At 38.8% G+C, this 144,179-nt stretch overlaps 6 protein-coding genes and 2 pseudogenes across 12 annotated transcripts in view; 6 read left to right on the top strand and 2 right to left on the bottom strand.

The window, feature by feature from the left end:
* ttc41 (tetratricopeptide repeat domain 41) overlaps nt 1-5,477 on the top strand; it is a 12,512-nt gene extending 7,035 nt beyond the window's left edge. The window contains exons 11-16 of the mRNA XM_051691537.1: nt 1,330-1,510; nt 1,613-1,763; nt 1,837-1,986; nt 2,066-2,187; nt 2,400-2,526; nt 2,618-5,477. Of these exons, the coding sequence (XP_051547497.1) occupies nt 1,330-1,510; nt 1,613-1,763; nt 1,837-1,986; nt 2,066-2,187; nt 2,400-2,526; nt 2,618-2,981 (1,095 nt within the window). The 3' untranslated portion in view covers nt 2,982-5,477. The remainder of the gene's footprint in view (nt 1-1,329; nt 1,511-1,612; nt 1,764-1,836; nt 1,987-2,065; nt 2,188-2,399; nt 2,527-2,617) is intronic.
* Nucleotides 3,551-14,459, top strand: LOC127436591 (protein mono-ADP-ribosyltransferase PARP12-like; annotated as a pseudogene).
* A 523-nt stretch (nt 14,460-14,982) lies between these two features.
* On the top strand, nt 14,983-45,636 carry LOC127436985 (UPF0606 protein KIAA1549-like). Of its 3 annotated transcripts, XM_051691540.1 has the most exons (23): nt 14,983-15,487; nt 16,116-16,341; nt 26,534-27,871; nt 29,055-29,143; nt 29,263-29,437; nt 29,681-29,811; nt 29,983-30,169; nt 30,288-30,347; nt 31,628-31,782; nt 31,860-32,034; nt 33,809-33,993; nt 34,669-34,874; nt 34,968-35,095; nt 36,928-36,942; nt 37,033-37,259; nt 37,964-38,193; nt 40,409-40,550; nt 40,630-40,983; nt 41,085-41,137; nt 41,848-41,975; nt 42,057-42,211; nt 42,398-42,485; nt 43,159-45,636. In XM_051691540.1, exons 2-23 carry the CDS (start codon nt 16,218-16,220, stop codon nt 43,275-43,277), a joined length of 4,464 nt encoding a protein of 1,487 aa, XP_051547500.1. In that variant the 5' UTR covers nt 14,983-15,487; nt 16,116-16,217; the 3' UTR covers nt 43,278-45,636. The 3 variants fall into 3 exon arrangements, with proteins under 3 accessions (XP_051547500.1, XP_051547499.1, XP_051547498.1); XM_051691539.1 differs by lacking the exon at nt 42,398-42,485 and having other exon boundaries at nt 40,409-40,547; XM_051691538.1 differs by lacking the exon at nt 42,398-42,485.
* A 5,712-nt stretch (nt 45,637-51,348) lies between these two features.
* Nucleotides 51,349-67,397, top strand: LOC127436717 (putative transporter SVOPL). Of its 3 annotated transcripts, XM_051691031.1 has the most exons (17): nt 51,374-51,477; nt 51,562-51,716; nt 52,453-52,606; nt 52,754-52,854; nt 52,936-53,034; nt 53,219-53,290; nt 54,917-55,041; nt 55,605-55,668; nt 55,769-55,894; nt 58,146-58,274; nt 58,476-58,549; nt 58,675-58,871; nt 58,976-59,087; nt 66,208-66,289; nt 66,729-66,818; nt 67,002-67,115; nt 67,283-67,397. In XM_051691031.1, exons 3-17 carry the CDS (start codon nt 52,474-52,476, stop codon nt 67,292-67,294), a joined length of 1,530 nt encoding a protein of 509 aa, XP_051546991.1. In that variant the 5' UTR covers nt 51,374-51,477; nt 51,562-51,716; nt 52,453-52,473; the 3' UTR covers nt 67,295-67,397. The 3 variants fall into 3 exon arrangements, with proteins under 3 accessions (XP_051546992.1, XP_051546989.1, XP_051546991.1); XM_051691032.1 differs by lacking the exon at nt 51,562-51,716 and having other exon boundaries at nt 51,349-51,477; XM_051691029.1 differs by having other exon boundaries at nt 51,356-51,716.
* Nucleotides 67,398-69,684: 2,287 nt separating this feature from the next.
* LOC127436590 (protein-methionine sulfoxide oxidase mical3b-like) lies at nt 69,685-86,045 on the top strand (annotated as a pseudogene).
* An 896-nt stretch (nt 86,046-86,941) lies between these two features.
* Nucleotides 86,942-88,126, bottom strand: LOC127436589 (uncharacterized). The gene is made up of 2 exons (XM_051690856.1): nt 87,979-88,126; nt 86,942-87,866 (listed from the first exon to the last, which is right to left on the bottom strand). The coding sequence occupies exons 1-2, from the start codon at nt 88,124-88,126 to the stop codon at nt 87,184-87,186; spliced, it is 831 nt and encodes a 276-aa protein (XP_051546816.1). The 3' UTR covers nt 86,942-87,183.
* Nucleotides 88,127-90,908: 2,782 nt separating this feature from the next.
* Nucleotides 90,909-120,409, top strand: LOC127436754 (tetraspanin-9). Of its 3 annotated transcripts, none has more exons than XM_051691100.1 (8): nt 90,909-91,161; nt 106,123-106,202; nt 113,248-113,439; nt 115,027-115,101; nt 115,658-115,759; nt 116,029-116,160; nt 116,925-117,008; nt 117,141-120,409. In XM_051691100.1, exons 2-8 carry the CDS (start codon nt 106,140-106,142, stop codon nt 117,210-117,212), a joined length of 720 nt encoding a protein of 239 aa, XP_051547060.1. In that variant the 5' UTR covers nt 90,909-91,161; nt 106,123-106,139; the 3' UTR covers nt 117,213-120,409. The 3 variants fall into 3 exon arrangements, with proteins under 3 accessions (XP_051547060.1, XP_051547059.1, XP_051547058.1); XM_051691099.1 differs by having other exon boundaries at nt 90,909-91,182; XM_051691098.1 differs by lacking the exon at nt 90,909-91,161 and having other exon boundaries at nt 105,266-106,202.
* A 2,993-nt stretch (nt 120,410-123,402) lies between these two features.
* Nucleotides 123,403-140,667, bottom strand: LOC127436966 (endosome/lysosome-associated apoptosis and autophagy regulator family member 2-like). The gene is made up of 22 exons (XM_051691511.1): nt 140,433-140,667; nt 137,818-137,938; nt 137,189-137,378; nt 133,628-133,775; nt 133,451-133,540; nt 133,164-133,269; nt 132,815-132,964; nt 132,548-132,636; nt 132,284-132,464; nt 132,039-132,167; nt 130,795-130,885; nt 130,590-130,692; nt 129,925-130,062; nt 129,563-129,826; nt 129,247-129,420; nt 127,611-127,800; nt 127,267-127,363; nt 126,135-126,236; nt 125,921-126,047; nt 125,557-125,735; nt 125,303-125,471; nt 123,403-123,544 (listed from the first exon to the last, which is right to left on the bottom strand). Exons 1-22 carry the CDS (start codon nt 140,529-140,531, stop codon nt 123,476-123,478), a joined length of 3,006 nt encoding a protein of 1,001 aa, XP_051547471.1. The 5' UTR covers nt 140,532-140,667; the 3' UTR covers nt 123,403-123,475.
* Nucleotides 140,668-144,179: the final 3,512 nt, after the last annotated feature.

Below are 144,179 nucleotides of genomic sequence, written 5' to 3'. Positions count from 1 at the left end.
TTGATCTTATTATGAATGATTCATCCATAGATATGTTTTATTTTTAATTATTTTATTTTTTTTGACCTTGTAATCTTTAATCAAAATGTAATAACTTGGTCTTCCGGTGAAACGACAGACTTCTCTCTGGTGATGTATGCAGGACTTCTCCAATCATTTAGTCCGCTTAAACCCTGCCCCTTTCTTATGAATACCACGACCTTGCGTAGAGTTGTACGAAGTGTCAGTCGCGTGTTGGTGAAGATGGCAAGGTGTATTTTCATCTGTTTTCCTTCAAAACTATCGTTCCTTAACCCAAACTTCCTTGGTTACGGGTCAGCTGGCTTGAATTTACATTTCGAATGAGAAGGAATAACGGCGAACTCATGGATGTGTTCGAGACATTTCATGCCTGAATTGCTGTGGTGATGACTACTGAATATAATGCTTTGGATGCCTTTTGGAGTTTATATATATTTTTGAATGCAGTTATTTTGGGATGCACAGCACGAGTAAGTGTTTTTTTTTCGTTTATATTTAGTGTATTGTTATTCAAAACGTTAAAATATGGTTATTTTACTTACTCATTTTTCAACTTCTACAGACTCTTTGTAAGCAAAGACCGCGATGTTCTTGTGTGTTTATGTTGTAAGTTTGATCATAAATGTTTTGAGATCGCTGCTCAATTTCATCAATAACCGGCTCTGACTCGAGCAGCACAGTGGTAGGGGTGTGTTTGTCCACTGCAATCTCGCATTCACATCTGCCTCCATTCCGCTATGCAACGGCCATATTTTCACAATCCAATCAACAACCAATGGATAAACTCAAATCCCCGCCCCACATTTTTTCTTGTTTGATAAGCTGTTCCACTCGGAAATACGTCATAATATGGAAGTCGTTCGCAACTTCTGTTTCATGCCGACTTTATCTTTCAATTTCTCATTCTTCTTCTTGTGTTTTTGGTGATTCAGATTCTTCATGCATATCGCCCCCTACTGTGCTGGGAGAAGAATTTCTAGAAAAAGGGACATCTGTTTCTCAACAACATATATCATATCCCTCCTGAAGATATGGATTAAAACACTGGAGTCATATAGATTACTTTTATGTTGCCTTTATGTGCTTTTTGGAGCGTCAAAATTTGGCATCCATTCACTTGCATTACTTGGACCTACAGAGCTGAAATATTCTTCTAAAAATCATAATTTATGTTCTGCAGAAAAAAGAAAGTCATACACATCTGAGCTGTTGTGAGGGTGAGTAAATGATGAGAGAATTTCATTTTTGGTTGAACTATCCCTTTGAACTTAAACTCGTATTGAAACATTGTAATGATTGTTTCTACAGCATGAAGAGTTGGATAGCGACAGTTTGAGGTTACTGCTCAAAGTGCAGCATATGCTGGCAAAGCTTTATGTCCAAATGCATCTGCTGAAAGAGACAGAAACATATTGCCACAAGGGACTTAAGACAGCCCAGTCCCTTACAGCAGCCCACCTTGACAGCACAGAGGTCAAACTGATAGTTGGTAACATATTTCACTCTACATCACATTTTACAAATAAACACATTGTTTGTTTTACTGGCAATTGTAACTGTGAACACATGAAGCTTTAATCTGCTCTCACAGGACAGCTGCTTTGTCGTCTGTGCCTGATATTGCTGGAGGATGGCCGGCTTTATAAAGTGCCAGGACTTTTCAAAGAGATCAGCTCTGCTAGATACACATCTGTCCATCCCTGTGCTGAAGGCACCGACTTGCTACTGAAAGCCATTCATAAGTAAGTGAGAAGACCAAAGAATGGTGAGCTAGATGTTGATGTGATTTCATCACCTTTGTTTTCATTTGTCAAGAATGAGTCTTAATGAGCCTAAAGCTGCTGAGAGGTGTCTCCAAAGTGCCCTGGCCAGCAGGAGGCGCTGGTGTGGTCCTGATCATGCTCTGGTGGCAGAAGTGGAGGAACAGCTCGCAGATCTCTGGGCCAGCACACAAACGGACACAGTGTGAGAGATGGACTTCTGTGTAATGCCTCTTTTATCTTTGATCAAACCTTAAGGTCACATGTCTTAATTTTCCCTGTAGTTGGGCACAGAGGAAGATTGTTGAACTGTACCGCCATGTCATAAGCACCAAAGAGACTGAAGCTCGGCAGCTGCAACTTGCCTCCCTGCAACACAGTCTTACTGTCACTCTGGTGAAACTTGGTGAGTAAGTAAATGACCTTATTGATTGGCTCCACCACTGTGTGCTTGAGCAGGTTACTGTACTGATACAAGACAAAGGAGACGGTGTCAGGCAGCCTGTATTGGTTGTAAAACCACATCTTGGAATACATTCCTTCCTTATTTATTGTCTTAAAGGAGTAGTTGATTTCTAGAGTGCATTAGACTTTGTTGTGTGTCATGGTATCTGTCAGGTAAAGTACTGTTGCGTAGCTGCAGTAAAGCAGACAGGAGAGAGGGGCTGGATCTACTGCAGAGAGCTACAGACCTTCGGGTTTGCTTCCTGGGCCCCGAACACCCACTCACAAGAGACTGGAAACAGTAAGCACGATTTCATTCAAATACTGCAAAGAATCACATACAGTATACTAATTTTTCTCTGAATGATATATGATTATGTTATTTTCCACAGTGTTTCTTACACAGATATTGCAAGAACAGGACACAGTTCAGGAAACATGAAACATTCACTAGACAGGCTATGTCCCTTCAAGGAATCACATAGGGTGCTACAACAGTTAACCTCAAAGCCATGTATCACAAGACCATTCAACAGACTCCCTAAAAGCTCTTCTGCACAAAGAGCATCACCAGAGAATCTATCTTGTGGCCATGATGAAACCCTAAAAAGACCATGGACGGCATTCCAGGTCTCTGTGTTTGGGTCACAGAGTGACATCAGGACTCTATTGCCAACTGGAATGTTTGATAGGAGACTGTCTCTTCCCAGGTCAGCTGGGGGGTCTTTCCCAGGCAGATGCACTCGGAAACTCTGAAGGCATTGAACTGATAGATAAGAGGTCTAACTCACAAGCAATCAGCACAGTGTGATGGACAGAGCGGCCATGTGTTTTCTTGTTGAGAGGCACTATTTTATTGTATTCTGTTCTGTTGTTCTGTTCTATTCCATCTATTCTTTTCTATTCTTCTGTTTTGTTCTGTTCTTTCTATTCTGTTCTATTCTATTCTTCTCTTCTGTTCATTATATTCAATTCTATTGTTCTGTTCTATTCAATTCTGTTCCATCTATTCTATTCTGTTCTATTCTTCTCTTCTGTTCATTACATTCAGTTCTATTCTTCTATCTATCTAAACACATGCATCATCCGTATTAGTCTATCTGTCTGTCTGTATGTCCTTTTTATGTAAGACTTTTATTTTGAAAAGAACTGGCACTGGGTACTTGGCATTAAACCATGTTATCATCAGGTGTCCGCTTTCATTCCAGCAGAAAACCAAACACAAAAACGCAGATACGAAACCATAGATACACAAAGACAAACAGATGCAGAAATGTCGGGCTACTCGTGGATCACACATTATGCCACCAGCATATTATGCAGCAATGGAGATATCTGAGCTACAGATGGTGAGGAGTCTGATTGCATCGTCATTGCGAAAACATCTCTCAGACTGTGCAAGAAATATTCATAGAATGAATGTTATGAGTGCCAGGATTTACATCTGTGCAAATATTTTATGGCAATTGCAGATATGGGAAGGACAGGTAAGAATGGGACTGGAGGACCGCAGTAAAGATTGAAATTCAGACTTCGATTTGCCATCAGCAGTTCTCGAGTCAACAGTACACTGATCCAATGACAGCAGCTCTCGCATCTGCAGTACATTGAGCCGATCACAGCAGTTCTCGAGTCAACAGTACACTGATCCGAGGACAGCAGTTCTCGAGTCAACAGTACACTGATCCGAGGACAGCAGTTCTCGCATCAGCAGTACACTGAGTCAATCACAGCAGTTCTCGAGTCAACAGTACACTGATCCGAGAACAGCAGTTCTCGAGTCAACAGTACACTGATCCAAGGACAGCAGTTCTCGAGTCAACAGTACACTGATCCAATGGCAGCAGTTCTTGAGTCAGCAGTACACTGATCCAAAGACAGCAGTTCTCGAGTCAGCAGTACACTGATCCGAAGACAGCAGTTCTCGAGTCAGCAGTACACTGATCCGAGGACAGCAGTTCTCGAGTCAGCAGTACACTGATCCGAGGATAGCAGTTCTCGAGTCAACAGTACACTGATCCAAAGACAGCAGTTCTCGAGTCAACAGTACACTGATCCGAGAACAGCAGTTCTCGAGTCAACAGTACACTGATCCAAAGACAGCAGTTCTCCAGTCAGCAGTACACTGATCCGAGGACAGCAGTTCTCGAGTCAGCAGTACACTGATCCAAAGACAGCAGTTCTCGAGTCAACAGTACACTGATCCGAGAACAGCAGTTCTCGAGTCAACAGTACACTGATCCAAAGACAGCAGTTCTCCAGTCAGCAGTACACTGATCCGAGGACAGCAGTTCTCGAGTCAGCAGTACACTGATCCGAGGACAGCAGTTCTCGAGTCAGCAATACACTGATCCGAGGACAGCAGTTCTCGAGTCAGCAGTACACTGATCCGAGGACAGCAGTTCTCGAGTCACCAGTACACTGATCCGAGGACAGAAGTTCTCGAGTCAGCAGTACACTGATCCGAGGATAGCAGTTCTCGAGTCAGCAGTACACTGATCCGAGGACAGCAGTTCTCGAGTCAGCAGTACACTGATCCGATGACAGCAGTTCTCGAGTCAGCAGTACACTGATCCGAGGACAGCAGTTCTCGAGTCAGCAGTACACTGATCCGAGGACAGCAGTTCTCGAGTCAGCAATACACTGATCCGAGGACAGCAGTTCTCGAGTCAGCAGTACACTGATCCGAGGACAGCAGTTCTCGAGTCACCAGTACACTGATCCGAGGACAGAAGTTCTCGAGTCAGCAGTACACTGATCCGAGGACAGCAGTTCTCGTGTCACCAGTACACTGATCCAAGGACAGCAGTTCTCGAGTCAACAGTACACTGATCCAAGGACAGCAGCTCCCACATCAGCAGTACGTTGCGTCAATCACAGCAGTTTGCAAGGCACCAGTACACTGAACTGAGAATCGCCTCTTTCGGACATCAGTGAGCAGCTGATGAGCATGTGTGAACCGAGGACTTGAATGAGGGGGCGAAACATTTCAGTCGAGAGATGTAAACAAATTTTACTATTGAGTATTGTGCATGCAGTATTGTGATGAGCTGGATCATGGCTTCTGTAATAAAGGGTGGGTTGACTAGTTTAATCACTTTTTATGCTTTAAACATGTAGAACATACACGTTTGTATATCAGTGTCAGTATTGGGTGCTTTAGGTGCAAAACTTTAATGTAGGATGTATTGTAAGATCACTGAATGAAACACTGATGACAATAAACACCCTTGTTATTATAACTTAATTAAATAAAATGTTAAAATCAGCAATGTGCCCTTACATGTGGCTTTATTGAATGTGTTTGTGCGTGTATTCTACTACGCCGGCGTATTAGCATTGTATATATATATAGTGACTTCATTAGGTGATGACGTAAATGAACTGGTGAATCGGTTTTTTGAACCAGTTCATTTAAACGAACCGTCCGAAAGAACCGGTTCGTGGAAAAGAATCGGACTTCCCATCACTGTTGGCTATAAATCCGCTATGCGCTGTCGTAGTAAATAATGTTGCATGTGATTCTTCATGATTTGTGAATTCGGATGACATCATCCTCCGCTCCGCAATCGGTCATTTTAATTTTACCACTCTTAATTTTCTAATGCAAATAGCTCCAAAAGTTGAACACCTAGAAGACTGAAACCACTCTCATCTTGACCAGTCTGATTTGTGATTCACAGCAGTTTGTTTTCCTGTCAACTCTTTTTAAGTCCATGAGTCGGGAAGGTGAAAAATAAGCACTCTTCACATTTAACGGCTATTTCCAGTAAACACGCAATCTGGGTTCATGCATATTCACTTGAATTAGAAAGAGCCTGATTTGTGAAAACTTTCAAAATCACATTTGGTCGCGTTTGATTGCGTCTTTCTGCTCTACCCCATTGCCTTGTGTAATAATAACAATAGTATAGTTATTCAATAGTAGATGACGTTGTGCAACTTTCACAACCATTCATTTTACTAGTGGTTGAATAGGGAACTGCATGCACAAAAGTACCTTTTTTGTTGAAAAACATAGAGGCACGAAACCAACATCATTCAATAGAGGAGGACAGTGTGTAACTTTAAGACGAATGGAATGCTCCCGGTGAGCTATTTTTCTATGTAAACAAGCGGCATGGCAGTGCAGCTCCTATCTACTTGAATGGGGAAAGACCGAAATCTCGAAAACAGTGGGTCTAGATTGATGATCAAAGAACATTTCTCAAATCAGTAGTAAAATCTGACTATACTGGTATAATAAATTGTGCTTCTTTACCTCAGATTATGTAAAAAAAAAATATATAGTTAATACACATGCACGTTCTCGTGTTGATTGACAGGCGATGTCTGTATCTTAAAGGTGATTGACTCTTTTACCTGAAGACGGAACTTCCGTTCTACATATGTTGACCTTTGGGTGTTCCAGTTTCTCCCATTCATTTGAATAGAAGTTACTCTTAAATGACTCTAAAGAGTCTCTGGACTTGCAAACCACACAAACCTAAACACTTCCTCAAGCAGAGTGCATGATATTTATTAACTTCCTGGTAAATGTTGTGAAGCAGAGGCTGGAGCGACAAGACGCTTCTTTATCCCTTGCCTGTACGTGTCTGAAATTGTGGCATGTCAGCACTTTAATACAGGTGCATCTCAATAAATTAGAATGTCGTGGAAAAGTTCATTTATTTCAGTAATTCAACTCAAATTGTGAAACTTGTGTATTAAATAAATTCAGTGCACACAGACTGAAGTAGTTTAAGTCTTTGGTTCTTTTAATTGTGATGATTTTGGCTCACATTTAACAAAAACCCACCAATTCACTATCTCAAAAAATTAGAATACATTACAAGACCAATAAAAAAAACATTTTTAGTGAATTGTTGGCCTTCTGGAAAGTATGTTCATTTACTGTATATGTACTCAATACTTGGTAGGGGCTCCTTTTGCTTTAATTACTGCCTCAATTCGGCGTGGCATGGAGGTGATCAGTTTGTGGCACTGCTGAGGTGGTATGGAAGCCCAGGTTTCTTAGACAGTGGCCTTCAGCTCATCTGCATTTTTTGGTCTCTTGTTTCTCATTTTCTCTTGACAATACCCCATAGATTCTCTATGGGGTTCAGGTCTGGTGAGTTTGCTGGCCAGTCAAGCACACCAACACCATGGTCATTTAACCAACTTTTGGTGCTTTTGGCAGTGTGGGCAGGTGCCAAATCCTGCTGGAAAATGAAATCAGCATCTTTAAAAAGCTGGTCAGCAGAAGGAAGCATGAAGTGCTCCATAATTTCTTGGTGAACGGGTGCAGTGACTTTGGTTTTCAAAGAACACAATGGACCAACACCAGCAGATGACATTGCACCCCAAATCATCACAGACTGTGGAAACTTAACACTGGACTTCAAGCAACTTGGGCTATGAGCTTCTCCACCCTTCCTCCAGACTCTAGGACCTTGGTTTCCAAATGAAATACAAAACTTGCTCTCATCTGAAAAGAGGACTTTGGACCACTGGGCAACAGTCCATTTCTTCTCCTTAGCCCAGGTAAGACGCCTCTGACGTTGTCTGTGGTTCAGGAGTGGCTTAACAAGAGGAATACGACAACTGTAGCCAAATTCCTTGACATGTCTGTGTGTGGTGGCTCTTGATGTCTTGACCCCAGCCTCAGTCCATTCCTTGTGAAGTTCACCCAAATTCTTGAATCGATTTTGCTTGACAATCATAAGGCTGCGGTTCTCTCGGTTGGTTGTGCATCTTTTTCTTCCACACTTTTTCCTTCCACTCAACTTTCTGTTAACATGCTTGGATACAGCACTCTGTGAACAGCCAGCTTCTTTGGCAATGAATGTTTGTGGCTTACCCTCCTTGTGAAGGGTGTCAATGATTGTCTTCTGGACAACTGTCAGATCAGCAGTCTTCCCCATGATTGTGTAGCCTAGTGAACCAAACTGAGAGACCATTTTGAAGGCTCAGGAATCTTTGCAGGTGTTTTGAGTTGATTTGCTGATTGGCATGTCACCATATTCTAATTTTTTGAGATAGTGAATTGGTGGGTTTTTGTTAAATGTGAGCCAAAATCATCACAATTAAAAGAACCAAAGACTTAAACTACTTCAGTCTGTGTGCATTGAATTTATTTAATACACGAGTTTCACAATTTGAGTTGAATTACTGAAATAAATGAACTTTTCCACGACATTCTAATTTATTGAGATGCACCTGTATATGCCAAAAATATACAAAATTAACAAAAAACTAAATCTAAAAATTTAGTTTAACAAATGTCTTATCAAATGATCCTCTGAAGAGCACACTCCAAAAACTCGCCTATATTTCAGATTTATGCATTTCAATTTCATAACAAAACTCCATTAAATTTTAAACGAAATTAAATGAATAAAATCTCAATATATTTTAATTGTTTTAAATTTGTATAAAACTTACTAAATTCAATTTGAAGGAATTTTGTTATGAATTTTGTTTGTTTGAGTGAATACAATTCTATACATTTATCAACCTAAATAATGTTTAAGACAACTTCAATTAAATACATTAAGAAAACACAGCAAAAGGTAATAAACCGCTGTATTTGTCACAATTAGAACAACTGAACGCACAGTGTGCTGGTGTTAAAACTCTTGTCTTGAGGACCACATGTCTCCACTTATGCTTGCACTTTTTAGTTACATCATTTACATCATTCATTCATCCTTATCCTAGTTAAAATCCTTTTCTTAAATCCATTTCCTGCTGTAATTTCCTTAAATCCATTGCCTGAAGTGTAAACGGCAACACAGCATCGATGAAAACAGCCTCAGAATGCTGCGGGAATGTTGTCTCAGTGGCGAAATCATCCAAGACCTGCCCTACATCTACAAGAATGTTCACCATCTGAACTCGCAAGGTCAACATAGTGGTACGACACAGTCTTGGAACACACACTCATTCACCCATATTCTATATACATTGATGTATTCATAATATACATATGAAATAAATATTTATTTACACATTTACTCTCTGAAATTTGATTATGATCAATTATTTTTGTTTAATGACAACTAAACGGTAATAATTGACCATTGTCTCGGGCAGCTGAATAATAAATAAATTCCTTCAGGCAGAATGATCAAGTCCTGATCATCTTATTTCTGTTTTTTGTGATAATAATTGACTTATTGTACATTATTCTTTACATATACACTGATCAGCCACAACATTAAAACCACTGACAGGTGAAGTGAATAACATTTATTATCTCGTTACACTGGCACCTGTCAAGGTGTGGGATATATTTGGCAGCAAGTAAACAGTATTTTCTTGAATTTCATGTGTTGGAAGCAGGAAAAATGGGCAAGCGTAAGGATCTGAGCGACTTTGACAAGGGCCAAATTGTGATGGCAAGACGACTGGGTCAGAGCATCTCCAAAACGGCAGGTCTTGTGGGGTGTTCCCGGTATGCAGTGGTTAGTACCTACCGAAAGTGGTCCAAGGAAGGACAACCGGTGAACCGGCGACAGGGTTATGGGTGCCCAAAGCTCATTGATGCGTGTGGGGAGCGAAGGCTAGCCTGTCTGGTCAGATCCCACAGAAGAGCTACTGTAACACAAATTGCTGAAAAACGTAATGCTGGCCATGATAGAAAGGTGTCAGAACACACAGTGTATCGCAGCTTGCTGCAGATGGGGCTGTGTAGATTCAGACCGGTCAGAGTGCCCATGCTAACTACTGTCCACTGCCGAAAGCGCCTACAATGGGCACGTGGACCATGGAGCAATGGAAGAAGGTGGCCTGGTCTGATGAATCATGTTTTCTTTTAGATCATGTGGACGGCCGGGTGCGTGTGTGTCATTTACCTGGGGAAGAGATGGCAGCAGGATGCACCATGGGAAGAAGGCAGGCCGGCGGAGGCAGTGTGATGCTCTGGGCAATGTTCTGCTGGGAAACCTTGGGTCCTTGGGTTCATGTGGATGTTACTTTGACACATACCACCTACCTAAAGACTGTTGCAGACCACATTCACCCCTTCATGGCAACGGTATTCCCTAATGGCAGTGGCCTCTTTCAGCAGGATAATGTGCCCTGCCACACTGGAAAAATTGTTCAGGAATTGTTTGAGGATCATGACAAAGGGTTCAAGGTGTTGACTTGGCCTCCAAATTCCCCAGATCTCAATATGATTGAGCACCTATGGCAGGGGTGTCAAACTCAGTTCCTGGAGGGCCACAGCCCTGCAGAGTTTAGTTCCAGCCCTGCTCCAGAATGCCTCCTTGTAATCTGCAAGCACTCCTGAAGACCTTGATTAGCTGCTTCAGGTGTGTTTAATTAGGGTTGGAGCTAAACTCTGCTGGACTGTGGCCCTCCAGGAACCGAGTTTGACACCCCTGATCTATGGGATGTGCTGGACCAACAAGCACAAGGGTAACCTACACGATATTAGGCAGGTGGTTTTAATGTTGTGGCTGACTGGTGTATCATACATATAAATGGGTGTTTTTTCAACCTAGGGTAATTTCATGTGCCAGGGTTTGGTTTTTAATGTCAATTTCATAACAAAATTCCATCAAATTGAACTGAGTAATCTTTAATATATGTGTGTGTGTGTGTGTGTGTGTGTGTGTGTGTGTGTGTGTGTGTGTGTGTGTGTATGTATATAAGCTTTGTTGATTTAATTTTGTTAAACATTACACAATTCAGTTCAATGGAATTTTGTTATGAAATTGAAATGGTAAACTTAATAATATGCTAAAATCTTTTTGAGTGTAGACAGTATGGTCACATTAAAACAGACTTCATTTATTATTAATGTTATATTTCAAATGCCTTTTATGTATAGATTTTATTGTTGGCTTGTTCCAGACTTTCAGTATTAAACTCCATTATATCCATTACAAATCCAATATAAAAATACACATTATTACATGTTTAAAACTATGATAATCTAAACAAAGTGTGAAAATATTATTTTATTGTGTGTATTTAGGAGACATTAAATGTTAGCTATGAAATTAGGCTCAGCAAGACGAAGGAGATGCCCATTTTATTTAGAAAAATTTAAAAATGTAATCTCCATCAGTGTCATTTCCATCACAATAGCCTAACACAATATAGAATTTGAGATGTGCTGAAAATGCCACTGTGGTGAAATTTTCCATAACTTTCAGAAAAAAATTACACATCTTGTGTGCTGCATGTACATACAATGTTGGGCATTGTAGGCAAATTAAACCAGCGAGAGTGTATTTTTTTTTTTACAAGACTTTGCTTTCTAGAAGTCACACACAACCTGTTTATGTCTTTGTTTCAGAATTTATATCTGAACAAAGGGTCAAACCAGTCACTCAGATTGAGATGAATGAAATCTGTCTCCACTTCATAAGACAAAAATACAAATTCCAGGGTTGGTTTCTTGTTTTTCCTGCTTACCTCTGGTTAATTCCTTTCTCCTTTCCCATTTATGTAAAAGTTGAGATATAATTTTTATAACACTTCAGAGCAGTGCATTCTTGTCCACTTCAATCTTCCATACAAGTGGGAGGTTTATAATGGGAAAGGCTAGTGGGATTTAAAAAACATGGAGGAAGTAGAGCGAGCCTACTGTGACCCCAAGAATGAACGCAGGTCAGTACTAATACTCATCTGCTTCAGTATCAGTTCTGTCTAAAATATCTCAGACAATTTAGAAATTGTTGAAAATGTGCTATTCGTAGTCAGCCATGATTAATTTATTCCTTAAGTGAACGTGTCCAATAAAAGGGGGCTTACTGAGATAAAATTAGTAGCATTTGGCTGGTCATGTGAACACGGCAGCCCCCAGGAGGCGACCCACTCCATGTAACATAAAACAGCTTTTATTAGGCTACTGAGTCTTCATCTCATATTAATGAACATGACTTTAAGAAAATTTGTCAAAAGTACTAGTCTTCTCTTTAGGGCTAGACATTTTTAATGATGAAAAAATGACAGCGTTGACCTTTAAATATCTCCCCCATTCCACTATCTTGACTTATCTTTTCTCTTGGATTCAGTCCAGGGTAAAGGCCTGTGGATTTGATGTCCATGAAAAGGGGTCACGACCCTGTGTGCCGACTCTCAACGGTCTCTTCCGTCTCTAAACCCGCCCATTACATCCTGACAACAGAGTGGATTTGGTGCTACAAAGGAGATCATGAGAATTGGAAAGAGTATGGCCAACCGGTGAGATGGGCTTGTGTTTATATATCTGTATTTAGTAGCCATACAGGACTGTAATCTGAGAGCTATTTTCGTTTTAGGACAGGTTGTGAACAGGCTCTGGGTAGCTTTGTTTCAATGCTGCTTTTCTGTGCTTTTTAGGATGATAAGCAACGTGTGACATCTGTAACATCTCAGGAGTTTGAGAAAGCATATCTGGAAGACAGCACTGCAGAAGTTTCTGTCATAAAGGGCAACAGGCATTACTATGTCAGTTTCCAAGGTATGTCACATTTAAAATCCCATGCTATTAATTGCTAGTAATGCTGATTAAAAATATTACATAATATATATATTTTTTCCTGTATGGTTTATAAAAATAAGAATATATTTGCCTAGTGTCTCCTCTAGAGCTGACACTTTCAGGTGTTTATTAATCATAAATACATTTTGCGGATGGTTTGTGTCTGTTTTTTACAGATATGCATCAACAGAACCCTAAACACATCACAAAGAAAAGAGTGCTTAGATGACCCCACTTTTTGTCTATCAACGAGGTGGAGAGTAAAGCAGCCCAGTGACAAACCGCACACACAAACCAACTGTGGTTACATTAGAAGACACATTATAATTCTGAGTTACTGTGCTTTAGATTCTCGCCATTGGATATAAACACATACTCATATCATGCTCAAAGCACTCCTCAATGAATAACAAATGCCATTGCTTTGAATGAAATCTATTAGAAATATTAATAAGAGGGAATGTTAAGTATACAGTAAGTGTAAAGTTAACCAACAGCAGATCTGTTCAAAGAATTTCACCAAATTCTATGGCTACATCTTTGTGTATAATTTATATTTGAAAGAATATCAGTTACTGCTCACATGAGAGTGTGCTTTCCTCCAATGTACACATTTAGATACTGGTACTTTAGGGTATTTTTTATCTATTGTTTTTTCATGTCTGGATTTGTCTGGTGTGCCTTTTGTGAATGTGATACATTTATGTGACGATTGTGATCAGCCTATGAGGTTCAGACTTGCACATTTTCATCACATGTATCCATCAATAAAACACTCCCCGTTTTTCCTCTTTTAACACTCGTTTGTTAAAAAGGCTGGGTTTGCCAGTGCTACAAGAGATGGTCAGTGCAAAGTTCTAACAGTGAGTGGCACCAGGATTTTAAATTAGGTTAATGGTGTGCCTAGATTTGATATAATATAATATGATATAATATGGTAACACTTTACAATAAGGTTGTATTTGTATACACTAAATGCATTAAGAGACATGAACTAACAATATTTCTAATCAGCATTTATTAAATTAAATTGTTGACTGTAAGTTCATGTTAGTTCATAATGCATTAACTAATAATAATGTATACAAGTTTGAATTGTAAAAATGTATTATATGTGATGAAATTACTGGTGAATTACACCGATCAGCCACAACATTAAAACCACCTGCTTATTATTGTGTAGGTAATATCTGGCACCAACAATCATGCCTCCAAATCACTGAGATACATTTTTTCCCCTATTCTGATGGTTGATGTGAACATTAACTGAAGCTCCTGACCCGCATGATTTTATGCACTGCACTGCTACCACATGAATCATGATTGGCTGATTAGATAATGGCATGGATGATTGTTGGTGCCAGATGGGCTGGTTTGAGTATTTCTGTAACTGTTGATCTCCTGGGATTTTCACACAGTCTCAGAATTTACTCAGAATGGGGCCAAAAACAAAAAATATCCAGTGAGCGACAGTTCTGTGGACGGAAACGTCTTGTTGATAAGAGAGGTCAACAGAGAGTGGCCAGACTGGTTCGAACTGACAAAGTCTACAGTAACTCAGATAACCACTCTGTACAATTGTGTTGAGAAGAATATCATCTCAGAATGCTATTCTGAGATGTGAGTTGGCGCTGTTTTGGTGGCACGAGGGGGACCTACACAATATAAGGCAAGTGGTTTTAATGTTGTGGCTGATCGGTTGATGGCTGATGATTAATACTAACCAAGATTAAAAGAGCGAGTCTTGTAAAAGCATTGTTAGTTTATGTTAACTAATGTTAATGAATACAACCTTATTGTAAATTGTTAAAAATATATAATATAATATAAAATATTTGTACATTCTGTTATATGTTCCTTATACACCAAACATTACAAAAAAATCTAGTATCTCTGATACTGTAATATATAATGTAACTGTAATATAATATATAGGCCTAATACAATATGGTAAATTCAACAATATAATATGATATAAGAATTATATACTGTATATATATAGTACATTTATTCTTATGCGCCAAATACTATGATGACGTTAAAAAAAATGGCAACACATTGTTTCTCCTTTATTTATTTATTTATTTATTTTTTGTACAGTTTTGATGTTCTAAATAATGTTCTAATAGTCAAAGCGTTTGAACTAGACCTTCAATAAGTCTTGTAAAATTCAGAACAAACGCGTCTGAGGGTTGTTGAGTGATCGTGATGAGAGCCAATGACGATGGCTCACTCTTTCTATACATTTCTGTGAATAAATCCAAGGAGTGGGCGTTTGCCCAGCGCAGCAGATATCGATAAGACAGCATATTTCTCATGTGTGGAGTATTTTATTACAAGGAAAAAATAGACTTGCACTGCTAACAATATCTTTCAGACGCGTCTTACATATTTAAGTGTAATTTGTCCAGCGTGTGAAGAAGAGGATGGGATCTTTGCAGAAGGGCCGTGCATGGGAACATCAAGACATGCCGTTCTGTTATAACCTCTTCTGCACAATTATATCTATATCGGACACCGGGAAATAAACCGCGTACACGCGCATACGAGCAAACGGATCGCGTGCAGTTTATCTAAGAAGCTGTCAGGATAAATACATTACACAAGATGACCGGGAATTCTTCATTTTGCCAATTTGTATGTACATGTATACCCATTAACCGCTGTTTTTTCTTCAGAGTTGATTCCTTAAATTGATAACATCGATTTTCTGTATTTATGGCCGAATTGCCATCATGATATCGGGTGTGTAAAAAGGGGCGCGCGCGCGAGCCGCATCCGCGCGGGGTGCATCTCAAAATGACAGGTAACGAAAATGGCACCATGCCATGTACTTTCTCTTTCTTTACGTGTAAATATAACATTCAAATATATAATAAATGTGTTACACATGATTCGAGTTGTGGTTAAGATGATGGATGCAGCCTCTACGAGGCTCCTCCCCCCTCCCCGTGAACCGGTGTTATCTGTATGAGCTTAGTCTGTTCCCATACCCGTCCTTTTCCCATCTGTACCGTTATGCATCTGATTCATAAAAATGCCCGTTATCTCTAGACCTGTTTGATATGATGCGAGTGATATTAACCTCAAGGGATCCTTGGCCCGCGCGCTCCAATGCTCTGTCATTATAACCTACATTCCCAGTAGTGTGTAGTGTTTGTGGAATTATAGGTTTGCATGCCATTGAAATGAATTAAAATAACCCTAATACGGATGATGCATGTGTGAAAGACAGACAGATAGATAGATAGATAGATAGATGCAATAAAGATGCCAAGATACAGTATAACCAAATATCCAAGGCGTGTTGGCAATCATTTTTCTTTTTCTGAGAATCAGTCTTTGAAAAATTCATATTAATTAACAACATGTCTGAATATTGGCGGTTACGATGATGAGCTCTCTAACCATATATGTTTTTCCCTTCCCCATAGCAATGTACAAAAAAGGAAGGATACCGAGCGGGAAGACCTGCTGCTATCCGGGAGAAATTTTATCAGGGTCGGATGGCATGTCTTGAATAAGAAACAAGCAAAATGGAGAGCTCAGGTTCAAGGATTGTCCTGAGAGACTCGCGCCGTCTGCTTAGATGTTGCACGCTTCTTCTCGTTGCCGTGATGTTGGTGGGCTTCACGGCGACATCCAGCACACCTGTGGCAGGTATCTCATCATGCATATATGCCTAGGCTGCCCAGCTGGGGGAAAAATCTTCTAAAACCAGCCTAAGATGGTTAGCTGGTCCTGGTCTCCCAGCCTGGCCTGGCTATTCTGTTGGCTGGTTTTAAAGGGCATTTTGGGCACTTTTCAGACCATCACAAACCAGATAAGAACAGCTTAAACCAACTAAGACCAAGATGTTTTTATCAGGGTGGTCACAGAGTGCATGAAAGGAATTGGCTTTCTTAAAGAGTGACAGCATTTTCCAAAAGGTGTTTTTCAGCACAGATGATTTGAGCGTCAGAGTAATAGTAGGCGTTTGTATGAGTGAGTCTATCTTTGTGTGAATGATGTGTGTGGCATTTAGAGCTGCCAACTGAATGGGATTCATGGTGTATTGTATGTTTGATTGGCTTCCAAGTGATGAGTATGTGCATCTTGTGGTGGTAGGGATAGTGAGAGACAAACTTTTGAGCAATTTTGAGGAAATATTGCATTAAATAATATCAGCATTTTGTGTATATCTCATTTGCCTTTTATATCAGCATTATATCCAGATTGATCTCACAGTGAAATGTGAAACTATTGATTGACTTTTCTTTTCTAAGATCATCTGTGCTTACTGATATTAGAAACACTGCCCCCAGTGGCCAAAGCGGTAAGTGTTGTTGGGCATATGGGCTCCTGTGCTCCATTTTCTGGGTGAAATATCCACAGAGGGGCGCCAAAAGTGAGTTGTTAAGCGAGTTGTTTTACTTTTATACAATGAAGAGGAATGCATATTTTATAAAATGAACCCCCCACCAACCCAAACCCCAAAACTAAACCTAAACATCAGCGGAGTAAAAATGTAATGCAAATGGGAAAAATTAAACCTACGCTGATTATGCAAATGCAATTACGTCCTGGTTTCAAAGCAGGATCTGAGCCCGGGTCTCCAGTGCAGCTGATGCAACGTGCTTCATTTAGTTTCACAAGGGAAGGTAAACATGCTGAAGCAGATGCAAAAATGTCTGATAGGAGATGGCGCTTGTCAGTGAGATGGCGTAATGTGGCCGATATTAGGCAGGCCCGCCCGAACTCTCAACTGGGCCCCTGAAAATGATACCTAATAAGCTCACTTTGCATTGGCGCACCAATGTATGTCACGGGTAATGTGCGCAAGCAACCTCCGGACGTGTGAGAGACATCACAGCGGGGGTGCTGCACTATCGTGTGTGTTGATCTATCTCTCTTAGTGAATTCTTAGACTGATGTTCCCTTGAAATAAAATGCTGATGAAACATGGTGTCTCTACAGATCAGAAACAGTAGGGTTATCTGTAGTTTCCCTGTCAATTGTTCAATTCCTCGAGATGTGCTGTGGTTGTATTTGGCTGACAGAAGGGTGATTACTGTGTGTTTACACTGGTTACACATCCGCACACACACATACTGATGGATCATTCTTAGATACACACAGACGTTCTCAAACAACCCATACAGATGGATGAGAGTGTTTCAGTACTCTCTGAAAGGGAAGACAAAACTTTCACATGCCTCTGTAGCACACTCGCTCACTCAAGATAGCGCACCCAAAAATAAAAATTCTGTCATAATTTACTCACCCTCATGATGTTTCAAACCAGTGCAGTTTTGGCGTCAGTGATGTTGATGGTGCGTTTTTAATTCTGGACATTTGAAACTTTAGCAAAGGTTGTTAATGTGTTGTTAATAAGTACTTAAATTTAGGTCTGTTCCTCACACAAAGCCATTGAATACCTTCAAAAGACTTGAGGTGCACATGTCGTATATGGACTAGTTTAATGGCACTTTATTTGCAAGAATGTAAGCAAATATTCTTAATATAATTTTTTTATTATTAAATAGGGCTGGATAAAGGTAGCATTTTTCCGATGAATAGTGATCTTCATTTAAACGATCCCGATATTGATTTTTAAAATCCAAAGATCCTAGTTTTACTTTGAAGGTGCTCTCAGTAATTAGGTGAGTAGTATTCGGCTGGTCACGTGATCGTAACATGGCAGCCCCATGAGGGGAACCTCTCTATGTAGAATAAAACAGCTTTTATAAGTTTACTGATATGACTGGAGTCTTAATTTCATGTGAATGGTAATGTTTTTATAAATATGTTTTAAAAATTACAATTCATTTATTTTTGCAAAACTTTTTAAATGAGGTAAAAATTACGAAAAGAGTGCACTTTTAAGGGTTACTTCAGTATTGGTTGTGTTGATTATTATATCTGTTAAATTAATAGCAATTGAACAGCATAGTTTGGACTCTGTTGTTAACTTTTAAATGAATATTTTCGCAATTTACGAAGTTAGAAGTTTCCTTGTACCAATTACAGCATTAGCTGAGAGAGAATTTCTTTCATATGAAAGCAAAATGGACATTATAACGGAAATATACCTACAGGTAAATGAATCAGAATCGAATCAAATTGTATCAAATGTCAAATTGAATCAAATCAAGAGCTCATGAATCGGAATTTAATCTGAAATCTGTATCAATAGCCCCATAAATGATATTAATATTTATTTTTAATATAAATATCCGTATGATTGGAGAGGAGCAAATTTAAAAGTTTAAGAACCTTACATTTAGGGGGCTTGGGTAGCTCAGCGAGTATTGATGCTGACTACCACCCCTGGAGTCGCGAGTTCAAATCCAGGGTGTGCTGAGTGACTCCAGCCAGGTCTCCTAAGCAACCAAATTGGCCTGGTTGCTAGGGAGGGTAGAGTCACATGGGGTAACCTCCTAGTGGTCGCAATTAGTGGTTCTCGATCTCAGTGGGGTGCGTGGTAAGTTGTGCGTGGATCACGGAGAGTGGCATGAGCCTCCACATGCTGGGAGTCTCCGCGGTGTCATGCACAATGAGCCACATGATAAGATGCGCGGATTGACTGTCTCAGAAACGGAGGCAACTGAGACTTGTCCTGTGCCACCCGGATTGAGGTGAGTAACCGCACCACCACGAGGACCTACTAAGTAGTGGGAATTGGGCATTCCAAATTGGGGAAACATATTTTTTTTTAAAAAGAACCTTACATTAAAAAAAACAAAAAACATCTGGATTAAGCATTAATCTGAATATTTATAGTGGGTACCCTGCTTTTGAGGTGTTTTTTGCCCTTTTTGCAGCTTGACTGCGCCTGGTCACTATGAACACCATGACCCTAGTCATTGTACAGCAAGCGTGTGGCAAAATAAAAACATACAAGTTTGGTACAACATAAGGTTGAGTAAATAATGACAGAATTTTCATTTTTGGGAAAACTATCCCTTTAACACACTCTATGTGTGCATTATGTCAGCTTATTAGGAGTCATACACTCACATGGTGAGCATTACTGATGTGATGGAAATGTGCCCGACGTTGCAACAAGCCCTCCATTAAAGTCATTGATCTTCATGTGTCTGTGCCGAGGTAGAGTCTGATTATTGGGTTGAGGACTGGAGTCTCTCTCTCTATCTTTCTCTTTTTCTGGCTCTGTGGTATCTAATGCTTGGCATTGATGATTGGATTTAGTAACATCAAAGCTAAGTGAACGTCAGTCTGAAATAATGTGCTGCTATTCATAGACACAGTCTGTCCTAGGTTTTTTCCTTTATTCTTTCTCTGCCCGAATCTGTGTCAGTAGAATTGGTGTATGTGTGTGTGTGAGCTGATTCTGTCAGTGTGAGAAATGCCTGTGAGCTCTCTGTGCTGTGTCTGTAGCATACTGATGAAGTTGTCGGCATGTGACATACTGCTGCATCACACACATGCAGTATCACCATGGAAACACCTTGCCTGACCACGCCACAGAGCCATTCACAGTGTAGCAACCTGATATAGTGTATGAATGTGGTGTGATGTGGTTCCCCTCTCTTTCCCCTGTGAAATGTTGTGTTCTCCGCAGGGCATACTCTGACAGATAACTAAGACAGAAGTTAATTACTGGAGTTAGAGTATTTCATGTTTTCCTCTCCAGAGTGGTTTCGCTCACAGTTTCAACACATACATCAGATCCTTAATTTTCATATATTGTCATATATGCGTTAACAATTAAAGGTCGACCAATAGTGGATTTTGCCGATACCGATAGACCTACTAAGGTGGTGGAAAAGACTGATACTGAATAATCGGCCAATCTTTAAAGTCTTTAAAATCGGTCTTGGTTTTTCCTTACTATGACGGGCACAGACACAGAGGCTACAAGAGTCGCAAATGAGTAGTCCAGTTTATTTTTCAATCAAAATCCCAATAATAATCCGATAATAAAAAATTCCGATTTAGTGCACAACGCGGGACTTTTAGTTATAAGCAAGCCCAAAACACTCTGGGGACTCTTATTTTGAAATGACGGTGACTTGGCATTGTTACAATTTTGTAATAACCAAATTATGCTTTTTTATAGCTTATACTGTATGTTCACTAGATGAAGGGTTTTGCATGTGTGTGTGTGTATATATATATATATATATATATATATATATATATATATATATATATATATATATATATATAAAAAAATTTTCACCAGATGAGGGTTAATGAGGAATAAGGTTTATTATTATTCACAAGATAAAAATTTGAGACACAATATAAGTGCTGATGGGGACGTTTTCATATAGACACATTTTTCTTTGCATGCCCTCGCTTCAATTTAAACCACTTGATTATCTAATCATTATATATGCATTGAAGTGACATTATGGATGAATATCGTCAATAACCTAGTTTCCATCCACTTTTCACACTGTTTTGTTATCGACAAAGAAATGTGTGTATATTTCGCCTCCCAGATGTCCCTAATTTTTTCCTCTCGAAGTTTTGGCAAAATGGGGAGAGTATTGAGACAATTGAAATTAGCCAGTTTATTGTCATTTTAATTTCACAAATAAATGCAATCAGAAGAGGAGGTATTGCAATCAAAAGGGAACAGTTGCCCTTCTGATAGGACTGTAATATTGGTCCTGATGATGCACCTATCGCAGGTTGCCACCAGTTCCGACCCGAAAGCGAATAGTCATGGCCCTGTTCAAGCTGGCAACCTGCACCAAGTAGTGGGGGAAACTTTTGGTCTTAGTATAAGCACCATCCATGGATGTGTATATGCGGCGTGCACAGCTATTAAAGAAAAATTGATGCGGTGTAATATCAGGGTTTACATATGATATATTCCTGATATTCAATAGGCTATTCTGAACAATCATCTAATCTAAAGCATTGCCATCACAACTGCATTATGTCCCGCATATTTGTCCAGCAACATTTTTAACGACCAACTGAACTTGACTGTCATCTAAAATTTATTTTAGCGTCATATTACAATTTACATTTTCTGAAGAAGCTCTGCAAATGCGATCCGAGGTAAAGAGGGTTAGGTTTAAAATATTTAGTTTTAAAGTTTTAAAATGTTCAAAAGCTAGTTTTCTGAAAGTGAACTCAGCATTGGACAAATAGTTCTGATAGTTTATAGTCTTGAAAAAAGTAGAATATTCTGAGAAAGTCATTCAGCCGACTTTTTCGTCTACAGAACAGGGTAAGACTAATTTAAGTTTGTGTAAAGAAAAGGCAATTATATAGGCCTACTAATGTAATTTTTTTGTTTGGTAATTAATTTTCTTAATTTAAAGGTGCAGTATGTAAGATTCAGAAACCCTTGTTATTAATGACACCTGTGGCCGTTAAGTGAACTGCAGCCAGCTACCTGTTGCTCGTGTTCGCGCTCATGCACACACTCCATAGGGACACGAGTGAGCGAGCATCGGCCAAAACAATGATGTAACGTACAAAGAGGCTGAACGTGATTCACTGATATCATGCCTGTCAGCATAATTATGAGGTAGCATAATTTAAACTACACAGTTATGATTGTTTTACTACAAACTTTGAGACTAAACTAAAACTACTTATCAACTGACATAGCATACTGATACACACATACAGCTACACACTACCGAATCTATACCAGACAGTTTACTGTTGCACTGCACTATTATGTTACGCTATTGTATGTTCTATATGTCATATGTTGTACTATGAATAAGAAACCAGCGTATTTGCTTAAATTTATCCTGCATACCTGACTTTTAGTATAAAGAGAAGATCGTTGAAATTATTTGAAAGTTACGAAGCAAGGTAGCTTGCAATTCATCGAGCATTAGCAGGCAAGATCTAGTTAGCTAAAATTACACAGATCAATCCTTATGGCACTATATTTCACATGCTTTGCAGTTATGTAAGCTTACCTGTCCAGTAAGAAGAATGCCAATTCAGGGTCGGTTTTGATCCCCAAAACCGAACGAAGGTCCCTCCAGGAATCAAATGCCCTGCCGATGTTCACTCTAGTTTTCGCTCAACCACGATCATGTCCCCGCTTAGCCAGAAGGGATTCAGTAGATAAATGTTTTTTGTTTTGTCTTGTTTTGGCTTACTCTGAGTTTGTGTAGGAGTCGGTGTTGTGCTGGGAGCCGGACGTTTGCTGGATTCCATCTCTAAGATAACGTTACCAAGTGTTGCAGTTTGTTGTCGCTGTTGAATAGCGGAAGAGAAGCTACTGTCTGAGGCAAGGCTCATCCTTTGGATTTTCCCGAGCAAAAGCGACCCGCTCCCTTCACATGAAATCAGTCTACAGCATTAATAGGCAACCTAGGAAGTCCGTGAAGGGCTCATTTTTTAAGTTGTGTTACAAGCCATTCACATATTGGCAAAAAAAGGCGAATATTACATGAAAATTGTTACATATTGCACCTTTAATGCTTTATTCGTTTGGTAATTTATTTAATTTAATACAGGGAATTTTGCTGGCATTTTTTCAAAAGCTAAACAATATTTTTTATAGGATTGGGCTATATGTTAGTGTTCCAAAAAAGCACACTGAAGCTTTTCTCCTAGTATTGTGTATTTATTTTTAATTTAAAACATCTTTGTGCACAGAAATTATATGTTTTTGTATTGTGGGCTAATTCCATGACGGTTGTCTATTTGTCAGTATAACGATTGGGGTTAATTCTGTCATATGACACTATATTTGTGCGTTAATGCCTATTTTCTCAACAAAAAGTGTTTCCAAACCAGTTTTTTGCATCATTTGAAGTATTGACATCTACATCGAGTTTATGCGCTAGAATATTATGTCGACACTTGTGAAATTTTAGCGATAATTTGCGTTTCCATCAGCTATATCGGTAAACTTTTTGATGCGCTACACTTTTTGTTGCAAAAAAACCCTTGGATGAAAACGTAGTTAGTGATTGTTTTTTATTTCACCTCTAGAGGCCACTGTTATATTGTTCTAACTGTAGAATCCTCCCACGCCAGCCAGAGAGGAACAGGGGCAACTTTCGGCACCGATTAAATGGTAAAACCGGTATATCAGTCTACCTCTTTTAACGATTTTGTTGCATTAGTATGAACAGTCCCGACTCAAACTTCAGATTGAATGAGTTGCTGTCGAAGCTGTTGTAAAATGCTGATAAACACACACCTGTTGCTGCACATTCTATCTTAAGACTCAATTATTATGTTACTGTTGTCACCATTTTATAAAGCAATATACACGGTCATGGAAGACCTTTTTAAAATGGTGTTTTCCAGACCTAGAAAAGTCATGGAAATGAATAAAATCTCATAAGTTATGGAAAAGTCATGGAAATGTCTTCTTAGTGAATTTATATTTTTCTATTTTTTCTCTGCTCTGCAATATTTTTATAAGCTAGGTATTGCTCTTGTGTAAAGAAACACTTTGAATCAAAATTATTTTTTAAAAATCTGTATCAAGTAATCACAAATGCCTGGATGGGTCAGGGTAAAGTCATTGAAATTCATTGCTAAAAAAAAACTGGGAACCCTGTACAAGTTACTCGAGGCCATGTGTTACAGTGATTTTATCACTTTTAAAGGAATATTCCAGGTTCAGCCAAAGTTAAGCTCAATCGACAGCATTTGCATCATCATGTAGATTATAACATTGCTGTGCAATAGAAGTGAACAGGGCCAATCTGTAAACGTTAAAATACTCACTATTTCAAAAGTGTAGTCACAAGACGTAAAGAATATGCTTGTTAACGTGATTTTTGGTATGATGGGTCAAAATAATAGTTCTCCTGTCTAAGTCATTATACATATTGTGGCATGTTTATTCATGTGTGAGTTACAGAACTGCCCAGGCTGAAGCAGTTATCACATGTATATAACTTTGGGTCATGTGTCTGAAAAGGTCAGTGTTTGTTATAAGCGAGGTTGGCTTTCTTTGTCTCCTTCTCTCTCTGTCATCGGTCAGCATGACACATTGGCCTACTAATGTTACTCAGCTGTCCAGTATTTTGTCTCCCACACTGTGCTGTTCAATCAGCCTCATTACCCACAAACCTACTGTTCTAATTACAGGACAGCTCTTGTAACCAGCCACCATATGACTCTCTGCTTGTTGAAATAAGCAATAGAGTCATATATCACATTTGCTGTGATGTGATATGATTTTATGTTTAGCTGTTGTGATTTCAGTCCATAAACCATAATAGTCTTGTTCTCAGGAAATGTTGACATTTGTGCCGGAAAAATTCAGTAATTGTGTTTTTTTATTTATTTCTTTTGAAAGTTTATGCCTACTCTTTAACTTTCAAGAAATCATGTTTTTTTCACCGCAAAGTACCCAGAATGTAACCACCATAGTTATTAGTGCATCCCTCCCAATATTTATTTATATTATGGGATTTTCATTGGCTGATTCATAAAGGAATAGTTCACCTAAATATGAAAATTCTCTCATCATTTCTGATCATCTCCTCGTGCCATACCAGATGGGTATGACTTACTTTCTTCTACTGAACACAAATGAAGATTTTTAGAAGAATATCTCAGCTAGAACTTTGAAACTCATAAACGCACATAAAGAAAGCATAAAAGTAATTCATAAGACTCCAGTGGTTAAATCCATCCATCAAATCTTCAGAAGCAACATGAAAGGTGTGGGTGAGAAACAGATAAATTTTTAAGTCCTTTTTTACTATCAATCTCCACTTTCACTTTCTTCTTCTTTCTTAGGCAATTAACATTCTTATCTCGCATATCGCCACCTACTGGGCAGGGAGGAGAATTTGTTTTAAAAAAGGACTTAAATATTGATCTGTTTTTCAATCACTTCTGAAGACATGGATTAAGCCACTGGAGTCTTATGGATTACTTTTATGCTGCCTTTATGTGCTTTTTGGAGCTTCAAAGTTCTGGCCACTGTTCATTGCATTGTATGGATCTACAAAGCTGAGATATTCTTCTAAAAATCTTTGTTTGTGTTCAGCAGAAGAAAGAAAGTCATACACTTCTGGGATGGCATGAGGGTGAGTAAATGATGAGAGAATTTTCATTTGTGGGTGAACTATCACTTAAAGGTATTACCCCAATCCTAAGTATGTGGTTACAGTCTTAAAAAGTCTTAATAATTATTGTTACTAACTCTAACCCTAAGCTTAATGCACTATATTTATAAATCTCATTACAGTAATTTCATATACTGACATATACTTAATAGTAGTGTACATATACTTAAGCAATATACTTATTATGTTGTATATATTTCATAACTTATAAAATACTTATAGTTGCAATATTTAGCTTAACAAGGCCAGTTTAAGTGTTACCATAATGAAATGATTTCATGTTGATTGTAAAATAGTGTAATGTTACTTATGTTTTATCCATGTGGCCAGAAAGATTTTTATGTCTTTGCTTGCCTAAATATGATAAAATGTTTTATTTTAACATTTATTTTGCATTACACAGTAAAACAGTTTTATCCAATAATATGACTACGTACAGTATACTTATCCTGTTAATTATACAAGTAGTAAGTCATTGGGACGCAAATGTGGCACAAATGGCACAGTCTCTTTAGAATGATGCAATAACTGTTAAAATGGGCACATTATAGTGACTACTGCTGGTTTGTGTTAAACATTCATATGATTTAAAAGGTCTTACATTCAGTTAATACTCCTCCTGGGGCTAGTTTTTGTCGAGATGTTGTTAAAATAATGGTCTGTTAGTTACAGTCTGCTTTGGGCTTTTCCTACATTGTGTGTTATGATAGATTTGGATGAAGTATATTAACAATCTATCCTTCTGCTGTTTGCAAATTTTGAATTTATCTGTCTACCATCCTGGTGTGTTCTTACACTCTTGTTTTGCCTTTATTCTCCTTAAGTGGAGCTCCCATCCAACATGTCCAGAAGAAGCCTCAATCAACTTCCAACAAGAACACGTTCACCTCCTGCCTTATCTTCATCATCATCTTCCTCATCTCCTCAACGTTCTGAAAGAACCAGGCGTCCAGTTCACACGCCATTTGGTGCCAAACATCCCATGTCCCCTGATCACCATGACAGTGCCTCCAGCATAGATCCCACTCCTTCTCTTGGCTCCGAAGGATCGGGTAACTTAGGAGATGGGGCTCAGGGCATTCACCTGCTGTTACGCCCACCAGACCTTCTAACACCCAGCCAGATGCCTCCTATCCGTGCGGACAGAGCACCACCTACTCCAGCCCCTCCCACCCGGGTGGCACCTGAAGACCTGTATCCCGCTCACTCCGCCGAGATGGATTGGGGTTCTGGGGACTATTTGGAAACACTTACATTCATGGGATCCGAAGGGGAGGAGTTTTCTATGGTCACAACCCTCCCTACGCATGGATACAATCCATATGATGCTGACGATGATACTACGGTCAGCTACAACATAGCATTCCCCTCTCGTCCCATCTTGCCTCTTTCCTCTAGAGACCTCCAACCTAGCAGGACAGTAAAATATGTGACTAACTTAAGGACTCCCCACCCCACTGATCCCCGCCTCCCATTGGCTCCTGACTCTGCCCACACACACGATATGGATGATGACCTGGATTTTGATTGGGCGGAGCTTTTTCCGATTGAGCCAACTGAAATGCTGCTTCCTGACATGAACAGTATGGAGTACTACAACACATTGCAAGCCAAAGAGAATGCTAGTATCGTGAGAAATAGGACGTATCATGCCCACCCTCACATTACCCCAACCCACACTACTGTGGGAGCCACACACACACCCACTGCCACTTTGGGAAAAGTCCCAGATCATATTGACCGGACTACTCCTCAACCCAGTCCACCAGTTACCCCAACTACACCCCAGAAACCTACTAAGCCACCATCAACAACTTCCACCAATACCCAACGACCCCCTAAAGTCCGATTAACACCTGAGAAGGGTGTTCCTTCCATACCCACTCATGTGGGCAAAACCCACCCAGTGCCGACCGCCCCGTCTCCACCTGGCACCTCAGAGGGTCCAGTAATACAAGCTGTCACACTGAAGCCCCCAACTGCTACAAAACCAAGTACTACCACCAGAACTACAACTACAGTTAAAACTACGACTACCATGAGCCCCACCAGCCTCTCCACCAAAAGTCCAACGTCTACAACCCCCAGAATTCCTCTGTCCATTGCACCCCGACAGTATGTCTGCAACATCACCAAACCAGACATGTACCTTGTCAGAGTGGGTAAGACAACAAAGAAGTTTCATTTCATGAAATAGAGGGGACTCTTTAACTATCAGTTCTTAATTCTTTATTTTTACTGATCTGATAAAACTCTAAAGGGGTCATAGTTTAATGAGAAATACAATTTTCCTTTTGAAATATAAGAGTTCATGGACGCTTTTCACACTACAGGGTTTTGTAAAGCGGAAGTAAATGAACGCAGGGTAAACTTCGATAACAGTTAATGGGAGACCAGGGCAAAACTACTTTTTGATTACACATTTGCACCAACATCAAAATAAAATTGGCACTATTATTTTTCCACAACTTTCCAAATTAAGAAAAAAATAGAGAAAGGTGGATTACGACAACGAGAAGATGGCAAATTTACTCTCTCAGCAGCTGTATTAGAAACCTCATCGCATCTGTAGTAACTCGTTTTTAAAAGTAATTTCAGGGTAATATAATATAATGTTATAAATTTACCCTAAATAATAAAAAAATTGCAAATATAAAAACAGTTTGCTAGATTTATGCTGCTACATAAGGTGGAAACACCTCATCACAGTCAGTGAAAAGGGTCCATTCTACAATGAAAACATGTAACTTTCAGAACTCAGTACTTCCTCCCCTGTCCAAAAAGACCATTTATTGAGGCTAAGCTGCAAAAACATCTCGTTTCGAATTTTCACACATTCCTGAAGTAGTACAGATGAATGGTGGAAAAAAATTTAATTAATACAAATATATTATATGGCCCCTTTAGAAATATAGAAGTTTACTGTAGTTAAGGTATAGCTTTTCCATTAACTTGTTTTTAATCAACAACAAGATTTTAGGTAAAAAAAAAACAAAAAAAACATGAATGAATTTGTTATGGAAAGTGTATATTTTAAATGATTTAACAAGTTTTTAATCACATTTTGCATTCTCTACTTCTAGTTTTCCTTCACATTTTAAATGGCCCTGTGGTGTCAAATGAATGAAACTTTGAAAAACGTTTAAAAGTACAAAGATTCCATGCATTCTCTCAATTAATATGGTCATAAAAGCGTGCATGCATGATAATTATTAGTTTTATTAATAAAAGAGTTAGCAAAATGTGGTTTAAAATAGTTTAGATGGAGTATAGCATGTCACATCACAGGACATGTAAAATAAATTAGGCAAAACATCTCTCATGAACATTTCTGTGACCCTGCAGGTATGCCCAGTGGTTCATCAGTGGCGTTTGCCAAAGCTCATGTGCGGGAGATTCTTAGACGAGAGTTCAACCGATCTGTAGAGCTACAGGTGAGTATCACTTCAGATCACTCCGGATATAAAGAACACATCAATTCCCAAATGCCAAGAACCACAACCATGCATTTTATTTTTAAGATCAGTGAAATTTATCTATGCAATTCATTTAGGTCCTCAAGGCCCCGCCCAATTTTATCTTCCGGGCAGTGTCTGGTCCACTGGTTTACACTGCTGTGTCAGTCATCAATGCTCTCCGCCAATCAGCACACAGCACTTCCTCCTCTACCATTCTATCTGTCACACCCATATATGCAGTGCCAGATTATAAACATCAGGTTCACACAGGTGAGAGAAAACAAAACACTGACCGTCACCAATAAATAAGCCACAAACTAAGTCTACATACAGTAAATTGAGATAAAAGATTTTTAATAACTTTTATTTGGAGCTATTAATTTAATGTAACTTTATGTAGAATGTAGTTTTTTGTTGATTGTTATTCAACATCTGAACATTCAGTTAACTTTGTTAATGTTTAAAAAATGTCATATGGGTGTTATGTAACTGTTTATCTCATATGTCTTGCAGTGCTACAGTTTGTACCGAGTCATGTGGATGTGCGTCTGTGCAGCTTCAGTGAGCGTGTGGAGAAGGGGCTGCTCATGGCGTACGCGGAAGTGCGCAAGCGTTTGCAGGAAAATGGAAATTTCACGGTTCATGTACGTTTAGATCTAAGAGTACATAAAAAATGAAACACAAACTGCTGTTGTACGATTAAAGGCTTGTGAACAAAAATGCAGTCTCCTTCAGATGTATCATTTTATGTATTTCAGATATTCCAGTTTTGTTTAGGTGTTATAATGATAATGCTGTATAATTGTTTTGTCTAGATTGTGAATATCACTAGCAGCCTTCCTAAAGGCCAGCGTCAGCAGAAGACACCGGTGGACATCACCTTTGCTGTGCGTGATTCCCAAGGCTTCCTGACAGGATCAGATGTCAGTGGCCACATGAGGCAGCTCAGCGCAGTGGAGTTCAGCTTCTACCTCGGTTTTCCTACCCTCCAAATTGCTGAACGTGAGTCTATATATAAACAGACACATACTGTATACACAATGGCTCTTTGTCTGTGGGAAATTTCTCATAAACATTTTTTAGTATTGCTCATAATATCTTTTCCATATTTGTCTTGCAGCTTTTCACTATCCTGAACTGAATGTGTCCCATCTGTTACGTGCATCCTGGGTGAAAACAGGTTGGTGATCTGTGTTTAAGTGTAGCTTTTAGACAGTTTTGAGGTGTAACTAAGTAGTAGCAACACTAGGAAGTAAAAAAAAGTTTTTCAGTTTGAAAGGAACTCAGCTTTTTTCAAAATAGTGAAGGTTTTTCAGTAAAAAGCTACTTGTCTAAGGAGTATCAATGTATATTTGCGATAAAAGACAATTAAAGATTATCTTTGTAACATTGTATTGCATATGCAACTTTACAACCGAAGTAATAAAATGTGTTTGCCTAAAATATCCACTCTCTCTCAAATGCAGTTTTGGAAAGTCTGATTGATTTTACTAAATCAGTTCATTAAGATGGTTCGTTTAAATGAACCTGGTTTCAAAAAAAATTATTCACAGATTAGTATGAGTTTCTAGCTAACTGATTTTTCAAAAGGGTAGCTTGACTGTAGTTGAACTATTTTAAAGGAATAGTTCACCCAAAAATGAAAATCCATTTACTCACCCTCATGCCATCCCAGATGTGTATGACTTTCTTTCTTCTGCAGAACACAAAGATTTTTAGAAGAATATCTCATCTCTGTTGGTCCATACAATTCAAGTAAATGATGACCAAAACTTTGAAGCTCCAAAAAGCACATAAAGTCAGTATTAAAGGAATCCATACGACTCCAGTGGTTTAATCCATGTCTTCAGAAGCAATATGATAGGTGTAAACAGACCAAAATATAACTCCTTTACCACTGTACATCTTGCCATTGCAGTCTTAATGCACAATCATGATTTCAAGCTCGATTACACTTCCTAATGCTTGACTTATGCACAGAGTGCTAGATGCCGCTAAGAAGTGTAATCGAGCTTGAAATTATGATCGCCAAGGAGACTGCTGATGTCAAGATTTATAGTAAAAAAGGAGTTATATTTTGGTCTGTTCTCACCCAAAACTGATTGGATCACTTCAGAAGACATGGATTAAACCATTGGAGTCATATGGATTACTTTTATGGTGCCTTTATGTGCTTTTTGGAGCTTCAAAGTTTTAGTCACCATTTACTTCCATTGTATGGACCTACAGAGCTGAAATATTCTTGTTCTGTTCGTGTTCTGCAAAAGAAGGAAAGTCATACACATCTGGAATGGCATGAGGTTGAGTAAATGAGAGATTTTAATTTTTGGGTCAATTTTCCCTTTAAATTATGAGAAACTTTTAGCATGACAAGCTACAATAAAAAATAAAAAAACAGCTTCCCAGACAATGGTAACTTTAATGACAGAACATGTTTCTGATGATCCTTCTTTTCTCTAGTGTTGCTGGGTGTGTTGGATCAGCGAGTAAATGAAAGGACCTTTCAGGCCAAGATGGAGAGGCGATTGGCCCTGCTGGTTGGAGAAGGACTTGGACACGGGGCTGGCAATCGACGATGGAGAAGAGCCACTATTATTGGCAACAACAGTGTACAGGTAGAACATTTCCATAATTTGTCTGTCCTTCCCATATACCCTCTTTGTAAATGGATCCCCCTGCTGGTGTGTCTCAGATCGTGCGGACATCTCGTCTGGATGGGCCGGAGTACCCTCTGGAGCTGGTGTATTTTGTGGAGGCGGGGTCAGAGAGACTGCCAGCTCAGGTCACTGCGGCCATGCTCAATAGGCTCAACCTTCAGAGAGCTGCTATTGTACTGGGCTACCGGGTACATGGAATTCTGGCTACACGTGAGTTGAATTCAGTTATACATACACGTGTACATGCTGTAAAGCAGGGGTGCTCATTATGTCGATCGCAAGACAACCAATGGTTGATCTCGTTAACAGGTCAAAAGGTAAAGGGAGCAGAGAGAGAAACTACTCAAATAATGACATTTTTAAAGATAATTTTTATTTCCTAATTTCGGCTCCTACACAGGTGGTTTTCCAAAACGTAAGATGGCAGGAGAAGACTCATTAATATTTGGATAGCTCTTCCTAATTGGTTACAGTTATGATTAGGGGTAGGGCTATATTTTCTACAACCAATCAGGGTAGCGCTTTCCTGAAAAAAATTACTGAATCGTCCAATCAGGTATCGCTTTCCTCGTGAATATAAATGACTCTTTCCCTGCCATCCTATGTTTCGGAAACTCTGCTTCCATGCACTATTTGACAGACTGCTTCTTTTTGTGTTTGTATGTGTGTGTTGGGAGTGTGTGTGTGTGTGTGTGTTCTGTACGTGCCTGTGTGATGGTCAAATACATTTCAAAATGCCTGTCTTGGTGAGGTATTGATAGAAACACAGTCTGTTATAGCTGAAGTAAGTGTAAACACCGGGACAAAGAAGCGGATTTGTATCAAAGTATCAGATCTGTGCATTAGGACTTGCAGTGTAAATGCAGCCTGATAGACCTGCCACTGTCTATGTCATTAATTTTAACAACAATAACAAGAAAACAAGAAAGCCATTCATTGCTCTTGGCTGGATAACTTTAGTAGCTTTAAAATAAAATATAAATATACTATAATCATACAGTGAAGACCTGTAATCAATGACAATGTAAGAATGTTTACTTGAGTACTTGATGTGGCTGTTAGAAATTTTAAACACTGTTTTCTTAATTTGATTCTTTGTTCTTATTTTATTCCTGACTGTTTCCTTGTTTTGAATAATTACTAGAGAACTTGAAACAATGTTTACCCAATTAACAAATTAGTCAGTATTTGTTTTTTGCATCGAGGATCATCAAATTACACTGGTATTGGTTCAGACTACTGAAATGTTGGTATCGTGACAACACTGCCTACAATGTATATTTAAACTGCATGGTAGATCTTACTGTAATAGCATTATGAAAAAGTAGATCTCATGCCATAAAAGTGTGAGCACCCCTGACATATAGTGTCACTAAATTCGATCCAGATAATATTCATTTTACAAATGAATAGCACTTTTGATAATGACTTTATTTAATGTACAATTACATGAGAACACTCTAGTAGTCACTCTAGAAGATGTAGACGATATATCGGTTTAACCGATTAATCGGTGCCGATAGTTGCTTTTTGAACTATAGTTATCGGCAAAAATCGGTGCCGATAGTTTTTCATCATTTATTCATTTCAAAATAAGAGTCCCCGGTGTATTTCGGCTTGTTTAAACTTAAAAGTCCTGCATTATGTACCAAATCTTCATTTTGGGGATTTTAGCTGAATATAAACTGCATCTGAGATTTTATTCATTTAGGACTCTTTGTCTGTGCCCGTCATAGTAAGGAAAGAATACGATTTTTTTTATTCTAAGAAATGGATTTTAAAAACCATCGGGTGATTAATCGGTTATCAGCCCACCACCTTAGTTATTGGTATCGGCAAAATCCACTGTCGGTCGACCTCTACACTCTAGTCAGCAAAACAGGACTCTCTTTTGACAAGTCTTGATACTTTCTACAAGATTAAAGCAAAAAATGGGCTTTGTTGTCTTACCTGAGACATATTATTTTATGTCACTCTGCTTTAGCGGTGGAAAAGCTTGCTCTGCCACCCTCTGAGACTCAGCCCAGTAACGTTTGGCTGATCGTGGGGGTTGTGGTTCCAGTGCTGGTGGTCATCCTCATCATCATCATCCTCTACTGGAAGCTCTGCCGCTCAGAGAAGCTGGAGTTCCAGCCAGATGCCATGAGCACCATCCAACAGAGACAGAAGGTGCTGAGTGTGTGTGTAGTGTATGTGTGTGTGTGTGTGTGTGTGTGTGTGTGTGTGTGTGGTATGAGTTTCCCCACTCATAGACACTACATGTAAAGGAGGCTTGTGACTGTGCTCATTTTACTCACCTGTGTCAAGGGCATTTTCAAAAAAGTGGACTGCTTTGGAACAGCCATTTAAAGCGCAATGTAATTTTTGCGATTAGAACATATTTGGGTCATATTCTTTTACTGAGCTTTGATTGATGCCGTGGGTGCCTGGCACACACAGGAAACTAAACAGACAAGGCTTGGGAGTATAAAGTGATATTATTTGGAGAAAATAGCTTTAGCTAATTAAATAAATATGCTATGAGAAATTTTGGGTCATTTTCAGCTATTTGAAAAAAAGGCTTTATCCTATTTATGGAGCTTGTGCAGACTGTAGAACACTCATTGGAATCAGCCATTGAAAAATATTATTTGATGTCCACTAATCTGAATTTTTATGCATGCATGGATGGTGTTACTTGTTGTGAAAATATGATTTCTTCTTGACAGTTCACCTATAAACTTTTCAAATAAAAGTTCAAAATACATATATACGGTATATACAAATAGAAAAAATTTTCAGACCCAAATGGCACCATTTCTCAGAACGATGCATTTACTGTTTGTTTGCATATTGTTTGTTTAGCTGCAGCCTCCAAGTGTAAAAGGCTTTGATTTTGCTAAGCTTCACCTGGGCCAGCACAGTAAGGATGACATCATGGTAATTCAAGAGCCCGCCCCTCTACCGCCTCCTGTTAAAGAAGCCACGCCCTCCGAGGGCGGAGAATTGAACACACCCAAATCAAAGAGCTCGTCCACGAAAGCATCACGCGCAGCGCGGAGGAGGGGCAGGTAGGGGACTGTCTGTGATTATGTGTTGTGTGTTGGATTGTGCAAGTAGGGATATATGATTTTTTTAACTTGAAGTACTTGTGTTTATGTCAGATTGTCTCCGTCTGATGGAGATTCATTAGGAAGTGAAGCATCCAGTGGTAGAGAATCAGCCGAGGAGAGCACCAGACCTGCAGTGACACCAAGTGACAGTAAACCCCAACATCGCAAGAGCAAGCATGGTACCATACAACACCAAAACACACACTAATCATAGAAAGAGTTGGAAACAAATGCTCAATACAGATTTTACTGTATATACCTACCATAACTAACTCTTAAGCGACCGTTCACTCCGAATCTGTCCTTGTGCTTAAAAAAAAGATGCAGCGCCACGAAAAGGACAGACTGTCTCAAGACACGTTTCTAACAGTTGAAGTTCTTTTTAACTTGACACGGCATCTAAAAAATGTGGTGCTTCTGTGTGAGACGCTGAAGAAACGGTGAGACGGGGCCAAACAAAACAGACAAAGCTGTCCGTATAGTTTAGTTTAGTTTAGTTTAGAGCTTTATTAATCCCCATGGGGCAATTAGTTCAGTCTGACATATATAGACAACACTTAATACACATACATACAAATACTCAAAATACATAAAATATATAGAGGAAAAAAATAAAATAAAATAAATTATAGAAAAATCAATTGTGTTTGTTACATAAACAGTGCATGCTTACATAGCAAAACAATTGAAAAACAGTGCAGACAGATGGAAGAACGCACTCGATGTAAATGGTCCCTAACTCTATGTAAGTTTGTGTGTTTAAAAAATATAAAGTGGCCATAAAAGTATTTAGACACTTCAGTCATGGTTAAAAATGTCATTGCACAACAAAATATTAAACCAGTGGCATTTATTTTATAGAAATATAACACAAACTCACTTTCAAGCAAAACGTTTCACATAAAGAAGTATGTTAGGTTTCCAATTATAAAACAAATTATATATTGTTCAAAAAATAGCCAATAAAAGTTCAGTTAAAGGGATAGTTCACCCGAAAATGAAAATTCTCTCATCATTTACTCACCCTCATGCAATCCCAGATGTGTGACTTTCTTCTTCTGCTGAACACAAACAAAGATTTTTAGAAGAATATTTCAGCTCTGTTGGTCCATACAATGCAAGTGAATGGTGGCCAGAACTTTGAAACTCCAAAAAGCACATAAAGGCAGCATAAAGGTAATCCATAAGACTCCAGTGGTTAAAGGAATGTTCCGGGTTCAATACAATAAGCTCAATCGACAGCATTTGTGGCATAATGTTGATTACCATAAAAATTTATTTTGACTCTTCCCTTCTGTTTTTTAAAAAAGGAAAAATATTGGTTACTGTGAGGCACTTACAATGAAAGTGAATGGGGGCCAATTTTTGAACGTTAAAATACTCACTTTTTCAAAAGTATAGCCACAAGATGTAAACAATATGCGTGTAAACATGATTTTAGTGTGATAAAATCGCATACTAAATTTTCTGTGTAAAGTTATAGCCAATTTTACAACTTCATTACCATGACGATGTAAGTTTTAACAGAAGATGTAACACTAGTGCTTTTATAAACTTATAAGCTTCACATTTCTGTGTTTGAACCTTCTGTGTTTGTCCCCATTCACTTCCATTGTGAGTGCCTCACTGTAATTTTGAATTCTGCTTTTTTTTAAAGAAAAGGAGGGACGATTCAAAATTAATTTATGTGGTAATCAATATTATGCTACAAATGCTGTTGATTGAACTTAACTTGTATTGAACCCGGAACATTCCTTTAAATCCGTGTCCTCAAAAGTGATATGATTGGTGTGGGTGAGAAACAGAAATATTTAAGACCTTTCTTACTTTAAAATGATCCATATACACTGTATGTGTGCAATATATATAAGAAAATGTTGCTTTGGAATGATTTGTGATGTGAAAAGAAATAAAGATGCTCTACAAATAAAAATGTGAATGATTTGATTAGAACTGATTTGAATTTAATCTCGCTATCTCTCTCTCCCCCACTTATTCCATTGGTTGCCAGCAAAAAACAAACTTGGTAAGCCTTATTATTAACAATCAAATTGATTGTCCTTGCATATATTTGGTTGCAAATGCATGGCCTTTGACATCTGGCCTTGATCTTCAGGTGGTCATCCTGGCAGTGGTGCAGATGAGCAGTTGTCCTCCTCATCCATATTTGAGCATGTGGACCGTCTCTCCAGAGGCTCATCCGATGGAACACGCAAAGTGTCCAATAAGATTCAGCTTATAGCCATGCAGCCCATGCCGAGCCCATCCCCTCATTCACATAACCAAGCCTTGAGTCCCAACCTAACGGAGAAGATGCCTGAAGAAACAAAGGTCAGCTGTGAGGTCAGTTAACTCCTCTTCATATACACAAAATATTTGTATAAATAACAGGCTCACCCAGTGCTTACAAAAATGTTCTCTAATAATATACTATAAAAACATACTCACAAATTACTTTAAAGACAGCTTGAAATGGCATTCAAGATGCATTTAATTTCCATAATGTGAGAAATTTCAGAGTAAAACAGAATATTTATCAGGACTTAATTTTTATCCATTAAGATTTGAATGAAAATGTATTTACTCTCCTCAGTCACCATTCACTTTCATTGCATCTTTTTTCCATACAATGAAAGTGAATGGTCATCCGTGAGACTTTCATTCTGCCTAACATCTCTGCTTGTCTTCCACAGGATAATGAAAGTTACATGGGTTTAGAACAACATGAGAGTGAATAAATAATGACAGAATTTTTGTTTTTGGGTGAACTATCCCTTTAATATGATTTTTCCCCGCCTATGGGGCCTTTGTTACGTTAGAAGAAAAAAAATATATTTCAGGGGCGAACTATTAATTTGATGAAAGATTTTTTTGCTGATAGATTATGAAATCAAATATTTTCTTTTCAGAAAACCAATTTATCATGCACAATAAGAAGAAGATTTATTAAGAAAGTAAATAGACAACAAGTTCTGATTTCTTGTTGTCTTTTAGAAAACATGTATGACTTATTTCCTTTATTCCAAACTGTATGTGCATTGATGTAGATCCAGGTGGCCTTGAGGCATAAATCTGAGATAGAACATCATCGTAATAAAATTCGCCTGCGTGCCAAGAGAAAGGGCCACTACGAATTCCCTTCCATGGAGGACATCATGGCTGCATTTGGTGACAGCTCCGAGCAGCAGCGAGTGTATCAACAAGCTCAGGAGCAGATACACAAGATTTTGCACCCAGAAGAACACACACACTCATCATGTGGAGAGCTACACAAGAGGTCAGGACAATAAACTTGTTTTGTTCTGCAAAAGATGAAACATTGGGAGATTGGTATTGGTTTATTGTAACAGTAAAAGTTGGGCAAGGAGGAGGTGGGAATCGGCTGAACAATAAACATAAAGTTTAATGATATAAATGAACTTAAAACAACATAAAACATAAAGGAACACTGACACATGCAGCATGGCCACGTGCGTCTCTCTCTCTCTCTCTCTCTCTCTCAAACTGCCGTCTCCCCCTTATCTCGCTCTCCCGCTGATCAGCTGATTCAGCACCGGCCATGCACCCTAACAGCCCGGCCACACCCTCCTCCTCATCACACTCCTCCCCCACCCGATTCAGACCAGGGCACCACCTGACTGACCTAACCCCTGCCCCCATCTCTGGAGGGGAGACGCTGCCCTTCCGGCCATTCTGTCAACTGGTGGGAAAGGGTGGGAAAGGGTGAGCGAGAGACATACAGAGAGAGGAGAGAGAGAGAAAAAGTGCCCGCCGTTTCCCGGACACGCCGTCGCCCGGTCCTCAACCGCTCCTCCCCTCTGGTGGACGACAGCTCGCTCCTCCCTCGGTGGACGGCAGCAAGTCCTCTGACTCCTGTCAGACAGAACCGCTCCTCCCTTTCTCGGCAGATGGCAGCAGTTCCTCTGGCTCTCGGCGGCCGGCAGAGACCCCTCCGTCCCCAGGCAGACAGCCGGGGCTGCTCCTTTGCGGCAGCGGCGAGGACTCCATGACAGCGTATCCCTCCTCCCTCCTGGGTTTCGGCACCACTGTAACAGTAAAAGTTGGGCAAGGAGGAGGTGGGAATCGGCTGAACAATAAATGTAAAGTTTAATGATATAAATGAACTTAAAACAACATAAAACATAAAGGAACACAGACACACATGCAGCACTGCTGCGTGCGTCTCTCTCGAACTGTTGTCTCCGGCTCCCCCTTATCTCGCTCTCCCGCTGATCAGCTGATTCAGCGCCGTTCGCGCACCATGGCCCGGCCATGCCCTTCTTGTCACATTTGTATTTCTTTAAAGACCCCATGACAGTCAAAATAGAGTTTTGTGTCTTTTAGCCCATTTCTGTTAGTTTGAGGCCATCTACAGTGTATACTGTATATCAAGAAAATGCTCTTTAAATTCAGTAAATATTTCATCATGTCATATTCATTCATATTAATCAATTTTATGCATTGTTAATGTATTGCAATAGTTGCTTATCTTGTCATAGTTTTGTTTTGTCAACAGTATGTCTTGATTATCATGTCTTTTTCGTTTTGTCTTCGTTAATGTTGATGAAATAAACCATCATCAACACACATTTTCATCAGTAATTTCGTAGTTGAGATTAACTATATGATAGTGTACTTAAAAAAAAGTATGTCGAAGTATGGCTTACACTGACACATAGTGGCCTGGATGCTGCATCATTCAAACACATTTACCAATGCCATTGTAGAAATTCACTATGCACAGTAAGGATTAATTTAATCCATGAATGAAAATGTTCAATAACAGGGCAGTTATTGATATTAAGCCAGTAGTATTCAGCTGGTCATGTGATGCTAAAATGGCTGCCACCATGAGGGCGCCCCCACCCCAACAGCTTTTATAAGGCTACTGATATGACTGAACTCTTCACCTCACATGAGTGGTCATGATTTTGTACATCTGTTTCAAAATTACAATTCATTTCTTTAGAAGTAAAACTTTTTAAATGAGGAAAAAAATTACTGCAGCTTTAGATTTGAGCAGATATACACATTCAAAATGTACTGTCTTTCTCTTCCATTTCTATTGATGAATCACTTTGTATTAAACAAATTTTTCATCCTTAATATGCTCACTATAACGACAATGTCCCTCCCCCATTTATTATAAATACCACCTGCCACCGACTAGCAATAGCAAGTAGCAAATCATGTTGTGTTAACACTCATATTTTATTTCCTTTCCAATTGTTATGAAGGAATTGGTTGTAATTTATTCATTTTCGCTGTGGCAAGGCTTTGTAATGCTGTGACGAGAACTAAAGGCTATTGGCTGTCTAAAAAAGGGTCAAGCCCTTTGATATGTCCTACCTCCTGTTTAAATAGGGATTATGTCAAAACAGGTAAGAAAACGTTGCTAATCAATTCATATAATAGGGTCTTTAAGCTTTGGAAGAAAAGTGAATAGATTTAGTTTAGGATCGTGTTTTTTTAATGTTCGTTTTTGTGTGTAGGTCCAGAGGTCGACACTCTCCCAGACAGAGGCAGAGACAGAATCTGGGTGGTAGCGGAAGTCTAAGAGACAAAGATCGCCTCATTACTGATGGGGACGCCACATACAGGAAGTACCCAGGGGTCAACAATGTAGCATATGTGGTAGGACACACACATGCACGCATGCTTTCATCAAGCTAAAACACAAACTAACCAAAACATTACTGTTTTATTCTTATAGTCTGATGCAGACCAGCTCCCAGATGCAGGTAGCCCATCCCCCACCGATGAGGTGTTTTTAGACCCTGGATCTCCGCCTCCTGGCCCTGCCCCTGCCCCACCCACTTACGTCCCACCTCATCCAACCATTGAAGAAGCCCGGCAGCAGATGCACTCCTTATTGGATGATGCCTTTGCGCTTGTCTCGCCCTCTTCTCAAGGAAGCACCGCCCCTTTGACGTTCACAGGTGTTACTGCAGTCACTGGAGTTGGAGAAGTCAGCCCTGGTCAAACTTCTAGCCCGTCCTCACGGCCCTCACGCCAGTGGGGTTGTTCGTCTTATCCCGCAGCCCCTGCACACAGTCCTTTCTCGGCGGTGAGTTACTGTATTTTGAGCTGTGTCAGTTTCATACACATTCAGTATGTAGTTACTGTAGTTAAACTGTGTGGAATTTCTCCTCTCTCCCTACCTTATAGAGGTATGCCGAGTTAGGACTGTCTCCCACGTCAGTCCAAGGTTTGCTTCAGAGGTGAGATGGATTCTGGAATGTGTTGTGGAAAAAAGTTTTAATTATGAATTCACTTTAAAATGTAAATTGATGAACTAGTACAGAATCTTCCAAAGGTGCGCTCAGTAACTTTTTTGTTTGTGTCGTCTTACAGTGACAACTAGTGGCTTGGATGCAGCATCAATTAAAATCAGTAGTTTTAAGTTGCAGATGCCATTGTAGAAATTCACTATTCATAGTCAGCCATGATTAATTGAATCTAAGAGTGAAAGTGTCCAATAACAGGTTGGTTACTGAGATTCAGCAAGTAGTATTCGGCTGGTCATTTGATCTCAACATGGCAGCCCCCATGAGGGTCCCCTGACCCTCTCCATGTAGATTTAAAGAGGTTTAATAAAGTTACTAATATGACTGGAGTCTTCATCTCATGTGAGTGGTCACAATTTTATACAATATGTTTCAGAATTACTATTAATTTCTTTTGGAGTAGAACGTTTTTTTAATGAGGAAAAAAATGAGTGAGTGCACCTTTAAATACTGGAAAACATGCAGCCAAGTCCCATTTTGTCTACAAGTTTGACAGACTCTTGTGTTGATCATATTGCAGTGTCAATTCGGGTATTCATATCATGCAAGTGCTTATTAGGGGTAGAATGGCTGTGTAATCATTACTAATTGATTAAGTGTCAGATGTAATATTTACTCAGCAGATTGTCTATATAAATTTACAGGCAAGCACAAGGCTCTGGGTATCTTGTGTCAGGAGAGATGCAGTCAGATCCTGGGTACTCCAGCAGGGGGCAGTATGGAGAGGAGCTTCCATCGTCTTCTCGGCCACGACCTTTAGGGGGCAGCACAGGTAAAGGGCTTTTGAGTTTATTTCACATGCCGTTTAAGTGCAAGTTTATTCTACGATAATAGCGATGTGTTGTGTGTGCAGGTGCACAGTTGCATCAGCTAACACAGGTGGGTTTGTCAAGTCGAATTGGACTGTATCCTGGTGTTGGCCGAAGTGTATCAGGACCGTCGGGATCCAGCTGGGCCCAGTACCGCTCAGATGAAGAGATCCCTAGACCAGGGTCCAACCGAGATGCTGTGAGTCAAACATTAATCCCAGTGGTCTCCATCTCTCTCTCTCTCTCTCTCTCTCTATTTTCAATTTAGTGTCCTTTATTGGCATAACTGTACATTTGTATTGACAAAGTATTTGCAACTTATCTGTGTACTATAAAAGTAGTGACATATTGACAAATAAAATAGTTGTTTTTCATTGTTTGTTAGAATCTAAAATGCATGCTGTGTCTTAAAGGGATAGTTCACCCAAAAATGAAAATTCTCTCAATATTTACACACTCTCATGATATCCCAGGTGTGTATGATTTTCTTTCTTCACCAGAACACATTTTAAGAAAAATATAAAGATTTCTTAGCTTATTAGGTCCTTAAAATGCAAGCGAATGGCAATTTCTCTTTTGAAGGTCCAAAAATCACAGACAGTCAGCATAAACGTCATCAATACGACTCCAGCTGTTAAATTAATGTCTTCTAAAGTTATAAGTCACTTTTGATGAGGAAAAAGATAAATATTTAAGTACTTTTTAACTGTAATCTAACGCTTCAGGAGAGGTTGGAGTCCAAGCGGTCTCTCGTGTGATGTTTTCATGTTGCCATGGATACCGAGGTAATCTCACATTCTTCACTGGGTTGAGACATCCAGGATGTGCACACAAATGCACCATTGTGAGTAAAGAAACAGATAAATACATATCTAAACCAAAATTAACCGATCTACTCTACAGCATTCCTCCTTCTCACTTGTAAACAGCGCTGCTCTTTCGGCTGTCTCACATGCGTCAGTTTTCGCATGTTGCAAATGCCAATGCGACTGTGTCACACGTGCGTACCGCTGCCGACCGGAAGCATGATTTAGAGTTTAAAAATGTACTTAAATATTTTTATTTGTTGCACTATACATTTAAATTTAGTTATAGAACATTTCCTGGATTTTTAATTCATGAATTCTCTCTCTCTCTATCTCACAGATTTTGACATTCCCAGAGTATTCCTCACCTGTATTCCAAATGCCCAGGACAGCCCTCCAGGGTCCACCAACACCCCAGGCCCACCTGGAACCCTCTACCGCGGGGTACATTGGCCCTGAGGAGCATTCTTTACCCCCTCAGTCCTCTGCCTCCCTCATAAAGGCGATCAGGGAGGAACTTCAGAGACTTTCTCAGAAACAAACAGCTGTTGCCAGCTACCACAGTTGAGATAAACCCAAACCCCAGATGTGGGTAACTTCCTTTTGCAGCTGTTAGCTGTGATGTACCACATAAACATCCTCACAAATTCTGACAAGGCTCCATAAATGAGAAGCTGCTTTACATAAACCGAAACCAAAATCTTAGGCCGGAAACGTACATTTTGTGAGTAAACTAACGTAGATGCGAAAGTTTTGCCTCATTGTTGTCTTTGAACATAATTGCGTGCACTCTTGCGTTGCTGTGCCGGAGACATGTCGACTTTAACTCACTCAGCAAGATTTTCTTTAAACTGGTGCTCCACCGTGAATGACAGTATTGCCCCTTGTGGCAACCTTGAGAATGAATTGCGTTAAGGGTGCCTACACACTAGGGAAAGCTCAGACGGAGCGTTTAATGCATGTATGAGTTTGTCTGCCATTTTTGTTTTATTTCACAGTGCAATTAGTCCCACCTTTCCAAGATTGTCCTTGGTCAACGCATGCTTTCAACTTTTTAGCATGATGGAGTGTCACTGTCATAAACCCTTGCGTTTTCCTCTCCGTCCTTCTGACGCACCATCCCCATTGAAATCAATGCATTCGCAGCGTTCTCTGACGCTGTGTAAACTCTAGTGTGTAGGCACCCTATGAATTACCACCTGATACATTTTGCAACGCAACAATGCACAAAATTGAGCTTGTGGTAGAAGCGATTGTGTTCTTGTGCAGAGCATGTTTCAGGCCTACAAATTTAAGTACGGCTGGTCTGTTACACATGAAGAAATGCCGCAAATATTCCATACTGTCATAGCCAATACATCCACAATTAAAATTGTACTGCTGATATGCAGAAAATGAACTTCAAGACTCTCTCTTATATTTCACAAAAAAACAGACATCTGTCATAACAATGACTTGTCCATACTGTTTAGAAAAATAGACAACGTTGCCCCATATTCAGACTCTCAATATGCATGCTGAGAGCTGTGAACTTTCCATACTTATTGCTGACTGTTGATAATGTGAAAATCCCTCCCTTTCAATTCCATGTCTGTCGAAGTGCTTCCTTCAAATGGATCATCCTTGTGTCTCTGAACTTCCTTTGGTGCTAAAAATAATTTCTTGCCTTCACCCCGGAATCTACAAAGTGGCATCTTTACCTCTCGCCTTTTGTTCTCTCGCCTCTTCCCTGTTCTCCCATTTATTCAAGATGGCTGATCAAGTTAAAACATGTTCTGTGTTCCAAACCCTAGTGAGCTGCCTACAGAGGCAGTATTTTAAGGCATCATATGCATGCAACCAACACCTTGCTTTAGCCACATTCTAAGGCAGCATCGCATGTGTCCTTGGCTGAGAAGACAATCGCAGAATGCGTTGCGATGAGTGTGAAAAAAGTTTTCCCGCATGCAGACGCCATTGCACGCGCTGTCTCCCTCTGCCTGGCTGGCGATTATGTAAATGAAGCTCACACCTGAAAATCACTGGAAAAATCGGCTAGTGTGGCGCCAGCTTTACTTGACATGCCATCTAAAAAATGTTGCTCTCCTGCACAATGGTCAAAGACATCTGCCTAGTGCTTGTTTACATAGAAAATCCATTGAAAAACAGCGCCAATGGACGGAACAAGTATTCGGTGTGAACAGCCCCCTAGAATGCAGCTGCCTATACAAGCAGTAGGTAGCATGGCAGCTCACTAGGTTGTGGAACATGGTCTTGACATAGTTTTGCCTTACATTTGAGCTCTGGGTACCTTAGACTCTGCAGGGGAGGGAAGGAGATTTTTGAATGTGTTGAGAAATTGCTTTCTGTTAGTGATCTGGAAGTGATCAACAAGTGGCCTCAACTGCCTCCAGAGAAAAGATTTGGCCTGCTGCCAGCATTGTTCCCATCCTGATAACATCATTGCCACATCCATCATGATCTCATTATGTCTACATCAAAGGAGAGATATCATAGGTATCAAAGCAAGCATTCATGATACCAGTGTGTATTCATCTGAGCTCTTTATGCCAGTGGTTTATGAATGTTGGATGTCCAATCGGTTTGGTGTCTTATTCAAGTATGCCTGGAGAAGTTTCTCAGTTTACAGATTTATTCATTTTTGCACATTTTCATCTTTGCACATTGATCATGTTTATGATGGAAGTCAATCAGTTTGAGAGTTTATTATGGAAAAGAGAGAAAATTATATACATATATAAAGAAAGAAAGAAAGATAAAAGTTCATATTCTAAACAAATCATCAATCACACATCAATATGCAATATATATATATATATATATATATATATATATATATATATATATATATATATATATATATACACACACACACACATACATACACACTACCGGTCAAAAGTTTTGAAACACTTGACTGAAATGTTTCTCGTGATCTTGAAAATCTTTTGATCTGAAGGCATATGCTTAAATGTTTGAAATTAGTTTTGTAGACAAAAATATAATTGTGCCACCATATTAATTTATTTCATTATAAAATTAAATTTTATAAAAATAAAAAATAAGTTTTGAAATTGATGACTTGGACCAAATAATAAAGAAAAGCAGCCAATAAGTGCCCAACATGGATGGGAACTCCTTCAGTACTGTTTAAAAAGCATCCCATTGTGATACCTCAAGAAGTTGGTTGAGAAAATGTCAAGAGTACATGTCTGCAAATTCTAGGCAAAGGGTGACTACTTTGAAGATGCTAAAATATAACACAGTTTTGATTTATTTTGGATTTTGTTTAGTCACAACATAATTCCCATAGTTCCATTTATGTTATTCCATAGTTTTGATGACTTTACTATTATTCTAAAATGTGAAGAAAAAAAAATTATAATAAAGAATGAGTAAGTGTTTCAGAACTTTTGACCAGTAGTGTATATACACACAATATATATATATATATATATACACACACACTGGTGGCCAAAAGTTTGGAATAATTTACAGATTTTGCTCTTATGGAAAGAAATTGGTACTTTTATTCACCAAAGTGGCATTCGACTGATCACAATATATAGTCAGGACATTAATAACGTGAAAAATTACTAAACTTAAACTACTTCAAAGAGCTCTCATCAAAAAATCTTCCACGTGCAGCAATGACAGCAATGCAGATCCTTGGCATTCTAGCTGTCAGTTTGTCCAGATACTCCGGTGACATTTTCACCCCACGCTTCCTGAAGCATTTGCCATAGATGTGACTGTCTTGTCGGGCACTTCTCACACACCTTACAGTCTAGCTGATCCCACAAAAGCTCAATGGGGTTAAGATCCATAACACTCTTTTCCAATTATCTGTTGTCCAATGTCTGTGTTTCTTTGCCCACTTTAACCTTTTCTTTTTGTTTTTCTGTTTCAAAAGTGGCTTTTTCTTTGCAATTCTTCCCATAAGGCCTGCACCCCTGAGTCTTCTCTTTACTGTTGTACATGAAACTGGTGTTGAGCAGGTAGAATTAAATGAAGCTGTCAGCTGAGGACATGTGAGGCGTCTATTTCTCAAACTAGAGACTCTGATGTACTTATCCTCTTGTTTAGTTGTACATCTGGCCTTCCACATCTCTTTCTGTCCTTGTTAGAGCCAGATGTCCTTTGTCTTTGAAGACTGTAGTGTACACCTTTGTATGAAATCTTCAGTTTTTTGGCAATTTCAAACATTGTATAGCCTTTATTCCTCAAAACAATGATTGACTGACGAGTTTCTAGAGAAAGCGGTTTCTTTTTTGCCATTTTTGACCTAATATTGACCTTAAGACATGCCAGTCTATTGCATACTGTGGCAACTCAAAAACAAACGCAAATACAATGTTAAGCTTCATTTAATGAATCAAATAGCTTTCAACTGTGCTTGATATAATGGCAAGTGATTTTCTAGTACCAAATTAGCAATTTAGCATGATTACTCGAGGATAAGCTATTGGAGTGATGGCAGCTGGAAATGGGGCCTGTCTTGATTTGATCAAATCTTTTTCAAATAGTGATGGTGCTGTTTGTTTTTACATCAGTAATGTCCTGACTATACTTTGTTATCAGCTGAATGCCACTTTGGTGAATTAAAGTACCAATTTCCTTCCGAAACAGCAAAATCTGTACATTATTCCAAACTTTTGGCAGCCAGTGTATATATATATATATATATATATATATATATATATATATATATATATATATATATATATATATATATGCATATTGATGTATTGACCCATTTAGCACAATCTGATTACTGTATATGTTAAATTATATGTTAACCATATTAGATTGTATTTATTTTTTATTGTTATAAAAGTACTATTTATTAAAGATGTTGGGAAAGTGTTGCTATGGGACATTTTAAAAAAGACCAAATCACTGTTGAGGCATATAATTCCTTTAGCTTCGTAATTCAGTAGGCGTTCTAAATGTATTTTCATGTATATGGTCATGTGGATTTGCACAGAAGTATTGTAAAGATTGCTTTTAAGGTTATGTGCTAAAAGGTTAAACGATTTAAAAGCCTTGTTTAATTTTGTTGAGTGAGTGTTTAAATTTTCTTTCTCTTTTTTCATATTTACTAATTCTCTTTTCTGTTTTCCTCTACTTAACATTTTTCTTAGTTATTTCCCCCAGTTTCTGTCTTTTATTTGTTTATCTTTATTTCCTTCCTTTCTTTCTTTCTTTTTTCTTTCGTTCAAGGCCTTAAATCAGGATGCATGTGAAGTGATGAATTATGCTTTAGTTCTTCTGTTTATTTTGTGTGCTAATGTCTTGATGGGCATGATTATAGTCTTTAAAAAATATTGAAAATCTCCATAGAATGTAGCTGAATATGAAAGACTACTGTGTAATGGTTCGTGAGACTAAACAAAGCAAAGCACAGAGAAACCGTCTTGATCATCATTTAAAAAAATAACATTTTAAGTATTTTGCATTTATAAACCTGAATAATATTTTTGAAAGTATTTGAATATCAATATTTATGAGTTCAGTATATCATATAGAGTACTAATATGTAAATGGATATTTCTCCATATTTAAATATTCAGTATGTAGTCCACAGATGACCAATAAGAGGCAAGCATCATTGGTAGACGCCCCCTTGGTAGACTGTGCAAAGACCAACTGGGAATATTTTCATTCGTTTGTTGGCGTTATTTGTTCGCTTCTCTTTTAATCTTGCAATTTTAATTACAACTGTACGCAATTATGTTGAGGGGATAAATGTTATATTTACAGTCACTAATAATTCACAGTTAACATGGTGCTACTTAACACACTACTGTGTGTGTGTGTGTGTGTGTGTGTGTGTGTGTGTGTGTGTGTGTGTGTGTGTGATAATATACCTCCCCTTGTCCCTATGAGGATGTCATTGGAATGTAAAATAACTCAGAAAGTTCATTCTTAATTTTAAAGGACATTTTATTATTATCTTTTTCATTGACAATGCAAACATCATATTTGCGTTCCCATCATGAAGGGATACATTTCTCATTATATCTATCATTCTGTATTGTTTCTTTCTCTCTTGGTCTCTGCAAACTGCATCCCAATATTTGATGTTTAATGTCTCTATATTGTTGTGTATATTAAATAATAAACAATGTGCCGTCAGTTGAATCTGTCTCTTTCATGTAAACCAATAAACCAGGTGGCAGCAGCTGCTGAATTCCAAAAGGCAGGTGACAGCAGAAGATAAATCCCAACTTCAGCTCGCAACAATGAAGGGTAGCATGCCACAAAATATGTCAGTTGAGATTCAGTAGAATCCTAGTGGGAGTTAAACCAGAATGATGATGTATAGCACACACACACAAATATAGAGTTGACAGAAAGGCTACGCTAACTCAGATAACCCCTCTGTACAATTGTAGAGAGCAGAATAGCATCTCAGAATGCACAATATGTCGAACCTTGAGGCGAATGGTCTACAAGAGCAGAAGACCATGTCGGGTTCCACTTCTATCAGCCAAGAACAGAAAGCTGAGGCTGCAGTGGGCTACCATCTGTGTACATCAGCAGAAATCGAGGTTTATCAGACCATTTTTCCAGTGTTCAACTGTCCAGTTTTGTTGAGCCTGTGCCCACTGCAGCCTCAGCTTTCTGTTCTTGGCTGAGAGAAGTAAAATCCGACTTGGTCTTTGTGAAAGGATCTTAGTTTGAGGGCAATGGAGGAGTCAGGAGACAACGAAGCAGGTTCAAGGTCAGTCTTTTAATCTTCAGCATCACACACACACAATCGACGGTAACCGTCAAAACAAGTAAATAGTTTATAAATAAATGAAAGCACTCTCTCAGTTTGTGGCGGTTATGCTTGCTGGTCACTCTCTCCTCTCTCTGACGCTCTGGCGAGCCTTTTCAGGTCTCCCTCTGCCATCACTATAATGACAGACAGGTTTTAGAGATAATTACGACCCTGGTGATGAGCCTTACCACTCTCCCTCTCCCGCAGGCAGACACATGACCACGCCCCCCCATGCCACATTCTTCTACTGTTGTGGCACATCTGCCTCAAGGTTTGATATGTTGTGCATTCTGAGATGTTATTCTGCTCACTACAGTTGTACAGAGGGGTTATCTGAATTACCGTAGTCTTTCTGTCAGCTCGAACCAGTCTGACCATTCTCCGTTGACCTTTCTTATCAACAAGGGGTTTCCGTCTGCAGAACTGCCACTCACTGGATGTTTTTAGTTTCTGGCACCATTCTGAGTAAACACTAGAGACTGTTGTGTGTAAAAATCCCAGGAGATCAGCAGTTACAGAAATACTCAAACCATCCCTTCTGGCACCAACAATCATCCATGCGATTATCTAATCAGCCAATTGTGTGGCAGCAGTGCAGTGCATAAAATCATGGAGATATGGGTCAGGAGCTTCAATTAATCTTCACATCAACCATCAGAATGTGGAAAAATGTGATCTCAGTGATTTGGACCATGGCATGATTGTTGGTGCCAGATGGGCTGGTTTGAGTATTTCTGTAACTGTTGTTCTCCTGGGATTTTCACACACAACAATCTCTAGAATTTACTCAGAATGGTGCCAAAAACAAAAAAACATCCAGTCAGCGGCAGTTCTGCAAATGGAAATGCCTTGACGAGAGAGGTCAAAAGAGAATGGCCAGACTGGTTCGAATTGACAAAGTCTGTGGTAACTCAGATAACTGCTCTGTACAATTGTGCTGAGAAGAATATAATCTCAGAATGCTATTCTGAGTTGCGGCACTGTTTTGGCGGCACGAGGGGGACCTACACAATATTAGGCAAGTGGTTTTAATGTTGTGGCTGATCGGTGTCAACATTAAATCCACCTGCCTAATATTGTGTAGGCCCCCCTTGTGCCGCCAAAACAGTGCCAGCCCGCATATATATATATATATATATATATATATATATATATATATATATATATATAACACAAATTTCTTAAAATTCCATCAAAGTAAACTGTGTAAATCTTATAATATTTAGTTATTTTATTGATTGAAATAAAATGATTGATTAAAAAAAAAATGAGTCTACAGTATGTATAGTTAATAGAAAGGCTTCAATTAAATAAATAAATAATTTAGAATAGCCTACTACGCTATGTAAATTATATTGAATCTCTGTGTTTGTACTCAATGTACGTACAAATGCACAACGACAACAAATAAATAATACTGACCACGCCCCTTTCGTCACAACTCTTGCTTATCTCAATAGCGGCATCTTCATTGTTTGCTTTGAAGTTACTGATGCTCGGCTAATATGGGCACAAAATAAGACAAACATCCGGTTTGTTGAAAAGATATAGGTCAGTATAAGGAGAAGCTCCATTAAAACCTGTTTGTCCTGTGCGTTCACTCAAGCCGAAACTACGAAGTATGAATCCAGCCCCTTTGACCTTTTTACACAAAGCAAAGTAACTCGTACTTGGGCGTGTGTTGTCTCTGAAATAAAAAAAAAAAGACACTTGTTTGGCCCTTTATAACCAAGCCTCATCCATTACACGCTGAAGTTTGTGACGGTATTTACCTGTCGGCAGGTGTGTTTTTTTAATGCGCGAGGTGGAAAATCTAAGATGTATCTGCTCAAAGGGAGTTTGAACTTCTCTGTAAAGTTCAGATTTTGGATTATAAAACAGTTAAAGTAGGTATGTATTGGATTGTATGGCTATGAAATCTGCTTCCCACGTTATCAGTGTTTTTGGAGACTGATTTCCATAAATCGCTGAAAGGTATCGGGAACTCAACATAAGAGATCTCGTGAACACCTCTCAGGGAAGCAGGATCCTAAAAGAAGTGTCAAAACTGACTGTCGGATGAGACAGTTTAAGGGAAATACCTTAACATAAAGAATAATCGCGTTTGATGACATCTTTTGATCATCATAGTAAGATGTATTTATTACACTCATCACATAACAGTACTGTGTATATTTGTTTCAAAATGAGTATTGTAACATGAAATATAAGATTAATGCAATCACCATGGTAGCCTACAATGATGATAACACTATTGAACTTCATTAAAGTATACATATTATACTATATTATTCATGCATATTCATATACCATGATATTTACATTGTACTCCAAAGCACAAAGAATACCATGGTATAATCATGGTACATGCCCCAAAACATGGCATTACCATATTAGCAAAAACGTTATGTGGTCATAGTACATGTACAAAATGAAAAACGGTTTTACCATAGTAGCAAAAACATGGTGTGTAACCATAGTGCATGTCCTAAAAGCATGTTAATACCATGGTATAATGTCTAAAAACATGGTATTACCATAGCAGTTTGCCATAAAAACATGGTGTAGCCATAGTAGCATGTTCAAAAGCATGGTGTAGCCATAGTAAATGTCCAAAAAATATGGTATTACCCTAGCAGCTTGCCATAAAAACATAGTGTAGCCATAGTACATATCCAGAAAATGTGGCATTACCATAGTAGCATGTTGGAAAACATGGTGTAGCCATAGTGCATATCCAAAAAACATTGTATTACCATTGGACAGTGTCTAAAAACATGCTGGTAACATAAAAATCAAAGTGGTTAATCTATTCATGATTTTTACCATTTGTTTGTCATAAGCTTTTTGTTGCTTGCTACTCAGGAAATAAACTTTCCCAGAAGAATGGCATTAAAACGATCATCTTCCATGAAGACCCAGTTGGTCAATGCCATCCAGCTTCAGGAAGTTGAGCTAGAGGAAGAAATCAACACCAGCACTAGCAATAACACACATGCAGAACCTGCACAGGCCAAAGGTGAGAAACATACTGTACATACAGTACAAAACAACATACAGTCTTACACAAAGTTGATGTGTTTACACTTTCACAGTTCAATGCAATGCAGTATAACCTGCCAAATAGTATCCAATCATCTAATAGAGTGACTTTTGACCCCTGCAGCCCAGACCAAACCAAAATGCTACACCGTGGAGGAGGCTGTGGAGAGCATCGGCTTTGGATACTTTCATATTCTGCTTTTTGTCATCATGGGTAGTGCCAATGTAAGAAAAGTGTGTGTTTGTGTAATGTCTTCACCTGCATTGTGTTATTATTAGCATTGCTGAAGTTGTGTGTGTGTATAGATAGTAGAGGCGATGGAGATCATGTTGTTGGCTGTGGTTTCTCCTGAGATCCGCTGTGAGTGGCATCTGGAGGATTGGCATGTGGCTCTGGTCTCCACGGTGAGGATCTCAGAACCCTTTTTTTTTTTTTTTTACTTTGAGTTTGACAGGAATGGAATGTTGAAGTGCAAGACGTATTGCTTGCACATGGCTATCCAACCAGTTACGTTTCTATCCTCTTGTATCTTATTCGTCTTTGCTTGTGACCTAAATATTTACAGCCTATTCTGTGTTTGTATTTTAGATGGTGTTTCTCGGTTTCATGGTTTGTGGGGTTCTCTGTGGCTATGTTGCGGACAGATATGGACGCTGGAAGGTCAGACAAAATTCTGTTTGACCCATAACTAATAGATAATAAATCAACAGTGGAAAGTATGGCTGTAAAACCTTTACAAAAATTTGTAATAGGACTCTATTTCTTGCCAGAAAGTCAGCACTATTAGATGTTCAGACTTCAAAAATCTTAGCTGGTGTATTCATACTGCCTCATTTTGATTATGCTGCTTCCTTTTGGTATAGCAGCATTTCTCAGCATACTAAAGGCAAACTACAGAAAGCTCAAAATAAACTGCTCGGGGTAATATTAGAAACTCATCCCCGTATTTATCTGAATGCTAAAGATTTTAAGGATCTTGGTTTCTTGCCAGTTGAGAAAATAGTTTTTTTATATTTTATTTTTTATCCCCTTTTCTCCCCAATTTGGAATGCCCAATTCCCACTTCTTAGTAGGTCCTCGTGGTGGCGCAGTTACTCACCTCAATCCGGGTGGCGGAGGACAAGTCTCAGTTGCCTCCACTTCTGAGACCGTCAGTCCACACATCTTACACGTGGCTCGTTGTGCATGACACCGTGGAGACTCACAGCATGTGGAGGCTCATGCTACTCTCCGCGATCCACGCACAACTTACCACGCGCCCCATTGAGAGCGAGAACCACTAATCGCGATCACGAGGAGGTTACCCCATGTGACTCTACCCTCCCAAGCAACCGGGCCAATTTGGTTGCTTTGGAGGCCTGGCTGGAGTCACTCAGCGCGCCCTGGATTAGAACTCACAACCCTAGGGGTGGTAGTCAGTGTCAATACTCGCTGAGCTACCCAGGCCCCAAGAAAATAGTTATTTTAATAAAACTGGGTCTTATCCATCAAATTTCTGTTCCAAGGTATTTAGCCAACTACTTCAACTTTGTAAAGATCTTCATAAATATGCCACACAAGGGGTAGTAATACAAATATTTTTCAATGTAGCCTAGATTTAAAAGTTCAGTTGGGAAAAATGATTTTTTGTGTAAGTACAACTGACTGGATTAGATTAACGGTGTCTCTAAAATATGAACAAACTGAGAGAAGTTTTAGAATGGCCGTAAAACAAATTTTTTTTTTTTTATTTTTTGCATTTATTATTTTGTTTGGAATTAGATAATATCTTCTTTCTATATATGACATGTTGACATTTCACAAAATACATTTTAATTGTTATTTTTTAGAGTGGTGCATTGTGCTGCAGAATATGGCCTGATTGTAAAAGTGTGGATAAAACCAAAAATGGCCACCATATATTCATATATGATCATTATATTAATAAATATCACAGTTTTTATTTTTCAAAGAACCACCACAATTTTACAAGAATTAAACTATATATCTATATGTTTATTTTTATGATAATTACATGTCCATGATGTAATATATAGCATATTTAGCATTGTCTACTCGCCTCATTAATATGAAAAGTAATTAAAATATTTAAAAAATAATAATAATTAGGATATAAAAAAAGTTTGTGGCCCTCAAGGCTAAAGGAATCCTGCTTTCCAGCACCCCAGCTTTTTAAAGTCGAGTAACCCTGGCTTAGAGGATCACAATGGAAATAAGACTTTGGCTTTTTTTTTTTTTTTTCTAGGGTTAAATACATGAAAATAAAAAATGTGTTTGTGTGCACAGGTGGTGTTTGGTGGTTTTATCTGGGCCTCATATTTTTCACTGCTCACTTCATTCTCTCCATCATATGGCTGGTTTATCTTCCTGCGTTGTATGGTGGGCTGTGGTGTGGCGGCCACATCTCAAGGGTGAGAAGAACACAAACAAATACACAAATGCAGAGCCCTAGATAGGAATTCTGGGCACCCGAGACCTCATATTGCTTACTTTTTTTTAAAGTAATATTCAACGAGGACATTTTCCAATTCCACCCATATTGCAATTCAAATATGAACTAAATTTTGATATTTTAAACTATTAAATATTATTAAATCTATTTTTTTTATAATTAAAAATATTTCAATTATTCTTTTTTATTATTATTTATCAATATTATTTTTTAATTGATGTATTTATTTTTTATTTTATGTAAAACACATTGAATTAATTATACTGGATCCTAATAAAAATACAGTACATCAATCAAAATGGAATTGTTAGGTGCCCCTCGTGACTTGTGGGACCCAAGAATTGCTCCCAACCCATTAGTAAAGGCCCTGTACACACGCTTTCCAGTATATGAAAAAAAAACAAGCAAAAACATTTGTTTCCTTGTCATAAAGCATTTAAATGCTATTAATATCATATCAATGGCCTGTATTTATTATTGTGCAACAGTGAAATGTTCTCTTCCTGCTATTTCCTCTTGCAGGTTTGTTCTGAAAACAGAATTCATTCCAGCCAAATATAGAGCATTCCTGCTGCCTCTTGCCTCAGTGAGTGACAAATTGAAAGTTATGTTTGACCTTTATCTTGAAAACCTCCAATTCTGACCTCATTGCTGTGGGGTTTTTTTTCTCTGTGATTGCTTGACAGATTTTCTGGATGCTTGGATCTATGTTTATTATCATTCTTGGCATGACTGTGGTACCCACAATGGGCTGGCGTTGGATGATCCGTTTTTCCGTCATCCCCAGCCTTATACTCATCGGACTCTTTTTGGTGAGTTTCACTAACACCACCAAGGTCATGGGTTCAATTCCCAGGGAACACGCAATCTGATCAAATGTATAACTTGAATGCACTGTAAGTGGCTTTGCATAAGCATCAGCCAAGTGCATAAATGTGAAAACAATCTTTTTTTATTAATAATTTTTATTGATTCCATTCAACAAATTAATGAACATAAACCCTTCCCCCCGAACACCCAAATCTTAAATTGCATCAGACGGACCCTTGCAGAAAGATGCGTTTCTTGAAGAAACACTATATAATATTTCTTATGCTTAAGAAAGAAATAACCTTCCTTCTTTTTATGGGGTGCCCCAACCCATTCACATTCCACGTGGAGAGAGACAATCTACTCATATTAACATTTGACATGTTGACAAATAAGAAAAAATAGATAGTGTGTCAAAAACAAGATTATAAAGACTACATTCCAACATTAGTGCAACAATCAAAACCCGAACATCCCCCAGAACCAAACAAACAGAAAAAAGAAAAACATGCGCAGTAACCCCACGCACGAAAGCGCCAACTGGCGTCCGTCCCTCCAAACTCAAACAGTCCATGCACGCCTACGAGAACCCCCGAGACAGCTTTGCCATCAGATTGCTCAAGTCCGGTGTTTCTATAAAAATTTGGTGAGACAGAATTACACAGCAAAATATAATCTATAAAACAAACTCCTGCCAATAGGCGGAATAAGCACAAAAAACATGAAGATTAATCCGTAAAACTGTCCTGAAGGTGTGATACTCTACAAAATAAACTCCAGCCGCTAGGCGGAACCAGCACAAAAAAAGCGCATAGATTCCTCAAACAGTAAGCGAATGTTCAGTGAGCCGGCCTACTTGGCTGCAGCATGAGTGCAACAAGATGACTTACTCCATTGACTTTGCAAGAAATACTCCACAAAATAAACTCCAGCCAATAGGCGGAACCAGCACAAAAAAAGCACAAAGATTCCTCAAACAGTCAAGCGAATGTTCAGTAAGCCAGCCCACTCGGCTGCAACGTGAGTACAACAAGATGACTTTCTCCATTGACTTTGCAAGAAATACTCCACAAAACAAACTCCAGCCAATAGTAGGAATAAGCACAAAGAGCGTGTAGATTCATCCATAAAACTGTCCTAAAGGTGTTTACTCTACAAAATAAACTCCAGCCGCTAGGTGGAACCAGCACAAAAAAAAAGCACGCAGGTTCCTCAAAGAGTCAAGCGAATGTTCAGTGAGCCGGCTCACTCGGCTGCAACGTGAGTACAACAAGATGACTTACTCACTCCATTGACTTTATGAAGGACATCACTTGCTATGGGCATGTGAATGTTTTACGGCCATCCTTAGCATCTATTCTCAATTTGGCCAGCAATATCAGTGCAATGCATTCCTTGAATCGATCACGTTTCTGGGAACAAGAAAATGCTGTGGTTCTTCCTTTACTCCTTGCCTCGCATAACACAAGATCTTTATCGGATGATCTCAGAAATTTGGCCAGAATTGATCGGGGCCAGTCTCCCTCCACGGGTCGCTGAGCAGGAACCCCATGAGCTCGCTTGATTTCCAGTTTATGGCCTGCTATGTCAAGCAGATTCAGAAAGAGCCCATCCAGGAACTTCAACATATCCTGTCCCTCTGCTCCCTCAGGAACTCTGATGATACGGACGTTATTCCGGTTGCTACGGTTCTCCATGTCCTCCAACTTCTCCCAGACACGCTCCAAATCCACCTTGGTCGCTAGTGGATAAGCAGATAATTCCCTCTCTGATGACTCCAGGTAATCGATCCATTTCTCGACATCCCCCACTCTTGTAATCACATCAATGAACTTCCCCTCCATGGCAGTGATTGATCGACGTATCACAGCAAGATCCTCTAAGTCAGCAACGACCTTCGTCAGCATTGCCGACATGTTCAGCAGTTCTTACCGCATTTCCCGCACCTCTCCGACTAAGTTGATTCCCAGGCTTGCGGCCTGCTTGGGAGCATCAGCTTGAGCACGTAAGTGTCTTTTAATAACTCCAGAGCTTGAGGATTTTGAATTCTTTGACATATTGTCCTCCTAAAACAGTTATGGAACAGAGTGTATCGAATCTCACCGGTTTATGTCATTAAAAGTAGTAAAACTAGCAAAGTGCGCAGAGCTCGCCGTTCACACATCCGATCCTTGCATGGCGTCACGTGACTCATGTGAATACAATCTTAATGTTTTCTCTTTCAATTACTCTTTCTCTCTCTCTGTTTCTCAGTTTATTCCTGAGTCTGCACGGTTCCAAGTGTCAGCAGGTAATGTCCATGGAGCCGTGTCTACGCTTAATTGGATCGCCAGGATGAATTGTGCCATCCTACCTGAAGGAGAACTGCGGGAACCTGAAGTGGTGTGTTAAAGACTTGTTCCTTTATGACACGCTCTCTGGCAGTGTTTCAAACAGCACAGATAATTAGCAGTACTATACAACATAATGAGATTTAATAAATGATGACAGAATTTTGGGGGGAACTATCCCTTTAATTCATACACAAATTGTATGCATTTGTGTCAGTGTAACCATGATACTCACAGAACCATTTGTATGCAGACAGAAAGAGGAAACGCCTTCACACTGATCAGCCCGGCTTTTAGAAGAACATCACTTTTGCTGTGGTACTCATGGTAATATCAAACACGCTTCTTCCGTGCTGTGTGTTTGTACTATGCATGTGGAATCAGCAAATACACATTCCAGTAACTGTCCAGTTTTTGTGCTTTGTTTATTGTATTGCATTGTTCATCCATAGGTTTGTGGCGTCCTTTTCCTATTATGGTTCAGTCCTCAGCGGCTCTGAATTACTGGAGAAAAACCTTCTGTGTGTGACGGACGCTGACCAAGAGCACCAGATCAAACACAACCATGATGAGGCGCTTTGCTATTGTATCCCATTCAACATGGCTGATTACCAGACTCTTCTCATCAGCTGTTTAGGCGAGGTTGCATGTGAGTGACCTTTAACCTGTTACCCATTCCAGTTAAGAAATGGATAGAACTGTTTGGTTTAATGCCAGTTTAGTTTTAAAAGTGGATGTTTGTTTCCCCTGCAGTCATCCCTCTGAATATCGGCCTGTTAAATATATTCGGACGAAAGCCCAGCATGGTCATATGGTTGGTGCTGTCTGCTGTTTTTTTCATGCTCACTAATATTTGCACAACAATGTGAGTATATCATGTTGATTTCTCTCTTGCTCTTTATAATTATTTGAAATGCTTATAAATATTTTTCAAAGATATTCTTTGGGTCACAGTTTACATTACAACATTTACATAAGTGGGTAGTTGACGTGAAATACTTTTGGAAAGTTGACATGTCCTGCGGTGTGACTTTATTCACAATAGTGCCATCTTTGACTTTTGATGTGAATGAAAGCGAGGCAGTGAGGGATAGACTAGATAACCTCATGCGACCCCGCGTCCACATGTGTGGATGTTGTATTTTGGCTTCGCTTTACGCAATGCATAATTTAATTGAATCTAAACCAACTGAATACTGTTCACAACACTCTAGATTGTCATTTAAGGGTTAAACTTCTGCCAACAAAATTGCCCCTGGGTTACTGGTGTAACCTCTGTTCCCTGATGGAGGGAATGAGACATTGTGTCGATGTAGTGACACTAGGGGTTCGATCTTGAGAGACCCAATCACCTTTGCTTAAAATAGAAAAGGCCAATGACAGTTGCCGAGTGGATTTTGCATGCCATTCTCTGCCCTGGACATACGGGTATAAAAGGAGATGGTGTGCACCACTCATTCAGATTTATGCTGAGGAGCCGATAGAGAGTCCCGGCCATGTCAGCGGCCGGTTCAGCGCCGTGGCAGGAGGGACACAATGTCTCGTTCCCTCCATCAGGGAACAGAGGTTACACCAGTAACCCAGAAGTTCCCTGTCTGTCACTCACTCAACATTGTGTCGATGTATTGACACTATGGGTTCCTATAGGAAACGCCGCAGGCGCTGAACTGTGTCACGAGGTATGGAAGAGTGGACACGGGCAAGCTGCTGCGTGCCTCGCAGTGAGCACTCGACCACGTTGTGACCTTCCAGCGAGTTAGGTAAGGCATCTCCCTAGTCCCGTTAAGGGGGGAGGAGGCACTTACGCAAAGAGGCTAAAGGCGGTGGCCTTTCCTGATATTTGCTGTTAAGCAATTTCCCGCCGAGCACCTTCTAGAATAATGCTGGGAAGTGCTCTTCCCTCTCCAGGAGGGAGGGCACTACAGAGACCAGAGGGAGGTTAACATGTGGAGAATACCTCACATGGTCTTACCAGTGGGGAAGTTCACATATGGAATGATGCCACCAGGAGGACCCTATCTATGGAGAGGGTACACAGCAACAGTGGCTGAAGCAGAGCGAAGCTCTGATGAGGGGAAACACAGGGTTCACCTGAGGGGAAACCGAACAGTGGAAATGCGTCACACAGGATTACCAAGAGGGTAATTACCACGTGTGGAGTACTGAGCCCGAGTACCTGGGCTCACCTGAAAAGGGGAATACCACGAGTACTGGGCCTGGTGGCATCACTCATCTGCTGAGTTCGTCACCGAACAGTGCTTTAGACTTAAAGAGGTGTCCAGGGTTCACCAGTTATGGGATTTGTTGTGGACAAAATAGCACTCATTATCACCTTGAAAAAAGGGGAAAAGCGTAAACGCAAGCGGTACACCCAACCGGCTGCCCAGCCTACCTGCTGTTACCCCGTAACACTCGGGACGAAACCAGTTCTATGCATAGGTTGTAAAACCTCGCAAAGGTATTGTGTGTAGCCCCCTTGCCAGTGCCCAGGAGGATGCAACACCTCTAGAGGAGTACGCCCTGACTCCCAAGGGGCATGGCAGGTCTTGTGACTGGTAAGCCAAGGAAATGGCATCCACAATCTAATGGGCCAGACTCTGTTTGGAGACAGCTTTCCCCTTCTGCTGCCCTCCAAAGCAGACAAAGAGCTACTCCGAGCGTCTGAAGCTCTGCGTGCGGTCCAGATAGATGCACAGGGCGTGAACTGGACATAGCAATGACAAGGCCGGGTCTTCCTCCTCTGAAGGGAGCGCTTGCAGTTTCACCACCTGGTCCCGAAAGGGATTGGTGGGAACTTTGAGCACGTAACCGGGCCGTGGTCTCAAGATCACATGAGAGTGTGCCGGCCCGAACTCCAGGCATTTGCTGGTGACAGAGAGCGCCTGTAGGTCCCCAACCCTCTTGATGGAAGTGAGCGCCACCAGGAGGGCCGTCTTCAGTGAAAAGGTGCTGAGCTCGGCCTGCTCCAGGGGCTCAAAGGGGGCTCTCTGTAGGGCAGGTAGGACCACAGAGAGATCCCAAGATGGAATCAGGTGTGGTCTAGGAGGATTCAACCTCCTGGAGCCTTTGAGGAACCTGGTGATCAGGTCATGCTGTTGTGAGGGTCTCCCATCCAGTGTATTGTGATACGCTGCTATAACAGCCACGTACACCTTCAGGGTAGAGGGAGACAGCCGTCTCTCCAGCCCTTCCTGTAGGAAAGACAGCACAGACCTGACCGCGCGCCTCTGTGGGTCTTCCCCACGGGAAGAACACCAGTTCGTGAAGAGATGCCACTTCAAGGCATACAGCCACCTAGTGGAGGGGGCTCTGGCCTGAGTGATCATATTTACCACCGCTGGCAGAAGATCCGCTAGGTCTTGCGTCCTGTCCAGGAGCCAGACTTGGAGGTTCCAGAGGTCTGGCCGTGGGTGCCGGAGCGTGCCCTGCCCCTGAGTGAGAAGGTCCTGCCTCAGGGGAATGTACCAGAGAGGGGCTACTGCCAGGAGCATCAGATCTGAGAACCAAGTCCGGTTGGGCCAGTACAGTGCAACGAACAGGACTTGCTGCCTATCCTCCCTGACTTTGCACAGAGTCTGTGCAATAAGGCTGAAATTCTGACACACTGTGGCTTGATAGTCACACGATGGGTGCCGTGGCGCCATGCCCACCTTGGGACTCGAGTCTGTAGCCAGTGCTGAAGCGGTCTCATATGCATCAACCCAAGGGGGAGAACCACCGCCAAGGATGCCATATGCCCCAGGAGCCTCTGAAATTGTTTCACTGGTGCCGCTATCTTCTGCCTGAAGCTTTTCAGGCAGGTCAGCACTGACCGTGCACACTCGGTCGTAAGATGTGCCATGAGAGTGACCGAATCCAACTCCATGCCGAGAAAAGTGATGCTCTGTACAGGGGACAGCTTGCTCTTCTCCCAGTTGACCTGAAGCCCAAGTTGGTCGAGGTGCTGAAGCACAAGGTCCCTGTGCGCACACAATAGATCCCACGAGTGAGCTAGGATTAGCCAGTCATTGAGATAAATGAGTATGCGTATGCACTTCTCCCTTAACGGGGCCAGGGCAGCCTCTGCGACCTTGGTAAAGACGCGAGGGGACAGGGACAGACTGAAGGGGAGGACCTTGTACTGGTATGCTCGTCTCTTGAAAGCAAACCGAAGAAAGGGTCTGTGTTGAGGAAGGACCGATACGTGAAAGTACGCGTCTTTCAGGTCGATGGCCGCAAACCAATCCTGATGTCGTACTGATGCCAAGATGCGCTTCTGTGTTAACATCCTAAACGGAAGCCTGTGTAAGGCCTTGTTCAAGGCACGCAGGTCCAATATTGGGCACAACCCTCCCCCTCTCTTGGGCACAATAAAATAAGGGCTGTAAAAGCCCTTGTGTGACTTGGCTACGGGGACGGGTTCTATTGCTCCCTTCGCCAGAAGGGTGGCAACCTCCGCTCGGAGGTGAATTGTCCTTATGAGCCACCGCGAGGGGCTGGAGAGCGCTAATCAGGCCTCCAGACTCTGCGCCAGCGGCACCAAGGGGACGACTGGATTTATTGTGCCCGGGGAGGGTGGTTCGCGGCAAGGCAGAGCAGGCGCCCCACCTGGAAGACAACCCAGGGGGGACGTGCTGCTCCGCAAGCCTGCAGCGGTGGCCGGTGGCTGGGGCGGGCCAGCGGCCCCAGAGACCAGCACACTTACCTGTTCGCCGAGGGAATGAGGAAACTGCTCTTTTATTGACCATGTGGGTGCCGAGGCCCAGAGGGTTATACTGTTATACTGCGATGTTATACTCACCCACGTGCTGGCCCAGGGGCGATGGTGGGGCTGGTATGTTGGGCATAAATGCACCGCTACGGCGCGCTCTATCTGGGGAAGCTTGACGTATCCCTTAGCCGCTCCGCCGTCGAGGGTATGTTAGGATGGACGAACCCGTGAAGCGTGTACGAGCAGAAAAACGTGCCTTCCATGACTTCGTTAGCTCCTCGTGCACTTCCAGAAAGAAAGAAAGATCCCAGAAACCAATCATCCAGCCGTGAATGCTCAGGGCAGGGTGGAGGGTTCCACGTTAGCCCAATGTTTGCAGCCGCCCGGGCAAGCATGGCTGCCATCTCATCGTCCGCCTCATCCTGAGCTCTACCACCCATGAGCGGGAGCTCAGAAGATTCGTCTGCTTCCGACAGCAGAAGCCCACCCTCCGATGCTGCGACCGATAACTCGTCCTCGTCACGAGCCGCGAACGAGACATTAAATCCTCCCTGAGGCGGACCGCCTGCATCGCTCGACAGCTCTTCCGGGTAGAACGAGTGTGCTGGGGGATGGGAGGTCCGCGGGGGCTGAGCCGGCGGAAACGCTCCCATGTCCACATTCAGATTGCCCGCGGCGCTTGCCGTCCCAGCCGCCTGAGTTTCAGCCCGGGACGGACCGGGTTGGGAAGCAGCCGCGCTGGCTCCCTGCTTCACGAAGAAGGAAGTGAGCCATGACCGCAATGTTCTTATGGGCATGTTCTCGTAATGAGAACATGACCCTTCCACGAAAGCTGCCTCGGCGTGCTGGTGCCCCAAGCACTTGAGACAGATTTCATGGCTATCCGGAGGGGAGAGATAACGCCCACATCCAGTAGTGCAAAGGCAAAAGGCCATCTTTAAAAAGACACCAATCGTTTTGTGCGAGCTTTTTTAGTACAAAATATACTCTTTAGAATATACTCTTTTAGCAACTGCAGACTCAGCTGCCGAAGTGCCCAGGGGAAGCACAACACTCGACCGTGCGAGGGTGACCGCTGATATGCGCCGTAAATCCAGCAACGTAAGCGTTGGTGATAGGGACGAACACACATGCGTTCGGCTCCGAAGAAAAAATCGGAATGATTGGTGCACGCCATCTCCTTTTATACCCGTATGTCCGAGGTGGAGAGTGGCAAGCAAATTCCACTCGCCAATTGTCAGTGGCCTTTTCTATTTTAAGCAAAGGTGATTGGGGCTCTCAAGATCGAACCCCTAGTGTCACTACATCGAAACAACGTCGAGTGAGTGACAGACAGGGAACATCTTTTAAGATTTTTCATTGAAGCCTGTTTGGGTGTAAAGAGTAGCATCTCTTGTTTCATTTGGTATGCCGCTTTAAAAAATTCATTCATTTTTTGCACGTCAGTGCGCTGATAAACATGATGTCCACATGTATGGGATGTTAAGTTGCAAAAACATGTTAGTTATTTCGAATAACTTTCAACATTAACACATCTGTGGGTCATTGTGTTTCATTTTAATATAAATTTTGTTACATTTTATTTTGTTATCCCTGTACAATATGGTAAATGCATTCCTATATTTACTGTGCATTTTCACTTTGAGAATTGATGGGTTCATCCATAGTCTGATAAATTTTGCTTTCAGAAGCTTTATATGGAGTTAGGATGAATAAGGTGAATTTTCGAACTTTTCTGAGACCAGTACAGACAGACAGCACACTGGAGGTTAAGTCATTCACTAAATAGGGAGCAAGGGAGCATCCTATAGCTTTCTATGCAGCAAGTGCATTCACTTTCTAAGAGCATTCACTCCTAAAATCCAACTAAAAGTTCAGTTTCAGGCTGCAGATGATGTTTGGACCTCTCAACATGTTTAGCAGACATGGGACAATGATAATCAAATTTCAGAATTTATAATGCTACACTTTATTTTAACATGGTTGGCAGTAATTGGACAATACTGGCCATTACTTTGAGTATGAGTAATTTATTCAGTTTTACAGAAAATCCGCTGTAATGTCTGTAACGTCTCAAAAACATGAATAACCAACATTCCTGGAAACATAATAAGCAATTTGATGAAAAAATCTGACTTTCTAGCTCTGTATTATTTAAAGAGTTTAGTCCTGCTGTCCACATATCAATTTTTAGGGAAACTATTTGCTATAGAGAAAAAAAAGTTTTTGCTTGTTTATTAGGTGCTACTAGTTACAAATCAAAAAGGGAAATGGAAAATTCACACAGCAGTCATGCTCAGGAGGATAGAGTCTCTTCAATGGCATGCACTGACAAAGATGTATAAAGCCCCTAGATCTGTCTGATTTTTTTTTTTTTTTGTCTACTGAATGTTCTTGAAAAGACATTTTTTCAATATTTTGTCAGCGGAACGATCCAAAAATGCTTTAAATTACAGTACAGCCCATTGAAGAGACTATCTCTCACAGCCTCGTTGTCAGTCCCATCAAAAATCAAAGATGGCACTGATATGAATAAGGTCTTTACTACATCTAAATCAACTTTAAACAGGATTTTGCTATTTTTTTATCATTATTACACATGCAGCTTTTATGACCTCAGATTAATTGAGAAATGTGGAATATTTGTACTTTTGAAAATTCATTTGTCACATCGCAGGACTATTTCAAATGAACTAGCGATTTCAAAAATGGTCAAAACTATACACTTTCCCCTATACATTTTTATTTTTGGCTAAAACTTTACCTTAATTTTAACCTAAAATCATGAGGTTTTTAGAAAATAATTCATCATAATGCATAATGCATCCACTACCCAAGAACTGTGTAATTATAATGTATTATGTGCATATAGTAAACACATAGTGTAAACACATAGTGTAAACACTGCGGCTCTGTGGTGCTTTCAACACTGTTTGTTTGAACCAACATTGACTCAGTCAATGTCTTGAGGGCAGGACTACCTGTATGGAAACATTCTTTTTGCAGTTCTGTTGGGTGCCGCAGAAAGTACACACTGTTGATTTAATTACAATAATTTCACATGTGGAACTCAAATACTGTAATGGATAGGTTTACCTATTGTTGTATTCAGTAAAAATACTCACTATTGTGTAAGTCTAAAGAACATTGAATGCTGCTTTTTAAACAATCAAAAAACAAACAACAAGAGTTTCAATTTACAAGAATACTCAGAGTTCAAGCATTACCCTGTGGTCTTTGCTTTGAAGCGCAGCCACAGTTGAGGACTCGCTAATGTGCATTTATCCTTATGCAGGTTTGGATTCACAGTGCTGCTCTTCCTTCTCCGCTCTGTGGTCGCCATGAATTTTAATGTGGTTTATATTTACACAGCAGAGGTGAGAGACCCAACACTTGAACTGTTACTCTTCTCATCTTAAAGGGACAGTTCACCCAAATAGGAGAATTCTGCAATCATTTACTCACACTCATGTTGTTCCAAGCCCGTATGACTTGGCTTTTTTGGTAGATCACAAAAAAAAGATGTTAGGCAGAATGACAGCTTCAGTCACCATTCACTTTCATTGGATGGGAAAAAAGATGCAATGAAAGTTAATGGTGACTGAGACTAACATACTGCCTGACATCTCCTTTTGTGTTCCTAATCAATAAAAAAAAGTCAAACGAGTTTGGAACAAAATGAGGGTGTGTAAATGATGACAGTAAATTTGTATTTGTGGGTGAACTGTCCTGGCCTGAGGTGGCCTGTACTCTGCAGTCATAAACTGTTATGTCTATGATTGTTAAAGTAGGATTGACATAGGTATGTGTTTGCAGGTGTATCCCACGGCTGTACGCTCATTAGGAATGGGCTTCTGTACTTCCTTCAGTCGAATAGGAGGAATGATTGCACCATTTATTGCACAGGTGCTCTGAGTATTTGTCTCTCTGTATGTACTGTATATACATAGCTTTGTGCGTTTAACAATCTAGATTTTATCTGCTTTTGTAGATAACATCTACACAGATGATAATGATGTGTATACACTTGCATAGCTGTGGCAGTTCTGTGAGTTTAACACGCTTGATCTTCCTGTGGTTGTGTGTTAGGTATTAATGTCTAAGTCTGTGATTCTGGCCTTGTCACCGTTCGCTGCTTCGTGTGTGATTTGTGCGGTGGGAGTGATCCTGCTACCCATCGAGACCAGAGGACGAGCATTATTGGTAATCATTTTCTCATTTGCAAGCAACAAACCTCTTCTATGTCTTCTGAGGCTTTAAGGAAAAATGGTTTAGTCAAAGATGAATTTGTTTTTCTCTCTACTGTTTTGCCCATATAAACCCTGATTGTGGAAACTGCAGTACTGACTGTCTCCATTTTTCTTTTTCAGCAAAATGCATGAAAAAACACCTGATGGAGATGAAGGACTGATTTATTATACTTTTGTAACAAAAAAAGCGGATCCATATTAATTCATGAATTCATCATTTATAATAATAACTAATAAATGAATACTTATTTAATAGTAAAAAAAACCTTTCCTTGTCTGCCTCTTTCTTCTGCAGTACTCTAGCTAGACACATCAAACATTTTGACCATTTTTAAATAGCCAATACTGCCTTTGTTTTATGTCACAGTCTGGAAAAACCAAATTTACTACTTGCTATTGCTAGTCAGTGACAAGTAGTACTGGCAAAGATGACGTTTTCATTCTAGAGAGCATTGTACTGGAAAAAATGTCATTAAATATTTATTTATAATAATATTTATTATCTGTTTTCCCAGAAGAGGAAGGCTGTACATTTTTAATTTGTATATCTGCTAAAAGTTTATTTTTGTCATCTTCTAGGTGGCTTCAAAGCTTATAGATTAAAGGAGTAGTTCACCCAAAAATTCTCTCATCAATTACTCACCTTCATGCCATCCCAGATGTGTATGACTTTCTTCCTTCTGCAGAACACTAACAAAGATTTTTAGAAGAATATTTTAGCTCTGTAGGTCCATTCAATACAAGCCATCCAGATCAAGTGTAAAAACAGAGCAAGAACGGTCACTCTTATGTCTAAATTGCGCTAGATAAAATGTTAATAAAGATTATTTGGAGAGTCACCTTAGCTCACTCATAATCCTGTTCTTTCTCCCAGTGGGTGGCATTCCAAAGGGTTAATGCCAAACTGGCATCATGTCTTAATTTCCCACATTGACAATGTGTCTATGTACGTTAGTGCAATTAGTGCAGTGCTGTACATTTTTGTTTGTTTTGTACATTTTTGTGAAGGGGATCGGGTGTCATGTGACTGATCACTAGTGAATGGGAATAGATAGGGAAAAATATAAATCAATTTCACGCTTTTAAGAGCTATTCAAAAACAATCCTTCACCGGATGAAGATGCACTATAATGTAATGAAATAATTTAGATTTAAACTGTTCTTGAAAAAAACAAAAAAACATTTGTCTTAAAACATGGCTAGTCGGGTGGTGGGGTGGTGTTGTTCCAGTATCTACCAGCAGGAGCTAATAGGGACCAGCTAACCAGCCAGCTCCTGACTCCCTGATTTAACCACTAGAGTCTTATGGACAGGGGCATGGCCACAAGGGTGGTATGGGGTGTCATTTTTTTTTTGCCAAGGAATAGTCATATATTTGTAAAACATGATCATTTTCCACCCTCATTCTGAACATCTGTCAGAAACACAGGTTTTGGTGCTGCTCTCCTTTAAGACTTGACAGTAAATGCCCACTGTTATGATTGGCTCTCTGCTCTTGACTGACCTGCTCTCTCTTTGCCATCTTACATCTCACTGCTGCTGGGCAGGCTACTGAAGTGATAAGATAAAGTAGGCGTTGTTGAATAGTTGTTGTGGAGGCAGTCAGATGCAAATGTATACCACAGTGTGACATCACAATGTGGAGGAAGCAGAGAACGAGTCATTTTTGCAGCTTGTTTTTAACAAATGCTCTTTTTGCAGTGAGGAAGAAGTTTTGAGTTCTGAAACTTACAGAATGTTTTTATAGTACAGTGACCTCTTATGTGTTAAAAGATCAAGGGAAATTTGATTACTCATTTCATGACCCCTTTAATATTGTATTGTAAGAGCTGTATGACAGTCTCTCTGTCAGGGTTCACTTCTGTTGGTTTTGTTTATATCTATTTGTGGCTGAATTCTGACACTCATGTGTTGTGTTATGTTGTGTGAACACACATCATTGTTTGGTTTTCATTGCCAAGTGTTCTTGTGTATTGTCGTGTTGTGTGAGTGCATTTGGCTTTGTTTTTTTTTATTGTCATGTGCACTCGTGTCAGTTCAATCATGAGTGATACCCCACCCCCTTTGTTACCTTGTTATCAGTTTATTTGCCTCATCTGCCGTCCCTCATTACCCTCCTCATTTCTGTCCCTATTTAACCTCCCTGTGTTTTATGTCCCGTGCCAGTTCGTTGTCGATGTTATCCCTGTGTAGGGTGTTTGGTTGGTCTGTCTGTCTGTGCTGCGCTGCCTGAAGATTCCTGTGCTGAGCCCCTTGTCCTGCCCAGCCAACCCAGTTCCAGTCTGTTTTTGGTACGTTGTTTCTCCCCAGCAGGGTAGTTTTGTTTGTTTTTGTTTATTTGATATTTTAATAAAGCCCATCACTCCATCACAGTCCTCGCCTCTCTACTCCCCTAACCTGACAGCTTCTCTGTCTCTTTCTTTTTTTCCTTTCCTGTCTCTTTCTCAGATGTTCTGTGTCTGGTCCTTTTCTGAGGTGAGCTGACTCCTGTGTGGATCAGCAGGGTCCTTTGAGGAGCAGATATGGGGGACAGACAGTCAGAGGTGTGTTGAGCCCACACCTTGTTCGATGCCTTCATGCAGGCTGCCACATGCCAGGAGACACTCAGGGCTTCCCAAGAGCTGTGTGAAGAGCTGAAGTTGCATCCTGGCGGGCAGCCGCAATTTTACCACACCCTGAGAAACATACTGCACTACTGGCAGGCCAAAGCACTATGGGCCAAACTGGACAAATGAGCCAGCCAGCCAAAAAGAGTACATGAGAGGCCATGTTACCATTAACACCACGGTACAAACATATTTACTCGCCGCAATGCATTGCAAAATAGTATATACTGTATGTACAGTTCTCTTCACTTGTCTACAAATATGGAATGCACACAAGAACAATCTGAATGCACAATGTTTCAGGAGGTTACGTAACTCTCAATCAGGTCCTATTTCACCCCTTACTCAATTTTTTTATTTTAAGACCATTATGATTTTTTGAATTGTAACATATTTGATTATGGATGGGCAAAACCACCAATTTTCATAATCAACTAGTCAGTTGGTTGTTTGAATGACTAGTCGGTGTTAAGGGTAATAGGCTTTGTTTTGTTCAGGTGATCCCGATAAGATATTCAGAGGGATATAGGGGTGCTAAGCGTAGCACTTCTACATGGTAACTAAAGGATATTCAACAAAATATATGCCAAATAACTATAACATCTCATTACAAAAACTATCAAATTAAGAAAATTAAGAAATAAGAAAGGCTCCAATTCAGAGCAGCACAAAACCGCTTTTGCACATCGTAAATGCAGGATGATGCACTTCTATGTAACCGGAATGCTTCAGGGAGATCCTCGCTGCACATTCAAAAGCACAGAACTGCAAGATAATAATGCAGGTACACATCTAGTTTTCGACATCAAGTAGTTTAAATGCTCTCTAAGAAGTTGCGTCTCCCATTAAAACCACCACCACAAAATAATATTAAAGATTAATGTGAGTAGTCGAACCCACTAATCGACTAGTCAGTTGTTGGACAATTAGTCAATTAGTCGACCACCCTGACACTTCCCTAATTTTTATGACAATTAAAATAACAATAATGCAATTATGGATGTTTCACCTTTAAGTTCGTAATTCCCTTTATTCTACATGATGATTCTAATTAGATTCTCATTATTGCAAATGACAATGTAAGTCAACCTGTCTGTGCACTGTATTTTTTTTTTTTTTAAATCAGCATAAATTGCAAGCAGTACAACTAATTATATTGCTGGGTTTAAATGCTTTACAATATAATGTTATTACTTTTTTTGCATTATAGTACTGAGAGTGGGAAGGGGGGGAGGGTTAGTTCACCCAAAAATTAAAATTCTCTCACCATTTACTCGTCCTCATGCCATCCCAGGTGTGTATGACTTTCTTTCTTCAGCAGAACACATTTGAAGAAATATAGACAAATATTTTATCTCAGTAGGTCCTTAAAATGCAAGTGAATGGAGATTTCTCTTTTGAAGCTCAAAAACAATCATAGACAGTCAGCATAAATGTCATCCATATGACTCCAGTGGTTAAATTAATGTCTTCTAAAGTGACACGATCACTTTTGGTGCAAAAAAATATCTATATTTAAGTACTTTTTAACTATAGAACATTGCTTCCGGTCAGTAGCGGTATGCGCATTTGACGTAATCGCGTTGACATGTTCATGCGAGAACTGACGCACGTGCGACACACCCGGAAGAGCAGCACTGTTTACAACTGAGCAGGAGGAATGCTGTACTGAAGCTTTGTTGGTTTTGGTTTAGATCTGTTTGTTTACTCACAATGGTGCATTGTGTGCTTATGCTGGATGTCTCAACCAAGAGAAAAGCGTGAGATTACGTCCGTTACATGCCAATGCGAATTCGCCATATGAGAGACCAAGTGAACTCAGCGCTGCCTTGAATGCGTGTACTGCTGCTGACCGGAAGCAATGGTTTATAGCTAAAAAGTACTTAAAATTTATATTTTTCACACTAAAAGCGATCGTGGCGCTTTAGAAGACATTAATTTAACAGCTGGAGACGTATGGATGACGTGTAAGCTGACTGTCTGTTCTTTTTGGAGCTTTAATTTTAATTTGGAGCTTTAATTTTTATTTGGGATATCATGAGGGTGAGTAAATGATGAGAGAATTTTCATTTTTGGGTAAACTATCCCTTTAATTGTCATGAAAATAGTGTCACAAGGCAAAAAAATTAGCTTTTCAAGTTTTTTCAAGTTTATGCAAAATATAGTGAAAATGAGAAATATGATGCAGACATGCTCTTGAGTGGCTTTATGAGATTCACCCTTTTAAAAAAAATATTTTTGGTGTTCAAGTGACTAACCATAGGCACAGGTCTGTGTGGACTGTGGACAGCTATACTGTTGGGTTTCCTGGGTGCCAGGGTGGTTCTGGTGGAAAAGAGAGACACTTTCTCACAGAATAACATTCTGCATCTCTGGCCCTTCACCATCCAGGATCTTCGTGGGCTGGGGGCCAAAAAGTTCTATGGAAAGTTCTGTGCAGGAGCCATAGACCACATCAGTGAGTGAACCAGACAGGATCTGATTATTTGATTATTTGCATTCCTCAAACCACCATCATTCACAGTGTGGTTTGGTACAACTCTGTTGCATAGTTTAGTTGCATTGTAGATTGAATCCCTCTTTAATTTGCATTATTTATTATTAATATCTAAGTTGATTTAATTGTTTGAGTTCCATTAAAGCACTTCTGATTGTAAGTTTTAGTATGCTTTTTATATGCAGATATTCATCAGTTTCAGCTGATGCTGTTAAAGGTAGCCTTACTTTTGGGTGTTGGCATGTGAATGTGGAGTTCCATCTGTTGGAACCTCCTGAAGATCAGGAAAAACCAAGTAAGACCATATCTACATGCAGTTTCACCTGAATTTAAGGGAGTTGGAAATATAATAAATAATTAATTTCACCCTGTTCAGGTATTGGCTGGAGGGCAGAGGTCCACCCTTCCTATCATCCAATCATGTTGGTGCAACTATCGTTATGAGAACTCTCCATAGACATAATGATTTTAATGCGATTTTGAATTATTATTAGAAATGTCCTCATAAACCACATTTATAGCATAATAACATTGTAATTACCAGTTTGTAACCTAAAAAATGTCCTCGTAAATCATGTGAAGTGTATTTGACTAGAAGACTGTAACAAAAAATAAACTTTTATTTTTTTTTTTTTTTTAGCATAGATGAATATCTATATCATTGAACAAGATATGCATTATATAAACTTTTGATATCAGTGAGTGCACTGTCTAGAAATGTATAGTATTATACTGGAATAAAAAGGAAGTTTTAAATAGTACAGCACAAGCAATATTATTCAGTGCAGACTGCAAGGTCAGAGGTGACAAATCCCAAGATTGAATAATAAAATGTCACATGCTCCACATGTTTCAATTCAGCAATAAAAGACAGTTCCCCAATTTAAATTTTATCCTGGTTTGGTCTTCATGACTTGGACCACATGAAACAAATACATTTTCTGGAACTTCAAAACTGGCAGATGGATTTCTCTCATTTCTTTCTGTTTGTCCTGTAGGGTTTCGCAGGAAGATTTTCGGGGGAAACTGGCCATTGCCATCACTGCGAATTTCATCAATCGCAACACCACCGCTGAGGCTAAAGTGTAAGGGATCAGTGGTGTAGCCTTCATCTTCAACCAGGTGTTCTTCCAAGACCTGCGGCAAGCTACACATACTAAGTTATTACTAGGGATGTCCCAATACGGATACTGGTATCGGAATCGGGTCCAATACTTCACTCATGTTCTTGTACTTGTGTTCGTAAAAATGCTTCAATACCATTTGATGAACAAATGTAATTCCGAAAACATTCAGTGCACAAATTAAAATCACATTATATCCTAATGTGATTATTAAACCACAAAGGCTGCGATAGCACTAATTCACTTTGTAGCTTAAGGCACATATAGTCTACATATTTGTTTAATTAAACAGCAGTCTTTTGTGGTTTAAAATTCACAATGGTTCACGTAGCAACCTGCTTTTCCGGAAGTGAGAAGCTACCGTGAAAAACAGAAACGGAAAGGTTCAGAAAGCTTCACTCCAAAATAAAAGTTTCCACCAAAATAAAGCTCAACTATGACTAAATAAATCACTACTGTATAGCAATGTAATATTTACTGTAATACTACTTCTACTAATAATAATTTGAAATCAGTAGTAATTATATTTAAGCAATATCTCATATTTGTGATGCTCTCTTTTTGCAGCACTTTATTTGACAAAAATAACTCTAGTTTTGTATTTTAGATTGTGGTATGAGGTTCTGTATAAAAGCACTTTTGATATTTGAAAAAAAAATAACAATGTTGACAAATAATTGTTTTATTTTATTAAAGTTTTAATTAATTCATTTATTTAGACACCATTTTGATGATAAATTGGAAATAAACTTTTGATATGTAATTCAGATAAGGAAAAGGAAAGATCTCATGCTGGAAAAGGAAGTATCTGTACTTGTACTCGTTTAAAAAAAGTGGTATCGGGATATCCCTTATTATTAAAGTATAATTACAACATAACTTCTGTCAGAGAGCGAGACAAAGAGACCCAAGAGCAGAGGAACAGTTCAAAGGATTTATTCACAATAAATATTAATTATCATTGTGCTAGCAAAGGCCGAGGATCCCGGGTCTGGCTGCAGTAGTGGGAAGGGGTCTTGGAGATGCGTGCGTGCCATGGCTGCATAAGATGCAATCCGTGAAGATTGTGTTTGAAGACGACTGTTTGCATTAGGGTAGAGACGAGGTATTCTCAGTTGAAAATAAGCTGACACGCAGCAAAATGGAAGGCAACCACACTCCCGACAGGCGGGCAGAGGCAGACAACCAACCAGATACACGAGACAGGACCAACTAGACAGAGAGAGTGAGGTAAGTTACTTCACATCAAACAACAATCTCGCAAAGATACTGAGAACACGAAGGGCTTAAGAAGGGAATCAGTTAGATGCTAACAGATGCTAATTAGTGGCATGATCAGTGTTCCCCCGGGAACAAACAATGTTCCCATGGAAACACTGATCCTGCATGCCAGCAGCACCTACGAGACATGAGGGAGAGAAAATAACAAAACATACAAAAACTGACAAACTCACCGGAGCCATGACGCCACAGTATTACCTTGTCGGAGGTGAAACTGATCTATGAGGGCGTGGTCCAGGATGTCCCTAGCTGGGACCCAACATCTCTCCTTGGGTCCATAACCCTCCCAGTCAACCAGGTACAGGAACCCTCTGCCCTTCTGCCTGACGTCAATCAGTCTCCTGACCTTGTACGCCATGGAGCCCTCAACAAGACGTGGAGGAGGTATGACAGGTGTGGTGGGGTGTAAATTAGAACATAAAACAGGTTTAATTTTGGAGACATGAAAAACAGGGTGAGTGCGCTTGAGGTAAGGAGGTAGTTTAAGACGGACTTGGGACCCAGATTACGTGAGGGGAGTCGGAGCAGGAAGTCCTTAGGGGACAACCAAACCTTCTGCCTGCACATGTAAACTGGGGGCTTAGACCGGTGCAGGTCCGCCAACCTTTTAAAATGAGCGCCAGTCCGTATGAGGGCTTCTCTGGTGGCTTTCCAGGTGCATCGGCACCTTTGAATGCAGGCGTAGGCAGACGGGAACTGTATGTCGGGTTCTTGTGCAGGGAACAGAGAGGGTTGATAACCGAGGCTGCATTGGAAGGGTGATATCCCTGTAGATGACGACTGCAAGGAGTTGTGGGCGTACTCGACCCAGACTAAATGATCACTCCAAGAAGACTGATTATGGGAGGCCACACAGTGCAGGGTTTTTTCCAGATCCTGATTGGCCCGCTCCGCTTGCCCAATTGTCTGGGGGTGAAACCCAGAGGACAAACTCACCGTAGCCCCCAGCAGTAGATAGAATTCTGCCCAAAAACATGACACAAATTGGGGGCACATCGACCAAGAGGCCATAAATGCGGAAGACGTGGTTAATGACTGCTACTGCTGTCTCCCTCGCTGTAGGTAATTTGGGGAGGGGAATGAAATGAACCGCCTTCGAGAACAAAATCAAAGTTGAGTCAAAATGACTGTGTTGCCATGGGAGGGGGCGGGAGACCAGTTACGAAATCCATGGCTATGTGTGACCAGGGTCTCGAAGGGACATACAGCGGTTGGAGGAGCCCAGCCGGGGGTTCACAGGAAGTCTTATTAGTTGCACAAATGGGGCAAGCGGCTACGAATCGACGTACATCCTGCATTAGCAATGGTCACCAGAATCGCTGTCTAATGAGCGTCTGGGTGCGAGTCACCCCTAAATGACATCGATGCTGAATGAGTGACCCCACTGTAGGACGTGTGTCCGAACTGATCGTGGAACAAATAACCGGCCCGCTGGTCACGTAGCGGGAGGCATGGTGTTTCATAGCGCAGCACAGACTTTAGCCTCCACCTCCCAGGATACCATGCCCACCATGTGAGACAAAACATCGAGACAAAGAGTCAGGCTTGACGTTTTTAGAACCCGGGCGATACGAAAGGACAAAATTTAAAAAGAGTGAAAAATAGTGCCCAGTGAGCCTGTCTAGAGTTGAGGCATTTAGCGCTATGGATGTACTCTAAGTTCTTATTATCAGTCCAGACCAAAAAAGGTACCCCCGAACCCTCTAACCAGTGATGCCACTTGCCCAAGGCCAACCAGACAGCCAGCAATTCTCGATTACCGACATCGTAATTCCATTCTGTTGGTGTTAAGTGGTGCAAAAAAAAACAACCCACATGGATGAATCTTTCCATCCGAGGAAGAGCGCTGTGACAGGACCGCTCCAACACCCACCTCAGATGCATCCACCTCCACCATAAACCGACTTGCAGTGTCAGGAGTTACGAGGATGGGTGCAGTAGAAAACCGCTCCTTTAATTTAGAAAATGCAGCCTCAACCTCAGCCTCAGCTCGTGGGGAACAACAAAAGCCAGTGCGGGTGGAGGTGAGATCTGTCAGAGGTGCGGCGAGTTGGCTGTAATTCCTAATGAATCTCTGATAAAAATTAGCTAACCCTAGAAACCTCTGCAATGCCTTGCGAGAATCTGGGTTTGGCCAATCGGAGACGACTCTGACCTTAGTAGGGTCCATGCGCACTCCCTCAGATGAAACAATGAACCCCAGAAACGGAACGGACTATGCATGAAAAGCACACATCTCCGCCTTGACGAACAGCCGATACTCTAGCAGTCCCTGAAGCACCTGCCTGATGTGCTGAACATGGTCCTGGATATTCTGGGAGAAGATCAAAATATCATCAAGACAAATACAAAATGGTCAACCAGGTCTCTAAGCACGTCATTAACGAACCCCTGGAAGACAGCAGGGGCATTGACCAATCCGAAAGGCATGACCAAATATTCAAAGAGCCCCCTATGAGTGTTAAAAGCCATCTTCCACTCATCTCCCTCCCTAATCCGGACAAGGTGATAAGCATTGCGTAAAGACGGACGCTCCCTGCAAGAGTTTGAAAGCTGAGGACATCAACAGCAAAGGATAGCGATTCTTCACCGTGATGTCATTCAGCCCCCGATAATCTATACAGGCAATTCAATCGTACAGTCATACGGGCGATGAGGAGGAAGGGCCAATGCGCGGGACCAGCCGAACACTGCCCTCAAGTCGTGGTGATGATGGACAGGGGCATGCCACTGAGGGTGTGGGCAGTGATGGGTTTATCCAACTGGACCATAGGAAGCCACCATTTAGAAGCCAAGTCAAAATCCATAAAGTTCCCTTCGGCTCCGGAATCCACCAGGGCTGAGACTGTGTGACAGGTAGATACATACTGCAGCCGGGCCAGGAGAAGTGTCCGAAGTCCGGGGGTTTTGTCCAAAGGTGTTGCGCTTGCCAGTAACCCCTTCCTACTGATGAGCAGTGTCTTTTACCTGACAGAAAGCAGAAAAATGACCAGACCAGGCACTTCAGACCAGACAACTTCAGTTTAAAGTGGGACAAACCTTATGTTGTGCTTAAACCACAAAATGCTAAACTGAGGGTAATGTCTTTTCATATATTAATTAATTGTGATAATGACTGACAATTAATGTGATTGTAGTGGCCCTGTATCATTTTTTATTGTGTTTTAGGATCTGAACAGTGAGGTTGAGTGCTTGTCAACCTTTTCTCTGTTTCTCCTTTATATTTTAAAGACGACACTCACTACATCGTCATGGCTGCTAAAAAACAAAGTCTTCTTGATAAAGGAGTCATACTGAATGTAAGTAATCACTTGATATAAAACGCGTGTGTATCTGCATGTCTGCACATTCCTACTTTCAGTATGTTTGTTTTGCAGGATTATGTTGATACAGAAATGTTTCTGTCCAGGGGTAATGTGGACCAGAATGCACTGCTCTCGTACGCCTGTGAAGCAGCAGATTTCTCCACCAGTCATCAGCTCCCTACACTTGACTTTGCCATCAACGACTACGGTCAACCAGATGTGGCCATGTTTGAATTCACATGTATGTATGTATGCTTCTGAAAACTCAGCACTAGTGCGTCAGTGCAGGGGACGTCCTCAGCTGGTCACTGAGAGGGAGTTATCAGCTAAATCACCTCACACTGCAAAAAATCCAGTTTTCCAGTAAAACAAATTCATAAAATGGATAAATTAACTTAAGTACAATTGCATAGGGTATTAAAGGAATATTGTTGAATTAAAGTGTTTATGTTTTTATATTATATGTAGTATGTATTAAAATACTACATATTTCCAGTTAGCTATTTTCAATTGTTTTAAACAAAATTTAGTGAGACTTATGCATAAAAATAAAAAATAAAAATAAAAAACACATAAGAGATACATGCTCAGAAAAGGTTTCATTTCTTATGCAGTGTTGCTTCTGAGGTAAATATCTTTTTTTTTCTGTGTTCTGATGTTTTGTACTGGAAAGCAAGACAAAATTACTGAATACAAGGCTCCAACCATTATGGAAAACCTGGAAATATCTGTTAATATTTAAATTATGTTTTCCAGTCATGAAAATGTATATAATCTTAAAAAGTCATGGAATAAAAAAAAAAGAAAAAGAAAAATTCTATAGTGAAAATACATTTTTCTAGTTGTGTTCTTCCCTACAATGTTTAATTGGCTAGAAATTACTCTTTGTGAGTAGAATCTAAATAAAATCCTTGGAAATTCATGGAAATTCATTGGTCAAAAGGTTTGGGAATGCTCTAAGAAAACGATTTGTTGCAGTGCAGTCTCATATTCAAAAAATGTTTTGATTATTTTTTTGAATTGTTATTTTTATTTTGGAGACTATAAACATGTATAGTGTATTTACACAGCCCTTTTTCCCATAGCTATTCTGGACTATGGGGACAGGAATTGCTCAGTGATTTCTGGCAGCTATGGATACGGCATGGATGGTTTGCAGCTGGGGTCAGGGCAGCAACCCTTTAGAGGTTCTAGCTGAGAGTTCAGAAGTAAAGGGATCCAGATGAAGTCAAGACAGACTTATGAACATTAAATTTTGCAATGAAGGAATCTTAATTCTGTTCTGATAAAGGGCCCCTGTTTCTTACCCGTCTCAGAGAGAGTGTGTATCGGTTGCTCCCTCAGACAACACCAGAGAATGTCAGTAAGATCTACAGCCAGTACAGTCTGGATCCAACTAGCCATTATCCAAACATCAATATGCAACTCATCAATGCTGCTCAGGTTAGAAATATCCAGTGTGTCTTACAGTGATGATGGTGATAAAGATGATGTTGCTGATGATAATATGTGGTACAAGTGTGTCATCTCATAGATACAGGTGAGGGTCTGGGAGTAATGATTATATTTAACATGTTTAAATATTAAAATTAAAGGCATGTCATGACTCCTTTAAAATTATATTTGATCTAATGCAATGAAATTCATAAATTAAGTGTGTCTTAAATGTGCAAACAAGATTTTCAGCCAGGTATACAATTATACACATTCATACACGCTCTCTGATGATTTTGTGTGTGTAGAATCAACGGCTCGTAACAGTAAGCTATCGGGCTGGTGTCAGGAACAGTCGCAGGGTTACGTAAACATGTGTGGGACAACTTCCTGGAGGAGTGGCCTGGCCTTGTGCATTCTCATTCACAAATACAGACCTGACCTCATGTGAGTCCACACACTATCCTCAGAGAGTGATTGGTCGGTATTTGTTTTCTGTACAGGAGTGTGTACCCATTTTGCTGGAATTGCCGTTCTGTTGATTATTTGCTCTTACAAAACACTTACAGTACCATGGAAGTGCCATGGTACAATGATGGTTTCAGAGAATAATACCATGTTACTTATTTACAATGCATGGTGAATAATATATACCATGGGGCTAAATGATTATCATATTCATATATCATGGTATTCCAAGGTACAATAAAGAGAGCAATAGTGCCACCATAATAAATGTCCAAAAAACAAACATAGTATTGCCATGGTACCAAGTCCAAAAACATGATATTACCAGTACTTTTTGTACACAATGCAAATATTAGTGGTTTCAGTCTACATTAAATTATGTTTACCTTGTAAACCTGCGGGCTGCTCAGAGGATTTCTTAATGCGTGACTCTGATACAAGTGTCTTTGTTTCTTGCCGTGATTTTGCTTCTCTGGAGGAACATGAGGCCAAGCTTAATGGACAGATGGGTTTGAATGTGGCAGAGAAGGAATTTGATATTTGGCCTATAATGAATGGCAAGGAGATGAGCACATTGGAAGAAAGTGACTCTTTACATGGCATGTACTTCATTGAACTCCATGAGCTCCTCAAAGACAAATCAGGTTTGGGCCACTTTCAACTGTGGTGTGAACGTAGCCTATGTCTTTTTCTAGTTCGATCAAATTATGAGTAGTTGATGTTGCTTTTGGTTCATTCATCACACTGTAAATGGTCAAGTTGAGAGCATTGCATTATGGGATAGAGTATCTCATACATATATTATCTCATACAAATTCTGGTTGTATACTGCATATTCCAGGAAATATTGTATGTCATCCAGGTTTTCTATGCATAATTTCTTTTTACCATGCTCAGTGTACACACTACTTGCTACTTTTCTTTCAAAAATGGTTGGTAGTATGCTATTCCAAACATAACCACACATATATACGCACACAAACACATAAAAACATCTTTTTTTCTCTTCTAACAGAGAGCCTGAGCTCAGTCGAGAGAGATGTTCTGTTCTCCAGCACCAGGTCGCCCATCTCTCTACTCTGTAAACTGGGACTGAGAGTCTGTCCCGCAAGCGCAATCCTAGGGTTTATGCGCACATACACACTTGCAATCACACAACTGCTCTCTTTTTATGTTCCTCAGCCATATGTTGAGCTGTTATTTTTATGTTTATCAGGATAAGAAGGAAAAAGATGCAGACAGTGTTGGAAAGAGGAGGAGAACGAGTCAGGGTGGCCAATCAGAGGATGTGAGTATAGTTAAGTCCTAATGTGGCTTTTTACCTCTTTAATTCTATTAGCGTTTATTTTCTGTGATTATTTTCCTGGTTTAGGAGGACAATAACAAAGTTGTAAAATTAGCTGTAACTTTACACAGAAAAGGTTATAAAGTGATTTTTTCACACTAAAATCCTGTTTACACGCATTTCCTTTATGTCTTGTGGCTGTACTTTTGAAACAGTATTTTAACGTTAAAAAATTGGCCCTCATTCACTTCCATTGTAAATGCCTCTCTAAAACACAGATTTTTGCTTTTATTTAAGAAAGGAGGGACAAGTCAAAATACAGTTTTGTGGTAAACAATATTTTGCCACAGATGCTGTGTATAGCAAAGCAAACATTTTTAAGTCTGAAACTTAAACAAGGAGCAGCACACCTTTTTTAAACAAGGTATTATTTATGCCTGTAGCACAAATAGTGCTTGAAGAGTTAGACACTGAAGTTTAATACATAACACTAGGGGTTTAGAACAATTACATAGCATTAGAACAAGTATGAGCAACAATAATAGTGATGCTTGCCTTAGTAAGCGCCACTAATAATGACAAACCTTTGTTTGCAGGCATATAATCATGTTCGCCTTGTGTAACACACCTTGATACCACTGGTCAGTCGGACAGCTTTGTCCTATCCATGTTAAGCACCTTTAATGTGACTTTTGACCTTTGACCTCTCACCTGTATGACTCTCAAAATAAGGAGTTTCCTGTGAGCATGGGTGGCAGTGATGTGTGTTACTTCTGCGCTCAGTGTGTGTATGTCATGGAGAGGCTGAGCACGGAGGGAAAGTTCTTCCACAGGAGCTGCTTCCAGTGTGACCACTGCGGTTCCACTTTATGCCTCTCCAATTACGTTTCTGATCAGCTACATGGTGAGTGCGTATGTTTAAGCAATATAACACAACATTACCGACATTTCAGATATTTGGCGAGCTGTTTTATTTTTGCTCTGCCAATGAAAACAGTTCCAAAAGAATTGTAGCAGACAAACGGTATGCTACAAACAAAACTGAATCATTCCATTGCTTTTATTCAAAATATCAGCACTCTTGGAATGCCACTTGTGCAATCAAATTAGCGACCTGGAACTAACTGTTGTACTACTGTGCACTGTGCACTAGTTCATAGTAAAAACAATGTTTATGACCCTTTAACACGATGATGCTTACAGTGATAAAATTATTACTGAGTGATTCTTACATTTTATGCTCATTTTAAGTGTTTCGCTTTATGGATGTTGTCAGAAGATGGGCTTCCCAGGGTGTCAAAATGCGCTGTTGTTCTGTGTTGCTGAGGGCGACTGTTTTTCAGTCCAACAAACTGTTTTCTGTTGCTACCGTTCTGCAGTCATAAGGTCTGAAATGTATGTGTGCTGGAACAGGGCTTTTATTGTTGGCCCGAACATGACAGTATAACACTCAGAGGAACCGAGGCCCTCAGCAAATTGCAATTTAAACAAGTCAAAACGGCCAAAACAATTCGAACTGATAGGGTCTTTTAGATCACATGACTCAGACACTTCAAAGGTTTAAAAAAGAGGCAGCATTTGCAATGATTTCATTTACATTTACATTTATTCATTTGGCAGACGCTTTTATCCAAAGCGACTTACAAAAGAGGAAAAACATAAGCAAATTATCTTAAGGAGACAGTGGTACGAAAAGTGCCATATCACAAAGTTTCACTAGCATCAGAATAGCATTCAAAACAGATTAAAGTGGAATATTTTTTTAGTGAATGGTTAAGTGCTCATGGAAAAGATGTGTTTTTAGCCATTTTTTGAAGACAGAGAGTGAGTCAGCTTCACGGATGGAGTTGGGAAGGTCATTTCACCAATGTGGTACAGTGAAACCAAAAGTCCGGGAAAGTGTTTTGGTGCCTCTTTGTGTTGGTACAACAAGGCGACGTTCCTTAGCCGACCGCAGGCTTCTGGTGGGAACGTAGCTCTGCAGAAATGATTTTAGGTATGCTTTAGCAAACCCAGTGATTTTGTATGCCAGCATCAGAGCCTTGAACTTGATACATGCATCAACCGGCAGCCAGTGAAGAGAGACAAGGAGTGGTGTAACGTGTGCTCTTTTTGGTTGATTAAAGACCAGACGTGCTGCTGCATTCTGGATCATTTGCAGGGGTCTAATTGTGCATGCAGGGAGGCCTGCAATGAGAGCATTACAGTAGTCCAATCTAGTTATGACAAGTGACTGAACAAGAAGTTGTGTGGCATGTTCAGAGAGGAAGGGTCTTCCTGATATTGTAGAGTGTAAATCTACATGATCTTGCGGTCTTTGAGATGTGGTCTGTGAAATTCAGTTTGTTATTGATGGTTACCAGTAGATTTCTGACCGTTTTGAAAGGAGTTACTGTAGTTGCACCCAGCTGCACGGTGAAGTTGTGTTCAACAGCAGCGTTGGATGGAAAGACAAGGAGTTCGGTCTTGGCTGGGTTAAGTTGTAGGTGGTGTTCCTTCATCCAGGCCGAGATGTCTGCCAGGCAGGCAGAGATTCGAGCAGTCACTGTGGTGTCGTTGGGCTGGAAAGACAAGTAGAGTTGCGTGTCATCAGCGTAGCAATGGTAAGAGAAACCATGTACCCATGGTATAAATAAGACATTTAGTCTCTTGTTCAAATACTCTATTTTCTTGCGATCTCTTCATTTCTTTTTTTGTTTTCTTTTTTTTTCTCGGTTTGTACAGGGAAGTTTTACTGTAAGCACCACTACGGTTTCAGACTGGCCGGAATGGCTCACAGAAAGAGACCGGCCCCTCCTGTGGCCCCTCGGCCTGCTCAGGTTACCATTCACCACATAATTTACATGTACATACGTACCTGTTTCAGGGTATGTTTGGTCTTTTATTATTCCATTGCATTTTCCATATTTAACAAATACAAAATGTCCAAATACTTTTCTTAATTTAGAACAATATATCTACTGTCAATATATAATTTTTATTGTATAATTTAAAACCTAATAAACTTCTTTTTGTGTTATGTTTTGCTTGAAAAGTGTACTTGTGCTGTCTTTCTTTAAAAAAAATTACACTTGGTTTTCGATATTTTGCTATCTAATGCAATTACATTTATACATTTGTAGCGGAAGTGTAAATTAAAGGGGTAGTTCACCAAAAAATGAAAATTCTGTCATCATTTCCTCACCCTTGTGTTGTTCATAACCCTTTCTATCTTCTGTGCAAGCCAAAATGAGATGTTAGGCAAAATGTTTGCTTCAGTCACCATTCACTTTCACTGCATCTTTTTTCTTTACAATGAAAGTGAATGATGACTGAGACTGTCATTCTACCTAACTTCTCCTTTTGTGTTCCATGTAAGATAGAAATTCATACAGATTTAGAACAATATAAGAGTATGTAAATGGTGGCAGAATTTGAATTTTTTGGGGAACTAACCCTTTAAGTTAATAGTCCAAATACTTTTTGGGTCACTGTATATTGTTCCTTGATGTAAAAGAAATCTCTTACAGCTAATAAACGCTCATTCTATTGGTGCCATATTTTAATATTTTTTCCCTGGGGGTACAGAAATTCATGCCAGGGGGACTTTGACTTTATTATGCCTGTCAGATTTATTAATGATTTTTACAAAACCATGTTTTGCATGGTACTGTATTTCTTTAACCAGTTTTTGAATATTGCTAGTGTTGTATGTTTGAATAACCTCTTTGAGGTTGAATTATGCAGTGTGAGTATGAGTAATTCAGACAAGAGAGAGAGAGAGAGAGAGAGAGAGAGAGAGACTGAAAAAATAACATTTCATTTCAGTTCTCATTTATAATTTAGGCACAAACCGGCATGCATCTTTTATTTAAACAAGCTTTACATGCATTACAAGGGGCAAAAAACCTAGAAAACCCCCTGCAGACTAAAAACTAAGAAGTATAATGGAAAAACTTGTGTCTCTGTCTTTTCAGGCTGTTCCTGCCCCATCCTCGGATTCTACATCTCTGTCCTCTCCAGGCTTAGTGGACACGGCCATCCCTCCAGACTGCTGGTCCTCCAGCACCAACCGAGACATGACATCAAGCATGGCCAAGCAACTGTGTGGTACTCCAGAGCGCATAGAGCTGGAGAACTACAAACCCTGCCCACCAATGTTCAAATTGAAGGGGGGCTGGGGGGATCCGGCACCCCCCATAAGGCATTAGGGACACCCCATAAGAGATAAAAAAAAATAGACATTGGGGGGTCCACAAGTATTTTTATTTTAGTAAAGATAATAATGACAAGTAAAAATGTAAATGGCCCTACATCACAAGACCACTATTCGCACAGCACAACCTCAGCACGAGCCTGCTGGAGAAGAACTCTCCAGCAGGCTCAGAGTCAAGGTAACAAGCAGAATGCTATTTTTATGTTCCAAACATTCAATGATATGCTTTTTCTGGGTAGTTTTCAATACGTTTTTTTCCTTCACAAAACTCATCATGACACACTGACCACTTTTATTGCATATTGCACATTTTTAAATATATTTAATATATATTATAGTCTATTACTCTGCTTTGTACATTAATAAAATAGTGTCTTTTGACTTTATTTAACTGCTTTTTGTTGAATGGTGTTAAAGGTATAGTTCACCCAGAAATGAAAATTCTGTCATCATTTGCTCACATCATGTTTGAAACCAAACCAAGTAAACCAAATCACTGTATAATAAAACTTTAATAAAAACTTTTTTGTATAAAAGTAGCTCTGAATCAGAGCTGGATGAGGAGGAGCTTGCCTGGAAGAGGGAGGAGGAGCCACACGCCAGGACCAATGTCAAGAGAGATGTAGATCTGGGGGAGGGGAAAAATGAAGAAGAGGCAGGTGAGGATCAGAAAAGGGCAGAAGGATGAAGAGGAGGAGGTGAAAGAAAAAGAGGAAGGGAATGTTTCTGAAGAAGAAGACGAAGAAGAGGAGGAAGAGGACGAAGGAAATTCTAGTGATGGTGAATGGTTGTTTGCAGTCAATAACTTTTATTTTGGGTATCTTTAGAAAGGGCTCTGATTAAAAACAAAATAATCTTGCCTGACTTCCCTTTTGACTATATATCTTGTTGATCTTTTGGTTTTCCTTATCTGGTTTTCTGTTACATTGCCAAAGTATCTGTCTTTCTTGATGTATTTGTGTTTGTACTTGTATTTGAGGTGTATGTTTACGTGTTTGCTTGTCTGTATGTGTTTATTTCTGTGTATTAATGTGTCTGTGTTGTTCTGGGGTTGCTTACCCCCAAATTATGGGGTTAAGGTTAACTAGGTTATTCATTATGATGAGCCATCTGGAATAGCATTTCCCGACAGCTCTTCGGTATCAACAACTGGGTTGCATCTTCTTTTGTCTGAGTTCTGTGTCATGCCATACATCCGATCATTTACAATAGAAAAGTACAGATATGAGAGTGCAATGTCTGGCCATCAATTACTTTCACTTGGTCGAAGGCGTGCCTAAGGGTTTCGTCTCGCATCTGCTCCAGAGGGAAATCCCCTATGGGGAATACTCTAAGGGCTGGGGAAGCCGAGACTTCCCCCTCCCTTACATCATCCTGACGCAAGCTGACTTAGACAGCCCCGGCTCCACCTCCCCAGCCAGCGCATCGCAAACCACACACGAGACGCTTTGTTACAGGATCCATCCACACAAATTTCTCTAAATAAAGTGGTAAATGCTGGCCAATTCTTACCCAAGATTAGCAGATGGGTGAGGCGGGGACAAACCGCAGCCTAGACACTATGCTTTTGTCCCCGAAATTGAATAGTAATAGTCACTATGGGATAATCGTGGATATCACCATGCACACACCTCACCTTCACCCTATGACAAGCACCCAAATCCTCGTCTTGAACCAGGCATTGTTGGATGGAGGTTTGGTTGCAACCCGAATCCACCAAGGCCTGGTATGTACCCCCCTTAATACTTACAGGTATGCGGTACATCCCAGCTCGATCGGGGCGGCCTGCGGCGTGTCAGGGACCCGGACCAATGTCCCCACCTCCATCATCGGGCATTGGTCCTGTAAATGCCCGGGCTTCCCGCAGCTCCAGCAAACTGGCCCAGACTTCCCGCCCATGCCCGCAACAGCGGATTCACCGACCTGGGAGTTAGCGCAGAGAGGGACAGGGGAAACCAGCAGGTTGTGCAATCCATGAAGCTGGGGAGCCGGTTTGGGAGGGGGAATTCCCCATTTCCAGGGAGGAGGTATAGGACGAGAGGGGAGGAGAGAGAGTGAGGGGAGACAGGAGAGAGAGAGAAAAGAGGATCTCCCGAATACACCGCCATATGGTCCTCTGCCAGCTGGATGGCCGTTTGGAGCGACGCCAGGTGATGGCACTGGACACACTCCGCCGTCACTCTCGGAAGCCGAGCAATAAACTGCTCCAGTACCATCAGGTCAATCACAGCCCCGACATTGTGTTGCTCAGCCAGTAACCACCGCTGGCAGGCATCCCAGAGCTGTTGGGCAGAGGCAAATGGGCGGCCGTGCTCGCCAAGGGTCAGTGAGCGGAAGCATTGGCGCTGTTGTTCAGGTGTCTGGCTGACCCATTGCAGAATGGCTTTCTTTAGATCGGCATATGCAAGGAGGTTCTCTGCTGGTAACTGCTGCACTGCGAGTTGGGTCTCCCTGGACAACAGCAGTAATAAGTGGACCGCCCACTGGGTGCTTGGCCAACTGCATGCCCCTGCCCAAAGAGCTCAAAGAAAGCCTCTGGATCATCATGGGGGCCCATCTTGACCAGTGGAACATGGGCCGGGGCGGTCGCGGGGTCCGGGGTCGCAGCGGTAGCCCCCAACTGGCGTAGCAAGCTCTGGGCCTGTAGAAGCACAATGAACCGCTGCTCCTGCTCTGTGCGCAGCTCGAGGAGGGCCTGATACTGCGACTGGTGGATGCTGGCGAGGGTCTTTTCTCCAGAGGTGAGGCCTCCATGTCAGCGTTCTTCATCCTTCAGTCCTGGGTTTTGGCACCAGTGTAACAAGTTCGTGATGGGGGTGCAAGGAGGAAGCGGGAGTCGGCGTGTTCCAACACAAAATGGTGTTTATTTTTCAACTACAAAAACGTGCTTTTTCAGCAGACTTCACTCTATTAACATGCACACGAGTCTCTGTGGGCACGTGGTAGCACTCTCTCTCCCCTCACTGGCATCTGACTCACTCTTAAATCCGTTTCCAACTCTCACTGCAATGACAAACAGCTGTTAGAAACAATCATTGACAGGTGATGATCCTTACCATTCTCAGCTCCCGATCTCGCTCTCCATTCACAAGCCGGTGCTAAACCACGCCCCCACCACGACACTAATCTATCTGTCTGTATGTCTGTGTGTCTGTCTGTCACTCTTTCTTATCTATCTATCTATCTATCTATCCAGTATATTATAGTATGTCAGTATTATATATAGTATATTTGTTAATATACAGTATATATTGTTATACTGTGATATACTATATATAATATTCTGGGTGTGGAGAGAAAGAGAAAGAGAAAAAAAAGACATTTCTATTATGTATGTATGTATGTATGTATGTATGTATAATACATAAATGCATATAAATTAACTTTCATTTTATGGACTATGTTGGAAGAACATTTCATTTCCTTGAATGCCTAAATTCACAACAATTATATCTGAAAATTGATCTGATAAGTTGTATACAGTGGTTTGTTTTGATGGCTGTGGTAACTGTTTTGACAGTACTGAACATAGTTTAGAGAAACATGTAATAATCAGCTGAGAAAAATGTATTCTACATATCAGGGAATAAACATGCATATTTAATCAAAATTAAGAAGTTAATTACTGATTTTTGTGATCTTGCAAAATGTGTGTGGTTGTGGTGAATTTTCTTGAATTGCAATTCAGTAAATTCCTCTTCCTGTCATTCCATTTCAACATCCTGTGGGTGTGATAAATTAGATTCAAATTCATGAATTGAAAGAGGGCCAATTCTGAAATCTTGAAAGTTGCCCAACACTGCTTTGTGGTGTAGTATTGTTTAATTGCTCTACTGTATGCTCGTCTGTGTGGTCTGATTGTAGTGCACGTGAGCTGGAACTGAAGGACGGACAGAGTCGTCTGCAACAGGAGCTGAGAGAGTGCATGGCAGTAGACAGTCAAAGCAGGCACAGAAACAAGACTATATTAATAGCTCAGCTTCCTTTTCTACATAAGTGGTTCTTCAATTAATATGTTTCACAGTAGACACATAACAACATGACACTGTGTCTATTTAAACTAACTTTCAGACCATCACACAGGAGAGGAGGATTTAGCGGAGGAAAGACATATTTTACGAGATGCTGGATGTGGTGGAGCAGAGGGATGCACTGGTAGCCCTGCTAGAAGAGCAGAGAGTGAAGGAGAGAGAGGAAGACAGTGACCTAGAGGTAGTGATCCTATTTAAGGGCTTCAGCCTTCACTGGGACCTACTCACAAATGCATGGACTTCATAAAACAGCTTTTAAGGGCCATTCTGTGTCTATTTATGCTACAAAAATATGCAGATGCACTGTTTTCATTGTTTCAAACAAGCCCTTCCATCTACACTGGGCCATACATGCAATGGTCTATATATGCTTTGGTGTCTTAAAAATGGACACCAGGACTCAGCTTTAATTTGACCAGATCCACCATTTCTTGTACACTACTGACGGAAGGGAATGTGAAATAGCATATACTTTACATCCATTTTGTTACTGTACAGGATGTTCTGTTCAGACTGATGCATGTAAACATAATGTAGATGCACAAAATAAGGCCTGTCTACATTTTTTTTTTTCAAATGAAATTGACTTACTATTTTTTTTACATTGTTTAAGCTGCACAATCTACCCCCCACACAATTGTCTATTCTGAAAATAAAGGCACAATTCATTTATTGGCTGAAATATGCTTAAAAATCATGTGAATAGGTACTAGCAACATTTTTAAGCTCCACAAGCCCTTAAAGGCAGCATAAAAGTAAATCCGCAAGACTCCACTGTTAAAATCCATGTCTTCAGATGTGATATGATAGGTTGGGGTAAAAAACAGATCAATATTTTAGTCCTTTTTTCCTATAAATTATCCTCCGTGCTCAGTAGATGGTGATATGCATGAATAATGTGAATTGCCAAAAATAAAAGAAGAGAGTGAAAGTAGAGATTTATAGTAAAAAAATTACTTAATATTGATCTGTTTCTCACCCACTCTTATCATATCGCTTCTGAAGACATGGATTAAACCTCTGCAGTATTATGGATTACTTTATGCTGATTTGATATGCTTTTTGGAGTTTCAAAGTTTTGGTCACCATTCAATTACATTGAATGGATATACAGTGCTGAAATATTCTTCTAAAAATCTTAATTTGTGTTCTGCAGAAGAAAGAAAGTCATACACATCTGGGAAGGTCTAAGGGTGAGACAATGATGAAAGAATTTTCATTTTTGGTTGAATTATTCCTTTAACACTATAATGGTGTCAGAACAACACCTATATTTACAAAAACAAAATCCTTTTTTGTGTCTCATGAGGTTAAATCTTTTGCTTAATCTAGCTTACTTACTATATTTAACATACACATAATTAACATTAAACATCTTTAAAAGAATTACAATCAGGCTTTACGTGGCAGTGGAGGTGAATGGGCGCCCCCTGCTGGCAAACGCTTGTAGTGTTCCAGCTACGTTCATTTGCAGCAGTTCCCCGTCTGCCCGTAAACGGACTGAAGTCACGCCTCTCCATCTTTCCTGATTCACTGTTTCCGTTCGTGGGAAAAGTTAGTGCCATTCCGATTGTTTCGAGTTGACGAATTTTTTTTTTCTCTCTCTCGATTACAATGAAAGTAGAAGTGCGCTTACCGATGGTTCGTACGCGTTTAGGCTCGGAAGGTCGCAGTTAATCGAGTCTTTATTTTTATATGGACAAAAACACTCCAAAGTGAGTGAGGAGTGAGTTTCCTACGCGAAGAAGAAAGCAAGTCGGAAAACAGAAGCACGTAAGTTTCAGAGCTAAGAAGGTGAGTTAAAGCAACACTAGTTTTAAACATCTGGAGTTGTTTACTAGCCTAAAGTTTGTTTATTTATGGCACTGCTGATACATATCGGTTGTTACTTTAAATGTAGATAAATATATCTAGTTTGTTTTGTTATGTGTGTCATTTTTTTAAAATGAACTGTTGGTTAAAAAAAAAATATATATATATATAATATGCGCACTGGATCAGCACGTTCCTGAAGGGTGATGAGTGAAAAAATCTAAGCTGTGCAAAAACCAAACGGAAACACGCACACTTGATATGGAAAGATAAGCGACTGGCAGACTCAGATGCTGCCATTAATGAAGTACATTTGGCCTTGTTCGTAGAAACGGAATAGTGGAATGAGTGCAGCTGTGTTTTAGGCCTACAGTTTAATCAAACTAGGCTACTTTGGCTTTTGTTTACCCTCCCATCAGAGATAGTGGACGCCAGAGTGAAGTGTGTGCGGGAGCCGCAGGCTGTGATGATCCGCCGCACAGGAATGTGCAGAATTAGCGGATCTAAAAAGCGCATCTGTAGTTGACAGCAGCTGCTGCATGACTCTGCACAACAGAGAGACTGATAGACTCTGCAGCTCGATAAGAAACTACATAAAAAGTGAAAAATTACAAATACAAATTAATAGAGCCCGACCGATACCGATTTTAGAGGGGGACAATTCACTGATTACCGATATGGTGACCGATATAGTTAATTTTTGAGCTGGAATGACAGCTCAAGACCTTTTCTATGTGGATTGTGCACCAATTTTGCACCAATATGACTATGCAAAGGTACTCAGAAGGCTGCTTTCTTAAACAAATATTTTTATCAAAGAACATTTGACATTATTATTATTCACTGTCAACAAATTATAGAAACGAACACTGAGAAAATAAGGAATAAATAAAAATACATTAAATAGCTTAATAAACATCAGTACTGTATGTTTAGTATCAGTCAAATGTTGACCATTAAAATAAAGAATAAATTAAAATAAATAGCTAAATAAACATCAGTACTGTTTAGTATCAGTCAGTTGCTGACCATTTAAATAAAGAATAAATAAAAATAAATAAATAGCTAAATAAACATCAGTAGTACTGTTAAGTATCAGTCAAATGCTGACTATATAAATACTGCCAGTCAATTAGTAGCAAGCTGTAAAACAAGAAGTATTTACACCTGCCGAGACAAGAGAAAAACAGCAGCAGCGGTATTACACTTTATTCTGCTATACAAGTTCGTGGGAAACTTTCAATGGTGGAAAACCAGACTTTTAAATATTACATTTTAGAAATGCAACGACTGGAATTGTTCGGTTGAAGAGGGTACCAAACTGTGAGTCCTGAACAAAACAGTTTGGTGAATACATGTTTACTCATTAGCTTCCACTCAACTGACAAGCAATAAAAGTAGCTATGTGATTAGCTAGTTAGCTATAAGCTCGTTGTCATGGGGAGCAAAAGATGGACCAGCATTGCGTCTCACCAACTAGGTAACAACATAGTGTGAAGTGAACACTCAGCAGACACAATCCACCACTGCACTGTTGTCTGCTGAGTTGCAAAAAGATACTCTGATGTTTACCTTTCAATCTGCTACATTACTGACTGCACTGACACACTATAGCTGGCTAACAGCAAACAGATGTGATAAACACGAGTGACACGGTTGTCAGGGACAGGGTTAACGTTATATTAGTTATATTGAAAAGCGAAAATGATGGGGTCATTGTTTATTAACTTTCCAGTATGTATTTCACAAACTAGTTAGCAGCTTACCGAGAAGAGACCACTTAACTCCGCACCGCATAACTCCGCCCTGTCTGCAGAGCCACCGTCAGTTCAGAGTCAGCTCTGTAAACAATGGAGTTGGAGCGCACTCTACTGGACAAACATTGTTATGACACCAATTCTAAAGCATTGTTTTCTGCATTATATGTTCTGAAAAAAGTTTTCATATCTGCACATATCAGTAAAATATACGCTGATACGATATATCGGTGAAAGGCTAATATTGGCCGATAATACTTTATTTTAGGATGGTGGATTTTGCCACACTGATAACTAGGCAGCTGCAAAAGGCAAAGAACCGATTAATCAGCGGATAGTTTATAAAAACGATTTATTGAATGTAAAATAATAATAATAATCTTGTCTTTCCTTACTGTGACAGGCACAGACATGGAGGCTCCAAGAGTCCAAAATGAATCAAATCCCACACTGAAAAGCCTAAGAAGTTGACTTTGCTCAGTTGATTGTGTAAACTCGTTCCTTCGATTAAATTGGGTAAAACTTGTGTAGTTCACTTAACTTAGTGTTCAGATAGAATGAACTTAACTTTTAAAGTTAAGGTAGCTAGATGCAAGTTGACTTAACTCATATTTGCTATTTAATATTGTTGTTTCAACGTAATAATTTTAGTTGAATTGTCTTAAATTTAGATTTTGGAATGCCCAATTCCCATTGCGCTTTAACTCCTTGTGGTGGCGTAGTGATTCGTCTCAGTCCGGGTGGCGGAGGATGAATCATAGTTGCCTCCGCGTCTGAGACGTCAATCCGCGCATCTTATCACGTGGCTCATTGAGCTTGTTACGCTATTCTCCGCGGCATCCACGCACAACTCGCCACGCGCCCCACCGAGAGCGAGAATCACATTATAGTGACCATGAGGAGGTTACCCCACGTGTTTATACCCTCCCTAGCAACCGGGCCAATTTGGTTGCTTAGGAGACCTTGGTGGAGTCACTCAGCACACTCTGGATTCAAACTCTCAACTCCAGGGGTGGTAGTCAGCATCAATACTCGTTGAGCTACCCAGGCCCCCAAATGAAGAGGATTATAACCGATTTTAAGTCAGTCATGAAATAAAATACATTTTCCATTAAAATGCACAAGGTGAACTGAAATAGAATCAGCAGAGTCCAAGTTGACTAAAGGGGACACCGATCCCTCTAATGGTGACATCGTATGAAACAACTATTTGCGACAAAACAACATAAAGAATACTAAAAAAGAGCCAAAACCTCTATTAATTCTTAATAATAACTAGTTAATTGCCCCCCATAAGTTCCCTTTGACCAAGGAAATATAATTAAATAATTAAAGACCATTTAGGATAAATAAATTCAAGGAACATGGATATTTGAGTTATGAATCCAAAACTTCAGATGATGTTTAATTAAGACAACTTGATTTTTTCCAGTTTTGACAACATTAAGGTTCACAGTGCAGATGCAGTTTATTTTACAACCAAAATCCCAATAATATCCCTAAAACAAAAAATAAGATTTGGTCTATAACGCAGGAATTTTAACTGTAAACAAGCCCAAAATACACCGGGGACTTAATTTGAAAAGTATGTGCTCCCAGCTCTTACAAACAGGAAACAAGACATACAATAATACAATCATCTAAAATGTATTACAATATAAACACTATAAAGTAAAAATTGTCGTAGTGGCTATGGTTAATAATACTGTATAAGCAGAAATTCATCAACAGTAGATTATTATTCACCAGTAGTAGATCATCAGTGATCTGGAAATAAAAACAGACTTTTTCCCTTTTCTCTTGGGACACCGTCAGTCAAAATGAACATGAACATTAACATGAACTTATTATTTTTGTTATTAACAATTTTATTGATTCCAACCATAAAACATACAAACACAACATAAAAAACGGTATCAACATGTACTTATTATTAACGTATATCTATTTAACAGCAAAACCTCTCCAGAGCGTTCAATTTTTATTACCTTATAAAAAAAGAATAATAATTTTTAAAACTATCGGTAACTATCGGCTTTAACCGATAACCGATAATTGCTTTTTGGAACTATTGGTTATCTGCAAAAATCTAATTTATATAAAAATAGTTGTTTTAAATCAGTAAAACCTCTACACTTGACAACATTCTTGTTTCTCGTGATCTTAAAAACCTCTTGGTCTAAATGCTTGAAATTATGTTATGTAGACAAATAAATGCTCAAAAATGTTAGTTTGTTTTAAATGGTTGATTTGGACTAAATAGCAACATACACTTTGAAAAAGCTACAATATGCGCTAGTTTAGATATGATATTTTTGGTAACTATATAATCCCCATACTTCCTTTGGTGTTGTTGCATAGTTTTAATGACATTAATGACATTTTGTTCTAAAATGTGTAAAATAATACAAATAAAGAATTAGTATGTGTGCCAAATGTTTGATCTGTTATGTATGCAGTCTTGAACAAGTCTTGCCAAACACAAGCAGCAGAGATTTTATGCCACTAGAGGGCAGTGCCACCCAAAATTGCTTTTACCTCTAAAGGTAAAATTGCTTTTACCCTAACCCTTAATTCTAAATACTCCTTAAATCAGAGAACAGTAGAGAGAAATAAAGTATTAAGAAGGTCAGGGAGAGTGCAGTCTCTTGTTGAATAGAGAGCGCAATAAAAAAGGAACGAGACAGAGCTGTGAAACAGCACAGATTGTCATGCAGAGAAAAGACCTTCTGTACATATTGTGCTGCATACCCTTGTCAAAGGGTATTTTACAATAATTAAGCCTTTTATGTAGTTCTTGAACTAACCTCAAACTCCACACACATTCAGAAGAACTAGTTTCAAGATTTTCCCTTTCAAAAGGCAATTAATTACCGGTAAATTCTCTTTTATCCTGTGTCCTTTTTCAGTTTTGACAATAGAAATGAAAGATTTGATGCATGAAGACATCTTTAATCTAATTTTCCTGTTCGTGTGGGTGATTTTAACTTTTAAAATGCTATAAGACTAATGAAAAGAAGCTAGAGGTTACTTGGATATTTCTGCCTTCAGTTTAGTCGTGCTGCAAACATCCAATCCGATGTGACTTAAATAAGATTTTGTGCATTATTCTATATTCTCTAGCATGGCCTTGATGTGTGTTGACAGAAATTGCAGCGATACAGAAGCTCATTACTAATGTAAAACCCAAGAGAGTGCGTTCAAAAGGCTTTTATGTGTGCATGCATGCGTGTGAATGCATAACTGTTAAAAACATGAATGTATGTTTATCAAGAGAGTTTAGATCAGCTATAGCACACATTTGTGGTATTCAACAGCAGTACTAGCTCTGATAAAATAGAGGCAATGTCTGCCCCTCTTTCTCTCAATAATGAAGTTAACTTCATTTGATGTTCTTTTAAATGGTAGCTAGGTAAGGTGACAGCATTTATACGCCTGTAAAATGTTGAACCTGGACTTTCAGTTATTTGCATCTGCAATTAATACTAACTTAAGATGCATACTTGAATTTTAGTACATTGTGAGGTCAAATAGTTAATAGACTTTAAAGATTGATCTCACCTATTTGAGAAACTGCTGTGTTTTGAAAAGTGTCTCAGGCTGAATTCCACTTTGCTTAATACTTCTATGTACTTCAAGCACATACTGTACAGTGATGTGAAAGTACATACTATTGGGTATATAGTAAACCAGTCCACCATTATTAGGACATTCTGCAGCCTTATAAAATTGTGTTCCGATTTCACAGACCTTGATGCATTCTAGTAACACACATTTCCATCAGAAAATGGTTGCAAATATTTTTTCTTCTGTCGTGCAAGGGTTTGTAGGCAATATTTGCCCAAAAACAGGCAGAGACGAACGACAAATATTTCAAAAATGAAACAGAAATAGTATGTGACCAGGTTACCTTTTCTTTTCATGTGCAGTTATAATCTGGCATTTAGCCTGAGTAAATACAGTGACAGTTTTTATTTAAGGCATGTAGGAGAATGATTCTGTGCACTACTATGTTTTTCAGCATAGTTTAGCATTTATAAAAAATGAAAATTCTCTCATCATTTACTGCCATTCCAGATGTGTGACTCTTTTTTTCTGCAGAACACAAATGAAAATTTTTAGAAGAATATCTCAGCTCTGTAGGTCCATACAATGCAAGTGAAAGGTGACCAAAATTTTGAAGCTCCAAAAATCACATAAAGGCAGCATAAAAGTAACCCATAAGACTCCAGTGGTTAAATCTGTTTCTTCAGAAGCCATATGATAGGGTGAGAAACAGATTAATATTTGTCCTTTTTTACTATAAATTCTCCTCCCTGCCCAGTAGGTGGCGATATATGCAAAGAATGCAAATCGCCAAAAATAAAAGAAGAATGTGAAAGTGGAGAATGATAGTAAAAAATTACTTTTCTCACCCACACATATCATATGACTTCTGAAGACATGGATTTAACCACTGGAGTCGTTTTAATTACTTTTATGCTGCCTTTATGTGCTTTTGGAGCTTCAAAGTTTTGGTCACCATTCACTTGCATTGTGAGGACGTACAGAGCTGAAATATTCTTCTAAAAACATTTAATTCATTTATGGGTGAACTATCCCTTTAAGGACTGACAGCCTTGGTCACCAGTTACAATCATTGTATGGAATTAAAATAAATGCAGTAAAATTTAATAGTGACTGAAGCTGTCATTTTGCCTAACATCTCCTTTCTTGTTCCACGGAAGAAAGTCATAAAGATTTGGAACAACATGCGTAAATGGTGACAGAATTTTCATTTTGGGGTGAAATATCCCTTTAATGACTACAAATGCTGTGTGATTCCAAGAAAGGAACTCATACGGCAGCTCACAATTGCTTTTTGTTTACTGGAGGATGGAAATTAATGAATCCCAGTGCTAAATCTATTCAGCCTCTCCCAAAACTCAACATCCTTTTCTAATAAAGTGTTTGAAAGTGCTCTTTCTGAGCATGTTAACCAGCATTCCCTGGACGCAGAGCTAATGGTAGTTCATTTACATATAGGGCAGAGTGTTAGGGAATATTTCCCTGTGGAGTGCATCGGAGTGGGATTTGCACTCAAGCCAGTGTCCGACTGAACAAAACATCCTGCTTGAGAACACAATCATGCACAATGTGAAAAATTCTTAGTATAAAGACTGATAAAGCTCTTTGTCCCTGAAGGATCTAAGGACATTTCATGTGTGTGTAAAGCCCTGAGCAGATTGGCAGACAGATGTTCAATAAAATGTTGTATGAGGCGGAAGATTTGTGCTTCTTCAGAGCCTCTTTAATTAATACTCCTTAAACACACATCTGGACAGCACTTCTTTTCTTTTGGTATACGTCTTTCTTTATATGTGTGCCTGTGTGATATTGCATGCCATCTCAGTAGTTTTGGAAGAAATTGAGTCTAGAAATACACAGTTCTGCATATGCATAACCTTTGCTGAATCTGCAAGATGTTTATCATTTTTTTTAAACTTATAAAGCACTCTTCTGAACTGTATTAAGGGGGAACAAACCAGATGAAGTTCTCCAGACATCAGAAGTCTTACTGTCCTCTCTGAATGCATAATATATGAGTGCTGTTTCCATCTCGCAGCTGAGGCTGGATGTGTTAAGTACCTGTGAGCAAATATTCTGCACTACCACGCCAGCCTTTCTCTCTATTCCGACACACGGACAGCAGCCATGAGAGACTTGCACACCATATAATATTCCAGAAGAGCCTCACAAGGGTGTTACATATGGAGCTATTTGGGTCTGACACTCAGACACAAACTAGTGATGCACCAATCGGGAAATTTGAGGCCGATACTGATCTCTGATTTTTTTTTTTAACAATAAGATCAGCCGATTATACCGATTTCTATTTATTTTTTTTCTTCTTAAAGTGCCCTTTACCACACTTTTGCAAGTTATATGCTACAGTTATATGTTTATGCCCCACACAGTAAAATTACAGTAACACTTTACAAAAAGGTTCCATTTGCTAACATTATTTAACAACATTACTGTAGTTAACATGAACTAATGAACTTAATGTTAGTTACAACATTTACTAATACGTTTTTAAACAATAATACATTTTTGAACAATTGTATTTTTATTAAGTAACATTATAATTAATAAAGGCTGTAAAAATATATTGTTCATTGTTTGTACATGATACCTATTGCATTAACTAATGTTAAAGAAATCCTTTTTATTAAGTGTTACCAAAATTACATCCATTGTGAATTGCAAACATTTATTTGTATTGAAAACAGTTATGAATAGTTCTGCTGTCAGTATCAAAAGGTCACTGTGACATACTGGCAACCAGAAACCATGAGAGCATCATACACAGCAGAGATGTTCAAAAATAAGAAAAATATATCCATTACAACCTCTAAAACTGCTCCAGTGAGAAATTATTAATATCTATAATTTGTTTACAGTCTTTGGTCTCTTGTTGTAACACAAATCACTAATTATTAAGCAAATGCGTGAAGACGAGGTGCAGTTATTGAAGGTTAAACAGTTACATCTGTTATTAGTGGTATTGTGACCAACATTAATCTGATTTAAATTGGGATCCTCACAGAATAGCGCTGAGATGAGTGACTGAGATATTGAGAGAACCTGGAGAGCCGCATGTTTGATTGACACCGCATATTTAAAGGAGCGAAGCTAAAAGTCCTCATGATCGCTCAAACAGTCTTAATCGCTCAACACAACATCTGATTGTCATGACTTATGTTACTTCACGCATACTCAGATATGTATTTGTATGTTTATTTGTAGTTTAATTCATTTTTATACCCATTTGCAGTCTCTTTATCCTCTCCATGCTCACTGTGTAGCGAGTCAGAATTGCTACCGTAATGACTCTAGAAAATGGGCAACTTAATATTCATACACGTGTAATTCTTACACACTTTTAAAAACAAAATGGCATATTCATGTGAATTACATCATATCTAAAAGTTTAAATTCGTGAATACTTAGAACTGCCAACAGCTCACCCTCCAAAGACCACTCTGTCATGCTTCAAGGGCTGAGAAAGCGCTCATTCATTAGAGGAGCAGTAAATCTGTGATTCCCTGCATGCTGCAAAAAAGATCAGCCCTAAATCTAGGCCCGATTGGCGATCACAGATTTAAGACGAATATCGGCCGATTTCGATCGGTGGCCGATCGATCAGTGCACCCCTAACACAAACTACATTTGCTGTTCCCATAAGGTGTGCAGAACAGAATAAGGAATAGATGTGAAATTTAATAGAATTAAAGCATATTAAGCACAGATTTGTTTTTTTTTCGCTATACCCATTTCGGAAAATTCATGAAAAACCTTTGAATGGTAATATAGTAAAACTTAAGTTTTATAAAGTTAATGAGTTCAATTTATAACAATATTATAGAAATATAGTTATATAGTTAGACTCCACACACTAATAAAAAACCAAATAATGTCTTAATTAAAATCTTAAAATGCCAAAAGGTGTCTGTAAAATGGTTAAGGTGTAGTAAATATAATTTGCTTTATAAGAACAATAATGTATGGGAGGTCCTCGCAAATACAGGTGTATGAGTTTGCTGACTGTGTGTTTATGAGGAGCTATGCGACAGTTTTGTCCACAGTTACAGCAAAGTTAAACACTCTTTCGCTAATAAAAGCCTGTCGAATAAGCTTTCCGAGAACTTTTGATGTCACGAGGAAGAAAGAAGTTGAGTCAGCACCATACAACACAAGCACACACATTAGATGTGTTACGTAAGATCACAGTGCACAATGCAATTTAATTAGAAGTGGTAAGGCCCCAGAGGGAAGGAATAACATTTAAAAAATACAAAAAAATATCCAAGCACAAGTCCTATAAATGAAGAAGAAATTCAGCCTCATATTTACGCAGCGATCCCACCTTAAACACACACACAAATATAAATAGCTTTGGGAAAGTGTAACAACTACCGTTACACAGTTCTGATGCACACACTTTGTTGTATCGCAGCTTATATACAGGCCTGGTAGATGAACACAACTCATACGATTTTGATCCAATGGCAGGAAAGCTTATGTTTACAGTTGCGCATTTGGCAGAAGTGACACTGATAAATTGCTATTTTTAAATGGTCCAAGAGAGTGCAGTGTAGTGGTTAAAGGAAGAGTTCACCCAAAAAAGGAACATTTCTTTTATAATTGGTTCACACTGAATTGATGCTGATCGGGGCTGGTAATGGAATGGTTCAAGCTCTGCGAAGGTTGATCTTTAAACTCTCACCATTGTGCCCTTTAGCAAATCACTTAAAGGTGCAGTAAGATTTTAGCTCATCCCATCAGCCCAGTTGCACTTGTGGTTTTGGCTCTACTGCCACCTATTGTCCTGGAAACTGAAAGTTTGTTTAATGAAGCGTAGCTTTACACCGAAGATGTTTGTTTATCTTCTATTTTGTTACTTTTAGTATGTTTTTCTCTGTCTCTACACACATCCCTATTAGGGGCATTTTTGGATTTAATCCAAACAAATTTTAGCATTTTGGTTCGAGGTATATTGTGGCCACGTCCACGCTAATACGTTTTTGTTTGAAAATGCATCTTTTTCTCTACGTTTTGGCCTTCCGTCCACACTGTGGCGGCGTTTTTGTCAGCAAGAATGGAGCTTTTTGAAAACGCTCCCCCAAGTGGATAAATTTGAAAATGCCATCTTGGCATTGTAGTGTGGATTTCGAAAACGGATATATCTGAAATCAATGATGTATTTGTTGTCATGTGATTGCAGTAATGTGATCCATTCAACCAAAACAATAAAGATGGCGGCCCGTGTTATAGCGGCATTGTTGTGCCTGATATTCACTTTTTTTAACAATATTTTGAATATCGCAATGATTTTAATGAGCCTTTTATTTGGCCAGTAAGTTTCATAGAGTGCATCAGTAGACTAATTTCACGATCCTTCAGGGCTGAATAATTAATCAAAATAACATAAAAATTTAGATATGATCACGTGATTATTTAACTGCCAAAGGCTGTGATTAAAGACAGATAAACATGGTCTGTGTGCGCTTGAAGTTCAGAATGAACCAGCGACGTGCTGGTCTGTGTGCTCATGGGCTAGTGTTTTAGCACAGTTCACCTGCATTGTGAAGTACTGCCGGTTCAAGCATTCACGTAATTCCAAACATTAGTAACCACTATAAAGTTATCATACAAATCTACAAACGTGGAACTGTAAAGGAGAGTTTGACAACGGTTCATAACTGTCAAACAAACGTTGCACTTCCCGTTTCATAATAAAAGCTCCAGTTGAAGGTGAAATAAACAAGACTGCACTGGCAGTGACAAAATAAAAACCCCAGGTTAGGGTGAAGTAAATAGGACAGAAATATATTAATTTATCTTTAACAAATCTTATCCTGAAAAGAATAATAATTCAGTATTATATTATAATAATAATTTTGACTGGGTTCCACAGTAATAATTTAGTACGATGCAATATTCATCTGATTTCCAAAAAAGTAGTAGTTTTTGCACACCTTGTTCATTCACAAAGAAAAATGTTTTAGTAAAAATATATGAAGGTAAATAAAATTTGTATTAAGCTTCCATGTATGATTGTATGTTAAATATAAGTATAAACGTGCAAATCAATGAAAATTATTACATTTTACTCTCCCTTGTTTTAATTTATTGAAAAAACTCTGGGAAATATGCCTTCATCATTTTTTAATAGATTTTTATTTAATACCTTTGAAATATTAATTCTACTTGGCTACAATCTGTTTAGATGAATTGATGGTTCCTCTGATTGAAAGAAAACAAAAAAAACATGCTATTTCAGAGCAAAAACATAATTATCGAGATATATATCGAATATTGTCAATTTGATATATATAGAATATCGTCAGTTCGGACTGTATGGTGAATCACTTTCCTGTTGTTCAATACTATCACTCTGGACTCTACTGTTGACTAATTGGGCTCAATTGTTGTATTTAGTAAGTACAGTGCATTCAGAAAGTATTCAGACTCTTATATTTTTTTCACATTTTTTTTATGTTGTAGTCTTATGCTAAAATGCTTTAAATAAAAAAAATTATCATCAATCTACACTCCATACCCCATAATGACAAAGCATAAAAGAGATTTTTTTTTAAACTTTGCAAATGTATTAAAAAGAAAAAACTGAGGAGGCCTGGGTAGCTCAGCAAGTATTGACACTGTCTACCGCCCCTGGAGTCGTGAGTTCGAATCCAGGGTGTGCTGAGTGACACCAGCCAGGTCTCCTAAGCAACCAAATTGGCCTGGTTGCTGGGGAGGGTAGAGTCACATGGGGTAACCTCCTAAGTGGTTTTCGCTCTCAATGGGGCGTGTGGTAAGTTGTGCGTGGATCACGGAGAATAACATGAGCCTCCACATGCTGTGAGTCTCCGCGGTGTCATGCACAGCGAGCCACGTGATAAGATGCGCAGATTGACTATCTCAGAAGCGGAGGCAACTGAGACTTGTCCTCCGCCACCCGGATTGAGGTGAGTAACCGCGCCATCATGAGGACCTAGTAAGTAGTGGGAATTGGGCATTCCAAATTGGGGAGAAAAGGGGATAAAAAAAAAAAAACTTTCCCATGACTTTTGAGATTTAATTAATTTCCATGACTCTTTCAGGCCTGGAAAACACAATTTTAAAATTCACTGATATTTCCATGACCGTGGGAACCCTGCAAAATCTACCAGCAGCCTTGGCAATGAGTAATAAAACTCTTTTCAAATATTGTTTTGCACATTTTGGGTGAATATTGCTTAAAATAGGTGTTCATGTAATTTTTACAATTTTATGTTGGGCTTATTTGCTGTCAATCAATTGTATTAGATTTACCAGCATTATATTGACCATCATCCACCTTGCTCTCTGGCCTCGTGTGACACTGCATCCTTCTGCGTGTACTGTGTGTTTTGTCTTCGTTATACGCTATGCAGAGTTTTATTTTATTTTAATCGACTGATCTCAGTTCAAAACACTCTGGGCTGTCAGTAAAGGGTTAAACCTTTGACGCACAAGTCATGTGACAAAATAATATGGCGCCGATCTCAGCAGTATGTCTTTGGGAGAAACACCAACAAAACTACAACTGGTAAAAAAAAAAAAAACTCATTAAGTTTTGACATTGAAACCTATTTGAGTCTCTAGTTTCATCCGATATGCTATTTAAAAAATTTGAGAGATTTATCGTGAAACAGCATGCTGTTAAACACAATGACCACTATAGTGGACAATAGCGCTATTTTTTTTCCTTAGAAATCCTACATTCACTGTGCATTATCACATTGAGAATCCATGGGTTCATCCAAAGGCTGAAATATTTAGATTTCAGAGGCATTATATGGAGTTAGGATGAAAATAAGGAGCATTTCGAACTGACAACACACTGGAGGTTAAGTCATTCACTAAATAGGGTGCATGGGAGCATCCTATAGCTTTCCTATGCAGCCAGGTGCATTTACTCCAAACATCTGACCAAAAGTTCAGTTTCAGGCTGCAGATGATGTTTGCACCACTCAACATGGTTGGCAGATATGGGACAATGGTAATCAGTACTTGGATTCAGAATTTATAATATATAATTTTATTTTAACATGGTTGGCATGTGATTAGACGATCTTGCCATTACTTGTTACAGAATAACAAGTTTGTGTTATTATATAATAACATTGAGATTTTTTTTGCCAAAGTAGAAAAAAACATGATAGTCAAATCAAGTAAAAATTTTATTTGGATAGTTTTTTTTTTATTTGTGCTTTACCCAATACACATTGTTCCAAAGCAGCTTTACAGAAAATCAGCTGTAATGTCAGTAACGTCTTAAAAACATGAATAACCAAAACTCCTGGAAACATAAACAATTTGATTAAAAAAAGCTTTCTATAGCTTGGTATTATTTAAAAATTCACAAATTAGTCCCGCTCTCTCCATATGAGGACATACATTTTTAGGAAAATTATTTGGTTTACATATTTATTAGGGGCTAGTAGTTACAAATCAAAAAGGGAAATGGAAAATGCACACAGCAGCCACGCTCATAGACCCTCATGTTGCTCCAAACCTGTTCGGGTCTCAGGAGGCTAGATATAGTGATCAGCCATTTAAAAACCCATTTCAGTCAACCACAACCTCTGAAACCTTTAAAACACTATTTCTCAAACTTGGTCGTAGAGAACCCAAGCACTGCACATTTTGGATACTGTATCTCCATTATCAGGACAATCAGGTATGAGGGAAGGGAGGAAATGCATTGACCTGATAACAGATTGGCCGGAATGGAAGAGGAGGAGCCAAAAAAGAGAGAGAGATGTATGGAGGGAAGTAGGATGATGCAGAGAGGGACAGACCGCTAGTTGGGATGGGGAGAGCTGTGAGGGAAGATCTCTAATAATAGCTCACAGAGAGCACTGCAGGAAAGTGAGAGAGAGAGAGAGAGAGCGTGCAGGAAAAGTGGTACATGCATCAAAGCAAATCTACTAAATGGAACATGCTTAACCAGAGCAGTGAAGGAGCGAAATGTAAAGAGAGCAGGGAAAGTTGAAAGCACATGCTCTGCGTTCCTGCATGCATGAAACTTCGGAAAGGAGCAAAAGACAAATAGGAGACACAGGGAGAAAGAATTACGAGGAGTGGTCAGTGAAGCAGAATTACAGATCACAAGTTTCTCCGAGGAAAACACAAAGGAGATGTGATCTCGCACAAAGTGTCCTGGCAACACTTAGGAGACATCTGTAACCTCAGAATTCCTCGGAAGTTTACTCTGTTAAGAATATTTCTGTGCAAGTTCACGTCTCATTCAGATAGTGAATTTGAACACATGCACAACAAGACTGTGAATCATGCCCTCGGCCCGCCTTTTGCCTGACGATGCAGAGGTGTGAAAGCCACGAATCTGAGGTCCATCGTAGCCCCTCATTGGACAGTGTAGAGTCTGAGTTTGCCCGGGCGACTCGTCGGGGTCACCGTCTGGCTGTAGGGGCATTTTATGGCTCCCGAGGGTCAAATATCAAAGATCAAACGACGCTGAGAGACGGCACGGTAGTCACGGCCCCGCTGGGAAGGAAACATCAGGATAAGTGCTTGTCTGCCTCTGGGAAGTATGTGGTGTTTTACCTAGACTTGTCGTTTGTCTTCTTCCTAGAGTTTGAGAAGCTGAAGATGGCACGTGGATGCTTGTGCTGTGTCAAATACATGATGTTCCTTTTCAACCTGCTGTTCTGGGTGAGTAACAAACTACACCCTAATTATGCCATGTGTCATTTTTTTTTATGTTGAAATACTTTATCTTATCCCAGATTCATCTGCAGAGACATCTTTACGTATGACATTCATTGGTAGACTTCCCAAAGAGTCTACATTATGGCTCTGATGCTATCAAAACATTGCTCTGTTTGAGTGACCCCAAATGTCAACTTCTGGCTCAACCAAGGGGGTGGGACTGCCTGTTAGACAGGGAAGTGTTTGGGAAACCTGTTTGGAAACAATGTTTTTACAATTAAGTTAGGTGCCGCTAGTTGCACAGAATGCACGCACAGTTTTTTTTCTGGAAATGTTTTGTCTCACAATAAGTTTTGTTCCCTCGCAATTATTTTGGTTACCCTCACAATGGCTTAATCCATCCTTTAAGAAAATGTACCATGATATCTGTAGTAAAACCATAGTAATAATAATACAGAAAAACCAAAAATATTATTAAAAAAAAACATGGTTATACCATAGTTCACGTATAGGTAATGTAGAAAAACCATGGTACAGTTTATGGTTACTATGGTTTTACTTCAAATACCATAGTTGAACTATGGTTACTGTAGTAAAATTATGGTTTATTTTCATAAGGGATGGATTAAGCTATTGCAAGTTTACCGAAAACAACTGCAAGGGAATGCAAACTATTGCGAGGGAACAAAAAACGAATTGTAAGTGAACGCAAATCTATTGCAACGGAATGCACAACTATTACAGAAAAAAAATGCCCTCCCTGTCCTCTAAGGGGCTTCGTAGATCCTCATGTTGCTCCAAACCTGTGGGACTCTTTAATTCAATAGAACACATGAGACGTTTAACTGATTGTCCCAGGGACTCTTTTCCATATGATAAAAATGAAAGGAGAAAGATGCTTTTGTGCTCCAAAAACTATCCAAAATCTTAAAAGTAGCCCAAACTTCATGTGCGCTATATTCAGTGTTGGGTAGTAATGTATTACATGTAATCTAAATTACGTAATCAGATTACAAAAATCAAATACTTGTAATTGGATTAAATTACATTTTTAAATATTTGTCATCTGACTACAGTTACTTTTTATAGATTACATGATTACATATTAAAAAGGCAACTAGTAAATTGTTAATAATTTATTGATCATCTTAATCATTCTCTTTTAAATTTTTAATTCTAAATCAGCACACCGCTGATATATGTTCGGTAACCGTATGGCGTGTGGCGAGCGAAGATGAGCGAGCATTTTTAATTAATTCCTATGGAAGTTGAGCGCCATGCTCTCGAAGTGGATTGTGGGATTGACAACGGTGCGGAGAAGGCGTTGAGGGTGGTCAAAAGAGTCAAAAAAGTTGAGAATTCTCAGCTTTATGCGAATGAGAAGTGGAAAACGCTGGGTGCGAGCCAATCACCGTGAAGTGAAAGCAATGACATCTGTCATAAGTGCTTCAAAAATGAAGAAAATGCTGAAGTTTCTGCTGGATTCAGTGCTTTAATCATAAACGGACTTCAAATTATGATTGCACGTCTACATTGTGACAATTCTGTGGCTGGGTAAGCAAAAGTGAGACTCCAAACAGACATATCAAATAAAGACTGCATGCATTCATTGTGAAAATACTGTGGCTGGATGAAAAACACAATAAATCAATTTGTTTGTAAAACAAAGTTTTTATACGTTGGGCATTTGGAAATAAAGTTTGCATCTTTCTGACTTTAATCATGCATATTTATAATGATTAGATTGACCATGAACTGAAAACAATCACAGGATGAGTTCGATATGGCATACTGCATACTACTTTTACTATTTCTGCCATAGACTGATGTGGCAGAGGCAGTAAATATAGTATCGGTAGTAAGCCATTGCAAACACAGCCCACAATCGCTGTACCACACCCAAAAGCGGCAGGTCTATGGCGTTGAGAGCGGCTTTGAGCTGAGTTTTTCCACGCCAGTGGAAATGTACGATAAGTCTTTGAGTGTTTTCGGAAGAGAGGGGTGAGGGGGAGGGTTGTGTGTATTGCAGAACTGATAATCGCTACTATCCAGCCAGGTGAAGATGGAGCGGTCTACCTCAGCATTTAAATATTGGATCTATCAACACAATAGTTCAACTGCAAAATGTGCAGCAATATGAAACAAAGCCCATTGCTCTACTATTGCTGTTGCATAAAACTTGACACAATTGTTCCTTGTGTGACTCAGTGGAACTCTGCTCTTTTAAAATATTCTTGCTGTTCAAAAGATAATATCCTGCCACCTCAGCTTTGGAATAGGTGATGGACTATCAGTAAGTAATTAGGGTTAAAAGGGTTTCAGTGTTTTTAGATGAAAGCTTTGACCTAGCAATGTTGTTGCTGTTGATTTTATGGTCATTCATTTTTGTTCATTTGATAATTGTTTTATGTTGATTTTATGGTCGTTAATGATCGTAATGTTGCTATTGTATTATGCACTTAAAATAAACTTGATGTCTCAGTATTTTGAATTATTAACTTTGGCCATGCACTGTCATTGCTGCTAGATTTCATGTTTATTTCATTCATGTAATGTTTAATGCACTTTTTGCAAATGATAATTTTGTGTGATTCACAGACTGAAAATTATGAAATACAGTTTCAGTCTGTGAATCACTCAAAATTATCACACAGGTGGTATTTAATACCACATTACTACAGTTTTATTATCATAACAGTTACTATAGTAATAAGTACATTGGCAGAAAATATTGATAATTGGTATAATTAGACCATGGCAAATTTGTATGTGTGTGTGTGTGCGTGTGTGTGTGTTCTGCATTGATGCTGAGGGATTTAAGTTCATCGTGAGGTGTTAAATGTTCTTAGATCAAAGGCAGTAATACATATTCATCTGAACCGGAGCACTCTAACTAATCACTGTTTTCCTCTTCCTTCCTGTCTGTCTGTCTGTCTCCTCACTCTCTCTCTCTTCCCACTCTCTCTCTCTCCCTCTCCCTTATTGTAACAACTCTTTAAGGTGCACTTGCACAGCCTGACTTCTCAATCTGCTGGATCTGTGATGTCTGTTTGTGTGTGTAACGGAAAGTCTGTGTGTAAGATTACAGTTCTGAGAGTTGAGAGCAATTGCTCATTTGATCTGCCCTCTCTCTCTGTGTGTGTACGTGTGTGTGTGTGTGTGTGTGTGTGTATTTCTGTTGTTGTTTGTTTGTTTGTTTTTGAGGGGGTTTAACGACGGATGCACCAGATCACAGGCGAGAACTTGCAGAAAAACTCCCCTCTGATCTTAACTCCCACTACACACACACAAACTCGTAAATATAAAGGGAATACATAAGGAAATAATGGAAATATTACAAAGGCCTGGAGATAGATTTTCCACCATGCTTAAAACAGTAGGGTGGAGAATGAATAAAAGAGAGAGAAAAAAGGGAGGGACAGAGGATAGATGAAAGTAAAGTGATTTGAAAAGGTTAGACAGAAAGCTTTAGACAGAATTACCTTGAGACAGAGTGGTTTGTCAAAGTAATTTTCTCTTCTGCACTTTGGTTCATTGGAATTCAGTTGTGGGGTGCATTTTTCCATCAAAGAGAAATTATGTTCCTGTTCTGTTCTGTAGAAATATGTCCTGGTTTATAGAGGCATTCAGCACTTGCAATCTAAATTCTTCTCTTAAAAAATATCATTAAAAGAATTAAAATGTTGATCTTGCTGCTTATGTGAATGTGAAGTATTGCTGTAATGTGTCTCATTGTGTGTGGCTGTTTTCTTGTTTTTTGCAAAATTTTCGGGTAGAAATTATCTGTCTGAATGTGTGTGGTGCGAGTTGTTTTGGGTTGCAGTGAATCTACCTCACATTAGTGAGCCTGATGTCTCTCAGCTCCATGTTTATTACATGAGACAGAAAGTTAAGACCAGACTGACTTTAACTTTCACAAGGTCACACACACGTGTGTGAGGTTAGTTTTGCATGTGGGATATGTTAACATCATAAACTGCTGAATCAGCTTTTTTCTGTCTTTTGTTTTTCTTTTTTTTCTTGCTTCTTATTTATTCCTTATTTATTAATCCTTATCAGTGTTACCTACATTCAGCACAAGGAACTTTCCTCTCCGTTTCCTTTCCTTCTACTTTGTCCTGCTTAATTTCCTTCTCCATTTTCCCTTTTCCGTTCCTTATTCCCTTTTCCTTTTTTCTCTTTAGAAATGTTCTTTTCATTTTCCCTGTTTCATTTTCCGTTTCATTTCTTTCTCCTTTTTTCCGTTTCATTTCCTTCTCCATTGTCCTTTATCCTTTCCATTCCTCTCCTTATTCCTGTTTATTTAATTTATTTCCCCCTTTCCATTTTTTACTTTCCTCTTCCTTTTGCATTTTCTTCTCCAATTTCCTTTCCTTGCCTTTTTTGACTTGCCTTATCTTGCCTTGTATTTTACTGTCCACACCACTTATTTTGTTTGTTCATTCAAACCAGTTACCTTTAGAGAATGTGTGCCTGTTTATTTGTATGCAGTGCACTTTAAACAAGAACAGTTTGAAATGCAGGATTAAGAACAAACCCATTATGAAAGCTTTTCCAAAGGCAAAGAGAATACATTGAATTCAGATTGTTTGTGTGTGTGTGTGTGTGTGTGTGTGTGTGTGTGTGTGTGTGTGTGTGTTCTGAGTGTGAGAGTGTCATGAATACAAAAAATTGGGTTAAAAGCTGTTTACAATCCCTGGTCAAGAACACAGTGTTCTACCTATACACCCACCACTGTCTGTCTGCTATTGTGGACAGAAAAGCCTTAGTTTGTGCTCTGTGTTTTGTGGTGATTTTCTGCTTCTCTGGTTTGTCCTCTCTTTGGTTGCTTTTTCATGCCTGCATTTTCTCTATCCCTAATTATTTTCTCTCAGATTTTTTTTATCACTGCATCTCACTCTCATTTGAATGGCCTTTCAAATATTTTTATAAGCTTTAACCTATTTTTCAGACTTCCGCTTTTTTTTTTTTTTTGGCATTAGTTATTTCTCTCTCATTTTCTGAGCATAAGGATTCTGTCTCATTTCACATTCTTCACGGGTCTCAGAGTGCATGCGGGGTATTTTCACGAGGGAACTGAATGACACGGCTTTTCACCTTCAATTACACTCAAAGAGGAGTGTGTGGGGAGCCAGACCACAGCACTGCATAACGCACAATGATATGAAATGTGAGGGAGGACTAACATTTTGCTAAATTTGAAATTTAAAGAACTTATAATCTTTTTTCTTAAAAGGGTCATGACATACTCTTTTTACACACACACACACACACACACATATATATATAATATTCTGTATATGATATATATATTCTGTATATATAAATATATACTGTATATAATTTTATTATCTTTCCTGAGGTCCACTATGTTAGTATAGTTTTTTGTTTTTCATAATAAGTCATAATTTAGTCATATATTTAATAATTTTCCTCCCTGTCTCTGGTCCTTTGTCTGAAATGCTCGGTTTCGAGCTCTCTGGCCTTTTAAGACTTCAGTGTAAATGGCCACTGTTATGATTGGCTAACACCGTGTAGCCCCTCAAATACAGCCATATTTGAAACTTGAAAGAAAATTTAAAGCAGCACAACAGCAACAGAGCAAACAGCAAGATGAAACAGGATGGGTGTCTCCTTTTTAGAGTTATAACTTGACATTTCGTAAAAGCGGCGCAAGATGTATGATAACGATCAAAGCTGTTTATCTAGTGCAGGTTTATGTAGAAAAACATTTAAATCCAGATATATATCCAGGCATATAAAGGTGTCTTGTGTAAGTCTCCTTTGGATGAATCTCCCATGACCGGCCCTCTCTCCTCTTCACCTATCTGACTGACTGTCTGAGCTCCAGTGGGCGGGGCCAAGGGTACAATGATGGAAATATAGGCGTTGATGTCTTGCTGAAGAGGCAGTCATATGCAGATGTTTTTGGTCCTTGTGATGTCCACAAATTCCAAACGGCCCATTTCTAGACTCTGGTTTAAATAAATGCTCTTTTTCTATTAAGGAGGAAGTTCTCAGTTTTGAAACTTTCAATATGTTTTTATTGCACAATGACCCCTTATATGTCAAAAGATCAAGGGAAATTTGATTCCTCATGTTATGACCACTTTAATGTATTTTCAGATGTTTTCTAAATGTATTTTAAAAAGATTTTCACCCAAAAATAAATTCTGTCATCATTTACTACTGATGTTGTTCCATACCCAACACAAAAGGAGAATATATTGCAGCCATCATAACATGAACTCCTTTTCTGATTGGAGCCAATCCAGGTCTGTTTGCAAACTTTTTCCTGGTGTCTGGCCCATAGCAGTGTGGACTACTTTTACATTTCGCTTGCTTGAGCATGAAATTACAAGAGTTTTCCCCTATAAGAGATGTGGACAAGCTCACCTTCTCTCTATTACAGTCTAGACACACTTACACACATGAAATGCAGCACTACACACTTCAATACATACTCAACTATTGCAGTTCCATTAGCATTTATATAACTCTCCCAGCAGAGAGAGCTGGCACATATATGATTTTGTTGGTTACGCATACAATCAGACACCTACCTTAGTCTTTAAAGAGTAAGTTTCACTTGCACAACATTTTACATTGAGCCTGACTATGGTTTTCGTTACATATTGATAAAGTTAATCAATGTTAGCTCAACCTGCTATATTAAAATCACAAAGGGAAGTCTATTTGCAGTGAATTCTAACCAGTTTCCCTTTTTTTTTTTTTTTTACTTTCATCAAGTCAACAATTTACTCTGGAAAATTTTCTACTCATCCTACTCATTTGATATTCTGCTTTTTGCATGCTTTGTTGCTATAATGTATGCAAATCAGACTCGGGGTCATTGTGATACTTCATAAACCTTTGTAAATTCCATTGACAGATTTAGAAATCAAAAGCTTACGAAACCAAAACAGTGAAAAACACTGTTGGACTGAACAGTTATGCTTGTTTGATCCATAATTTATGTGCTTCTGTGTTGATAAACATGAAAATCTCTCTCTCTCTCTCTGACTGTCTCTCTGTGTCTCTCTCTTAGTTGTCAGGCTGTGGGTTGTTAGGTGTGGGCATTTGGCTGTCCGTTTCTCAGGGCAGTTTTGCCACATTCTCCCCATCATTCCCCTCCCTCTCCGCCGCCAATCTGGTCATTACCTTGGGCTCCGTCGTCATGGTAACTGGCTTTCTGGGATGCCTCGGTGCCATCAAGGAGAACAAGTGCCTGTTGCTGAGTGTAAGTAAACCCACTTTGGTGGGCTTATGTTGTAAGTGATCAGCCTCGTTGTGTAAGTGATGGGGTGATCGACCTACTGATCCCTGAGGCACCTGTTCAGCGTTTCCACTGAAGGGGCAAACCAAACTTATTTTTAAATCCTTATGTCTTTTTTATTCTTATTTTTATTTTCTTGTTTTCTTTTATTGACTTTTATAATTTCCATGTAAAACACCTTAAATTACAACTGTGTGAGTTATGCTATGTAAATAAACTTGCCTTGCCTAAGTGAAATCCACTTCAATTAATTGAAATGAAAAAGAATTTATGGACTTATTCACACTTGACATTAAGCCAGGGTCATTATTAACCTTGGGTTAACATAATCCTGGGTTATCTTGTTCCATGTTTCACTCTGTTCATACTTAAATAATTAGTCAGGTTTCAAGATTTCACTCTGTACATGTGTAAATCCTGAATTAATGTTCTAATTTGCATATTAAAAAGGTTAATAGTAATGATTGAGCAGTATAGCACACAACCGAACTTAAAAACTGCTTTTCCATCTGTTGAAATTTTGTGGCATAAATCCACTTAGGTCATACTCTACACTTGTTTTAACATTTAATTTTTTCCCTGAACTCCACTTGAAATCATTCTTGCAAAAAAAAAAAATATTTTGTTTAGAATTAAACATGCTGTTTTTATTACTGTACCTCTAAAGAAATATTCCGAGTTCAATTCAAATTAGGCTCAGTCGACAGAATTGTGGCAAAATGTTGATTACCACAAAAATACATTTTGACTCTTCCCTCAATTTCTTTAAAAAAAGCAAAAGTCAAGGTTACAGTGAGACACAATGGAAGTGAATGGGGCAAATGTTTGGGGGGTTTAAAGTTAGAAAAGTGAAGCTTATAATTTTATAAAAGCACTTACATTAATTCTTCTATTAAAAGTTTGTATAATTTCTGCTGTAAAGTTGTTTAAATTGTCATTTATTGGGATTACAGGGTTTAAGGCATAATATCATCATGGCAGCCAAGTTGTAAAATGGCTATAACTTTACACAGAAAAGGTTAGTTTTTGTCACACTAAAATCATGTTAACACGCATATTGTTTACGTCTTGTGGCTATACTTTTGAGTAAGTGAGTATTATAACATTTACAGATTGGCCCCCATTCACTTCCATTGTTAGTGCCTCAATGTAACCGAGATTTTTGCTTTTTTAAGAAGAGGAGGGACAAGTCAAAATGAATTATTTTGGAAATGATGCCACAAATGATGTCGATTAAGCCTAACTCGTATTGAACCTGGAATATTCCTTTAAGACATCTATATGTAAATGGCCTCTGTTGTGATTTGCTAACCTCTGTGTACTAGTGTAGTTTACATGATACATTGTGGACATTATAGCATGTCTACTAAGTACTTTTTTTTTTTTTTATTATTCAAAAGAGCCAGAAAATCATGTTTGCCATGAAATATCCCCTTTAATGTGTCAATATGTTTATCTGCATGTGGATGACTACAAATTACAGTTGTTGAAATATTAATTTTTGTAATTATTCACGGTCTCTTAATGTCTTTTATCCCTTTTTCTTTGTAGTTCTTCATTGTTTTATTGATTATTCTGCTGGCAGAGTTGATTCTGCTCATCCTTTTCTTCGTGTACACGGACAAGGTATGAGCACACCAAGCATCACAGAGACCCTCTCTTTCTGCATTTTCACACACACAAACAGAGCTGAACTACCCAATGTGCAGACTCTCATTAACCATAGATATATCCTGACAAGCGACAACAACAACAGCCACACACCTGTTCTCCTGCTTTACTCTTCCAATATTCTGCATTTTCACACATCTGCTCTGTGGCCACGTACACACTGCAGTTAAATACGGTTTCCACTCCCTTTCTGAGCAAATAATTAATTAATATAATTCTGTACACCTTGCTTATTTTCGCAAATTACAACCGCAGTGTCCAACTGAATTCACTGCTGAAAAGTGAATCGACTGCTGCGCATTATAAATCAGATTTTTGCTTCTTATTTTTTCAAGAAAAGTAGGGACAAGTCAAAATGTAAGTTTGTGGTAGTCAACATGATGCCACAAATTCTGAAGTTAACTTGTATTGAACCTGGAATATTCCTTCAAATTCGATTGTCAATTCCAAAACTTTGCAGTGTATTTGTGGTTTGTGGTAATAGCATTTTTGACACTAAACTGTTTTGCAGGTTAGTGAGAACGCTAAACAGGATCTAAAAGAAGGCCTGCGGCTCTACAACACGGACAATAACATTGGCCTCCGCAACGCCTGGAACATTATACAGGCTGAGGTGTGTGTGTGGATGTGTGATATACAGCCATCGGTGACACTAATGGCGGGCCACTGCAAGTTCAAGTCATTGATTTTACACAGAGATATAGGCCATGTCTTTCTGCAGCTGCTCTTCCACAAAATTATGAGTGGAAAAATAACTCATGAAGAATCATAAGCCCTCCACCACTGATATTACCCGGCCAAGGATCAATAAGCTAGCATCTCCAAAATTCACTTTGAGCATTATGTACAATGTGTGTGAATGTTCTCATTTTCTTTTGTTAGTGGCAGTGTTGCGGTGTAACCGGGCACACAGACTGGCATGATGCCCTACAGGAGAAAGCGGTGCCAGACAGATGCTGCCAGGAGCATTATAGAGAGTGCGGTCGTAATGCCACCAACATATTCTGGTCACAGGTAAACTTATGTTTTCTGTATCAACAAAAATGCTCATATCTTCTCTAGTGCTCGTAAGTGTTGCAGAGTAATTAAAAGTAGCTATACTGCTAACTTATCTAAATTTTTGAGTGGTGTGGCAGTAGTTCGGCTGTGTTAAAAATAGCTTTCTTTCAAAACAGCCCTCTTAAAATTGGAACTCCAGTTTATTTTTGTTCAGATAGTTGATGTAAACAAAGCGATTAAAAGAATAAATGGTTTACAGATTTTTTTGAGTGCTTTAAATTTGAGGTATTTTACGTCATTTTTTAAACTGTTGGTTTATCGCTGTTTTAGACTCCAATTATTCTGAAATAATATTGTATGTTTTTATAAAAAATTAATTTTAACAATTAATTTGTGCTTTTATAAAATTATAAGCTTCACATTTCTGCCTAATTGGCCCCATTGACTTCCACTGCATGTGTGTAACCTCGATTTTTGCTTCTTTTTTAATAATTTTATTTATTTATTTGTAATTTCTTGTGGTAATCAACATTATGCCCCAAAATTTTGCCGATTATGCTTAACCTGTATTGAACCCGGAATATTCCTTGAAATAGCTTTGAGGTAGCTTGTAGTGTAGCCAACTTCTTAAAAGGTAAGTTTGACTCTAGTTTAACTATTTTATATCACAAGTAGCTTGCAGCTTGGGAAGTTCAAAGTGCTTCAGAGTAGTCCAACACATTACATGTTACATGAATACACTTCTGTAATCCCATGCATCTCTTCTTTACTTCCATTAGGGTTGCTATGAGAAGGTTGAGGAATGGCTAAATGACAACAAACATTTGCTGGGAACCATTGCAATGTGTGTGCTGGTCTTACAGGTACTTATGCACAATATGATTAGACTTATCCTGACTTATTCCCATTTTTATCCTTTTCTTTTTCTGTTTTGCCTGGAATTGTCACATTCTTTGATGCAGGGCTATGCTGATGTCATTTCCTCTGTTCTGCAGCTGCTTGGAATGGCCTTCTCCATGACCTTATACCAGCAAATTCACAGAGCGGGGAAGAAATATGATGCCTAGTGAAAACCCAGTGTTGCGTTGCATAAATAAACTCCCAGAACACCTTGTGCATTATTTCACACCCTGTTTCATGCCAGCACAATATTACCTGTAAAAAGGAAGCTTTTCTTGACTCAAAGTTGAAAAGCGTAATCAATTTTAATTACGTAGAGCTGCCTGCAGATATATTTGCTCTGCCAACTTTTTTTTTTTTTTTTGGCCTGAAATCTAACAGCGACTGTAAGATAAAAACTAATGAATGGAATGTTTTTGAGAAGAAATTATCGATGTTTGTGCCAACATAGTCATCATCAACATTTTGGGCTTGGAAGTGATCTGGAAGTATATGAACTGATCAAGAATGCCTACGTCACTCAAGACCGGGAGTTGGTATGACAACACAGCGCACACAGATTGATACAGTCAATATTTCTTTCTTGGACACTTATGTATACATAGATGCAGTTCCTTCTCTTGTTGTAATGTATCAATAGCATGCTGTATATATTTCACATTCATGTAAGCAAACTGTTCAGTTGCACTGAAACAATCCTTTATCTGTTGCCTGTTGTGTTATTCTCTCATTTAAAGTAATATTTTCCCCAAAAACTGAAAAGGCTATCATGTACTCCAAACCTGTCATTCCAAACCAGCATGACTTTTTTTCTTCTGTTGAACACAAAACACTTGTGTGCTATATTCCAGTCGGATAATAACTTGAGAACTGCTGCAACTTGATCGAGTCAGTGAGTTGAACTTTAGAACCGAATCAGTTCGATTTATAAATGAATCATTCAGACTGTTTTTCTAAACGTGATTATCCGATTTATTGAAAAGATCAGACTCAAAAGAATAACTTATTCATTAATTAGACATTTCTACTTTTCTCAAGAATGCGCCAAAAGAGCAAGGGCAGACGTCAAGATGTTATGTGACTTAAATTTTCTTACACAGCTATAGAGCTGTTCAGTTGTGAAGTCAATTTGTAGGCAAACCCTGAAGGCTAATTCGCCATGGGGTCCGCAGGAATTTCCGCTGGGTTTTTAGAATAAGGACTTTAGAATTTCGAGTAAAATAAGATCTGTCGCGAAAATTATCGACAGAGACTTTCGCGTTTTGTTCTAGAACTGAAATGACACAGTCATACCTTAACCGTGGATTTTGAAGCCGTTGTGTTTTTTTTTAAATGCATGTTGCTAACCCATTGCTAAATAAGAACTACAACTCTCGTCTGTTTCGTAAAGCCCTTAGCTCTTATGTTCATGGTAGTTGTAGTTCTTAATTAGCATTGTGATAGCAACACATGTTTTTAAAAAACATAGCAGCTTTATAAAAAAAAATTTGAGGTATGACTGTGTGTAATTTATGTTTTAGAATAAAACGTGACAGTCCGGCCATATTTTACTCATAAATCTAAAACTGCCTTTATAAAAACCCATAGGAAATTTCTGAGGGAACCCATGGCTCAAAAATGCTAATCGTCTTTCGAGTTTTTGAACTACAACCTGAACATCTCTATTGTATAGCTTCAGAATAATTTGAGTGTCATGCACAAGTTGAATGGACCACTTTGATGGTGGTTTTGATGGCCTTTTTGAAGCTTTAAAGCTTTAGTCACCATTCATTGTGATTGTTTGGAAAAGAGCGATCAGCCCAGTCTTCAGAATTTCTCCTTTTGTGTTCCATGGAAGAAAGACATACAGGTTTAAAACAACAGGAGGTGAGTACATAATCACCTTTCCTATTCCTTTAATATGAATGTATGTGTTTATTGTAAAAAAGAAAAAAGAGTGTATGTTATATGTTCGAGAGAGACTGGGCGTATTATTGTATCACATGGACTAGTCATCTGCTTGCTTGGGGGCTTTGTGTCCGGATGACTCTCTTCTCGTCTCTGTCTACTCTCTTTTGTTTTGTTGTTCACTGATCTTTTCAGTGTGCATCTGTACTGCCGGGAGGCAAACGAGCTGTCCTACTTCGCCTACCGTCAGGGAAGAGAGGGAGATGAGATCAAAGGATGCAGGATATAGAGCCCAAGAAATAAGAGGGAAAAAATACCTAATAACGGCCTCTCTTGAAAACAAACGGCATCATGCAATGACACTTGAAAGAGTGCAATGAGACATAACCTATAAGCCATAACCACAGAGAGCCGTTACTATCTGTAGGAATTCCTAATACACATTAATTTTCGTATTCCATTTGTGAGTGGTATAGGTATGTTTGGACACACGGATACTAGACGCATCAATATTGAAGTATTGGAGTTATCAGGATAATTTATTACGAAGAAACATAATTTGTGATATATATTCATAACTTTAACTGACATATTGTTCAAAAATATATATATTTTAAGAAACTGTTACTGCTTGATATTAGTATGAAAAAATGTCTCAAAATTGCCTTTGAAAATTGGCTAGAAAACCAGGGGAAAAAAATCAATATTGATATTCCAGCACACATAATGGTTTAGCACTGGCAAGCTACTGTAAGTAATAAATATGAATTTTGAGGGAAATAATTTAAAGAAATGTTCCATTTCCAACACAAGTTAAGCTTAAACGACAGTATTTGTGGCATAATGTTGATTACCACACACAAAAAAAAAAAAAAAAAAATATATATATATATATATATATATATATGGATGCAAATGGGGCCGATTCGTAAACGTTAAACTACCCACTGTTACAAAAGTATAGCCACAAGATTTAAACAGTATGTGTGTTAACATGATTTTAGTGAGATAAAATTGCATGCTAAAATTTTCTGTGTAAAGTTATAGCCAAATTTACAACTTTGTTGCCATTTTACAATTATAAGCTCTATATTTCTGCCTTTAAGCCCTCCAAACATTGGCCAAATTCCCTTCCAGTGGAGGTGCCTCAATGTAACCTTGATTTTTGCTTTTTGTAAAGAAAGCTAATAACAGAGGCATGTGTTGAAATACAATTTTGTGGTAATCAACATTATGCCACAAATGCTGTTGATTGAGCTTAGCTTGTATTGAACCAAGAATATTCCTTTAAATCAGATGCATATCACTGATCAAATATTTAATGTTCTGTATTGGCATGTTGTAAAAAACTAATTTAAATGTCTATAGACTTTATTCAGAGTAGTGCTATATTAAATTTTCAAGGGGAATAAAAACAAGGCTGTGAGGAATGGATTTACAGTCTCTACAGTAGGTTGGGGTTGATAAAAGTGAGAAAGCTGCTATTCTTGTCTGAAATCTGTGTTTACATATTCTTTAACGCATTTGCCCTGTGTTTAAGGCGCTCTGAAAATGTATTAAAGTGTAAATAATATCAGGGAGGAAAACAAAACAGAAATATTTCAACATAACTTTATACAGCTCAAAATACACAACAATACAAAATAGAAAACATTACTGGCTCTTGTTCTCCTCAAGAGGAGAGATGTGGAAAGAGGACAGACCTCTCTGTAATACATGAGAGAAGGTTTCTCATCTCTTAGATCTTCTGTATGATGTTAGGCATTCTCAAGAGGAAACTGAAGCATCGGTCAAGCTCTGTGTGTCTGTAAGGCTATCTCTGTCTCCCTCTGTTGGCCAAACACTAAATATATTTGTTTGATTGCTTGCGTGTGAGCCTTTAAGGGGGGATAGTTCACCCAAAAATGAAAATTCTCTCATCATTTACTCTCCCTCATGCCATCCCAGATGTGTATGACTTACTTTCTTCTTCAGAACACAAACAAAGATTTAGAAGAATATCTCAGCTCTGTAGGTCCTCACAATGCAAGTGAATGGTGACCAATGTTTTGAAGCTCTAAAATGCACATAAATGCAGCATAAAAGTAATCCATATGACTCCAGTGGTTAAATCTATATCTTTAGATGCAATATGATATGTGTGGGTGAGAAACAGATCAATATTTAAGTCCTTTTTTACTATATATTTTCCCTGCCCAGTAGGTGGCAATATGCAAGAAGAAATCGCCAAACAACAAAAGAAGAAAAAAGTGAAAGTGGAGATCAAAAAAGGACTTAAATATCGATCTGTTTCTCAACAACACCTTTCATATCGCCTCTGAAGATGGATTTAACCACTGGAGTCTTATGGATAACTTTTATTTTGCCTTTATGTGCTTTTGGAGCTTCAAAATGTTGGTACTCCATTCACTTACATTGTATGGACTTACAGAGCTGAAATATTCTACTACAAATCTTCATTTGTGTTCTGCAGAAGAAAGAAAGTCACACATCTGGGATGGCATGGGGGTGAGTGAAAGATGAGAGAATTTTCATTTTTGGGTGAACTATCCCTTTAAATATGAAGAAATTCTCTGAAACATTCAAACACATACATACACCCAAATACACAAGGCTCAATTTGCAATATACACCTGTAGTTCCCAAAACCTATTCACACAACAGTGCAAAGCTTTACACACCATGACTTAAATGCTGTGTAAGTGATTGTTGCGTTTGTGGGTGAGTATGCTGTTTGTATTTATATTTATCTGTATAGTGTACATGTGACAATATTATTCTTGCAATGCTTTTAGGTAACTTTGCTTTTGATATTTCCTAGCAGTACATTGTTTGTCAGTGTACATAAACTCAGCAAAAAAAGAAACATCCTTTTTTCAGGACACTGTATTTTAAAGATAATTTTGTAAAAATCCAAATAACTTTACAGATCTTTATTGTAAAGGGTTTAAACAACGTTTTCCATGCTTGTTCAATGAACCATAAACAATTAATGAACATGCACCTGAGGAACGGTCATTAAGACACTAACAGCTTACAGACAATGGGTAGGCAATTAAGGTCACAGTTATAAAAACTTAGGACACTAAAGAGACCTTTCTAGTGAAAGATGCCCAGGGTCTCTGCTCATCTGTGTGAACGTGCCTTAGGCATGCTGCATGGAGGCATGAGGACTGCAGATGTAGCCAGGGCAATAAATTGCAATGTCCGCAGTGTGAGACGCCTAAGACAGCGCTATAGGGAGACAGGAAGGACAGCTGATCGTCCTCGCAGTGGCAGATTACGTGTAACAATACCTGCACAGGATCGTTACATCTGAATATCACACCTGTGGGACAGGTACAGGATGGCAACAACAACTGCCTGAGTTACACCAGGAACGCACAATCCCTCATCAGTGCTCAGACTGTCTGCAATAGAGTGAGAAGCTGGACTGAGGGCTTGTAGGCCTGTTGTTAGGCAGGTCCTTACCAGACATCACCAGCAACAACGTCGCCTATGGGCACAAACCCACCTTCGCTGGACCAGACAGGACTGGCAAAAAGTGCTCTTCACTGACGAGTCGCGGTTTTGTCTCACCAGGGGTGATGGTCGGACTCGCGTTTATCATCGAAGGAAAGAGCATTACAATGAGGCCTGTACTCTGGAGCGGGATCGATTTGGAGGTGGAGGGTCTGTCATGGTCTGGGACGGTGTGTCACAGCATCATCGGACTGAGCTTGTTGTCATTGCAGGAAATCTCAGCGCTGTGCGTTACAGGGAAAACATCCTCCTCCCTCATGTGGTACACTTCCTGCAGGCTCATCCTGACATGACCCTCCAGCATGACAATGCCACCAGCCATACCGCTCATTTTGTGCATGATTTCCTGCAAGACAGGAATGTCAGTGTTCTGCCATGGCCAGCGAAGAGCCCGGATCTCAATCCCATTGAGCATGTCCGGGACCTGTTGGATCGGAGGGTGAGGGCTAGGGCCATTCCCCCCAGAAATGTCCGGGAACTTGCAAGTGCCTTGGTGGAAGAGTGGGGTAACATCTCACAGCAAGAACTGGCAAATCTGGTGCAGTCCATGAGGAGGAGATGCACTGCAGTACTTAATGCAGCTGGTGGCCACACCAGATACTGACTGTTACTTTTGACACATTATTCCATTTCTGATAGTCACATGTCTGTGAAACTTGTTCTGTTTATGTCTTAGTTGTTGAATCTTTTTATGTTCATACAAATATTTACACATGTTAATTTTGCTGAAAATAAAAGCAGTTGAAAGTGAGAGGACATTTCTTTTTTTTTTTTTTGCTGAGTTTATGTGATTATTTATCGGGCAAAGTTTATATTTTACCATGAGAGAGTTCCTGAATTTTGACACATGAAACACATTGTATTGAGAACCTAGAGATTCATTCTGAGACATTTGAGAGGGGTAGCTGTAAATATTGACAAACTGAAAAGTTTGAAAACTGTTGTGTGGAACGATGTTGAACCTGAACACTTGTACATTGTTCTCTGTTGTACATGAGTGATCCTTCTCTTCTCCAGTGTGTTATCCCCACACCCATCTCTCTGACTGAGAAGACTTCAGCTGTACTGACTCACTGCTGTCCCCATCTGCCTGCAGCCAGACAAAAGGTAAATAAAACATTAAACAATAGAAAACGGGTAAACTACACAAAATGTAATTTTACATTTAAAATATTTAAAGTCAATTACCAGATATCTATTACCACAGAAGGTCATTTCAACATATCCCTCCATTTGTAATAACAAACAAACATGGCATTTACACTCAACTGCATGTTGAATTGTACATTTGAACATTTACTCTGGTGCTATATGATATAGACTGCTATTGTAAATGTATTGCTGTACACAAAATGTATTTTTATATTTAAACCAAGGGACAAAAATATTTCTATGGTAATGTTTCACATGTTTTCACAGAGCTTACGTGTTGCAAGCCCTTTTGACATTTAATCATATGCAGGATATGAATTATAGATATCTTTAATGCAATTTTCACTATTTAAAATTATAATTCTTGATATCAGCAATGGAATTACAATTAATGAAAATGATTTTTTTAAATATATATAATAATTAGGCTTACACTAATAAATAAACATTCATTTTTTATATCTATAATTTCTTACTAGTTAAAATTCCAAATACACATATTAGCTATGTGCTTCTTGTAAAAATAATAATTTTTTTTATATTATTCAATTGTGCAAATGTTGTTTCCTGATATCAACAACTGAATTATAACTAGTAAAAATTCACATTTTTAATATGAAATGGTTAATTTAGTATTTCAGTTATCTGGAAATGGATTTCATATATTATTAAACTGAATTATAATGAAAGATATCTTACATATATCAAAGATATATTACAGATATCAAAAATTGCATTTTTATTGTTTCAAATGTTAATATGAGGAATGGACATTTGCACTAGGAACAATGTAATTATTGATATATATTTTTTATATTTATTAATTCCAATATTAAATTGGAATTAATAAGAAATTAATTATATATATCTACAATTGATTTTTGAACAGGAATAAATGAGGAATCATTTTGAATTTCTACTAATGAAAATGCAAAAAAATAAAATAAATATATATATATATATATATATATATATATATATATATATATATATATATATATATATATTAGTTGAAATTCCATTTTTGATATCAAGAATGGGTATTTCATCGAGTAATGACATAACTTTTGATATCAAGAATTAAAATTTAACTAATGCAAACTTAATTTCTGATATCAAAAATTAGAATTTTAACTAGAGAAATGTGCATTATAGATATCTATAATTCATATCCCACACATAATTAAATGTCAAAGGGCTTGTGCTAGATTAAGCTGCATAACTTGAAATATTCCTTTAGCAAATGTATTAATTATTGCATTCATGATTATCCTGGTAACATTACACAATGCTATTCCATATTATTATATGATAAGACTGTATGAGGCAAAATATTGCATCATATGTTAATAATATTAAGAATTTGATGATATAATGCATCTTACATAACTGGATTAGTACATTCTGTTCGAATTTACCGGCCAATGCATTAAAACATTCAGTGCCTGTTAAAAGTGACCCTGGGTTATCTTGTTCCATTTTTCACACTGTTCATACATTATCCTGAGTTTGCAATTCGCACTGCATATCTTTGGCCCCACCCTTTGGGATTTTCAAAATCACAGTTGTGAAATATTGCTTTACCCAGGGTTAAAAAGGGTTCTTTGAAAATTACATTAACCCAGGCTTTAGCGTAGTTTGAAAAACCCTAAAATCTAGTAGTGGCAGAAAAGCTTGGAAAAATTCATTAACTGACCTTGCTAGCAATAGCTTTCAGTTTACCCAGTAATGAAGGAGTATTTGAGTAAACAACATCGTCCTCATTCTCCTCCCCTTCTCCTTCCGCTAATCCACAGCTGTCCGCTGCTGGCAACTCGCAGTCCTTATTGGCTGACATCACCAGCCTGGAATATTTATATTCAAGCCTGTGCAAAAAAGGAAAGGGCACATAAATTAAATACACATCTTGTGTATGAAGCTGACTGATCATTTTAATTTACAACTTCTTACCTCTTGTTTTTTTTCCAAAAGTAGCATGTGAGAGATATAAGGAGGACAGCCATGAAGGCTCCGCCCCCAATTCCTGCCTTCACCCATAGGCTGACCACTTCACAGTGGGCGGATGTCTTGTTCGGGAATGACACTCCTTTCGTGCAGAGTTTTGGTTCATTCCACACAAAGAGGGTGTCCTATTAAAAAAAAGGATGAATGAAAAATGAAGCGTTAATCGTGTGAACGAAATTACTTACGGATGTTTTGTTGTTGAAGGTTTTTTGATTTCATCAATGTTAACCCAGGACACACTAAGATTAAATAAAATATATTGTACTGGATGCATTTAAAGTGGGATTGGTGAGATGATACATGGATATACCTGCACTCCTCCTTTGCACGCTCCTTCTATTGAGTGGTAATCAGCCTGAGTGCAAAGTGGACAAGCACTAGAACTCTCCCAAAGGAAATGAAACTCACAGCCATTGCATGTACCTGCTGGGCACTTACTAAACACACACATCATCAAAATACATGTGAACAAGAAGAGTGCTGAACATCAATGTAAATGAACATACAAACATATGCACACACACCTTGGCACAGCGAGCATTCCGCGGTCACTCTTCTCAGGGTTGCAGCGCAGAGTTACGACTGTGCTACGACCATTCAGACAGGATGCAGTTGGCTGGGGAGAGCTGAGAGATGGAGAGAAAAAATAAAAAACTATAACTCTCCTCTGCAGTGTTGAGGTGTAACAAGTACTGACACAATTAACTACTCAAAATAGTGTTACTTTTTTATTAGCAAGCTACTTTTTCCAACAAGTAACCAAAGCGTCTTTATCTATCTGTCCTAAAAATTCACTTCGTGTTGTGACTGACATTGGAACAGATATAGAAGCGTATGCGCTAGGAACTGAGCACATGATGGTTTGACTCTCACTCTTGCTACATGTTATACACTTTCGGCCTAATCCGATATAGCCAGATTACCACATAACCAAAGCATCTTTAAAGCATCAAACACTGTAACGGCTAGGATCGCGTCGGCAACCTTTAGAACGTAAGATGAGTTTGGTGCCCACCATTCTTCTCCTGACCAGCTAATTTCGGTATTTAGCAGACACCATCCTAACACCCTGCTTCTTATGACTGAATAAATTTGGTATTTAGCAGACACCTGCTTGTCCGAAGGGTCTTAAAATACAACTACCCTTAAAATCTACCTTCAACTAAGTGGCGGCACAGAGGTAAAAGCACATGCTCTTGGAATTGAGCGCATGAAGGTTGATGGTTTAAGCCCTGCTCTTGCTACAAGTTATACACTATAAAACAAGACTGGGGTCTCTGCAGGTCTCAGCAGTGGGCGGATCAAAAGGTAGGGTGTCTGTTGAAATTTTATTCCAATTGGCTGAGAAAGCTGTCAGTTTCAAGGGCAGGCAGATTCAAGGATTTAGCCCAGATCTTAACCCACTAATCCACACCACCTCATGAGATATTGCTCTTTTTAAAAACTCACAGAATATACGTGTGATATATTTATTTTTCTTTTATTACATAGGACCATATACAGAGAGAGAGAGAGGAGGAATGGGACCGGGACATGAAACAAGCCAGAATTTAATGCCTGTGTAACATTACCTACAGAAGAGTGTGAAAAACACAAATCATTACACACATCAACTGACCATTTTCAATCATAATTATAATTTCTCCTTTGTTTTACCGATAGAAGAAGTTGATATCTGGAACTTTCCGTGACGATTCGGGGAACAGATCCAGGCTAACAGTCACTCCATCCAGAGTGTTATCAACAGAAGCTCCTGAAAAATGGAAGCACATTGAGATTCTGAGACACTTACAGTGACCGAGACTAAACAAGTATTAGTGTTAATTAGTGCAGGATAAGGCTCTCACTGTTGTGCAATATGACAATGTATTGATGGCTTTGACACTGATCTCTAGCCAGCTCAATCAGTAAAAAAGGGTTAAGAGACTGACTGTGAGCTCTGAGTGCATAAAATTATGTTAAAAGCAGCTGGTACGAAGTTACAGACCACACAAGCTCACCAAGGAAAGTGTCAGCCAGGCTGATGGACTGAGAGGACAGGGCTGTCCTGAAGCCCCGCCCATCTGCAGGGATGATGGTTGATTGGCATACAAAAGTCTCCACAAAATTGTTGAGATAGGCTGATTCATTTTGCAGGTCCTTATTGGACAGATCTGTAACGTTGTCACTGCACACGGCCACTTTCTTTCCCTTTGACAGAGAGGGAGGAGCAATAATATGACTCATTATTGACATTTTGAGCAAAGAACTAAAAAGGCAAACAAACCTGGAAGCTAAACATCTTTTATAATGTTCCTATTTCTTTCATTTTAATGAATCTTATATCAAGAAATGTTCTGGTCAATTACATAACGAATAATAAAAGAATAAAGATGAAAAAATTTAGAAAAATTTGACTTACTGAAATACAAAATTGAAATCATGGTAGTATTGAAAAGTTTGAGTTAGCTGATCAGCTGATTTTTATTTAAAATAACTGTGTCATTACTGTGTTACAGTAATAATACAATGTTATTGTGCTTAAAGGAATAGTTCACCCCAAAATGAACCTTCTCTCATTTACTCACTTTCATGCCATCCCAGATGTGTATGACTTTCCTCTGCAGAACACACATTTTTAGAAGAATATCTCAGCTCTGTAAGTCCATACAATGCAAGTGAATGGTGGCAAGAACTTTGAATCCCAAAAAAGCACATAAACGTAGCATAAAAGTAATCCATATGACTCCAGTGGTTAAATTCATGGCTTCTGTGGCAATATGACAAAAGTGGGTGAGAAACACATAAATATTTAAGTCCTTTTTAACTATAAATCTCCTCTTTTGACCAGCCCCGTCCAGTAGGTGGCACGAAGAATGCGAATTGCCAAAAAACAAAAGACGACGACTGTGGAAGTGAAAGTGGAGATTTCTAGTATAAAAAGGACTGAAATATTATCTGTTTCTCGCCCACACCATCATATCATTTCAGAAGACATGGATTAATCCACTACAGTCATATGGATTACTTTTATGCTGACTTTATGTGCCTTTTGGTGCTTCAAATATCTGGTTGCCATTCACTTGCATTGTATGGACCTACAGAGTTGAAATATTCTTCTACAAATCTTAATTTGTGTTCTGCAGAAGAAAGAAAGTCAAACACATCTGGGACGGCATGAGGGTGAGTAAATGATAATTTTTTTTTTTTATAAAACAAAATGTATATATTTTTATGGCCCTGGGCGTAGATGCTGTTTTTGTCCACCAGATGGCGTTGTCTCTTCCAGAGTGGAGTTTAGGAGCAGGTGTTCTGAATGACCTGAGATGAGAGCTGGAATGAGCAGCTCATAAAAAAGGCCCTTCTCCCCAGTGCGGTGGCCTCCCCTCACCAGCACCTTGATTTGTTTGCTTTTTTTTTTTTTTTTTTTTTTTTCTGATTTATTGTTCTTTATTTTTCTTTTCAGTTCTTTTTCTTTTTACATACTTTATGTTACTTCAACTTATATTATAAATGATATTTTTTTGCTTAAATCCTATCCACGTGTGGTTTGGAACAATATATATATATATATATATATAAAATTCACCCATCTCTTATTAGTTAGACTGAAGTCAGACTATTTGGCACAGGGGAGGTGTTTGTATGTGAGAGTACCTCTGCCCCACACAGACTGATGTTAAATTGATGGTAGTATTTTGTTCCCTTGGAGGTGAAACTAGGGCCATTCATGATTGACCCCACTGAACTTAAGGTGCTGAGGTCGTAAGTCAAAGTCCGGTTCTGATCCACATGTGAGAATGTGCAGTCGTTAAAACACACAGAGTGTTCCTGAAAACAAATGCACACGCTGGATGTTACATAGTGTCAAAAATATTTTTTGTGGAAATCAACATTTTGCCCCAAATGCTGTTGAAAATGCTTTGTATTGAACCTGGAACATTCCTTTAAACATATACAAATCATATGGTACCTTGTTGCTCTTGCTGCCAGGGCCGCAGGGCTGACAGGCCTCACGCCCATATATGTGATGCCCAGATAGGAAGGTGTTGGGCGGGCACTCTTGGCACTGATTGGTGTCTTTATTGATGAAGTGTCCAGCAGGGCAGGGAACACAGGAAGAGCCGTCCTGCTGACTCATCATAGCACAGGCATGACAACTAGACGCTGAGCCATCCATAGCATTAGTCACTGTGATCGCGTAGATCTTCGCTATGTCATTCACATACTGACGCACCTGGGAAAGAAGACAACAGCGGATGAGAGCACAACAAAAACAGTGCAGGTTTTACAGTCATTTTGGTAAGTCTTCAGGATTTTTATGTGAATACTTACATCCATGGCTTTGTTGGTACGTTGAAAAGCCCATGTGTAAGACACAGATGAATTTTTGGTCATGATGTGGGTGTAAGCCTGTCTGGCTTTACTTCCTACCCATGATTCCACCACATTGGTGCTCTTCCTGTTCACATCCTACACAGAAAGGAAGGATACATTCATGACTCAACCTTGAATTAATTTAGATAAAAGACGGACATACACTGGCTCCATAAAAATATTTGGATACTTGTGCCACACCTACAATGTATGAATGTCTTCACATAAGATAACAAACCAAGTGGCATCTGCAAACAAATGATGCTAGACTTTTCTCACAAACTACCTTAAGCCATCTTTGCAATTATTTTCAATCAACTTGTCTTAAGGTCATTTTTAGCGGATATATGAAGCTGATGCATTATTGAGTTCCCCTCAAGCTCACAGGTGTGCTAGCAGAGTAACCACAAGTGTAGTTCATCACATTAACTCTGTTCAACTGAGTTTGACAACCAGAAAGTGTCCAAATTGTGAATAGTATATCTACAGTTTCATCATGCAATGTCATTAATACATTTATAAGTGTCCAAAATACTTTTCGTGGCTACTGTACGCACCCACACCTTATGTCAGATATTCATAAATATATAAATAAATATATAATATTATGAGGTGTGTTTTACCATCATAAAATAGAGTTCACAATCTGCACTGCAAATGGTTTCAAAAATAAAAGTGATTCGGCCAAACTCAGAAGCTGAAGCATCGTCCACAGAAGTAGGAAGTCTGAGAGAGAGAGAGAGAGAGAGAGACACAATGTCAATATAAATGCTTGTTTTGTGCACAACCAAAATGTTAGACTTAAAAAAAACTTGAGAACTGACTCACTTGAATCCTGGCACTCGTAGATTTAAGATGAGGTAATCATTATCTGAGCCTCCCACTCCACTACGGATGTGGTCGCCGGCCACCTCCCAACCTATGCAAACAAATTTGCTTAAAATCACGTTTATTCTTAAGTAGCAGTTGAATCAATTAACACTTTTAAAAAATATTTCAAAGCACACTTGTACAAAGCACACTTTGTGCACCCCTATCCAAGCCTAGGTGGCGCTATAATAAGCACGCTTACCTTTTTGCAAATATCTTTACAACTGTATAGGCTAGAATAAAAAAAATTTGTGACACAACTGAAATATTTTTTTCCTTTGATTCCCTGAGTCAAGCGAAACAAAACTGAAATCCAATTTCATTTCCGTCTATAAATTTTTCCATCATTTTGATTTTTCCATAAAAAATACTGTTTCTTACTTCTCTGTAGGTTCAGTTGGCATGAAATGTTGCATGTGTCATCTCATGACAATAATTTCATTAAATCGTTCAGAAGATATAGGTTGATTTTGTGCAAATCGGACCAACAGTCTAGGAGTTCAAACTATTTTTTTTTTTTTTCAGGAAAATTCAAAATGACAGAATGTTTTTTTTTATTATTATCACAATTTAATTATCACGTGTGGGGCATGGGTGGGGGGGGTAGGAAAGGTTGCTGCCCCCTTCAGCATATCGCGCTGCTGTTTTGTGGCATTTTGCATAACGTGGCGGCCCATGTGGCCCCATTTTGCGGCCGGCCCACCGGGAAAAGTCCCAGTTCTCCCAATGTCTCCCAATGTCCAGTTCTCCGCCACTGTATAGAGGTAGAGGACCTGATGGACAGTCGTAAACCATTCTACAACCTTGGGGCAGCGACAGAGAAAGCGTGATTCCCTTTGCACTTTAAGTGTGACCAGGGAACATTCACAAGCAGTTACTTGGCTGATCTAAGAGACCTCTGGGTACGATGGAAGTTAATGAGTTCAGAATTATACTCTGGTGCCATTCCATGTAAAGACTTAAAAACAAACAACAACACATTATATTGAATTCTGAACTGAACTGGTAACCAGTGAAGGAAGGCCAGAATACCACAATGTATGTGAAAGTACATTGATATGAACATTTATGTTTTTTGTAAAGCACTTTGTAAACACTGCTTTAAAAGGTGCTGTATAAATAAGGATTTACTTACTCTACTGACACTGCACTAGCAATAAACATACAATCATATTTTGTGCCCAAGTTCCTGTTGCTCTTACCATTCATTTCATCACATTTGGAGTTGCCGACATTAAAACAAGAAGTTTTCATATTCCTCGGAAGGATGTTCCACCACTTGTACTCATATCCTAGAGAAGGTTCAGTTCCCCCTGGGCATCGTTGACATTCTGCACAAAAAGAAAGCGTCTCTATTATACACAAAATGTGGACCAGTACCAGTAACAAATCTATGCTGTTTTGTAAAATCAGTGAGTACAGTATGTACATGTGGGTGCCTACATACCTGTCGTGCCATCAGAATACATCCCTTGTGGGCAAGGCAGACAGGTGGAGGAGTTGTGCATGTAGAAGCCTGGATTACAGGGTGGACAGTCCTCTTTCTCTCCAGAAGGGAGCAGCTTCACAGCGCCGGTCACATTCTCCACACACACCTGTGGCTCCACCCACCTGTACAGTATCTGGGTCTAAAAGCATACCAGAAGATAAAAACAACATCTGTGCAACATTTATAACAAAACAACTAAACATGTCACATTCGGCATCCTACCTTGCCGTCGCTATCACAGGCTGTGTGGATTTGGAAGTAGTCTTTCTCTGAACAGGGAGGTCTCTCTTTACACTCCGACCATCCCTCCTCTAGACAAAACACACATAGAGTAATGCTGTAAACACATGTGGGCTATGAAAAGTGTGTTTAGTAAGTGTATTGTATTGTATTCAATACAAAGAATACCAAATTAGCCTGAATGATTAATTGAGAGCAAAAGGGTGTGTGTAAGCATGTGTACGAGAGTGTATTTGAGTGTATACATACGGGAATACTGTGTCTCGGAGCAGGGTGTGCAGGAACTGGCTCCTTTGCTAGAGTACGTATTCCTGGGACAAAGATCACATGCCGAAGAGCCTGGAGTTTTACTGAAGGTGCCCGGTCTGCATGGAAAACACTCTGATGTGTACGCCACACCTGCTCGCAAAACACATACCCCAAAAAAACACACATATAAAAATCATTGACTTTACCAGTAACATATGCGGTCAAAATCACACCCCTAGTATGACACTGAAACACCACAGCACAGATTGTTCAGAGTGTGTATGATCTGATTTGACAATAAGAAGGGCGTGAGAAACCATTACAGAATTATTTCTACAGCATCTCACACCTTCAATCTGAATGTTCTTCAAAAGGACCGGCTTCACAGATTTCCCACCCAAGAGCATTCCTGTGGTTCTCCAATAGAGAATATTTGTTCCTGACTTCAGATTGACCTGTGCAATAAAAAAAACAGGTACATTAGACTTCGGTCAAAGTTGTAATTCCCAATCAGGGGGAAATTTTGCTATGATATGATTTTGCCATGTTAAACCTATAAAACAGAAATTATGACCAGAAAAATGGTTGGGAAACACTGGGTCACTGTATTAAGAAATTGTTAGAAACATCACTTACTGTATGAGTTCCCCACTCTCCGCTGGTGGTGAGTTTGATCCATTTCTCACTTCCTGTTTGATCCATCTCCTGGCATTGGTCATTCTGAATCTGTACCAAAATATATCATTTTAATTTAGGGTCCTCTATATTTGCAACACATTTGTAGAAAGGGCTGAGAAAGGTGTGAAGACATACGAAGAACTCAAAGAAGACATTGCTGTCGACATATTGATAGTCGAAAGAAACGGAGCCCTGTTTCATGAGATGCACTGCGTACACCAGCGACACTGTGCAATCATCGCGATTGGACTCCAAGTGAGTTCCCTGAGCTATCCATGAAGAACTGCAAACAAAACAACATAATGTGAACAGTTAGAATCAGTTCTTTTGATAAGTTTCAAAAGCTGAGTGTATAGATTATTTTCTTATAGAACATAGATGGCTAGTTGTAGGTACATTGAGCTCTTCTTCAAGTGTATTAAGCTGACTTTAGCAAACAAGCTTCCTACATCTTTTGTCCAATGATCCGTGGTTACCGGAGAAATGGAAAGTGGATTCCCAGAGAACAATCTTTAGACAGTGAAATATTTTAGAGCTGAGCAAAACAAGAAACATTTATATTTACAGAAATGTCCATGTTTTTGTCTATGAATTGTAAGAATTTTGTTAATTTCAACAACGTCTTCATTCATTTTTTTTTTTTTTTTTTTATTTTCCATGAATTCTCCAGTGAATAATTTGAATTGTATTAATTTCAATGTCTTTTCCATATATTTTAGGATTGTACAAATTTCCTTGACTTTTAAGTGACTTTTAGAATTTTTTTTAAATTCCATGAGTTTCCATGAATGTTTAGAATTGTATTAATTTCCATGACTTTTGAATTTATTTTAATAAATGTATTAATTTCCATGAATTTCAAGTATTTTTATTATTTTATTGCATATTTTCCATGACTTTTCCATGAATCTTTAGAACTGTATTAATTCCCATGACTTTTTAATGAATTTTTAGAATTGTATTAATTCCCATGACTTTTCCATGAACTTTAAGAATTGTATTAATTTACATGTCTTTCAAGTATTTTTATTATTTTATTGATTAATTTCTATTAATTTTTCATGATTTTTTTATTTAATTAATTTCCATGAATGTTTAGAATTTTATTAATTTCCATGACTTTTCCATGAATTTTTAAAACTGTATTAATTTCCATGACTTTTCCATGAATTTTTAAAACTGTATTAATTTCCATGACTTTTCCATGAATTTTTAAAACTGTATTAATTTCCATGACTTTTCCATGAATGTTTAGAACTGTATTAATTTCCATGACTTTTCCATGAATGTTTAGAACTGTATTGATTTCCATGACTTTTCCATGAATGTTTAGAACTGTATTAATTTCCATGACTTTTCCATGAATTTTTAAAACTGTATTAATTTCCATGACTTTTCCATGAATGTTTAGAACTGTATTAATTTCCATGACTTTTCCATGAATGTTTAGAACTGTATTAATTTCCATGACTTTTCCATGAATGTTTAGAACTGTATTGATTTCCATGACTTTTCCATGAATGTTTAGAATTGTATTAATTTCCATGACTTTTCCATGAATGTTTAAAATTTTATTAATTTCCATGACCTTTCCATGAATGTTTAGAATTGTATTAATTTCCATGACTTTTCCATGAATTTTTAAAACTGTATTAATTTCCATGACTTTTCCATGAATTTTTAAAACTGTATTAATTTCCATGACTTTTCCATGAATGTTTAGAACTGTATTAATTTCCATGACTTTTCCATGAATGTTTAGAACTGTATTAATTTCCATGACTTTTCCATGAATGTTTAGAACTGTATTAATTTCCATGACTTTTCCATGAATGTTTAGAATTATATTAATTTCCATGACTTTTCCATGAATGTTTAGAACTGTATTAATTTCCATGACTTTTCCATGAATGTTTAGAACTGTATTGATTTCCATGACTTTTCCATGAATGTTTAGAATTGTATTAATTTCCATGACCTTTCCATGAATGTTTAGAATTGTATTAATTTCCATGACTTTTCCATGAATGTTTATAATTGTATTAATTTCCATGACTTTTCCATGAATTTTTAAAACTGTATTAATTTCCATGACTTTTCCATGAATGTTTAGAATTGTATTAATTTCCATGACCTTTCCATGAATGTTTAGAATTGTATTAATTTCCATGACTTTTCCATGAATGTTTAGAATTGTATTAATTTCCATGACTTTTCCATGAATTTTTAAAACTGTATTAATTTCCATGACTTTTCCATGAATGTTTAGAATTGTATTAATTTCCACGACTTTTCCATGAATTTTTAAAACTGTATTAATTTCCATGAGCTTCCATGAATGTTTGGAATTGTATTCATTTTCATGACTTTTCCATAAATGTTTAGAATTTTATTAATTTCCATGACTTTTCCATAAATGTTTAGAACTGTATTAATTTCCATGACTTTTCCATGAATGTTTAGAACTGTATTAATTTCCATGACTTTTCCATGAATGTTTAGAATTGTATTAATTTCCATGACCTTTCCATGAATGTTTAGAATTGTATTAATTTCCACGACTTTTCCATTAATTTTTAAAACTGTATTAATTTCCATGAGCTTCCATGAATGTTTGGAATTGTATTCATTTTCATGACTTTTCCATAAATGTTTAGAATTTTATTAATTTCCATGACTTTTCCATGAATGTTTAGAACTGTATTAATTTCCATGACTTTTCCTTGAATGTTTAGAATTGTATTAATTGCCATGACTTTTCCATGAATTTTTAAAACTGTATTAATTCCCATGAGTTTTCCATAAATGTTTAGAACTGTATTAATTTGCATGACGTTTCCATGAATGTTTAGAACTGTATTACTTTCCATGACTTTTCCATGATTGTTTAGAACTGTATTAATTGCCATGTGTTTTCCATGAATGTTTTGAATTGTATTACTTTCCATGACTTTTCCATGAATGTTTAGAATTATATTAATTTCAGTTACTTTTCCATGAATGTTTAGAATTGTATTAATTTCCATGAATTTTCCATGAATGTTTAGAACTGTATTAATTTCCATGAATTTTCCATGAATGTTTAGAACTGTATTACTTGCCATGAGTTTTCCATGAATGTTTTGAATTGTATTAATTTCCATGACGTTTCCCTGAATGTTTAGAATTGTACTAATTTCCATGACTTTTCCATGAATGTTTAGAACTGTATTCATTTCCATTACTTTTCCATGAATGTTTAGGATTGTATTCATTTCCATGACATTTCCATGAATGTTTAGAACTGTATTAATTTCCATGACTTTTCCATGAATGTTTAGAATTGTATTCATTTCCATGAGTATTCCATGAATGTTTAGAACTGTATTTATTTCCATGACTTTTCCATGAATGTTTAGAATTGTATTAATTTCCATGACTTTTCCATGAATGTTTAGAACTGTATTAATTTCCATGACTTTTCCATGAATGTTTAGAACTGTATTAATTTTCATGTATTTTCCATGAATGTTTATAGTTGTATTAATTTCCACAAATTTACCATTAATTTTTAGAAATTAATTTTACCTTACATGACTTCTCCAGACATGGAAATCATTTTTAAACATCCCTGATATTTTTCAGGTTTTCCATGACTTTGAAAACCCTGTTGTAATAGCAAGAATATGTCTACACAGCACTGAACAGACCACCTACTTGTGGCAGGTCATAGAATCATCCCCCGTTCCTCCTGAGTCCATGTATGTGGCCAGACTACTGAATCCCACAGGGATGGAATCCCATTGGTCAAAACGTACGCCACTGCCCAACGAATAAGAGCCAGCCACGCATGATGTACACTGCTGGGATGACATCTCTAAAAACTCCCCAGCTTCACAAGAAAAAGCTTTAAAACATACATACAGACTGCGTTAAGCATACAGAGGCAATACATTAGCCCCAGAAAATATTTGGAAATTTAAGCCACACTTAAATTGTATGAATGTCATTGCATTAGATAAAATCTTCAAAAAACTGATGCTTGAGCTAACTTCTAGAACTAACTTTTTCCTAGAACTAACTTCACAGGTGTCCTAGCAGAGTAAGTACAGGTCAAGTTTAATACATTAACTATGGACTCTGAGAACCATAAAGTGTCAAAATACTTTTTGTCTTAATTTTGAACAATATCTCTACTGTTGTGTCATTTCAAACCAGTTATCTTGTGAAGTTTTTTGTCTGAAAAGTGTACTTGTGCTATGCTCCTTTAAAATACAGGACAATTGCTTTGATATTTTGCTAACTAGTGCAATTCTTTACATTCAAACATACAATAATGTTCTTACTGCAATCTGTGCCCCTGACTGGCTCTGGTAAGCCTGTGCAGCTTCCTGGACTGTGAGGAATGGCCACTCTCCATCGAGAGCCAGTGCTGTCACACTCTGTGTACTCAAAGTAGTAGTCTGTCTGAAACACATGCACACATAAACTATAAAGACAACAGAACAGATAAAAACACTGTATTGCTATTGTGGTCAAAGTGTTTGAAAAATAATGAATAGAAAGTCGATGTTCAATGATGCTTTTAAAGAGCCTTTTGACCCTTCTGTCTTTTGCATTTTTTTTAATTAATGAATGGACAAGTTAATAGCGTACCTGATGTTTAACTTTTGTTTCTTTCTCATTCACTCTCTTACTGTCTAAAATACACAAACACATTTAACAGATATAGATATTGTATGTCTGAACAAAAGGAGGGGGATGGAGGCAGCCCATCTATCTGCCTTCTGTCTCCGGACAGTCACCAGTGAAACGGCCAGAAGCCTTGTGACTGTTGTCATGACGATCACTCATTGCTGTTGAGTGTGGATGGTAATAAATTAATTAGGAAATAATTAGGCTACCAAATACCTCCTCAGTTTGTGTGTGTGTCTTTGTTGATAGGTTTGTTATGCAAATAATTGTGTGCTCTCCTTTTAAACACAGTGATTGTTCTCCTGTCCTTTGGAGTATCAAATCTATTTGATACACATATATCAAAGTGCAAAGACACACAGAGGTAAGTGCAAACTACGATAATGCCATTTTAATCAACAAACTGTCCAGCAGCGATGGTTTTCAGCACAAAGCTCAACTCATCACACATTAAAGAAAGGCACCAAAAAGTTTGCAACATGGTATTGAATTTCAAAATATGGTATACCATAATGATGAATGCCTTGTATATGGGTTATTGACGTACTAAATACTTTTGAGAATTTTACTTTAGATGTGACAAACTATTGTAAACATAATTTTGCTAACTATTTTACAATTATTATGCATGCAGCTTTTATGACCTCATATTAACTGGGATATCTGTTCTTTTAATAATAATTCTTCCATTTAAAGGGATAGTTCACCCAAAAATGAAAATTCTCTCGTCATTTATTCACCCTCATGCCATCCCAGATGTGTATGACTTTCTTTCTTCTGCAGAACACAAACAAAGATTTTTAGAGGAATATTTCAGCTCTGTTGGTCCATATAATGCAAGTGAATGGTGATCAGAACTTTGAATCTCCAAAAAGCACATAAAGGCAGCATAAAGGTAATGGTTTAATCCATATCTTCAGAACTGCTTTGATAGTTGTGGGTGAGAAACAGATCAATATTTAAGTCCTCTTTTACTATAAATCCCCATCTTTGACCAGCCCCAACCAGTAGATGGCGAGATGCATAAAGAATGCTGAATCACCAAAAAAGAAAGGAGAAGAATGTGAAAGTGAAAGTGGAGATTTATCAAAAAATATATACTTAAATATTTTTTTTTTCACACCCACTCCAGTCATATCACTTCAGAAGACAAGGATTAAACCACTGGAGTCATATGGATTCCTTTTATACTGGCTTGTGTTTTTAGGAGCTTCAAAGTTTTGGTCACAATTCACTTGCTTTGTATAGGCCTACAGAGCTGAAATATTCTCCTAAAAATCTTCCTTTGTGTTCAGCAGAAGAAAGAAAGTCAAACACATCTGGGATGGTATGAGGGTGAGTAAATGATGAGAGAATATTACATTTTGGGTGAACTATTCCTTAAAAATGAACTAGTTAATGGCAAAAGGTTATTATAAATGGGGACCAGCACATAAATTATACATTTTCACTTATACATTCCAAGACATTTTAACCTAAAATCTTCAAGATGATTTAAAAGAAAGCTCATGAACATGTTATGCATCAATAATACATATAACATGGTGCAATTCATGTGTAATGTCACATGACTTAAAGTTGCTTCATACTGTATTCATCCCCTGAATTGTCACCTTGAAATTGCCTGGTTACAGCACACACAACAGCAAAGCAATCACTTATGGTGCACCTGCACCTGCCAATGTTGCCCCAGCCTCCCCACACATGCTCTTAATATGTGTGTCTTTGCATGTAAACAATGATAAGGCAAATCAGTGTAATGGTATAAGAATGCGATGCTTCTCAAATTCGTATTAGATCAATGAGAGAGCTCATTCACATATTTTATCAGAAATAATTATAGCTCATATAAATCTATTTGACTAGATTTAAGGCAACTGCAGCATAACAGACAATAATCTGTCAACGCTGTCATCTGATTGGACAGTTGAGAACCGCGTCATCATGTTATTGGAGCCTCGTACGTCTCGTGTCTCACCATTATAATATATCAATAACAGGATGTTCAATTTGCTTTTCATCGCTCATTTTGTGCATAAATAACCCTTATATCTGTCATAATAAAATATAAAATAATAATAATACGTATTATGGGCTTTACATAATCTTAGAATAACAAACGCCTATAGCCAATCAATTTATAATATCCATAATAGGGAGAATTTTAATATAGGCCTATATTCATAGCATAGCAGAATCATAACTAATTTGTTTAAAACGGTCGTAATATTTAACATATATGATAAGATGGCATGTTATCGTTTACCTCTTTACATTGGGGCAGGTTGCCTGACGCTCGCGCGCAGAAGAAGAGCGTTACAAAGCGTCCAAAATAACAGGATGTCCAAAGCGTCCTCTTCTCCATCTCTTAAAAGCGGGATTTAATAAAAACCAGAAAGCAACCGAATAAAGATAAGAAGATTTCACAATGTCTATGCATTTACTATAGGCTGAAACGCGAGCACGCGGCTGTCTCTTCTTGGCGTTAAGCTCCTGCTGTAGTTGCGCTTATGCTGCTTTGATTGACAGGGAGAGTCTGACGTCACGCATGTCTAGTCTCCCAGTGTACATTCACATGGCATGTTATAAATGCTAATTTATCCCTAGAAAACTTAACTGTGGTGCTATCAAGCAGTACAACACTATTAGAGAATTAAAAAACAGCAAAGATAGTGTTTTTGTGAGATCAACAAAATGTTATTCATTTTGATCCTTTAAATGATATGATATAATACAATATAATATTATTTATAGTACAACATATTATAGTCTGTGTCAGTGTCAGAAATGAACTTTTACATTAAGGGGCATTATTTACCCCCTGAATTAGATTTTCAGATGCATTTTTATTTATTTTATTTTTATTTTTAAATCTCATTTTAATGTATTTTTTTTACAAATCATTTAAAACCTAAACTGTGTCTCATCAGTTTATGTCAAAAACTTCAAGATAATCCAGTTCTCAAGATTGAAAATGTATTACCTCTTATCCGTAAGAATTAAATCAGCATTTATTCATATTTTATGCCATAATATGTATAACTAGGACTATAATAGAATATTAAGAACCATATAAGATGTTACAAATAAAAAACAAAAGAATTCATTACGTGGGCATTATATGCACCCACATGTTTAATTTGGGGGCATTTTTGTCATTTTTGGTGGTATTTTTGCCCAGAGCCCTGCAAAATTTCTGACCCTGGTCTATGTAGACATCTCATATATATTTCAACAAACCCAGTCTACTACACACTAAATATGCACAGATCTAAGCACCTTGTTTATCCAGCACATCCTCCGACACCAAGAGACTTGCTTAAATGACTGGCGTCCTGTTGCTCTGACCCCCATCATCAGCAAATGCTTTGAGAGACTAATCAGAGATTACATCTGCTCTGTGCTGCCTCTCCTCTTGATCCGCTGCAGTTTGCTTACCGCAACAACCGCTCCACTGATGATGCCATTGCATCTACACTACACACTACTCTCTCCCACCTGGAAAAAAGGAACACTTATGTGAGAATGCTGTTTGTAGACTACAGCTCAGCATTCAACACCATAGTGCCCTCAAGCTAGATGAGAAACTCCGGGCTCTGGGCTTAAACAGCTCACTGTGCAGCTGGATCCTGGACTTCCTGTCAAGCAGATGCCAGGTGGTTAGAATAGGCAGCAACATCTCCTCATCACTGACCCTCAATACTGGAGCCCCACAGGGCTGTGTTCTCAGCCCACTCCTGTATTCTCCTGTACACACATGACTGTGTGGCAACACACAGCTCCAATGCCATCATTAAGTTTGCTGATGACACGATGGTGGTAGGTCTGATCACTGACAATGATGAAACAGCCTACAGAGAGGAGGTGCACACTCTGACACACTGGTGTCAGGAGCACAACCTCTCCCTCAATGTCAGTAAGACAAAGGAGCCTGTTGTGGACTTCAGGAGAAAAGACAGAGAACACAGTCCCAACACCATCAATGGAGCACCAGTGGAGAGAGTCAGCAGCTTCAAGTTCCTGGGTGTCCACATCACTGAGGAACTCACATGGTCCATCCACACTGAAGTCGTTGTGAAGAAGGCTCATCAGCGCCTCTTCTTCCTGAGACGGCTGAGGAAGTTTGGAATGAACCGCCACATCCTCACACGGTTCTACACCTGCACTGTGGAGAGCATCCTGACTGGCTGCATCTCCGCCTGGTACGGCAATAGCACAGCCCACAACCGCAAAGCACTTCAAAGTGTGGTGCGAACTGCCAGACACATCATCGAGGTGAGCTTCCCTCCCTCCAGGACATATTTACTAGGCGGTGTGTGAAAAAAGCTCAGAGGATCATCAGAGACTCCAGCCACCCGAGCCGTGGGCTGTTCTCACTGCTACCATCAGGTAGGCGGTATCGCAGCATCAGGACCCGCACCAGCCGACTCCATGATAGCTTCTTCCCCCAAGCAATCAGACTTTTGAACTCTTGATCTCCCACGATCAAAATACATCAGCACTGCACGTTATTACTCTTACTCTTATATCTCACACTGGACTGTCATAATTATATTATTATATATTATATTCTGTCTTTACAACTTACTATCAACCGACAGCTGAATGTCAATACAGTACAATACTGTACATTCTATAAATACTTTTTTATATATCTTTATTTTTTTAATTTATTTTTTTATTGAATAATGTGTATCTATATTGTGTGTATTGTATACTGTACAGTGTATGTTATTATTTGTATATTGTTGAGTGTAATTATGTGTATATCAGATGTTTAAATTGTGTTGTGTTAATTTGATGTTATTGTAAATTGGTATATGTCTCATCACTGTCACGACTGCTATGTTGATCGGAACTGCACCCAAGAATTTCACACACCATTGCACTTGTGTATATGGCTGTGTAACAATAAAGTGATTTGATTTGATTTGATTTGACATCAGATTTATTTAGAACTCTGCAACATTTTCCAACTGCTTTGCACATGTTGAACTGTAAATTGTAACTCTTATGTGTAGCAAACAGTAAATGTTGTGCGATAGCTGAAGCTATAGAATATACAAACAAAACGCTTTGTAAATACATAACAAATTGCACACTCACATTTGCTCTTTTATTATTTAAAGTGACCCTTAGTAAGAAAGTTATACTGGGAGGGCACCACAAAGACAGTGCACAATAAATAATTCAGTAATATATAACAACATTATGCAACCTCTTTTAACTGTTGTCACGATGAAAAGCAGACAGGTATTACAGAGCACATCTACTGTACAGATTCCTTTGTATGTGGACACAAGTGACATGACTGACCTCTAAATAAGGGATTATCTAATTTTTCACATTATACAGGATATGACTGACTTTTCCTTCTTTAATGAACCACACAGCAGAGGTGAGGTATGACATGATAGACACGCCTTGTTAGCTCTGCACACTTTTTTTTATGGAGGGCTAAATTACTGAAAAACAAAACATGTAATAAATATTGAAATATTGAAATACTGTAGATCATTACATATATAATGAAATCATTAAAACACAATCAAATCAATAAATAATAATGAAATCACGAAATAAATCAATAAATGACCCTTGTATTTCATTTTAGCACTATTTTGCATCCATTTTCATTTTAGCATTATACTTGGGTTGATTTTTCATTTAGGCTTTGTGTTTTTCAGCGTCGGGGCTATCGATACTGAAACAAACACAACATGATGTTGAGAGGAGGTCACTTGGAAACTTTGAGAGATGATGCCCACTGTCATTGAGTGATGTGCCAATAACCGTAACCTGAAAATTAAAATTAAAAGACATGAAGTGCATGTTTAAATAAAGAAAATAAACACAAAGATAATGCTAAAACACACACACACACACACACACACACACACACACACAAACTAGGGATATTTATTAATTTATTTATGCCTAGTGACTAAATTATTAATTTAATTACATTTTTTAAACAGTTTTATTATGTATTTAAAGATTTATTTAATGGTTT

Source organism: Myxocyprinus asiaticus, chromosome 47 (genome assembly GCF_019703515.2).
Source record: "Myxocyprinus asiaticus isolate MX2 ecotype Aquarium Trade chromosome 47, UBuf_Myxa_2, whole genome shotgun sequence".
Lineage (NCBI taxonomy): Eukaryota > Metazoa > Chordata > Actinopteri > Cypriniformes > Catostomidae > Myxocyprinus > Myxocyprinus asiaticus.
Note: the sequence above shows the minus strand (reverse complement) of the source record. Positions and strands in the feature narration are given on the sequence as shown.

Coding starts and splice junctions, on each gene's coding strand:
- LOC127436754 (XM_051691098.1), top strand. CDS start 105,849: ATGCAGAGGTGTGAAAGCCACGAATCTGAGGTCCATCGTAGCCCCTCA. Junction 113,440..115,026: donor ACAAGTGCCTGTTGCTGAGT/GTAAGTAAACCC, acceptor TTTTCTTTGTAG/TTCTTCATTGTTTTATTGAT. Junction 115,102..115,657: donor TCTTCGTGTACACGGACAAG/GTATGAGCACAC, acceptor ACTGTTTTGCAG/GTTAGTGAGAACGCTAAACA.
- LOC127436717 (XM_051691032.1), top strand. CDS start 52,474: ATGGCATTAAAACGATCATCTTCCATGAAGACCCAGTTGGTCAATGCC. Junction 53,291..54,916: donor ACAGATATGGACGCTGGAAG/GTCAGACAAAAT, acceptor TTGTGTGCACAG/GTGGTGTTTGGTGGTTTTAT. Junction 58,550..58,674: donor CTTTTGCTGTGGTACTCATG/GTAATATCAAAC, acceptor GTTCATCCATAG/GTTTGTGGCGTCCTTTTCCT.
- LOC127436966 (XM_051691511.1), bottom strand. CDS start 140,531: ATGGAGAAGAGGACGCTTTGGACATCCTGTTATTTTGGACGCTTTGTA. Junction 126,237..127,266: donor GATATCAACTTCTTCTATCG/GTAAAACAAAGG, acceptor TCCATCTCTCAG/CTCTCCCCAGCCAACTGCAT. Junction 123,545..125,302: donor TGAAAGCTATTGCTAGCAAG/GTCAGTTAATGA, acceptor GTCTGGCTGCAG/GCAGATGGGGACAGCAGTGA.
- LOC127436985 (XM_051691538.1), top strand. CDS start 16,218: ATGGAGAGCTCAGGTTCAAGGATTGTCCTGAGAGACTCGCGCCGTCTG. Junction 31,783..31,859: donor TTGGCAACAACAGTGTACAG/GTAGAACATTTC, acceptor GGTGTGTCTCAG/ATCGTGCGGACATCTCGTCT. Junction 41,138..41,847: donor GTCCAAGGTTTGCTTCAGAG/GTGAGATGGATT, acceptor ATAAATTTACAG/GCAAGCACAAGGCTCTGGGT.
- LOC127436589 (XM_051690856.1), bottom strand. CDS start 88,126: ATGAAGAACGCTGACATGGAGGCCTCACCTCTGGAGAAAAGACCCTCG. Junction 87,867..87,978: donor GCCCAGAGCTTGCTACGCCA/GTTGGGGGCTAC, acceptor CTCTTTGGGCAG/GGGCATGCAGTTGGCCAAGC.